This window comes from Tenrec ecaudatus, chromosome 1 (assembly GCF_050624435.1).
Source record: "Tenrec ecaudatus isolate mTenEca1 chromosome 1, mTenEca1.hap1, whole genome shotgun sequence".
NCBI classification, from domain to species: domain Eukaryota; kingdom Metazoa; phylum Chordata; class Mammalia; order Afrosoricida; family Tenrecidae; genus Tenrec; species Tenrec ecaudatus.
Window position 1 is genome coordinate 24,319,511 of NC_134530.1, and position 112,681 is coordinate 24,432,191.

The 112,681-nt window shown below is 55.0% G+C and overlaps 5 protein-coding genes across 7 annotated transcripts; 2 read left to right on the plus strand and 3 right to left on the minus strand.

Annotated features, from left to right (window-relative positions):
* Positions 1-307: 307 nt before the first annotated feature.
* On the minus strand, positions 308-17,219 carry SUGP2 (SURP and G-patch domain containing 2). Its single transcript, XM_075549166.1, has 9 exons — positions 15,935-17,219; positions 11,153-11,273; positions 7,576-8,045; positions 6,952-7,063; positions 5,976-6,415; positions 3,987-4,048; positions 2,951-3,087; positions 2,382-2,498; positions 308-513 (listed from the first exon to the last, which is right to left on the minus strand). Exons 1-9 carry the CDS (start codon positions 17,070-17,072, stop codon positions 504-506), a joined length of 2,607 nt encoding a protein of 868 aa, XP_075405281.1. The 5' UTR covers positions 17,073-17,219; the 3' UTR covers positions 308-503.
* Positions 17,220-22,698: 5,479 nt separating this feature from the next.
* Positions 22,699-48,675, plus strand: ARMC6 (armadillo repeat containing 6). Its single transcript, XM_075549180.1, has 8 exons — positions 22,699-23,004; positions 34,456-34,622; positions 35,472-35,554; positions 42,824-43,397; positions 45,766-45,911; positions 46,297-46,428; positions 46,691-46,828; positions 48,102-48,675. Exons 2-8 carry the CDS (start codon positions 34,502-34,504, stop codon positions 48,312-48,314), a joined length of 1,407 nt encoding a protein of 468 aa, XP_075405295.1. The 5' UTR covers positions 22,699-23,004; positions 34,456-34,501; the 3' UTR covers positions 48,315-48,675.
* Positions 48,676-53,309: 4,634 nt separating this feature from the next.
* Positions 53,310-72,836, plus strand: SLC25A42 (solute carrier family 25 member 42). Its single transcript, XM_075549193.1, has 8 exons — positions 53,310-53,388; positions 64,413-64,521; positions 67,397-67,502; positions 68,106-68,131; positions 68,572-68,738; positions 69,074-69,190; positions 69,567-69,718; positions 71,354-72,836. Exons 2-8 carry the CDS (start codon positions 64,441-64,443, stop codon positions 71,659-71,661), a joined length of 957 nt encoding a protein of 318 aa, XP_075405308.1. The 5' UTR covers positions 53,310-53,388; positions 64,413-64,440; the 3' UTR covers positions 71,662-72,836.
* A 4,517-nt stretch (positions 72,837-77,353) lies between these two features.
* On the minus strand, positions 77,354-90,109 carry TMEM161A (transmembrane protein 161A). Of its 2 annotated transcripts, none has more exons than XM_075549206.1 (12): positions 90,054-90,109; positions 88,510-88,613; positions 88,061-88,141; positions 87,511-87,608; positions 87,259-87,415; positions 86,452-86,603; positions 78,843-78,903; positions 78,608-78,751; positions 78,395-78,508; positions 78,098-78,272; positions 77,873-77,969; positions 77,354-77,771 (listed from the first exon to the last, which is right to left on the minus strand). In XM_075549206.1, exons 1-12 carry the CDS (start codon positions 90,054-90,056, stop codon positions 77,518-77,520), a joined length of 1,440 nt encoding a protein of 479 aa, XP_075405321.1. In that variant the 5' UTR covers positions 90,057-90,109; the 3' UTR covers positions 77,354-77,517. The 2 variants fall into 2 exon arrangements, with proteins under 2 accessions (XP_075405321.1, XP_075405331.1); XM_075549216.1 differs by lacking the exon at positions 90,054-90,109 and adding an exon at positions 89,934-90,032.
* Positions 90,110-94,199: 4,090 nt separating this feature from the next.
* On the minus strand, positions 94,200-98,461 carry MEF2B (myocyte enhancer factor 2B). Of its 2 annotated transcripts, XM_075537927.1 has the most exons (8): positions 98,387-98,461; positions 97,627-97,830; positions 96,150-96,284; positions 95,544-95,691; positions 95,320-95,447; positions 95,139-95,232; positions 94,849-94,960; positions 94,200-94,589 (listed from the first exon to the last, which is right to left on the minus strand). In XM_075537927.1, exons 1-8 carry the CDS (start codon positions 98,438-98,440, stop codon positions 94,364-94,366), a joined length of 1,101 nt encoding a protein of 366 aa, XP_075394042.1. In that variant the 5' UTR covers positions 98,441-98,461; the 3' UTR covers positions 94,200-94,363. The 2 variants fall into 2 exon arrangements, with proteins under 2 accessions (XP_075394042.1, XP_075394033.1); XM_075537918.1 differs by lacking the exon at positions 94,849-94,960.
* Between the last annotated feature and the right edge of the window lie 14,220 nt (positions 98,462-112,681).

Below are 112,681 nucleotides of genomic sequence, written 5' to 3' on the forward strand. Positions count from 1 at the left end.
CCACCTAATCCTGAGGAGGCACCGCGTGCCCTGTCCAGAAGTCCTAGGCACCCTACTCTACCGTCATCCTCAAAGCGACATGGCAGCCCAAGAAAATGAAGGGCTTTGTGGACCCCTGTTCCAGGGAGTTTGGGGGGTGGGGTGGACTCTGGAGTGGGTAAAGCTGTTTTCTGTGCTCAGACCGAGAGACCCGGGCTTCACCCTGGTCCAAGGGGTAGAGGGCCCCAGCTGGGGTAACCCCAGACACCAGAGCACCTCCTTTCAATCCACTACTCTGCTGTCAAGAAAGCAACCATGGAGCCTGGGGAAGGGGCTCAGTTTCCTCTACGTTTATTGCAACTGCTACGAGATGAACAACATTCACAACACCCTCCCCCTGTGTAACACCACAACGTCGGCTAGGTTAACAAGGACCAAACACTCTGAAACCTCCTCAGGTCCCAGTGACAGATGAGTAGTCAGCACCAGGTGGCTGGCCAGCACTTCCCGATATCGCCATCCTTTCAGGGCACCCTAGAACCAAAGAAGATGCATGAGCCGGGAAAAGCCTCACCCTGGAGCCCTGCACTCCTTGGAGTGTGTATAGCTCTGCAGGTGTGGGCCCGTGGGGCCACCGACACTAGACCTGGAGACATCCACGCCCTCTTGGGCCCAGCCCATCGGGGTCCATGGGGCTCTCCAGGTAGACACTATCCCAAACTAGGAGATGGCAGAGATGCATGGTGCCCACACCTGGGCAAACTGTAAACTACCTCACTTATTGAGAAACACTGAACACGCCTGGGGAAACAGACCTGAAGGTGGAGGGGGCAGTGAACCAGAGCCACGTTGGCACTGGGCCCCTTCAAAAAGGACCCCAAGGCCCAGGATGATCCCTGACTAGGTCTGTAGGGGAGGTGCCCAGAGAGCTGGGCAAGTCAGTGTAGACGGCAGGGCCTGCACCTGCTGCTCCATGGCCTGTGTCCAGCTCTGTAGACTGGGGTTTCTTTTCAGGGCCAACATGCTAACTTTCCCATGGGGGTGACCAGACACTGACTGCTGACGCCACGGAAGCCTGGGAATCCACTTGGTCGCTACATCCGACCCAAAGAAAAACCCCAGCTGCTTGGCGTAGGGTCGGGGTGGGGGTGGGGCCCTACACAGCAAATAGGCCAGTGGGGTGGAGGTTCTCCCCGTGCCCTCTGGCCCGGGCTCCGTCAGAATGCACTGCTCAGGTGTCAGTGGAGCCGACTCGCACTCTGATTAAAAACATCAGCCAACATTTTATGAGGGAGGGCCCGAGCTGAGTCACAGGAAGCCATGCCCCTAGAAATGAGCAACAGTTGTAGCTGCACTCCCTCCATGCTGCTCCGCTCTCCTGACAGCCTCTCGGCAGGAGATTCCACTGAGGTTGCTGAGGTGACATGCAGACACAGGGTATCGAGCTACTGGTGGGCCTCCGACAAAAGGGAGCCTGCTGGGTTGGGCCGCCCTGGGTGCATCACTCCACCTGAGTTCCCATCCACAGCTGTGTCAGACATCAAATCTCTCCTCCGGTCCTCAGAGCTTCTGAAGCTTCACACTCCTTCGACACCCTGGACAAGTGTCAGAAGCCAGGATTGGGTACTGCTTCTGTGGCCTGCCTAGGGTCGGGGGAGCCCTCTGGAGAGCTGCTTGCTGGGCCTGGAAATCCGCCAGAGCGGCCAGGAAGCGCATAGCACCCGCTGCTCGAAGCCCTCCGTGGAAAGGGTGAAACCACCGACCATTTGAAGTGGTGGCATCAGTTTCGTCCAGGAAAGCCAACCTGGACCCCAGTTGTGGGCACTCCCAGGTCATCTGCAAACAGGCTTCAGGCTTCAGAGACACAACTTCAGGCTTCTAGCTCTTGTTGGCTCACTTTGGAACAGTTTCTGCTCAAAACCCGAGTAGACAGTGAGGGGAGTGGAGAGGGGGACAGTTCAGAGCTGGAGGGATGAGGAGTACAGTGAAGAGGCCCGCTCTCTTCAGGAGGGGACCTGAGGACCTAAAGAAGGGATGTGATGAGCCCCGCCACCACCATTCCCAACAGGACTGGCGTCGAGGCCCGCCCACCCACCACCTCCTGGGACGACAAGTCCACTCCCAACTGGGGAACAAACAGCCTGTTTCCTGCTGGTGGCACAGGGTGGGCGGCCGTCATCTGTGAGACAACTTGAGTGACAGAAGCCACAGGCGCCCCATTCTACGTGCCCAGCAGGGAGCAGGCTGCCAGCCTACTAACCAGGGTCACCGGTGGAAGGCTGTAGCCGGCTTCAGGGGTACAGAGACCCACATCAAAACCTCCTATGCCTTCCCCACCCCCCGCACGCCTGTGCCCCAGGCTCACTCCCAGGGCCCCCAGTACCCCATGTGTACATACCTACTTGTTTGCCCGCTTGTGTCTGTACATCTGCATCATCCTCTGGCGGAAGACATCAAATGTGTCTTCTTTGTGCTCCTGCCCGTCAGCCCCCAGCCCCTCACCTTCTGAGGCAGTGCCCCTGTAGAGGCAAGCAGAGAGTCAGCCACTGACTGAGCTCAACCAGGACACGGACAGGAATGCCACCCGGAGCCCCCAGCTCCTGGCAGCATGCCATGTGAGCAGGATGGTCTGGCTAGTTGGGTCTGTGAGTGGGCGCAGGGCGTCATGGGCAGGATCACTCCCACAGCAGCAGTGACGGGCTCCTGCAACGTGAGAGCTGTGCGAGCCCTTAACTCCGTGGAAATACCACAAGGTTTTCAGGAGCACAGTTGCTGTGAAGGATCAGAGAGGACCTGTGTACGTGGACGGTCAGCCTCTCTTGCTCAAATCAGACCTGTGAGGGCTTTAAGCCCGTCTTCAATAATGTGGGAACCAGAGTACGGCTCGGGATAGAGGACAAAAGGATCCTCCCGACATTGATGCTACCTGCCGCTCACCACAGTCTGAGCCTCACGGGCGCCCACTACGTACACACTGACTGGCTCCCGGATGCCGCCCCCGCAGGAGCCCAGGCCGTGGCCCTCCTTCCAGCCCATCTTCTGGAGCATCTGGAAGCCCACGTTCTTGTCTGTCAGCTTCTGCTGGGCGAATTCCAAATCCTTGGGCTTCTGGGCAGAGAAGGTACGTAGATTCAGTGCAACCAGCGGCCCCTCCTCTTCCTAAGCAACGGCACTGAGGCAAGGGCGGAGCCCAAATGCTCAGGCTGAGGACACAGCGGAATGCCTGGGAAGGCTGGTAGCCACAGCCCTCAGCCCCCAAGGCTTGGCAGCTGCCCACAATGAACCCTGAGTGGGACACATGCTAGTGTGGGCCCCCACAGCAAACAGTGGAACCAGGAACTGATGTCTCAGAGTCCCAATGTCCCAGCTAAGGGTGGTGGCAGGGGTAGAGAGGGCAGGGGAAGAGTAGAGTAGGGCTTCTGAAACCAAGCTACTAGGGTCCAGATGGGTGGTCCTGGGCTTGAGGGTCAGTAGAGTAGCTGAAACTGCCTGGCTCTCATCTAGCCACTAGGCCCGCTGTGATCACCCTGGCTGTGTGCTAAGACCATGCCTAGGAGGCCAGGGTGACAAGTCTTGGGGCTTTGGTGTCAGTAAGTAGACCCCTGAACACAGACCAAAGAAAAGGGGAGGTGTACCCAAGGAGGGTCTGGGAGCCTGAGCTGGGAGGTGGGAGGGAAGGCTGACTGCAGCCCTGATTCCATTAGCCCCAGGCCAGGCTCTCCTCTCGGCATGCCACCCTCACCAAATCTTCCTGCTGTACAAAGACCTGCATTGGTGTACTGACAATATGAGGGCGGGCACCACCAGCCTGCTCCTGCTGCCTGGGGGAGGGATGGTGCCCGTACACACCTCCTATGCCCACTGCCTGACAGCAAAGTCCCAACCTCCTCATCTCTCAGCCTGATGCCTGCTAACCCCCAGTGCTGGTTCCAGGGGGAGAGCCAGACTGCTCCTCCTATGTGCTGGCAGCTCCAGAGCTGACCACCCCTGGAGAAAGACAATCTCACCTTCTTTTTGGACATAGGACGCCCCCGGGGTCTGTCATAGGCAATTCGAACTGGCTCGTGAACTGGAAGACAAAAGAGCAAAATGTCAGGGAATCAAGGATAGATGACACCTTCAGGACCAGTGGTGAAGTGGGGATACTGGGAGGGTGGGGGGAAGGTAGGGTAGAAAGGGGGAACGGACTACAAGGATCTACATGTAATCCCCTCCCGAGATGTCGTACAGTGTAAGACAGGACAAAATAACAATAATTTATAAATTATCAAGGGTTGGGGGGTAGGGAGGGAGAAAAATGAGGAGCTGATGCCAGGGGCTTACGTGGAGAGCAAATATTTTGAGAATGATGAGGGTAACCAATGTAGAAGTGTGCTTTATACAATTGAGGTATGCATGGATTGTGTTGAATTGTGAGTCTCCAATAAAATGATTAAAAAAGAAATAAAGAAAAAAATGTACAAATGTGCTTGACACAATGGATGGATGTATGGATTGTGATAAGAGTTGTACGAGCCCCCAGTACCAAGATTAAAAAAACACACAAAGCGTAAGCATACACAGATGGCTGCCCTACGGACTTCCTCAAAAGACTTTGGGAGCAACTTCAGTTTTCCACCCCTGCAGAGAAGGAATCTTCCATCTGCACGCCCTAACAGCCATTCCCCGGTCTGTATCGCTCAAGTGGATGTAGCCAGGGTCCACCTCATTTTGGGAATATGCACCATGATGTGTACTCCCGCCACCCCAGTTTCTAACCATGAGCTGATCTGCAGGCAGGCAAACCATCTGGCCTGCCAGCGGGAACCGATCCCACCCCAGTGGCAGCTTCCTCCCAGCATGGTGCCACTGGGGCAGGAGGGCTGCTCCCTGGATGGACGGATAACGGCCCCGAGGATTTTCCCTGGGACCAGCATTCATGCTTCCTAACCAGGATGTGACTTTGACAAAACGCCTCTTCACTTCTTCACACAGGACATACAACTCTGAGAAACCCACTGTCCCCAAGGAGGACACGTCTCATTTCAGCTGCCACCCAGGACACGTAAGACTGCGGCTCAACAGCTGGAGCGCCAGTTTGTCCCATGGCATCTATGTGCATTTGCATATCCCTTGGGGCCACAGGAGGACCCTGACAGGGACTGCTATGAGTCTGGATACCCCCACCCTCTCTGCCTTAGCGCAGACCCCACAGGTGGAAAACCGGCACTGGCAGGAAGGGTGGTGCTGATGGCCCAGTCCCGACACGGGGGGTGCGTGTGTGTGTGTGTGTGTGCAGTTGCAGGGTGGGTGGTCCCTCCTGAAAGGGCTGGAGTCCATGCTTTGTGAACAATGGTCCTCACACCAGAGAATGCCAGTGGCCACAGCTGCACTGGACTTCCTCAGGCTGGTCTCTGGCCTCGGTTCAAACACAGGTAGGGACAGAAAGCCAGCATCCCAAGGTCACAGAGAAATGCCAGGCCCCCTTTCCCATGGCAGGGCTTGGAGCAGAGAGAGATGTGCCTGGCATGTGGGGTTCACGGAAGCCCCTCACAGAGGTATTGACTCCAGACTGGAAACTGGAGTTTTACCTCAACAGAGGTATGGGTGCCCTTGGGATACTGACGTACCCAACTGCTCAAGGGAAAATACCACAAAGGTGTCCCTGGATTGTAAGCACTTAACTATTAGTAGAAAAGGAGGTGGGGGCAACCTACCTCGAGGGACCAAAGAAAGGCTTGGAGATCTGTTTCAGAGCCTTAAAAACCCTACAGGATCTACTCTATACACATGCATGTACACATGCATGTGCGTACGTGCACACATACACACACACACACACACACACACACGTGAAAGCAAGCACCCCTCAGATCTACCCCTCGGTGAGACTCTGAGGTTGGATAACCGTGGAGAGCCAAGTCCTGCTTGCGCAGATCACCCGGGTAGGGTACAGGCAGAGGCAGGAGGGAGACGGCCAAGAAGCAAGGGGTCTAGGGGCCGCCCACAGTTCTCACCTTTGGGTTCCTGGATGAGACACACCCTCTTGGGGGCTGGGATCATGCCAACCTTGAGTGATTTGCTGCTGACCCTCTTTCGGGGAAAGCAGGTCCCTATGGCGGCCTGGGACGGGGCTGGGGTGCTGGCCAGGTCATCCTCAGTGGCTGTGCTCGGGAGGCCATCTGTGGGGGTGCTGCCCTCAGAGCCCACAGAAGTGTCAGCCGCTCCTTCAGGCTGAGAGGCCTCTCCAAGTGCAGGGGCCTCCTCGTCGTCCTCCTCTTCGTCTTCCTCCAGTTCAGCCTCCTGCGAGGGACGTGCCTCCCCACACACCCCATCCCCCTCCTGGAAGTCTGCCTGGACAGTTGGTGGCGATGAGGGGAAACAAATTGAGGGGCAAAGTTCATATACTTTCTTCCGATAAAACTTGAAAGCTGAGCTATTCTGGTCGTGCAGGAACCTGGGATGAGGCAAGAGGCATGGGTCAGGGCAGTGGGTGAGGAAGCCAATCCCACCCTGCCTTCAGGACAAGCAAGATCAAGGAAGTTCTTGGTCCTGACCCCGTGTCTCTCTATGAAACGCTAGGGTGGAGGTAATCCTACCTTCCCCGACCACAGGCTGATGGAATCGCCTTTCATCAGAATCTAGGTAGGGGCAGAGAACCAAAGACCAGCCACAAGCCAGAGCTGCCTCCTGCACGGCAGTCAGTGGGATGGACTAACTTTCTCAGGCACTGGGTTCCCAGGCCAAGGATGACGTCTCTATGGCCCCCCTGACTGCCCCGTGCCCTGGACACATGGGCTGTTTTCCAGTGGCCCCCTTGCCCTAAGTGATCTGTCCTGCCCTCCTCTGGCCAACTTGTGAAAATGTCCCTCCATGGGGATTTTCCTGATGCCCAGAGGGAGTAGAGGCTCTTGCTCCAGTGTGTGCCCCCTGCCCAAGGCTGGAGCAGATCCACGACTCCCCGCAGTCCCCAAAGGGCCATAGGACACACACCAGAGATCAGGGTTGTCGGCGCTGTTCTCGATGCTGAACTGCTCAATCTCTGGTCCCACCTGAGCCACGAACCTCGCCAGCTTCTCCGCTGTCTCCATTGTTTTTTCATCAACTGCAAACAAGGCACTGTCAGGGCTGGCTCTGCAAGAATGCTATGCTGTGCGACCTGGTGAGGCAAACCCCCATGCCCTTGGCCTAGCAAGAGGCAGACATGCTGAAGAGCTAGCCCTAGGTCCAGAACCTGCCCGTTGGGCAAAGCCATTTGGCCAGCAAGGGTATCCTGCCCCAATGCAGTCTGTTCTGGGTTGTTTGGCACGGTGGCAAGGCATGGTGGGGCCCTTGGGTCCCCTCCTCCTGGGAGAGAAGCTCTGACCTTAGGGACAGGGTGCCTGGGTGAAGGCTGTGGCACCATGTAGAACCCAGAGCTTGGTCAGCCTTGAGGAGGGAGCCAGGGGCCCTGAGGGAGGAAGTGACAGGGGAAGAACAGCTGGGCCCTCTCAGGGAGCTGTGATGCAGGAGGCCAAGAGGCTCTTTTGTACCCTTAACCTGGAAGGCCTCCCCTGAGGCTGCATGGCCACCCCTCTGGGAGAACTTGGACATTGGGGCTGGGTAGGGAGAACTCACCATCGGTAGATGGGCAAGGAGAAGCAGGTTGAGAGGCTTCAGGGGCACCCACTCGCTCTGGCTTGGGTGCTGTGTCTGAGGCCTCCAAGCTAAGGTCCTGAGGAGCAGGTGCGGCCGGCTCTGGTGGAGAGTCCTGTGCAGCAGCATCCCCAGGCAGCTTTGTGGATGCCCCCCGACCCTGGTGTCGCAGTTTCATGCTTGATGAAAGGAGCATATGGGTACTGGTGGTCGAGGCCCTCGACTTCCAGCCCCGGGATCCCTGGGCACGGAGGAGGCCCCGCCGCCGCCGTCCTGGGAGAAGCCGCCTCTTGATCCTCTGCATGGCCCTGGCGTACAGCATGGCCCGGACAGCGCACTCAGCTGGGCCTGGTGACTGGCCACTGCTGCTTGGGGCCTGCGTCGCCTGCTGCACTTCAGCCAACCTCAGTTTGTAATACTTATACTCCAGGCTGTCCTGATCCGACAGGAACCTGACAGGGACAAGGACAGCACGACAGGCATCAAAACACAGAGCTGCCACTGCAAGTAGTTGTGACCAAGTGCTTTCCAAGTGAGGGGCCTCCGGGTCCTTGAGCCAGGCCCCAAACACCTCTCCAGCAAGTGGAGCCTAGGGGGATCTCAGAGGGTTCCCAGCCACATCTTCAACAGCTGCTCACACCCTGGCCTGCTAGAGGAAAGCAACCCTGCTCAAAAACCCATCGCTGGTACTATTAGATAAAAGTGTATTCCTTGAAAATCAAAGACTCAAGGAAACAATCATTCCAAGGGACTGATGGGCCATATGAGCCAAGTCTGCACTACCTAGAGACCAGAAGAACTAGATGGTGGCCCGCTACCACTATCAATTGCTCTGGTCAAGCACATAGAAAGGTCCTGAACAGAAGAGAAAGAATGAAAGGACAGAATTCAAAATAAAAAAATAGGCCAGATGCACTGGTCTTGATAAAGAGTGAAGGAAGCCCTGAGCCTGTGATGCTCATATACCTTTTTCAAACCTAGAACTGAACCCACCTTGGGCCTCACCTGGCAAACAAACAACAGACACAGCCTATAATGAGAACAGTAACACTTGTGAAGAGCATACTTCTCAGAACCAGGAAGTATCCAAGTCCAAAAGGGCAGTATTTGCCCCAAACAAAGGTTTGCAAGAAAGAAGGCTAACTGAAGCTGGGACCCCAGGGAGAAAGTGGTACCACCTTGAGCAAAGTGCAACTGTTATGGCACAGAAGGTCTATCAATTGCTGAAAGGATCTCTGATGTGCTCTGTAAACTTGCACCAAAATGTCCCCAAAACCTTCAAACAAATCCCCAAACCATTATTTCATTTAAAATTATTTTAAAACAAACATTATTATTATAAATAACAATAGTAAATATTTTGGAGGACTCTCTACTAATTACAGTAAGTCACAAGAACAGCAGGTCCCAGGTGTGAACTTAGAGAGAACCAACATGTAGAGGCCCTCTGGAGAAGTGTCTGCACTCATTAATTCATGAAAGGAAATAAGCCAATTCTCACAGTGTGAAACTAGTTTTAAAACTGAAGCCCTCAAAAAAAAAAAAGTCGAAGCCCTTGGGTGAGGGGCGGGCAGGCCTGGAGTGGCAGCTACCACAGAACATTCATTCAATGGCAGAGGCCCATGATTTCCAACCAAGGTTAACTCTGCTTCGCCTGGGCACTGGAGTGCAGGGGTCAGGGAGACTGCTCGACACCCCCAAATGCACAGCTGGCTTCCACAGCACAGACCCATTAGCCCGACATCAACAGCGCTGAAGGTCCGACGCTTGACCCTGAAGACCACACACCAAAACCGCCCTTTTCCCCTTTGGCCCGGAATTTCCCTGAAAGCTGCCAGAAAGGTAACAGAAAATAAAAAGTGCTCACACAAAAAGGTTCATGTTATTTATTAGTGGGGAAAAAACAGCTACATCTATGTTCCCACCTGTGGACACCAGGGAATAGGTCTGGTACCCATGTATGATGGAGTATCATACAGCCAATGAGAACAAGGAAAATTATGTCACGTGAAAAAACCTAGGACATCAGTATGGAGTACATTCTGTGGAAAAAGGGACAGAGAGGGGAATGTCCCCAATTTAATGAGTGCTTACTTCGGAGTGGCAGAGCTTTGAGGCGTGACTGTCGGTTGTCACACCGGGCACGCAACTTGTGTAATGGTTTGCTTGTTGCACCTGCCCCTCCGGCCAGCACTCTCCCTGGATTTGGATTGCTTGTTTCTCTAACTGTGCCATTTTTGTGATAAAAATTCTATATCTACAAATACATGTAAACATAGAAAATATATAGACAGAAATATACGTTTCGCTGGTTTTGCTTCTCTGGAGAATCTAGACAGACATCTTCTTGTCAGTAGTTTCTAGGGTTCGTAAATTTTTCTGACTTACACATAACCATCATTTCTTATTTCCATGCTTAGTTCTTTTTCACTATATAATACTATGTTTGTGTCTTTTCTTTTTTTTATTAAAGGCTCTTACATCTCTTATCACAATCCATGCATTCCTCCAGTGTGTCAAGCATATGCCGCCATCATCATTTTCAGAGCATTCTCTTCCCACTTGAGCCCCTGATGTCAGCTCCCCATTTCTCTCCCCTCCCTGGGCTCCAACTTGTGTAATTTTAAAAAGTCCATAAACAAATGTTTCCATTTTCCACAAATGAATCTAAAGAGATCGGTCCTCGCACACAGTAGATGTGATGCATGAAGCAATCTAAAGCCCAACTCTAAAAAATGCTGAACTGGCACCTGTGCTGTATGCACTTTTTTCCACAAAAGTAAAAAGTTAAAGCAATTAAAAACATTTACAAATCCCAGCAAGAACGTGAAAGTTAAATAAGTGGATTCATCTAATCTGGACTAAAATAATGTCATCATCTGAAGTAATGTTTACAGAAAGAAGGGACTTCCAAAGTTTGTGGACAATAAAATAAGTAGCGATGGGTCAAAATGCCTCAACTTGAAAGTTTGTGGAAAACCTCCATCAACTGTTCATTCTAGTTTCCCACGGACTTCAGAATACAAGCACATTTTCACATTAATCTAGAAAGAGTGGGCCATAGGGCATCACCCCAGCGTGTACATGAAGATGGGGGTCAAGCATGCCTGTAGATGGGCACATAGGACAGTTCCCCTAGTCTCTGCTTCTTCCTCCAACAGCAAATAGCTGATTGTAAAAGCTGCTCTATGTTTATGAAGAGTAAGGCAAGTGGAAACCATCACAGACCCCTGAACAGCACTCCCAATTGTGGTGACACAGCCTGATCATACATGGGCCTTTGCACGCATGACACATCTCATTTCTAGACCAGTCTAGTCAGTGGGGTCACGGCCACTGGTGAAAAGACCTAGTAGAGTTGGGCACTGGACCGAGGTCCATGGGGCCCTCCCTGTTGTCGGGCAAACATGGCGGCGCAGGGGGCTGGCCAGAGGTGAGCAGCCCAAGCTCATGGTCTTCCCGCAGCAGCGCCACACCTCTTCTTGCAGACCCTGCCTCCCCCCGCCCCCATCCAACCTCAACTAGAGTATGTGTGTCTGTGTAGTGTCTGAAGACTTACCAGTAAGCGGGGTCCTCCTTTAGGGCGGCTCGCTCTCGGGGAGACAGGTTGCCTTCTACGATACGCATGACCAGTTTGTCAATGGTCTCCACCACCTTGTGGCCTGCTCGCTGGGGCACGGCTGGAACACAGAATCATGTGGGATCTGGTTAAGACCAGGGCAGGTAGTCAGTGTTCAAGACCAAACCATTCAGCAGGCAGGAGAGGAAGGCAGTTATTTCCATTCTAAAAACCAACATCAAAATACTCACCCAAAAGATCTAACAGCATAACCACTAACTAGATCAATCACAATCTTATGAAGAGTCAGGGCAATTGTGTTCTCTCTCAAGTGCCTGTGTGTGCTGGCTCTCCACAGCAACAGGTAGTGATTGATATTTGTCATGCACCACCTAACAACCTGAATGTCCACTCAAAACTCACTGCCATTGACTCAATGCTGATTCATAGCCCTGGTGGCATAGAGGTAACTTACGTGTTGGGTTGCGGGTCTAAAAGGTCAACAGTTCAAAACCACCAGCTGCTTCTAGGGAGAAAGACGAGGCTTTCTATTTCCGTGAATAGTTACAGTCTCAGAACCTCACAGGGGAAATTCTACCCTGTTCCTAGAGGGTTGCTATGAATGTCCACAACATAGCATTAATAGAAAAACATAAAGCTAAAGCCAAAAAAACAAATCAAGCTAGTCACTGAGTTAGTCAGGCTCACAGTGACCCTCTAGGCTGCCATCATTCAGCCGCCTCTCTCTCACGCAGGGGCTGCTGGGTTCAAGCTGATCTTGCAGCGAGCAGGTACCCAATACACCACCATGGCTCCTCAGACATATAGAACACATTTGAACGTAAAGATGTCTCTAGATATAAACTGTATCTAGATAATAATCCCCCAAATAAAAGTGGGAAGAGAGAGACACATAAACATATGTAAAAGGGATGAAAACAAAGTCCACCAGAGTGCTAGCAGTCTGTAACTTGGTGCCTTCATGTGATTAGTAAAGGGGAGACCTGGTGGCAGAGTGAACAGGTCAGCAGTTCAGAGCCACCATTTGGTCCCCAGGGAATAATTATATATATAAAAAAAACAACACATGTGTTTTGTAACAAGGTGGTAGAATACTTCACAAATAGTTAAAGAGAAGGCTACGCTGCCTGCCTGAACAATGTTACCAATGAAGGAAAACTGTCCGCGTGGCAATCTGTTCAACTGGTCTATGGTTTGCTGCATGCATTTTCCACCCAAGATAAAGTGACATACTATAAAACATTTTACAAAGAAAACGTCCCTAATTAAAAAAAAAAAAAGTCAAGGACTCCAAGGTAGATGGTTCACAGAAAATATTTGCTGAGTATATAAAACACTTTATTTTTATTCTTTTTAATCGTTTTATTGGGAGGGGGCTCTTACAAATCTTTGAACAATTCATCATTCAACAGTATTAAACACACTTGTATATATGTTGCCATCAACATTTCCAAAACAATTTCTTTCTACTTGAGCCCTTGATATCAGCTCCTCTTTTTTTTTAACTTTTTCTTTAAGGTGTGAATTTATGCCATTGACTGCTTTTTAAAATGGCACCAGTTACATGGAAGGCTTTGCTCTCCCCGACAAAAAGAATCATGAGTCTTTTGTTATATGCTGATTTTAATGTAACACAAAGTGGTTGATTTCTTCAGCCACTCAATAGAAACTGCTGGAGTGAGAGCCATCTTCCTGGGCTCCCAGGCTGGGCTGGGCCTGAGCCACGTGGCACTAAGCTCACCCTGCTCGTCAGCAAGAGCTTGCTGCGAGGCCTATACCAGCCCGGACCTACCAGAGTAGCGCAGGCATTCTCCCTATGAAACTATTAAACTTTCCCATCACATTTCTGTTGACACTTGTTCCTTGAACCTTACATCTACATAATGTTAAAATAGTACAAGTGGCTCAAAGTCAGAAGAAAGGCCCTCAGTGCGCTGAGGTAGGAATGACAGTGGGGGCCACATCCTTCAGAAGCAGGTATGGGAATAAAAAAGAAGCCAGAGGCCTGAGGGCTTAGGTCAATAGTCTGGGGAGACACCAAAGTCTCCATATGCCGCAGTCCACAAAAACCATGTTCCATATTCTACTCTGATAAGTAGGGACTGAGATCTTAAAAATGACTGGTTTCTCCCCATCTTGAGGCAAAGAAGAGGGAAGAGAACTGAGGCTTGGCCTAATGGACCACATGTACATTAGCCTCCCAGACCCTGAGAAAACCACTCCCAGCTGTTCTCTAAGGGGTCACGTTAGAAAGTCCTCGAGAAAGGGGGAGAAACTGTGAAACAGAACTTTAAAAAATTGTTAAAAAAAAAAAAACAAAGAAAGAAAAAGACCAGGCTCAATGGCTAAGCCCTGAGATTATATATGACCCCTCAGGTCTGGAAAGGAATTCAGCCCTTGCGGCTCAATGTTTAAACAGAGAAGTTGATAAGCAGCAGCACCACCACCAAAAAGAGGCACACACTCCTTTGCCCAATCCACTATTTCAGATCAAACGGGCAGTATTTACCCAAGGACAAAGTTCAAAAGGCAGAAGGGTTGTACAACTCAGAGGAATGACAGCACGAAAAGCAAGGAAGTAGTAGGATAAATAATGATGCATGGCGGGGGGATATTGCAATCAATGGGAAAAACAAAATGTTTATCAACTGCTGAAGGGAAAACTGACTTGCTCTGTAAACCTGCATCCAATTAACAATCAGGTTTTTTAAAAGTTCATTCCAATTTTAATAATGGATATTAAAATAAAATAGGCACAATCAATGAATTTTAACACAGCAAATGGCCCACATCACACAAGAGCAATCAGAAGCAGCGGTGGGCCCTAACACTGACCAAGCACAGCCCACTAGTCTCTCCCTAGTCCCTTCCAGCCTTTGTAGCCCCATAGATGATGGGAGTCACCAAACTGCACCTGAGAACATACATGATTGGGGGTGCTGAATCTGTATTTGGCCCCTCTCTTGGCTTCAGTCCCTAGTAAAAGGCCCTCAAGTCTAACGTGTAGCACCCCAGCACGTGCAGCAGCAACAGAAGCATTTCTTTCCCATGCACCTCGAGGCAGTGCCAAGGCCAGCCTGCAGAGGCCTGAGGGCCACAGCTGAGCACTGAGCAAGATGAGGTGACTCCAGGCTATGTTGGTGATCAGTCTCTCCTTACCTCCATAACCTTTGTGGGGTAGTGGGAAAGTGACACTAGCTTAAGCTTTGAGTCCTCTCCTGCAGGCTGCCTGTGACAGACCCTAGAGGACCGTGGAGGTCGCCCAGGTTGGTGGGACTAGTATGGGACTCATCTGCAGGCCTCCAAGAGGCTGCTGAAGGAGCAAAGCCAGGACTGAGACTGTCCCACGCGGCTGAGGACACTGCAGGGAAAGCAGAGGGATGACAAAGAATGCTGACACACATCTTCACAGCATCAAGCACATCGGAGCTGGGAGCAGTCCTCCTGCTCCAACCCCCTCTTTCAGTCCTCCTGCTCACGATTAGCCAGCGCTCCATTGGTTGCTGGGACTTGTCAGTCTAGACCAGTTGTCCTCAAACTACGGACCACGGGCCACAAGCGGCCCGCCGGGTGTTGTTGCCCCGTTTGTTTTTTTACTTCAAAATAAGGTATGTGCAATGTGCATAGGAATTTGTTGGGTTTTTTTAAAGTATAGTTGGGCCCTCCAACGGGTCTGAGGGACAGTGAACTAGCCCCCTGTTTAAAAAGTTTGAGGACCCCTGGTCTAGACAGTTGGTTGGGGTGGGGGTAGGGTGTGTGGAAAGACACTTCCACTACCTAGGACAGGGACCAGGGTGTATGCTTCCTCTGTCATGTCCCCACACTGGATCAATCTTGGCTTTGAGGGGGTACAAGCTATAAGCAAGACGAGGTGCAAATATATCATGCATTTTCCCTGGCAAAGGATACCTTTCAAATCAGATCCTCAAAAGGTGAAAGTCTGAGGACTTCGGGGACAGATTCCTGATATGTGTCTGTAAACTGGATGGCAGACAGGCATGCAGTAGTCCTCATTACAACAGAGTTCTGTCCAGTGACTTCATTCTCTAAGTAGAAGTCAACTACCTTATCTATTTATTTTTATTGTCTTTTACTATCAGCTAGTAGTCCTTATGCCACAGTGGTTACTCACTGGGCTGCCAACTTTAAGTTCGGTTAGAAACCACCAGGCACTCCAAGGGAGAAAGACATAGATTTCTCCCTCCGTAAAGCGTCACAGTCTCAGAAACACAGGGGCAGTTCTACCCTGTTGTGTCACTATGAGTCGGCACCGGCTCAATGGCAGTGAGTTTGGTTTTAGTTTTTACTCTAAAAATCCAACCTTTCTCTCCTAACTGTGAGTACAGAAAGAAGAGAGCACTCTGAAATTGACAGTGGTAATGACTGTACAATTCCTCTTGGTATGATTGAACTACTGAATTGTATGACATGTGGGAGAAGTGCTAGTAAAAGTGTTGTAAAAAAACCCAATCCTGGTTTGTCTTTGGAAGTTGGAAGGATTACATATATATTGGCTAACATTGTACATACTATTATATGTTAAAAACAAACAAAACATGTCATAACTGCAGTACTTTATAACTCAAATACATCAAAAGTCAGTATGTTGGAGGCTACCTGTACTGACCAGGATGGATCCCCTAACTTATTTTCAGTGCCTACAGAAATTCCTATCTGGGTAAAAACCCGAAAAAGGAGTAAGAGAAATGACCCAAATTAGGATGAACCAACAAGCCACAGATAGAACTTTCCCTTCCTCACCGTCACTCTGGTCACTCAGGGCCTTGGGCTGGACGTCCGGCTGCGTGGAAGGAACTTTCTTCTCCTCCTCTTGCATTGGCTCAGGCACAACCTTCCTGATGCGGAGTGGGTACCCACTGGTGATCAGCCAAGCCTTCAGATGGTCTATGTACTCTCTGCCAAACAAGGTGGAATCCTCAAAGTTTGGAAATGCAGCAGGAGAGGGAGCTATGTCTTGGAGGCCAACAGCTTCTAAGATTTTCTCTTGCCGGAAAGAAGAGGCCAAGGAAAATGTCTGTCCCAGAAGGGCCAAGGACTTGCGGCAGAGAGAGTTGGTGGTCTCCAGAGCGATGGCCAGGTCCAGGGGGTTGGTGAGAGTCTTCATCTTAACACTGAGCTCATACGCGTTGCAGGCCATGAGCAGGGGTGTGACGCTTTTCAGAAGTCGGTCCTGGAGCCTCATTATGTACTTGTCAAAGGGCTTTATGACTTCAAAAAAGCAATTTTTGGTTTTCACAGCACCTTTGTCTAAAAGCAGGTTTAAAAGCTCATTATCAACTCGGGGTGTTTTCAAAGCGGAGTGCTTTAAAAATTTTATAGTAAAAAAGCAAAAATCTCTGTGCTCTGGCTTCAAGGAGCATTTGAACGAGGCCAGCATCTTCGCACAGGTTTCGGTCTCCAGCTCAAAGAGAGTCTGGAAAAGCTGGGAGAATTTGAGATCATCTTTTATGGTGTGAAATCCTGCCCATTTGATGATTTCGATCCCAAACCTTGAAAAGACATCCGTTTTATCTACGTCAAAGTTCATCTTTCTTCTGGGGAGCCGGATGTTCTTCAGATCGAGCCCCAAGGGGATCTTCGGCACAGGAAAATGGAGGTCTTGGATGCCCAGGGTCACATCAGGATTTAGGGTGGTTTTTGGGATTTGGTTAGTGGCCTGAGATTTGGAAGCAATACGGTGTATAGTGGGCATTTTCTCAGTGCTCATGTTTCTTACTGCGACAAGTTTCCCGACACCCCCTTTGGCCTTGAGTATGGCCTGTGTCTCCTCCTTCCCTGGGAGAGCACTTTCTGCATCAGCGATGTTGAGAACTCGGCCTCTGCTGGGTGCCTGGCTGCTGCCCCAGTGCCCAGGGTTTGCCTCACCTGGATGATCCATGTCGAAATCCTGACTCTCCTTTTCCAAACACTCCTTATCAAGCAGCTGAGAAGAGCCAAAGTTCCCCAATATCTCAGAAGGGCTCAAAGTATACTCTTGTGATCTAGAGGAGTCTTGGGAAACTGAATGACCAAAGTCTTGTTCCCAAGAGCTGTGGAGTGCAAATTTCCAGTCCTGAGAATGGAAATGTCCCGATTTCTGGTGGCCAAAGACCTGGTCCGGAGAATCAGTGTGGGAAAGATCCAAGTCTCTGTGAAAGAAACTCTCGTCACTCAGGGGAGGGTGCTGGATCTGAAGGCAGGCCAGGAAACACCTCTCCTCTCAGGCTTTCTCTGCACCGACTGAGCGAGTATCTGGCTTCACTGTGAATGTCATCATACATCTCTGTTCGGGGTCATGGCATGGCCCTCATGGAATCTGAAACACACAAGTCAAAGAGAAACACATAAGGCCCTTAGACGGGAGGCTGAATTGTGCTCCTAGACCACCAGGCAAAAGCGCTCTTTTGAAATCAGTGCTTTTTTCTAAACTCACTTGCATCGCCAACATGTGAGATCTATGCATTTTGCTTAAAACCCTGGATTCACCACTTAGGACAGCAGAAAACTAGAAGCACTGGGCCTGCACTGTAGAGTGACAACCCCTTTTAGAGTCAGGGGATGTGACAGGACCTCATGTTGCCTGAACGTCTTCACTATGATTGGAATGTTTTTGTATTTCTGCTTCTGTCTCAGGTTCTGCAAAACTCAACTGCTCTCACTTCTGCACAGAGCTGGCATCCGCAGCAAGGCTGCACCATAGCTAATACCACTTCTCCCTCCCACTGAGTGGACCAGGGACGAACAGCAGACCCCAGGGAGCAGGCACCACTGCTCACAAAGATCTGCTGGGTCCGTGCAGAACTCTCGGGAGCAGAGCAGTGAGTTTGCAGCCTTGAGTGGGTAAGGCAGAAGTTTAGGCGCTCGAGGCAGAGCCACTGTCGAGATGGAACAGCAAGCACCCCCTCCTCTGTGCAGACAAGAAGAACGCTGGCATGTTTTGCATTTGTTGAGACAAATGAGCAGAAGCCCATGTGAACTACAGGTAGATGAGAACCACGCCAAAGACCAGTGAAAGCCGATGGCCTGACAAGAGTATGAAAAAAGGTCAGTGCAAACCAGAGGCCAAGGCAGGCCCCTTGTGTGAAGCTGCAGGAAGTATGTGAGGCCACTGACCAGTATTGGACTCATGATGTCAGATGAGGGAAAAATAAAATGACAGATATGTGCACCTGCACCCTCATCCTAGAGCTGGGTTTCCAGGTGTGCTCATTAACCCTGTGACAGCAACACCATGGGTCTGTTTTCTCAGAGGATGCTAGAATGGAGGGGGCGGGGTGACATCCCTGGGTGGAGCCAGTTCCCAAACGCCACCCACTGAAAACCCCACAGCACTACATCCTACTGACACACATGGATTGACTTCATGGCAGAGGAAGGGCCTCATCTGTGGGCTATCCTTGTCCCCGGGTCCCTTCACTCTGTGAGTGACTGCTTCTGCCCTGGAAATGCTCACATAGATTAAGTGAGGCCCCATTTTTTTTTTGTTGTTGCAAGACTCACTTTTATGTCTACAAGCCCGTCTGCAGCTGATCCGTTTTAGAAGGCACCACAGGTTGGAGCTGTCAGTCAACAGACTTTTTCATACACTGAAGTTAGCTGTCGAAGCAGAACCCATAACTTATTAAAAATGGAATGAAGAATAAAGGGGGTGGGGGGAGTGGATGGTGTGAGACCATGCTGGGCCTGAGGGCCACAGGATGCCTTAGTCAGGCTCCTTGTCCCGTCTTCACAGAGCACTTCCTGTATATTTACATAACTCTCTGCAAGCAGTTACAGTAGGGAGGCCACAGTCAGCCCTGCTGTCCTGGGGCTGCTTCCCAGTGGGAGCCAGCCAATGACCAGAAATACATCAGGAGGAAAGCATGCAGGTTGGCGAACAAGGTCAGGTGAGAGGGTGAGTGGGTAAGGGGGACAACTGAGGCAAGACGACCACCTTTATGCAGGGTTGTCAGGAATTTGATGCTACTTGATTTAATCAAGGATTTGTTCTGCCACTAACACAGTGAACAGCAACTGTAGGGAAGAGGTGGGGCCAGCAGGGGAGGTACGGCTGGTATAGAGGAACTGATGAGCCAAGGATAGTTAGGAAGCCCCCAAACTTTACTGCCCTGGGATCCCCAATTCTCTCACTGATAAACGTCTAACATATGAATCAAGCCAAGGTAGGGTGGGAGAAGAGACACCCTCAATGAATTCTGTAGTTCTCTGAGTGGGAAGGAAGGTCCCTAAGAGGCTGAGTAGAGATAAGATCTCTGGCCATTATGCAAAGAAGGAACTATAGGAGTCCACGTGGAGACCACGATCCAGGCATTGACATCTACTGTGGGGCATGGTTTGGGTGCTACAGGGGGTGGTGGCTGGGTTTTGCACTAGATTTGCAAAATCCCCTGACTTAAGAGGAAGCAGGGCATCTCAGCTTTCTTTACAGAGATGGTTTCAGAACAACCCAACCCCACCCTCCCTCAAATCTGTCTGCAAATACTGTTTTGGCATTTGAGTCTGTCCAGATGAAGATAAGCCAAGACCTCAATCTTCAGATATGTACACATTAACATATGAATTTATGAGATCAACAAATATTTCAAACATAAACACACACACACCACAGATATTTACCTCTGAGGGGATAAGAAGGCCTAACTACTTGACTGTACATTAAAAAAATGAAAATGATTTTGCAAATCACTTATGCATCATCTGAAATCTAAGATCTAGAGACAATCCCTGCCTCCGACTGCCTCAACCAATACTGCAGGTTCCCTCTCCCCCTGTCATGAGTGAGCTGGTTCAATCCCACACCTGCCCATGGTGCTGCTCCAGGCCATCAACGGAGGACCCACTATAATAGGGCATAAGATTTGGAGGAGCAAATCTGCCAGGCGGCTTGGTGAGGCTTCCTGGGGAAGGGACCAGAGAGATCTCAGAACCTAATCTCAAAACCGGTCAAGCACGAGCATCATGGTGGTCCTGGAATGTGATCCTTGTGCCTGTGGTGAGGAGCCACTGCACTGTCCTGCCAGGAGAATGTGGGCACTATGTTTTATTGTCCTGGCAAAGCAGGGACCATTTTCAGGAGGGGTTTGCTCAGCAGTTCCACAGACTCCCAACTCCCTCTGCTTGACTAGATCCAAAGTACACAGCAGTCACCTCAATGTTCCTGCACTCAACTAGGTTCCAATCTGGAAACAGAGACTCAGACTCTTCACAGTGGGAGTGGGGGCATACACCACCACAAAACCTGGAAGTAGGTAATTGTGGTGGGATGGATCCAGCTAAATTCAAGAATCTGTCGTAAGACGGGGGCCCTGCACAGGAGAGGTGGAGAAGCAGCCTCAGCCTTCCAGAAATACCAAACAGTGATGTAACTGATAGGCCTGGAATGGGGGGGGGGGGGATATGATTTTTTTTTTAACAAGGGAGGAAGGGAAGTAATGATGGGATGGGGAAGGAGTTTGCCAGACACTGAAAGCCTCTTTAAGCCTTTTGCCGGGCCTCCGATGTCTTCCTCAAAACACACTTCAATTTACCTTGAGTTTTAAACAGAAGAGCTTTGCCTACAACTTCAGCACTGGGGTTGCACATGGTATTCCTTAGTTTGTTCTTGCAGCACTGCATCAAGTCTGCTGCCATGAAGTCCCTAACCTGGAGTGAGGGGGGAAGGGCACTGGGAATGACCACCAATGTGACCCCAAAAAGAGGAAAGCAACAACCCTACCAGAGACTTAAGTGGGCAGGGCAGACTCTCCTAAGGGGGTCTATGCCCCAGGAAACCCCACCCCCCCCACGTGTGAGCCAGCTGAGCCGGAGAAAAGGCCATTTTGAACAAATTCTTTTCTCTACTGAGCTCATTTCCCTGGAATCCATCAGGAGAGGCTGTGTGTGAAGGACCGAATACACAGTGGAGGATAGGGCGCTTAACTTAGCCCGCATCGTGTGAAGCAGACAGGACTGTGACCTTCTCCTTTCACGATGGGCCAGGAGGGTCAGAGACCACTTCCCACAGCCTGTCCACAGGTGGGTGGAAGAAGCCTGGATGAGTGTCAGTGATAACAGGGAGCATCTCCAGGGCCTCCATTCCTGGCCACATTGTTCCTTCTCAGCACCTTCAAAGCAAACCAAACTAAACTCATAGCAACCCTGTAGGACAGGGTAGACCTGCCCCTGTGAGTTTCCAAGACTGTAACTCCTTACAGGATCAGGAAGCCTTTCTCCTATTGGTGGCTGGTGGCTTCAGACTTCATGTAACTACTACACCATGAGGGCACTAGGTCGGTTCAAACTGCCAGCCTCTTAGCGGCCAACTATATAACTACCCACCTGCTCCACTCAGATGTGAAATTATAAGAACAAAAAGGCAAACGCACCTACATTACACATCACCTGGGAGTCTTATTAAAATGTAGACTAGGATTCGATCTTTTTGGGGTGGAAAAGCAAATTCTCCACGAGGAGTTCGGTGGAAATAAACAGGTTGGCCGCCCTGGTCTGAACTGTCAAACTTTCTGCTCCCTGCTGAGCACAAATGATGTCACCAGAGGTTTCTTCCCCCAAAGCTCAGAACCTAGAAAACACCGTGGTGCTCATCTCTAGTGGGGTCACCATGAATCAAGATCAACTCAAGGGCAACGGGTTCTTTTTTTTTTTGGGGGGGGGGCACCCACCACCAAAGGGCAGCCTGCTCAGGCAAATAAAGACCAGACAACGGGGACAAAGCCCAAGAGATCAAGAAGCAACCTTAATTAAGAGCTCAGTGGCTGCACCCTTAAGCCACGAGAGGCAGCCTCCTGAACCTCCAAACCCAGGACGCAGCCTTGCATGACCGGCATTTTTCATAACCATGGCCCCTCTTCCCAGCTCCTTCCATCCTTACCCCAGGGCAGTGTGTCCGAGTTCCCTTCGGGCCAAGGTTACCGTTTAAGGGGGCGCGAGCGAAGGTGTACAAATCCTAGCTCTGTCTTCCCCTTGGTAAGAGACCGGACCTTCCCGTACCTCAGTTTCCCCACCTGTGAAATGGGGGCCCAGCCGCCGTTACCGCCGCCTCCCTCCCCCAGCGGCGGCCGCCCAGGGCCAGAATGAGCGGACCTGGGGGCGAACAAAGCACCCCGGGCGCAGCCAGCCGCCCACAAAAAGAACGCCAGGCCTGACAGGCCTGAAAAGGCCTTCAGCCTCCGCCGGGCCGCGGCCGCCGCCAGCCAAGGGCTGAGCCCGCGGCGCCTTCGCAGGGAGCGGGCTGAGGGACTGAGCCGCCCGTCCCGGCTCCACCCTCCGACGACGTCGTCCCCGGCCTCACCCCGAGCCCACCGCGCGCGGAGCCGATCTCGCTACCGCCGCCTCAGACCCTTGCCTCGTCGCCGTCGCTGCTGCCGCCGCCGCCGCCGCCGCCGCCGCCGACGCCGCCGCGAGGCGGAGCCATGCAAATGAATCAACGGTCCCCGCAGCGCAGAGCTGCGCAGGCGCAAGTCGCCGCTGGGGCGGCTGGGCAGCCGCCAACAGCCTGTGGGAATCTGCCGCGCACGCGCACGTCGTCGCTGGGGGCCTCGCGCGCAAGCGCGCCGCCCTTGCGTCGGGACGAAAATTTCCGTAGCCCGGGGGCGGTGGCCACGGCTGTCAGCCTAGAGAAGGCAGCAGAGACACCGCCGCCGCGCGTCAGGCGGCCTTCTTGACTTTACCTGTACTCGCAGTCGCCCTGAGTCACCCCGGGGGCTGTACGCGGCCTGGAGGGGAACGCGGGGCGGCCCGGCGCGCCTGCGCGAGTACGGCGGCCGGCAGGGGCCCGGCGCCGCCGTGACAGCCGCGCGCGCCGCCCGCGCCCACGTGGCCCCAGAGACCAGGTGAGTAGCGACCGCGGCTGAGGCCCCTTCCGCGCGAGGGACGTGTGCCTCGCTGGGAGGGGCTGGGGACGGAGGCGGGAGCCTCGGGGACTTGACTTGGGGGATGAAAACGTTACAGAGGCTGCCGTGGGGGGCGGGGGACAGAGTCCCCCAAGTTCCCTTGTCTGGTCTCCTGTGCATCCATTCATTTAGCACCTGTGCGCTGCCGATCCTGGCCCCTCCTAGGCGCTATTGGGAGGGGAGGGGAGGGGAGGGAAGGTCGGGGATAAAATGGGTGGGAGCCCCAGCTGTCAAGGAGCTTAATTTATCGGGGGAGTGGACGAGACAGCACAACCAAGAAAGAAACCAAGTCGCACTAGGTAGAGATGCTGTTTTTGTCGGCCACTAGGGAGTCGGCCCTGACCCACGCCTACTCCACGTAGCAGAGCAGAACTGCCCCGGGCAGCTTTCTTGCGTGGGAGGGTAAGGAAGCCATTGGAGGGTGTGTGGTGGGTGGGTGTGTTTTCCAGGCGTCCTCTGGCGGCTCCTTAGAGCACAAGAGATGGGCGTGGTAGGTGGTAGGCACGTGAGGTCATCCAGATGGGGGAGGGGTGTGCCAGAACGAAAGCTGTTAGAACCGCTTCCTTCCCACCTTCCTTCCCTCCCCCTTTAAAAAAAATTGTATTAGCACTTTTTCCACTTAACATAAGCAATTTAATCATGTCAAGATGTGCCTTCCTCACATTCGTTCTTATTGCTATTTTACATTCTTTCAGCGATGCAGCCGTTCTGACATCCTTCTCCAAATTGCTCCTCCCTGTTAACTTAAGCCCCTCCCTAACTTAAAGGTGCTGTTGTCAATTCGATCCCATCGAGAGAGTTCTTAAAGTAACAGTGCTCAAGGTGGATATTTTTTGAGTACCGTATATACTCAAATATAAGCTGACCCGAGTATAAGCCGAGGCACCTAATTATTACCTGGGAAGCCAGAAAAACCTGATTGACTCGCCTTTAAGCCTAGGGTGGAAAATGCAGAAGCTATTGGTGAGTTTCAATAATCAAAACAAATGAAAATAAAATGACTGAAAATTGAGACATCAGTGGGGTAATGTATTTAAATATTTATTTTAAATTAAAAACATAAATAAAAGGACAAGTCATTTAACATTAGTAAACCAGCACAGTAGGGGGAAAATAGGTTCAACAAAAACAATAAGATATCTACTATGATACCTTAAGAGTACTATTTCCCTGAGCTCAATCAGCACTCAAGCTAAAATGTAAAGAGTTAAAATCCTTCAAAACTGGATTCCTCATCATCATCCCTATTCCAATGCAGAGCTTCAGCTGGTGTGAGGTCATCATAGACGCTTTCCTCACTGGGGTACCACTGACCCATTTTTTGTGCTGAAAAACGACTTATACACAAGTATATACGGTAATTAGCTAAATGATCCTTTGATAGAAGGAAGCTTAGTGGTGTCAACCGCTCAGCTGCCAACTGGAAGTTCAGTGGTTCCAACTCATCAGGCTCCCTGGGAGACCGATGTAGCATCTGCTTCTGTCAATATATAGCTCTGGACTCCCTGACCCAAGGGGGGCCAGTTCACTCTCTAGAGTCAACTATTAATTGGAATTGACTCAATGGCAGTGGGTTTGTTTGGACTTTTTAGGTGCAGGTCAGTGGTTTTACCCTATGGAGCAGTTCTATTCTGGCCTATAAAGTCACCATGAGTCAGAATTGATGTGAGTTGTTTGTTTGTTTTTTTTAGTGCTTTAACTTTTATTATTTTAAACTTGATTTATTCCCGAGCCATGAGTTTTTGCTTCTTCAGTTTCTTCTGGGAAATCTTTTTCTTCTGTGCAACCTCCTCTTCTGGTTTGGGAACCATCTGTTCCTTCGCAGTCAGGATCATCTCAATGTGGCAGGGGGAGCTCATGTATGGGTTGATCCAACCATGAGCCCTGTAAGTCCGGCGGCGCTTCTTGGGGCCTTTGTTCGCCTGGATGTGCTCACTGACCAGAGAATCCACATCTAAACCCTTCAGTTTGGCATGACTTTCTGCATTTTTAAGCATGTGAAGCAAAAATTCAGCACTCTTTTTGGGCCACCGACCCTGGGTCCAACCCTGCCAACACCACCATTGTACCGTCGGAAAGGCACACACTGCTTCTGCAGAGTGACATCTTTCAAGTATTTGGTGGCTTTCCGGATGTGCATGCCTTTGATGGCCTGGGCAGTTTCACAGGTGTTCTTGAAGTGGACCCGGAGGTTCAACCCTCTAGATTTGCAGGATTTTGTAGGGTTTTCTGGGTCGAGTGAGTAGTGAACCATCTTGGCAGGTCACCTCAGGCTGCTATAGTTAGAGCTGAAATGAGTTTTAATTGTCTGATTTAAAGGAGATTTCAAAGGATATTCTATGTGCAAGGTTTAAAGGGAGCACATAAAAAATAATAAATAAAGGGAGCGCATGAGAGGATTTTGTGTCAGTTTCACTAGACTAGGATTCTCAGAGCCTTGACAGTAATCTCCCATGATGAGACCTAATGAGAGGCATTCACGTCCAAGATGAGATCTGGAAGTGAGTGGATCTGCTTTGAGCAGCCAGTCAGTAAAAAGGTCCTTTCCTTGGGTGTGGCCTGCTTCCAACGTAAGTGGACACCATGAGGAAGCTTGCTTGCTTTGTGATGGATTTGGGACCTGCATCTGGCTCCTCATCTGATCTCCAGTTCTTGGACTTAAGACAGTAGCCTGCCTTGTGGCCTGCCAAGTCTGCTGACCTTGGACTCACCTCTGCAGTCATAAACCTGCCCTTTAACTTGGCTTAGTGAATAGCCTTGCAGCTACGGAGTAAGAGAAGCCTCAAGCCTGAGATTTGAACTATGAACTTGGAACTTGCCCATCTCTACAACTGTGGGGAATGTTTTCCTGTGTGTGTGTGTGTGTGTGTATATATATATATATATATATATATATATAACAAACTGTGTATAACACTGAGAAAATAATGGGAATTTCAGAACACTTTAGTTTGCTCATATACGTACCAGTACATAGAGCAGTGGTCCTCAACCTTCCTAATGCCGCAACCCTTTCACGCAGTTCCTCATGGTGTGGTGACCCCCAGCCATAAAATCATTTTCATTGCTACTTCATAACTGTAATTCTCCTGTTAGGAATAGGGTGACCTCTGAAAGGGTCATTCGACTCCCAAAGGAGTCTCGACCCACAGGTTGAGAACCGCTGACATAGCCTGAGGCCATCTTTTGAACAGAACACCGGGACACTGCGTGGTTTAACACCAGGAAAGGTGTGCATCCAAGCTGGACCTTTCACCAGGTTTAATCAATCTGTATGCTGAGCAGAAACCCGAGAAGCTTAATTCTATGAAGAAAAATATGACATCAGGATTGGAGGAAGGCTTATGAACAATCTGCAATGTGCAGATGTCAGGACCCTGCCTGATGGAAGCGAGGAGGATTTAAAGCACTTGCTAATGAAAGTCAGAGTGCAGCTGCAGTATAGATTGCCATTGGATGCAACGAAAACCACAGTCCTCACTGCTGCAGCAATAGACAGACAACATCATGGTCAACAGAAAGGATTGATATGCAAGGATTTAATTTTGTTGGATCCATAATGAATGCTTATGATAGTCATCAAGAAATCAAATCAAATCTGCTGCACAAGACCTCTTTACAATGTTAAGCAGCAAATATGTCACTTTAAGCACTAAGGTGTGCCTGACCCATGCTGTCTAATTGCATTTGCCTCATGTACATATGCAAGTTGGACAATGAATGAGGTAGACTAGAAAATAATTCATTTGGTTTATGATGTTGGCACAGCTTGTTGCTGTTAAGTGCCATTGAACAGAACGCTGCCCTGTTCTCCGCCTTCCTCATGATTGCGAAAGTCCATTCTTGTAGCCACGGTGTCCGTCCATCTTCTTGAGGCCCTTCCTCTGGTGCACTGGCCCTCTACTTTACCAAGCATGATATCCTTCTCCAGGGACTAGTCTCTCCTTACAACACGTCCAAAGGACATGTGATCAAGTCTCACCATCCTCACCTTTAAGGAGCCAGAGGAACAAGCAAATCTGTCTTGAAAGAAACCCAGGCAGGATGCTCCTTAGAAGCCAGGATGGTGAGACTTCATCTCATCTCTTTGAACAGGTAATTAGGAGAGACCAAAGTCAGTGAAATAGAAAAGACCCTCAGAGATGGATTGCATTGTGCCTGCAACAGTGAGCTCAGGCATAACAGGATTAGACAACGTTTACCTTTTGTTGCAGTTAGGGTCACTGTGAGTTGGGAGTGGCTCAATGGCACCTAACACCAACTGGGATCATTTGCCATTAATGATCCTTGGTGTCTCAGTGAGTTACGGGTTGGGTTGCTAACCAAAAGGTCAGGTTTTTAACCCAACAGCTGTTTCAAGGGAGAAAGATGAGTCTGCCTGCCTTTTCTTTCTTATTTTTTTTTTTTTAGTTTTATTAACATAGGAAGGAGTACCCTACCCCACTCCCCACCAAAAAAGAAAAGAGCCCTACTGGATGGAGCTTTTGTAGCTTGCATTTTCCCCACTAGGCAACAACTCACCCTGAGTTAGTGCACCCAGTGGCTTCGCCTGGGAAGGTTCCCTTTGGTCCCGGTGAAAGTTTTCATAAAAGCAGTTTCGCTCGAACCTCGTTTTTAATTTTTTTGTGATGACCTGTGTAAGAGAACAGCATGTGGCTGTGAAATTTTGTTTCCTGCTCTGGAAAAATGCCATAGATACTGTTATGATGTTGAACACAGCTCACAAGGACAGCACTGGGAAAAACTCAAGTGTACGAGTGGTTTTCTCGTTTCAAAAATGGCGAAATGTCGATTGATGGCAAACTTCATTCTGGACGTCCTTTAACTTCCCAAATGGACGAAAATGTCGACAGAATTCATACACTTGTGCTCACGGACCAACAACAATGGATCATTGAAGAGAGGGGGAAGTTATCTGGACTGTCTTGCAGCTCGTTTCAGAGGATTTTAATGGAAGATTTGGGGATGAGAAGGGTTGCTGTGAAATGTGTGCCTCGGGTCCTGACCGACCAAGGAAAAGAGCACCGAGAGGAGACATGCTGTGCTTTGAAGAACAGCTCCCAAGCGACCCAGACATCTTTGTTCCAAGGTTACTCCTGGTGATGAGACATGACGCTATTCTTAGGACCCCAAAAGCAAACATCCATCAAGTCAGTGGAAGATGCCATTGTCACCTCACCCCCCAAAAGTTTGTCAAGTGAAATCAAAGATCCAGACGATGCTTTTTTTTTTTTTTAATGTGATGGGGATAGTGCTTTTGGAATTCATTCCACCAGGTCAGACTGTTAATCAAGCTTTCTATTTGGAGGTTCTGAAAAGATTACCTAACAGTGTGTGACAAAAAGGCCTGGTTTGTGGCAGACGGGGGACTGGTTTTGCCACCACGACAATGCACCTGCTCACGCAGCCCTCTCAGTGAACCAGTTTTAGGCAAAAAGCATCATGCCTCTCTTGCACCTTTCTTACCTGACCTCGCTCCATGCAAGTTCTTTTTGTTTCCTCAAATGCAGAGGGACATGAAAGGCCAGCAATCTGTCAATATAGAAGAGGTGAAGAAAAAAACAAGGGAGGTGCTGTCAGCCATCCAAACACATGAGTTTGAAAAATGTTTCCAAGAATGGAATCGCAGATTTGACAAATGTATTAAGTATAATGGAGAGTGCTTTGAATATGATAAGGTTATTTTGTTTAAAAAAAACTTCAAATATATAGCTTTGGGGAAAAAATCCATTTGGGGGCAACAAATGTACAAACGTGCTTGACACAATGGATGTATGTATGGATTGTGATAAGAGTTTTATGAGCCCCCAATAAAATGATTTTTTTAAATTCCATTTTGGGGGGGAGGCACTCTCTCATATAATTCAGTGATTTAAATATATTAAAAAAGTGTTGTGCAATCATCACTACAAACAAATTTAGAACTTTCTTGTACTTATTAGTTCCCACCCTACTCCCGCAACCTCACCTGCCATAACTCTCAGAAACTATTAATTGAGTTAATGTCTCTATAGATTTACCTCTTCTCGATTTCATATAAAGAAAATTATACCAAAAATAGCATCTACAATGAAATAAAACAGAAAACCTGTAATCCAACAGAAAGCAGAAAATTATAAAAAGAAGAACAAATTAAAAATGGAACGAAAGGTAAGACAATAAGATGTTGGATTTCTGCGTCGAGTACTTTCCAGCACACTCTGCCCGAGATCAGGGCTGTTGTGTTCACATCCCTAGTCAGTGGTCCGCGAGAGCTCAGAGAGGCTTAGTCCCTGTGGAGATTCTGCAAATGGATTGTAGGCTTTCACTGCCATCCTTGGCTTTCTGAAATCAGGTGCTCGAAATTTAAGCTCCCGCCTCTGCTCTTGGATTTTATTACTTATAATCCCTGGATCACACAGCTTCTTCCATATGGATTTAACTGACACCTCACTTAGATGGCTGCTTGCTTTTTTGTTCGTGTAACTCTTACTACAATCCATACATCCATCCATTGCATCAAGCACATTTGTACATTTGTTGCCATCATCATTCTCTAAACACTTTCTTTCTACTTGAGCCCTTGGTGTCAGCTCCTCATTTTTCCCCTCCCTCCCCGACCCTCCCTCTCTCATGAACCCTTGATAATTTATAAACTGTTATTATTTTTTCATGTCTTACACTGTCTGATATCTCCCTTCACCCAGTTTTCTGTTGTCTGGCTGCTTGTTTTAAGACAAGCTGTTAAGACTCCAAACAATATCCTTTCTGATAAAGTCCATCTAGATTTATGATTTGCCACCTCAGCAATCCTATGCAGCTGTCTATTGGGGTCACTGTGAGTTAGAACCAGCGTGACAGCAGTGAGCCCAAAGATTACAGATAGAAGGGTAATTTTAAGTAATTCACTACACGCAGCTGCTGTTTTTACAATAGTGTTTTAAAATTGTGCAAAATTCTTATGTCATAATATTCATCTATCTAAAGTACGTTTAGTCTATTCACAATGTTTACGACAATCACCTGTACTAGTTTCTGAATGTTTTCATCCTTCCTCAGGAAACCCCATGCCCGTTAACAGTCGCTCTCTGTCCCATCTCCCCAGCCCCTGGTACCCGCCAATCCACGTTCTGTCTGTGGATTTGCCTGTGGGGGAATTTCCCATGCATGAGAGTCACACTAGGTGCTATCATGTCTGGCTTTTTTCACTCAGCATAATGGTTTTCAAGGTTCATTACATTCTAGAATGTATCAAGAGACCATTCCTGTCCAGGCTGGCCCTTCCTGGGACACATCGTGTTCTTATCCGTCATCCACTGATGGGCACAGGTGGTTTTCACCTCTGGGCTGCTGGGAATCGGTTTGTGTCCATGTGTGTTCGCCTTTCTCTTCAGTATGTGCTCGGGACTGGAAGTGCCTGCGCAGTTACTGTTTGCTTGTGGAGACATGTTTACTGTATGGAATTGGAGAATACCGTCATGAATCCCACTTACCATCTGTCACCCATGATCTGTGTGTGACACGTTTTATCCTCACTCTCCCTCATGGACCTTTTGAAACTGGCCTCCGTTACTATGCCATTTCTTCGTGTAAAATGAGTGTGGAGGTAGCATCTGACCTCCTCTGACTTCAAAGAGAGGGGAAGTTGGACGCATCAGCCCAATGCTGATTCCCTTAGGTAGAGGTTAGACAAACCTCCAGCCTCAACCTCCTTAGCAAGTCTTCCTTCCCTTTGCTCCCGACCTCTCCTCTGGGTTCAGTGGTCTGCTTTAACGGGCACGTTGGAGCTCTGGTGGTGTAGTTGCTACAGGAGAAAGACGGGGCTCTCTACTCCCATAAAAAGCTGCAACTGGGGAAGTTCTACTCTGCCCTGCAGGGTATGAGGCAGCAGCAGCAGCAGCAGCAGCAGCAGCAGCAGCACAGGGGCACTGAGTTCTTGGTAATAGCCATGCAGAACTCAGAGACAATACTCACGATTAAATTAGCAGGTGATAATTCAGGGTCAGAGATGTCCAGGATCCAGTCCTTTGAGGTTTGCCATACAATCGAGACTGCCCATATGCCTGTTCTAACCCCTGCACAAACTTTCCCTGCTACTAACATGTGGGCAGCAGCTGTCCTAAAGCTGGCCAAGCCCAGGCCTGAGGTTCCGGGCCGGATGCTACATGGGTGTGCTCTGATCTCTGTAGAGCAGTATGTGTGCCGAGTTTTCTCCTGGATCGTGTGGAGGTTGATAAGAGGATCCGTTAATATAGGTCTGGCCCTTCCTTATCGGTCCATGGTCTCTGCAGGCACTTTGACCTTTGGGAGTCCCTGTGTAGATATGGGCTATGCCAGCCAGGCGCCATGCTCCAGGCACGGCTTTCCCTCATCGTCCTCCCACGCAACCTGTACAAGGAGGCGCCATCCAGTCGGGCTTCTTCACTTGCCAGGCTTCACAGGAATGAGTTGGCTTGGTTTTAATACAATTACGGACCGACTCACAGAGTTCAATTGGATGTCTAGCCTTTTTTTTTTTCAATGTCCAGTTGTTCCATATTTGACTCACATCAGCCCCTTGGGGATTGACTCCTGAGTCCTGGGAGTCTCTAGAAACTTTCTAGCTTTGTGGCCTTGTTAGATTGGGGAAGGGAATGCGAGCTCACCTTGGGCGCACGGAAGAATTACGACCAGTTGAGATGCAAAAATGGCAAAAGGAGTTTTATTTTTCTAGCTCGAGCTAGGGCTTTACTCCCTCCACTGCCCAGGCAGCGGGGACCCAGTGTCCAAAGGGGATCATCCCCAAGTTCTTTGTTCCCTGGGCTTTTATGGGGCCAGGGATGGGGGCAGTCCAGTGTTGCTGTTCTTTAAATTTATTGGAGAAAACTTCTGGCATCAGCGTTGTCCAGTGGTGGTTGGCAAGTGGTTCCACGCGTATTCGCTTGACTGGTCAATTTGGGGGGGGGGGGTTGCTGCTCCCTACTGGTCAGTCTGGGACAGGTGATGCCTTCTCTGACAGAATTACCTCAGTGTCCAGCAATCTGAAATTAGAGCTTAAGCCTGCCCCAGACTTTGGTTTTATACAGCCTGTCATGGTGCTGGTGCCGGCAGTTGTAAACTAGGACCCCACAGCCTCACAAGACAGACCAGTCCCGCTGGTCCCCGGAGCCAGCATCCTGCCCTGCAATGGGAAACTGTAGAGACGACCGTTGGGATCAGGGAAGCTTAAAACTACCGTGATACCTTTTCCTCCCAGCATTTCCAGTTATGATACAAGAAAGCTGGCGATTTTGTTTGAGGAAATCTGTCATGAATTTATATGGCTATTTCCAATTCAGATTTAGGAGTACTGAGTTTTTATCTCGCCTTCTTTGTTTTTATGATGTCTGAGTCTTTTCTTCCTTTTACGATAATATCCAGGGACATAACCATTATTACTTACCGGAAGCCATGCATGAAGCACATGTCTCATGTGCTCAACTGTTAACCCCAAAGCAGGGAGGTTGGCATCCACCCAGAGGCACGCTGGACAAAGGCCTGGTGCTTTCCTTCTGAAAAGTCAGCCAGGGAAAGCCGATGGAGCACAGTTCGACTGCCATGCACATGGCGTCACCAGCAGGGGCGTTGGCTTGGTGGCTCCTGGCTATTTCGTCTCTGCAATCGTCCCAGAGTTGCTGTTAGGTCCCACCAAGTCTGTCCTGACTCATAGCGACCCTGTGTACAACAGAACAAGACACACTGTGATCCATCCATACAGCGGACCATTACTCCGCAGCGAAAATGGCCGGGCTCTTGATGAATCCGAGAATGTGAATGAGCCTCGAGCACACTCTGCTGAGTGAAAGCAGCGAGACAGGAAAGGCCACCCATCACGTGATTTCCGCTTATGTGAAATTCCCAAACAGGCCCCTCCATAGACAAAGTGGATTGGCGGTTGCTGGAGGCTGGGGAGACGGGGACAGGGAGTGACTGACTGCTAATGGGCACAGCATTTCTGTAGGAGGGGTGAGACTTCAGAAACTCAGATATGTGGTTGTTGTCCACTCTAAGAAGGTAAGTCTTGTCGTCGTCAGGTGGTGTTGGGTCCGTTTGGACTCATGTGCAACAGACACAGCCCGCCCACTCCGGTGCTCACAGTGGTCGTCCCGTTCGACCCTGTTGCAGCCACCGTGTCAGTCCACCGCATCGAGGCTCTGCCTCTGGTCCTCTGCCTGTCTACTTTACTGAGCGTTGCCTTCTTCTAGGAACGAGTCTCTCCCGATGACATGTCCGTAGTGTGTGAGGCCAAGTCATGCATCCTCAACTCTCCAGAGTTCTGCAGTATTAGCATCCCAAACCCAACCCTCAGCCACCTGCAGCTGACCAGAGTGCTCCGCAGAGCAAGACTGTCGGGCAAGGCATCTTAGGGGTGCAGATTGTGTCAGCCTTCTTCCTCAGAGCAGTCAGTGGGTTTGAACTTGCGGTTAGCAGCCCGGCACGTAACCCACTCTGCCTCCAGGACTCCCATAGTCTGTACAGGGCATCTTTAACCTTTTCCACTCGTAATCCCTTTTTGCCTGAGAAATTTGCAATATGGCCAAGTGCTGCCAGAAACATCTGGGATTCATTTGGCATCTGATTTTTTAATTAATTGTTGGTCATTGTGCGTTCGGAAGCCTTTTATCTATGCCCCAGTTTTTGCCACCTCCTCATTCATCACACAACCCCCCGCTGGCAGAAGCTTTGCTCTATAAGAGGTGAACTGAAAAGAAAGCATTTCTCTGCAGCGCAGCCCATCCTTCGGCTCTTGCGCCCCGAGCAGTTCCACTGCTAGATCCACAGGCTTCCTTTTGCTCTCGATTTTGAGGTACTGCACTTGGTTTTGTTGGGACTGATTTTCTGGCCAGTAGAAAGCATTTACTTGGCTCCAAGTTCAGACCTGTCACACAGGCTAGCTCGAGAGAGCTTCTTGTTCCGTCCTGCCCCACTGAGCCTGTGCCCGCTCCCCACAAGGAACCAGCTTTTACCAGCTGCACATTTGCAGCCGCATCAACCCTGACCCCTCGTGGCCACGGGTGCCAGGGCAGAGCTGTGCTGCCCGGGGTTCTTACGAGCTGGGTTTTCAGAAGTAGATCTCCAGGCCTCTCTTCTGAGGCACCTCTGGGTGGACTCAACTGCCACCCTTTCCGTTAGTACCATTGGCCTCCATCAGGGGCTTCTTCCTTTAAAAATGGGTGTTTATTTATTTCTCTCTAAACCTGGGTTGGGGGGAAAGGTGCCTAGGAGATCAGCACTAAGGCACCTACTCTACACTGCACTTTGAGACATGCTCGGTGTGTTGTAAGGATTTCCCCAGAGGTCACAGCCCTGGGCCCTGGTGGAGACCCCCACAAGCGGTGCTGTGCAGGACCCCTTCTTGCTCATGGCGTGGTGTACTGTCCTTTGCCTTCGCAGGCAGTGCCATCTGTTGCGCCCGTGGCCCCTCAGGGCAGGGGGGAACATGGCTTCCAAGCGCATCAGCCAGGAGACCTTCGACGCAGCTGTGCGGGAGAACATCGAGGAGTTTGAGATGGGGCCGGATGAAGCTGTGAGGGAGGCCACAGAACAGTTTGAATCTCAAGGTGGGTGCGAAGCGGTGGGCAGGCTCCTATTTCAACTGTCACTTCCCTGAAGAAGCTCCACTGCCACTTCCCTGGCTGCACACAAGCTCAGTGCCCCAGGGCACCCGGGAAATAGGAATATGTCGCCTCTGACGCATGGGAGACAGAATGTTCAAACCAGAGCAGAGCAGTGGGGGTCTCTTTACCATGGGTGTGCTCAGGACCTCCCCCCACCCCACCCCCACACATAGAGACCCTAGCTTGGACCCTAAGGCTCAGGATGGAACCATGGCTCATCTGAGATGCTCAGGGAGCCGTAGCTCTGGATGAGGGTCCCCCAAAAGGTTCAGGCCCCGCCCGAGATGTGCACAGGACAATCAAGGCTGACCCTGCAGCCCGAAACTGGATGAACACCTAGTCATCTACCTTTTGACCTTGCATCTGGCTCCCCATTAGCCAAACTTACAGAAGCCCCCAGGAAGGGAGCCAGAAATGCAGCCCCAGGGGTCAGAGGCTGGCCTCCAGAGCCTGGAGGAGACAGATTCCCTGAGAAGGTGCTCAAAGCTTACTGGAAGGCTTTGGGTATGGAAAATCTGCCAGTAAGGGTCTTGGGACTGGGTGGTGACAGGCATCAATGTAGTCAAGGAAAGGAGCCCCAAGGGGGGCCATGGGGTCTTTAGCCCCACGCTGTTGTTGGCCAGCCTTGCCCAGTAATGGGCTCACTGCCACTCTGCTTGGCCATCCCAGAGCCAAGGGGCAGTGGCCCCCAGAAGGCCACATGCTGGGCCCAGCCTGGGTGGTCGATGTGTTTGGACATGGGCTATGACTCCAGTTGTGACAGCCCCTTGATGTCCATCTCCCCACCCTCAGGGGTTGACCTGAGCACCATCGTGAAGACAGCACCCAGAGTCTCTGCCGATGGACCCCAGGAGCCAGAGCATCACGTCCTGCAGGTATGGGTGGGTGGGGTGGCTACATGGACAGGGCCTCTCAGCTTGGCAGAAGGTTCAAGACCCACCATGGAGTTTGCCCAGAGGTGGGCAGGGCCAGAGGAGGGAGGGTCAGAGCAGGAGCTGTTGTTTATGGGGCCTAGTGGCATGTAAGCTTGCCTGTGAAGTGGGCACCGTGGATTCTGAGTTCAGGTGGCGAGGCCAGTGGGATGTCCAGGCAGGAAGGAAGAGCTGCCAGGAGGTGGGTGCCCACGGTGAGGTGCGCCAGCATCAGGACCCAGCAGGTGCGTCTAGTGCTTGTTGAGAACAGCGCGTGGAAGCGTGGGAGCCCAGCTCTGCTTCTCACGACTCTTGCACCCTCTGTACCTCCTGCCATGCAGAGGCCTGGTGAAAATAACTCTCTACTCTTTCCTGTCTTTGCTGGGAAAGAAGAACAGAGTTCAATGGACAGTCTTGGCCACGTTGTCCCTCTCTTGTGAGCCACTCACGCTTTTCTCCTGACAGAGTTTCCTTTGCGATGGTCCTCTTTGTTTTCCCTACTGGATTTGTAGGAGGACTTTCTATGTGGGAAGGATCTTGGTAGTAAGAGTAGCTGGGGTCACAGAGTGCTGCTTAAGTGCTTAGCATTGTGATAGGTGTTTTTTTAAAGATTATTTTATTGGGGGCTCTTACAGCTCTTATAACAATCCACACATCATTTGTATCTAGCATATTTGTACAAATGTTGCCATCATTTTTAAACATTTACATTCTATTTGAGCCCTTGGTATCAGCTCCTCTTTTTACCCTCCCTTCTTCTATCTCATCTGCCTGACCCATTGTTAAATTATAAATGATCATTAATTCCATATCTTACACTGATTGCTGACTCCCTTCCCCTGCAGATTCTTCCCTGCTCCTCTCCCCACCTTCCCCTACCCTCCTGGTATCCCTACTCCCATTTCTGTTCCCGTGGGGTTTATCTGACCTGGATTCCATGTGTCCTGAGCTCTTACCTGCACCTGTGCCCACAGTGAAAGGAGGACTGGGGTCATGGTAGTGGGGGGTGGAGAGCCTCAAGGAACCAGAGGAAGAGTGTGTGGTTCATCGGGGCTATCCTCACCCTGGTTGACTCATCCCTTCTTTGCGACCCTTCTGTGAGGGGATGTCCCACTGTCTACAGATGGACTTTGGATCTCTGCTCCATGTCCCTTCATTCTCAACCATGCTTGTTTGTGGTTTTCTGATGCCTGTTAGCTGATCCGGTCAACACCTCATGATTGCACAGGCTGGTGTGCCTCATCCGTGTGGGCTTGTTGCTTCTCTGCCAAGATGGGCCACTTGTTTAACTTAAAGCCTTTAAGACCCGAGATTCTGTGTCTTTTGACAGCTGAGCACCATCAGCTTTCTTGACCACATTTGCTTGTGCACCCATTTTGTTTTCAGCGATTGTGCTGGGAGAGTGAGCATCACAGAATGCCAGGTTGTGAGAACAGTGTTCTTGCATGAGGGAAGGCTTGAGCAGAGGCCCAGAGTCCATCCTCCTCAATGTATTACCATATAAATATATGTACCCAGGCCAATACCTCTATTTTTAGGAATTAATGTATTTACATAAGTGCACACTTAAGTTTATACCTCTATCCGCAGCTTTGCTTCCTAGGTCTTTCCTCTGTTTTCTTTTATCTTCCTCCTTTCCCACCATCACACCCGCCTTTCTTCTGCCTCTTAGTCATTCCTCTCGGCTAGATTGCTGTTGCTCCAACACCCCCAGGATCTCTATGCCCTCCTAGCTGTTGATTTTTAAAAATTATTTTATTAGGGGCTTATACAGCTCTTAACACAATCCATACATACACCAATTGTGTAAAGCACATTTGTACATTCATTGCCCTCATCATTCCTCATTTTTAACCCTCCCTCCCCACTTCCCCTTCCCTCATGAGCCCTTAATAATTTATAAATTATTATTATTTTGTCATATCTTGAACTGTCCGACGTCTACCTTCACCCACTTTTCTGTTGTCCGTCCCCCAGGGAGGAGGTCACATGTAGATCCTTGTAATCAGTTCCCCCTTTCCAACCCACCCTTCCTCTACCCTCCCAGTATCACCACTCATACCACTGGTTCTGAAGGGATTATCCGCCCTGGATTCCCTGTGTTTCTAGTTCCTGTCTGTACCAGTGTGCATCCTCTGGTCTAGCCAGATTTATAAGGTAGAATTGGGATCATGATAGTGGTGTGTGTGTGGGGGGGGGGGGGAGCATTTAGGAACCAGAGGAAAGTTGTATGTTTCATCGTTGCTACATCGCACCCTGACTGTCTCGTCTCCTCCCCGAGACCCTTCTGTAAGGGGATGTCCAGTGATCTACAAATGGGCTTTGGGTCTCCACTCTGCACCCGCCGACTCATTCACAATGATATGATTTTTTTGTTCTGATGATGCCTGATACCTGATCCCTTCGACACCTTGTGATCACACAGGCTGGTATGCCTCTTCCATGTGGGCTTTGTTGCTTCTCAGCTACATCGCTGCTTGTTTACCTTCAAGCCTTTAAGATCCCAGATGCTATATCTTTTGATAGCCGGGCACCATCAGCTTTCTTCATCATATTTGCTTATTCACCTGCTTTGTCTTCAGGTGAGAATCATAGAATGCCAATTTAATAGAACGTATTCTTGCATTGAGGGAGTACTTGAGTGGAGGTCCAATGTCCTGCTACCTTAATACTAACCCTATAAACATATGCACATGGATCTATTTCCCCATCCTCATGTATAAATATATTTACATACATACATACATACCTTTATTTAGACCTTTATAAATGCCCTTTGCCTCCTAGCTCTTTCCTCTATTTCCCTTGACTTTCCTCTCATCCCACTATCATGCTCAGACTTCATTTGGGTTTCAGTAATTCCTCTTGGTTACATTACCCTTGATCACGCCCTACCAGGCCTCCTACACCCTCCTCACCACCCATTTGGATCACTTGTTGTTCCCTTGTCCCTGGGTTTGTTAACATCACTCCCTTTCCCCCCACTTCCACCTCTCCCAGATCCCCCCAGAACTGTTGGTCCTATTGTTTTCTCCTCCAGATTGTTCTTCCAGCCTATCTTATTTTGACAGACCTATCTCGTTGTTGATTTCAATTCCCTAGTTGTTCCCATCTTGGTGTTGTTTGCTCACTGCTCCCTTCCCCCACCGCCTCCTCCCACTAAGTCCCTCTGGAACATTCAGTCCCATTGCTTTCTCCTTGGGCTTGTTGCCCATGCCTATCTTATATAGGTAGGCAAACCAACAATAATGTAGACAACACAAAAAGAAAACTAAAATTTGATGGGGAAAAAAAGAAATAGAAAAAAATATATAAGGAAAAATAATAACTAGCACACAAAAAAAAGTATAGATAATTACAGGTCTGTCTACTGGCCATTATGACTGTCTCCTCACTGGTCCTGGGGGTGTTCCAGGAACTGCCCCTCCTAGCCTGGAATCTATTTGGGGGGGTTTGCTTTGCTCCCATTGCTGATCTGTTATAGTCCCCTTCTTTGGTTCGCCCCACTGCAGCGGGGTTCAGACTGGACCTACTCCTTCCCGCCATGTGTCCCCAGTCTGGTCCTCTGTATCGGTATGCTCCAGAGGTGGGGACACCATGTCTCGAGCTGTTGCCGGCCCTGCAGTCCTCTCTGTGCCTGAGCAGCTCCGTGCAGGGACGTCGGCCTCAGAGCTTGGTGCGCCAATACGGAGTCTAGAACCTCACTCTTTCCTTCTTGGTTTGCTTCCATGGGCGTGGCAGGCCGGCCCCTCTCCCCAACCTGTAGGTTTAGTGTTGTCTTTTGTAGCACATACTTCTAGGGAGGAGTCAGTTTGGCTCTGATGGGGGCTGGCCCGGTGGCCCACTCTGTTCATGAGTTGCTCCATGTGGTTACGTTGCCCTCAAGGTTTGGTGCGCCATGGTGAGGTCCGCATGCACACTCCCAATTCTGTGGAGACATAAATGATACCCTCCCACTGGGTGGGTTAGTGCCCTGCTCCCCGAGTGCCATCGTCTCCCCTCCTTTTTCCCCCCTTTTCTTCCTCCTCCCCCCTTATTTATTGGGTTGAGCCTGTCCCCAACCCGGTGCTAAGTTCTTAAAAGCTGTCATCTCAATTTTAGATGGGTCCATTGGAGTCTTCCTAGTGACAGGTGGCCTGCAGAAGGTCACAGTGAGGGAGGGGTGGAGATGAGACTCAGACTCAGGCCCCTCTCTCCACAAAAACCAAACTGAGCCCCCTGAATGCCTCCCACCAGCCGTGCAGGTGCAGTGCACGGGGCTCCTTGTAGAGGTAGCCTTTCTGGCCTTGGGTTTATAATTATGCAAAATTGATTGGCTAGGCAACCATCTTGCCAGGAATTGATCAGTATGGTACGCAAGTAGGGTGCTTAACACCACCCAACAGAATTAAGTGCACTTTGCAGGAATTGTTTGGTTGCTGGGCAATTGAATGATGTGATCTCCTAAGGGATTGGTCAGTTTGTGGTCTGGCTGGGAGGGCGATGCCTAGAAGCTGACTCTAAGAGCCAGTCCCACAGAGGGTGGGAGGGAGGGAGCTCACTACTATCAAGAACCTGGAGTGGAGCATGTCAATTGGACCCAGGGTCCCCACCCCGAGAACCCCAGAGATAGAGCTGTTACACTGATGGTGGTAGGAGACACTAAGGCAGGATGGCCACCACAGCAGAGCCCAGCAGACAGCTGCAGTGGACTTCCCGGCCCACAGAGGCAGAGCTGAGTCCCTTCGGGCAAGAAGTTTGCTGATGTCCTGGGTTGACTCCCGGAGCCATGGCATGTCCAGAGCAGCACCGAGGCTGGCCCAGCCCAGAGGAGGTTCTGCCTACAGGCCCAGGTGAGAAGGGGCGTGGAGCCAGCCGGGTTGAAAGCTGCCCTGATTGACAAACCATCTTGTGAAGGACGTCCTGTTACTTCCCCAACCAACGCCAGAACCCTGCGTACAGTACAGCCTGTGAGTTCTGTGCAGCCACGGCAGCACAGGATCCGCTGGGGCAGAGCATGCCGTGGGAGGGACGGCTGGTGTCGCAAGCGGAGTGGAAGTCTGCGGGACGCCCACCTCATAGAAGCCAGCTCCGTGCCGAGCCCCGCTCTCCCAAAGCCTCTGTGTGATCAGGCTCGGTGCCTTCTCCTTCTCGGCTGTAAGTTAAATTTTTCATTACGGAGCAAGGACGTGAATATGCTCTTGGCATAAAAGATTCCAGCAGTCCTCACGCAGTTGCTGTCAGAACTGGAAAGCTCCCTCCCCTAGCCCTTGCCCCGCCTACCCTCCCGCTTCCCAGGAGGTGATTTGTGCCCATACGCTGTGCCCCTGGGCGGGTGGCAGGCTCCGAGTGGGGAAAAGGCTGGCTGTCGACTGAGGGTTTGTACCGGGTGCCTTCTGAAATGGATCAGCTGCAGTCGTAACTATGTTGCAGATGGGCTTGTAGACATAAAAGTGAGTCTTGCAACAAAAAATTGGGGCCTCACTTAATCTATGTGAGCATTTCCAGGGAGAAGCAGTCACTCACAGAGTGAAGGGACCCGGGGACAAGGATAGCCCACAGATGCGGCCCTTCCTCTGCCATGAAGTCAATCCATGTGTGTCAGTAGGATGGAGCGCCGTGGGGTTTTCAATGGGTGGCGTTTGGGAACTGGCTCCACCCAGGGATGTCACCCTGCCCCCTCCATTCTCGCATCCTCTAAGAAAACAGACCCATGGCGTCGCTGTCATAAGGCTAATGAGCACACCTGGAAACCCAGCTCTAGGGTGAGGGTGCAGCACCAGACACCCATCCGTCCTTTTCTTTTTCCCTCATCTGACACGATCGTGGAGGAGCCCTGGCGGTGTCCTGGTGAAGCCTTGGGCTGCAATCCAGGTGGCCAGCCATTGGGAACTACCAGACTCTCCGCAAGAGAGTCTGGTTGTTGCTCTAGGAAACCCACAGGGGTCACTATGAGTCCGCACCGGCTCGATGGCAGGGAGTTGGGTATTGGTTTGGCATGACTGATTCCAGCCGCACAGGCCACTCGCCTCACATTGCTTCTTCCTCCAGATTCGGGCCAGAGGCCTGCTACCGTGCCTCGGCCTCTGGTGACACTGACCTTCTTTAAGGTTCCACTGAGCCACTGCCAGTTGTTAGGTGCCATCGAGTCGGTTCCAACCAGGAGTGCCCTTCACGTAACATAACTGCCAGTCCTGCGCCGTCCTCAGCATTGCCCCGAAGCCTGAGCCCATTGTCGCACCGCAGTGTCAACTCTGTCTCCGTGAGGGCCTTCTGCTTGGCTGTCCCCAGACTTGACCGAGCAGGCTCTTCTCCTCCAGGGAGTGTGCTCTCTCTCCTGAGACAGCATGTGTAAGAAGTCTCGGCATCCTTGCCTCTGACTTGCAGGACAGATCAGTTTACCCTTTCAGCGGTCCAGGGCTCTTCCCATATTCTTCTTCGGCCCCCACTCAAATGCATGGATTCTTCGGTCTGCCTTATGCAGGGTCCGACTTTCACATCCAGAGGAAGCGGTTAAAATGTCATTTGAAATATACTTCATATTCAGTAATAACTAAGTAGCCTTTAGTGTTCCGGGGAGCCCTGGGAGCATGGTGGTTACACATTGGGCGGCTAGCTGCAAGGTCAGCAGTTCAAAACCACCAGCCGCTCCTCGGCAGAAAGACGAGGCTTTCTACTCCCATAAAGAGCCACGATCTCGGAAACCCACAGGGGCAGTTCCACCTTGTCCTAGAGGGTCGCTACGAGTCATCATCGACTCGATGGCAGCGAGTTTTCCTTCGTATCTTACTCCAGGACTCAGAGGGATATCTGAGTGCCCCTCTGAAGGCAGCGTGGTTCCGCTCACAGGGCCTGGGGGAGTGTATGTGGAGTGAATGAGCTGAGGAGAGACCTGGCGGACCCTCCTCCACCAGCGGACCATTGGCAGGGGTGTCAGAGGCTGACTAGCTGCAGCTGGGTAACAACCAAACCATGACGGGAGCCGTTGTATTTCATGCCAAGATGCTGCAGCCTGGCTGGGCTCGGGCCGATGGTTCTTCCCTGGCTCTCTTTCGGGGCCACCCACGCAGGAGCAGCAAGGGCTGAGATGTTGGTGAGGGCTGTGCTCATGTATCCATCCAGAGACCCCGGGGTGTCCGGGCCTCCTCTGCGTGCGGCCTCTGTAGCCAGGCAGCCAGCCTCCCTACACGGAGCCCAGCAGGGACTGCATGTATGTGCCCGTCTGTGCACCCAGCAGTCTCCCATGTCTTGCAGGCCTTGGACGCCCTGCGGGAGGCTGTGACCCACTCCCAGCCCCAAGAGGTGGCGCTGCTCCTGGCCAGCTTCCGAAATCAGTGCCAACAGCACAAGTCCTGCCGCTTCCTGGCTGCCCAGAAGGGGGCCTACCCCGTGCTGCTCGCTGCCTGGCAACTGGCCTCAGCTAGCGAGCCCGCCCTCCTGCTCCAAGCGCTGGACACCCTAGCAGTGCTGATGGATGGCCAGCCCGACCTGCTGGATGCCCAGGGCTTGCCGCTGCTGGTGGCCACGCTGACCCGGGGCGCCGGTGCAGCCGACCTCACCTGTGCTGCCCTCCGCCTGGTCCGCCATGCCTGCGTGAAACACGAGCAGAACCGGCAGGCCCTGGTTAAGGCCGGCGTGCTGCCTCTGCTGACCAGCGCCATCATGCAGCACGGCCGCTGCACTGACGTCGTCCGGGAGGCCTGTGGGGCACTCCGTGTCATGACTTTCGACGATGACATCCGTGTGCCCTTTGGCCAGGCCCACACCCACGCCAGGATGATCGTGCAGGAGAACCAAGGCCTCAAAGTGCTGGTCGAGGCTGCCCAAGGTATGGGGTGTGTTAAGATGGCCCCAGGGATCTGTCCTCTGAAGCCGGGCTCCGCTGGGCCCTTCACCCTGCCCCGGGCGGGGTGCCATGAAGAGGTCCAAGGGCCCGGCCTCCTCTGAGACTTGAGGCTCAGCTGAGGGGATTTGTGTGCTGGGGGAGGCTTCCCAAAGTAGGGTATGTGGGGGGGGGGGGCAGGAAGTTTGGTGCTTAGCTGGGTGATACACGTCCTGGCTGTCTAGTAGGGCTTGGGCCAAGCCTGTGAGCTATCCCTGGTGCCACCTGGGCTGTTACTCAGTCACACAGATGGATAGGAGAAGGGAAGAGTGCCCCCAGGGAACTTGGGTGCCAGGAGGGCAAGCCCAGTCCCTGGAAAAGGACATCATGCTCGATAGAGAGCCAGCAGAAGACCATCAGCGCGATGGACCGACACAGCGGCTGCGACGATGGTGAGCTCAGCCAGAACCACCGTGAGGAGGCGCAGGGCGGCAGGGCTCTGTTCTGTTGTACAGAGGGAAACTGATTCAACGGCCCTAACCACAACAATCTCCTTGATGCCCATGCTGTGGCTGGTCCCTCCGGGGAGTTTACACTTCTGCTGCCTTCAGTGTCCCTGACTTTGCCCAGCTATGCTCCTGCTAGGCCTGACCCTCCCAACCTGACATTCAGACTGCAGAGCACCTGCCTGCCACCCTGCCCCTTAGTCCCATTCACACCTGTGCGAATGGCCCCGTCCATGCCTCCTGAGATAGTGGCAGGGGCTCAGCAGTCAACTGCACCCACCTCATTCACGATGACACTCTGGTTCTCCAGAAGAAAGAGCCCACAGGACAGATGTGTATGTGTGTCATTATGTGCACGTACATCTACATGCTGTCTCTGCATGCTAAAGTGATTAGCAAGATAGGTTACTAAGCAAAAGATTGGCAGCTCAGATCCACCTAGAGCAGTGGTTCTCAACCTATGGATCATGACCCCTTTGGGGGCTGAATGGCCCTTTCACAGGGATCCCCCAACTCATAACAGTAGCAAAATGACAGTGATGAAGTAGCAACGAAAATGTTTTATGGTTGGGGGTCACCACCACATGAGGAACTATGTGAAAGGGTTGAGGCCTTAGGAAGGTTGAGAACCACTGGTGTAGAGGGACCTAAGGAGAAGAGACCCCAGAATCTACTTCCCAACAATGAGTCACCAACAACGCTGTGGAATCAGTACAGTCCTACTGTGGACAGGCGGGGGCTCCAGAAGTCAGGTCAACTCTCTCCATGAAGTCCTGGTGGTGCTGCTGGGTGAGCGCTGGCTTGCTAACTGTGAGGTCGGCAGTTTGAACCCACCAGCCATTCTGCAAGAGAAAGATGAGGCTTTCTGCTCTTGTGAAGCCTTAGAAACCCACAGGGGCAGTTCTGCCCTGCCCTACCCTAGAGGGTCACTACCAGTCAGAACCAACTCGATGGCAGTTGGATGCATCTAAACTGAGATTCATAGCTGTAGGACAATAAGAGGTCTCGCTGCAGGCTGGGCCGGGCCAAAGCTGTGGTCCCTGCACAGAACTCTTTGTTGTGGTTTGTCCTAAGGCTCTAGACCAGCGCTTCTCAACCTGTGGGTCGAGACCCCTTTAGGGGTCGAATGACCCTTTCACAGGGGTTGCCAGATTCAAAACAGTAGCAAAATGACAGTGATGAAGTAGCAACGAAAATCATGTTCTGGTTGGGGGTCCCCACAGCATGAGGAACTGTGTCAAAGGGCCGAGGCCTGAGGAAGGTGGAGGACCACTGCCCTAGGCAGAGGATGAGGCCCTCAGGTTCAAAGGGTGGTCTCGGGGGCCGTGCACGGGGGCCGCTGTACTGTATGCTCAGGGAATAACAGTTGACATGTAACTGACTTGTGGGCTGTGGCTTCACTGTGTCCATGTCTCCCTCCAGGGTGTCCGGCGCGGTGTCACACTAAGAAAGGTCCTCCCCCACCCCAAGATCATACACTTGTCTCGAGCATTTTCTTTGCATATATTGCTGGTTGTTTTTTAGGTGGGACCCTCTTGGGTCTGGGATTCCTTTGTGGTGCTGGGGGCAGTTCTCGCCCCTCCCAAGCAGCCAGCAGGGGGCACTGCAGGCCAAGGCCCTGGGTGGGCACCAGGGCTGGCTCCTGAACAGTCTCTTTAGGTACAGCCCCCAGTGCTCATAGGCCTTTGGGTACAAGTGCCCCTTGAGGCAGAAGGGCTGGGCACCCTAGATCAGAGCTGCAACCCCTCACCCCGTTCCCTGCCCGAGGACATGGGATCTGTCCCCAAGGTCCACGTGGGAGGCATGTGGTGGCCAGCACCCCCTATGTGTACTCTCTGCTTCACACCCATTGTGCCTCACCCCTGCAGCGTTTCCTGACAACCCCAGCGTCCTGGGCGAGCTCTGCAGCACCCTGTCTCGCCTGGCCGTCCGCAATGAGTTCTGCCAGGAGATTGTGGACCTCGGAGGATTGGGTGTCCTGGTGGCCCTGCTGGATGATGGCACCCACCACCAGGTGGGCACTAAAACACCACCCCATCACCCCAGGTTCTTTCTGCTGTTTTCCCCAACCCTGGTTAGACCTTGCCTGAGTCTAAGCCAGTGCGGACTGTGAATCCTGGGCCTCAGCTTGGGCTCGAGATGGTTCGGAGGGAGGCCTCACCCACCTCCCCAGCCTCAGGTTCTCCAGTGACCTGACCCATTCCTCTTTTATCTAGCAACATTGAGCAGTCCGGCACAGCCCAGGAAGCTAGGTGTCTAGACCCACCCCCACCTCCTGGACCCCTTCCTCTCAGCCACACAGCTCAGACCTGACCCCTGTGTGGCGGGTGCAGAGCAGAGACCCCACAGTGCAGTGGCCAGGGGAGGGGCCACAGCTGACTTCTCTGTCCTGGCCACAGGACCTCGTGAAGCAGGTGCTGAGTGCCATGCGCGCCATTGCGGGCAACGATGACGTGAAGGATGCCATCGTCCATGCTGGCGGAGCCGAGTCCATCGTGGCAGCCATGACCCGGCACCTGGCCAGCCCCCAGGTGCATGCCTCAGGGGGGTGGGGTCCCCTCAGTGTCTATCAGCCTGGTGCTCCGCCCTCTCCCTCAGCCAGGGCTATGGAGAGCCAGGGCCCCGGGATGCCTGTAGTGTCCTACCCAGGTGGGTGGCCCCAGTCAACCCTGATTACCAGGTGTCTTCCTCTCATGGCTTTCTTACCAACTGAGCTGACAGTGCCCCGGCTGGAGGCGGAAGGGGTCTCCCTGCCTGCCCACTCCATCCCCAGCGCCCTGTGATCGCCCCCAGGTGTGTGAGCAGAGCTGTGCTGCCCTCTGTGTCCTGGCCTTACGCAAGCCGGCCCACAGCCGTGTCATCGTGGAGGGAGGCGGGGCCCTGGCCGCGCTGGAGGCCATGAAGGCCCACCCGCAGGAAGTCGGCGTGCAGGTGGATGGGGCAAGGGGCCCAAGGGAGGGTGTGGGCACTGGAGTGGGAGGTGGCCTCCTTCCTTCTCCCCTCCCCCTGAAGATGGCTGGCACCTCCTCTGCTCTCCTCTCATCCTGGGCCCCTATGGGGTGTCAGCCCCCACAAATGAATGGGTCCAAGGGGCGCTTGTGTAATTGAAGGGTGAAATGAAAAAGATATCAGACAAGGTGGGGCATGCAATTGCTCCTCTCCCGGACGGCCACGATCTCAGCAGCCAGGTCCACACAGAGAAGGAAAATATAATTCCAGTCTTGGCTTATATACACTTAGGGGGCATTCAAGCCCCCCTAATTGCAGGTAACCACATACGTAACAGGAAGGGGCTGTACAATAGGCATTCACGCAACAGGAAGAGGGTGAGCTGGGGTGTACGTGCAGTAGGAAGGGGCGGTACTAGGGGTACACGTGACAAGATGGGTAGACTCCATTGAGTTGTGTTGACCTTGTCTTTGGGCTCTATCCTCATCAGCAGGGAGGGGGCCCCACCTAGGGTAGGACAGACAGTAGGGTCTGATCGCACTTGATGGCTGATACCCTCTGGAAGATGACCTCTAAGCAGCTGACCTCCAAGTGGCTAGACATTGACCTTGTGTGAACAAGCAGTGTCTTGGGTTTGGCATACATTTGGGGGCAACCTGGGGGAAAACCTTTCTGTCTCTCTCAGGCCCCACCCATGTCACTCTCTCTGTCTCTGGAGGAGTCTGAAAAGGAAGGGGAGACTCAGAAAGTGGGTGGGAGTCTGCTAGGGCTTTGGAAGCTCCCCTCTTCCCCCCCCCCCGCAGTCTGTTCCTGGGGACACAATGAAACCCAGATATGGGGAACACACTGGACTTAACCTCATGGGCAGTTAGCCCCCTTTCCCACCTGGACCCCAGACTCCTCTCCGGAGCCCTGCTGTCCCGCCTCTGCCCCTGCCCAGCACAAGAGGCTCCTCAAGTACTTGAACACATCAGGCTAGTCTGTGACTGCTGCCCCTCTCAGATCTCCCTGTGGCTCCCTCACTACCTGCCCCCCTAGTCGACAAGTAACAACAGACTCACACCCATCTACCCTCTTCTCCTGCCTGGGGACCTTGGGGCCCCCCCTGCGCACCTACTCTGCACCACAGAGAGAGTGAAAAGGAAAGATGTTTCAAGCTGGTGGCCACCTTGTGTGTTGGACTAGAAGACGACCACTAGGTCAGAGAGTACCCCAACCCAGGCCTCCATGGCTCACCCCTGCCCCCTCTCCTCAGAAGCAGGCCTGCATGCTGATCCGCAACCTGGTGGCCCGCAGCCAGGCCTTCTCCCAGCCCATCCTGGACCTGGGGGCTGAGGCGCTCATCTCCCAGGCCCGGGCTGCTCACCGCGACTGCGAGGACGTGGCCAAGGCCGCCCTGCGGGACCTGGGCTGTCGTGTGGAGCTGTGCGAGCTGTGGACAGGCCAGAAGGGTGACTTGGCACAGTGACTCGCTCAACGGCTGGGACTGGGTGAGTAGGGGGCTGCAACGAGCGAGCGAGGCCGCCCTGCAGCAAATGCCACAGCCAGGCGAGACGTGCAGCCCCCAGCACAGCTGGGAGAAGTTCCCCATCCTGGTTGCCCCACCCCCCTTCCCAGCCTCTTCCTAGAAAGACTTGCACAGCTTGGTGGTCGGGAATGGGGCACCCACTTCTGGTCGGAGCCCCCAGAACCCTGGCCCCAGCTACTGGTCTCTCTGGTCTGTTTGCGGGGCTGGGTTGGGTCCTAACCTGTAAAACAGGGCTCTGGTGTGTGGGCTTGGCTGAGCACAGCTGTCCAGTGCGCTTCGAATAAAGACTGAGGACACAGGATGGAGGGGCCCGGTCCTGTCTCTGCTTTGTACTTAGCTGAAGGTGGGGAGACACTTGGGCTGAGGGGGGAGGCTTTGGGGTCTCTGAAGAGAGCAAAGGGGACTTGGTATCTGGCAGATGGGGGTGCAATGGCGGGACAAGGGGTCTGCAGGTGCTAAGGGCATCTGGGGAGTGGAGAGCGCATGGTGGCCCCCAAGTCTAGCTGGTCCCCATGAAATGGGAGCCCACTCCAAGGTAAGGAGCAGGGAGGCAGAGAGTGGCCACAACTATGTCTTCTAATGCCACCAACCTCCTGGTCTCTGAGCTTCCCACACGGCCATACAAAGTCAACCCCCAGCCAAACCTGAGCCTTAGTTTTACCAACTGTGAAGTGGGTGCTGTTTCCCCCAATACCTGTCCCCTCGATCTGGGATTCTGGGCAGCCAGAGGGCTCTTCCCCACCCTGGGGCCCCTTCCTCTCTGGGAGTCCAGTTCTATCCTTGGCCACCCTAGTCCAGTGGTTCTCGACCTGTGGGTTGGAACGCCTTTGGGAGTCGAATGACCCTTTCACAAGGGTCATCTAAGACCATTGAAAAACACATAAATATTTCACAATATATAATTACATATTGTTTTGTGATTAATCAAGCACTATGCTTTAATTATGTTTAATTATGTTCAATTTGTAACAATGAAAATACATCCTGCAAAAAAATTTTTAAAAAGAAAATACATCCTGCATATCAGATATTTACAGTACGATTCATCGCAGTAGCAAAATGATAGTGATGACGTAGCAATGAAAATAACTTTATGGTGGGGGGTCCCCACCACGAGGAACTGTACAAAAGGATCGAGGCCTGAGAAAGCTTGAGAACCATGGCCCTAGTCCTTTCCCAGGAGATGCCTGGTCTCCATGGAAACCAAATGCACAAGTAGTTATGGTAGGGCATTGTCCTGGTTCCTTCCCCCTATATAAGGACATCTTGCTAGGGAGGTGGGGATTGCAGCCCTCCGGGGACCCCCAGTAACTCCCCTGGTCAATGTAACACACACACAGAGCCCCACCCCCAGTTGCTGAGGCTTGAGGTCAAGTGGATCTGAGCTGACCTAGTGACCACGGGGCAATGCTCAGGCCATGCTAAGCTCTTCGTGTCACATGGGAGGCTGCAGAACCAATTCCATGGAGATCTGAGGGGCCGCCCTGTAATTCTTTTTACCCCCCTTTCCACCCCACAGCCATGCCCCAGCCGTGCCCTCCAACTCCCCATGCGCCCCTTGGACCGGCAGCTGTGCCCACAAGCCTGGCTCTCCTTGCCTGACTTCTCCCTCCCTCACTCCTGCCCCTGGTGTGTCGGCGGAACCAGCCTCCCACAGCTGAAGGGCCTCAAGATGCGAGTGTACGGCATGATATATACAGATTACAGTACAGTCGTAGCAGATAAAGGGGAACAGGAAAGGAGTCAGACATGTTGTGGTAGCATGCTCGCCTCAGCTCCTCTCGATGGGCAGCCTGAATTATCTTGGGATCTTTATAAGTAAGCTTAAGACTTGGCTATTCAGTGGTTACATACATCACAAGGGCAGAATCTGCATTAAGGTCCCCGAGCTCACAGGTGAGGAACCCTACGGCAATACCTGCATCAGGTGAGGGGTTGGGCGTCACCTCAGGAAGACAGAGAACAAAAGGATCATGTCCGCTTCTACAGGGAGATGTAATCAACCGCGTGCTCACTTTAAGGCAGCATCGCTGTTCGGGGGAGAATCAGTGGGAATGATTTTTAAAGCAGGATCATGTACCTGGACCTCAACTTACCACAGTGGAGGCGTTCTTTCCAGACTCCCTCTGTACTGCTAGGGAATACACCGGCAGCCCTCCTCCACACTAACCAGTGTGAGTTTCCCCCACTGGTGGCTTCGCCTCACTGCCCCAGAGCCTGGGGCACCCTCCCCGCATTCCCCCAGGCCCTGGTCACCTGCTCCCGCTCCTGAGCTCTCACCACAGCTTGCCATGTGTCCTTGGACCATGACCCCAGCTGAGATGGCTCTTCTTTCCTGGGGACAGAAGGGGCAGGACCACTGCCCCCCTTCCTGTGAGCCCAGTAGGGGAGAGTTCAAGTGCTTCCCCATGCTTCCCAGAGGCATTTTCTGAGTGCCTTGGAGTAAACAACGTAGCCCAAGGCGGGTAGGAGGACAGCTTTAGCCAGCCCTCCCCCTGGCTCCTGGCCAGCAGGCCCCTCCAGGAGGGGAGGCTGGTTTATCAACCTCCCACCTTAGCTTAAGGACATGGGTGTGTCAGTGGCACACTTAGGGTTGATTCCCACACTGCTGGCAGCCTGGGATCTGATCTTCACCTCCACCCTCAGGCCTCCCCTCTGAAGGGCCTCGCTCAGGAGGGCCAGGGACGGCAGTGGGGCCCATGCTGTCCCAGGGGTTGGGAGGGAAATGATGAAATAGTGCTTGCAGTCCAGCCAGGCCTCTGCCACTCAGCAGTGCTGAAACAGACACAGTTCTGTGAGGCTGACTAGGTACACACACCTCCCCTCTTGGGCAGTGTTGGTGAGTAAGCCCCAGTCAGGGCTGGCCCACAGCGTCCTTTAGGTGACCCCTGAGGTCCTGTACCTGGCCCAGCTCAGCTGAGGAGGGGAGGGTTACTATTGTCAAGGTGCACTGCCTGCCACTTCTAGAAGGTAGCAGAGGCAGGCAGGCAGGCACGAGCAGGCTAGTAAGTGGACAGAAGCCAGGCTCTGCGCTAATCCCATCAGCAGAGGCAGCCATGCTGGGTCACTGCCCGACCCTTGCCTCAGTTGGCATTGCTCCTGAGTACCGTGAGGCCTGCTGGGAGCTGGCTGTTCTCGTCTCGGCTGGCAGTGGGTAGGAGGAAGGCCACCTCCAGTGCAAAGACCTGCCTTCACCACAAGCCTCCTCATTCCTTGAGGTGCAGCTTACAGAGAGGGCAGCTCCTTCATCACTGTGCCAGGTGCTCTCTGTGGGCCAGTCCGTTCTCGGCTTTCTGTTTTCCGCTCATCTCTCCAGTGCCCCTATGCACCCTGGGAGGTGGCTGGGGAAACAAGAGTTCGAATCACCTGCTGAAGGTCACATGGCCAGTAAGTTTAAAAGAGAAGCCTTGGTTTCCTTGGCAGAAAAGTGGGTCTGTCACAACCCTAACCCTGAAGCCAAGCTGGGAGGTGGTGCTGGGAAGCACCCCATGATTTGACAAGGTGCCAGCTTCTCCCCATTGCCCCCTTCCAAGGCTGGAAGGAAACCCTCGGGCAGCCACTAGCAGTAGTCTGTTCTCTCTAGGAAGCAGGGAGAAATGGGACTCAGGAGAGGAAGCCAGCAGGAATACCAGGAGTCAGGATTGCTGAAGCCAGAGCCTCGGTCTCCCCCTCCACACAGGCCTGTGAGACATGTGAACAGGATCCTGAGGCAGGGCTTGCCCAACCCCCCAGGTGGGAACTGTCTTGCCCTGCAGCTCCGCCCTGATCCCTCCCAGGGTTCCCTGCCTCAGAACTTGATCTCCACCAGCCCTATCTGCACGCTAGAAATAAGAGCTGCTCCTATCTGGGAACATTGGTAACCCTCTCCACAGAGGAGCTTAAGGGAGTGTCCTTGGTGAGTCAGAGTGGGGGGCAGGGGGTGGTGTGTGCAGCTGCTTGGCTGAGCCTTGGGCTGAAGGTGTCCCTAAATGACCCATTGTCAGGCCAGAGTCCAATGCTCTTACCAGCAGGTCACCACCAGTCTGGGGTATAAATTCCCTGGGAACTGCCCCCGAGTGGGGAGATGGAGATGGAGCTTGAGCTGCTCAAGGCCAAACCACAAAGATCATGGGCTGAGCAGGGATTCCCACCTGGCTGCCAAAAGGCAGGTGTGCTGGGTTCACAGCCAGGTGCGGCAGAGAGGTCCAGTGTGACCCCGGGGTATGACGTTTGACCTTTCTGAGCCCTTGGTCTACAGTAGGGCCCATGATGAACTTGACCTCACGGGTTTGGGGTTAGACTGCGTGAGTGTAAAAAGCCTAAGAGGGGTGGCGGCCGGTAGGAGCGTCGATACGCCGCGGTGGTGAGGGCTCGGACTCCACGGGGTCAGACCCTTCCAGAAACCCACTCTACAGGGTGGACGTCCACCTCCAGCCCGTATCCTCGAACGGCCTCGGGATACGAGCGTTCGTCTTGGGCTGCGGGTCCACCTCCACGGGTCGTTGAGGGCAGCGGCGGGGATGCTGGACCCCCTGCGCGGTGGGTTGGTCCCGCTGCAGATTGTGCGCCCCCTCTTCCGCGCCCCGCCATTGGCTGCCGCGCCCCGCTAGTCTGGGCGTCGCAGCCAATCCGCGCTACGTTCTGGGGTACGCCCTCCAGCCCTTCGCCGCGGCCGGCAGGACGCACCAACGCGCACGGGTCCCCGCCCCCGGTCCCTCGTGATTGGCGGCCCGAGATGCCAGTCGCCGTCGAGGTCCCCAGTTGTTCCCTTGCAGCCACTTGCCGCCGCGCGCCTCACACCCGCGGGCCCCCTCGGGGCTTCCACCGCAGCCCCAGCTGCCCCGCCTTCGTCCTTCGGCGATTGGCTGCAAAGGTTGACCCTCGGCCTCATCTCCTCCAACCCCTGCCGCCCTCCGTTCCGATTGGTCGAGGAGCGGCCAATCGGGGTGTGGCGTCGCCCCTCCCGTGGCGCTCCAGGGGTGCGCGAGGAGGGGCGGAGGAGGCAAGAAGCGGCGGTGGCGGCGCGTCCGGGCCGGTGAGAGGCGCGAGACTGGGCGGACTGGGCCCTCGGACCCCGCGCGGGGAGGGCTGGGCTGGGGGCTAAGGGTCGGCGCCAGAGGGGCGCGGGCCCCGGGGCGGGAGCGGCTGGGCGAGGCCTGACAGCGGCGGCGTCAGGGGTAAAAGGGAGGTCAGATGCCTGTCTGGACTCTGACACCCACACCCGTGTCTGCGCCCTATGAGGGCCTCCCCGCTTGCCTTAGCCATTCACCCGCACCCCACGCACGTCGGACACCATGTCTCCTAGTTGTCACCCGCATACACCTGACACCAAACACTTCACTGTCACCCCCACAGCCTCAGCCTTGTGCCCCCCGGGAGACCCACACAGCTGGGTCTGCACCCCCACATGCGACCCGAATCTTCTCTCCTTGTGCACCTGACACTGCACCCTTACTCGTGAGCCTCCACATCACGTGAGCCTGGCCGTGTCCTGACACCCCACATGCTGAGGCTGTGCCTCCTCCCAGCCTAGCCTGCACCCCCAACATTCACACCTGAGCCTATGACACGGCCCCACACCCCTTCGTGGCCCTCCACGAAGTCAAACCTTTTCCTCCCCTTTGCTGATCTTCACTTCCGGGTCTGTGCCCCTCATACTGACAGTCCCCTTCAGCATCCTAAGTCACAGCCCTCAAGACATCCCCCATCTCCCCCTAAAGCCAGCAGCCCCCTCACCCCATCACCTCCCTGCTGAGTGCCCCACTGGCTCTCCCCACTGGGAGGTCTCTGCCTTTCCATTCACCACCCTGCTCAAACCTGAGCCCACATCCGGCACCCGTGTGAACTCCTCTGTCATCCTTCCCACCCCCCAGGTCGCTAACATTCACCCTAACTTTGTATCTCTGGGTCGCTGAATCCCTCATCTGCCTCCCACCCCCACTCCTGGAAACAAATCGCCCAGGTGTTGCTTCTTAATGGCAAAACCAGCTTTCTCCACTCTCCCTCTCCAGGGCCACACACAGAGCCCACCCTCTCCCGTGAGCCTCCTGGTAGCCGCGTCCCCCTCCCATCCCGCCTTCTTAGTCAGTCCCCGCCTCCGCCGCTCAGGCGTGACTTTGATGGGTCAGAAAGTTGAGCTGGAAGGAATGGCCCTGGGACTACAGGAGCTTGAGCCTGGAGCCTTGGGACAGGGTGGAAGCGGGGTGCATTTGCCGCCGGTGTTGCCAGGCTCTCTTACCCTTGGGCTCCAGGCCCCTGCTGGAGTTGGTTTTAGCTGTAACGGCAGACCTGGGCAGTTTGCTGACCTGGGGGAGCAAGTGGGGCTCTGAGGCCAAGGAAACTGCTAAACCCAGGAGAGTAAGGAAACACTCTCTACACTGAGGGAGCTAATGTTTCACTGCCTGGAGTGCCAGGCTGCAGAATCACAGTCTGTGGTGCCAGGGGAGTGAGTTTTTTCTGGAACTTTTCAAGTTCCCAAGAGTGTGGTTTAAGTGCACAGTGGAGAAGGAAGCAGGCGCCGTGTTTACTGATCTGTGAAAGATTCCTTCCCTGAGGCGGGAAGAGTGCAGCTTAACCTGTCTCACTTGCAAAGTTTGCATAGGTCAGGATGTATCATAGGGTCCTGACACCTTCAACGTCTCTTGCAGAAACATAAACCATTTGGATTTTCTGTCCAACTTCAGAAGGGGTCATTTAAAACAAATATGTGTACATGTGTATACATATATACATGCATACATTACAAGGGCGCTTCAAAAAGGTCCCTGGAAAAAATTCTATTACCTTCTCATTCCATTTTTCCATGAACTCTTTTGGGGCCTCATCATGTATGTCCAAAGATGCACATGTATATCCGTGTACATGCACAGGTATGTGAGTAGGCATACACACGTGCTCAGAGTTAACAACATGCATGTGAGTGTGTGCATACTCATGCTAATCTGTGAACAGATATAATAAAGACCCTCCGCACAGACCTGGTGGCACTGTCACGTAGGTGTTGAACTGCTAACCAAAAGGTAAGCAGTTCAAACCCATTAGCCACTCCTTATAAGAACGAGGAGGCTGTCTGCTCCTGTAAAGATTTACAGCCTCGGAACCCCACACAGGGTCACTGGTGACCGGAATGGACTCCAGGGCAGCAGGGTTGGGTCAGACATGTATCCATCCCGGCAGTCATTGTTAGCTGTGGATGCGCTGATTCCTGACCACCCCACACGTATCGGCATGGGACTGCTCCAAAGCATTTCCAAGACTGACTGTTGGGAAGCAAATGGCCAGGCCTTTCTTCCTAGGCCCCTCTGGGAGAGTGGTAGAATGCACACCCCTTTCCATTACCCAGGGTCTCCTGAACAAGCGTGTGTGCGTGCACACATCCCCAAAGGGGCTTCAAAAGTTCCTGGGAAAAAAAGAATGAATATATGACAGATCCCCTGAAGGGTCCTGACTCACAGGCAACCCACGTGTTACAGAGTAAAACAGCCCCATGGAGTTTTCTTGGCTGTAACTTTGTTTTGTGTTTTAAATCGTCGTATTGTACTTCACATAGTATACGATGTAACCATTCAATCACATGAAGAAGCATCATCCCCACAACCCAGGGTATGTTCAGAATCTCAGAATAGTTTCTTCTCAAACTCGTTGTTAGCTCCCCATTCTGGCCCCCCGCCCCCCAGTTCTCCCCTGCCATTTCCCTTGGCAATTATCAATCTAGTTACTGTCTCTGTAGAGCTGCCTATCCTGGGCTGCAAACAACACTGACCAGACACAACTGGAAAACCTCAAACACGAAGACAGCAGAAACTATTAGAAACTGAAACAACCTTAAAAGGGGTTAAAAGGGAGATCAAAGGATAGGGTCTTACTTCTAACCTAGTGGTCCTCCACCTTCCTCAGGCCGCGGCCCTTGCAGACAGTTCCTCATGTGGTGGTGACTCCCCAACCATAACATTATTTTCGTTGCTGCTTCATCACTGTCATGTTGCTACTGTGATGAATCGGGCGACCCCTGTGAAAGGGTCCTTCGTGCCCCACAGGTTGAGAACCGCTGCCCTAACCTAACTGCATCTGGCATGACCGCAAGGCTATGCACATCCCTCTATGGTGGTCACAGGGCCTCCCCCATGCGAGGACCCTGCAAAGGGATTTTGGGTTGACTGACTTTTATAGAAACAAACTGTCGGGCCTTCCTTCGAAGCCCTGCTGGCTGGGTGGCTTAAATCCACCAACCTTAGGTTGGCAGTCACTGGCAAACTACACAGTCACCACCTAGGCAACACACACACCCCACCACCAGCCCACCCTACCCCTCCACACCCCCCGCTGTCACATCACTTCTGCCTCACAGCCATCCTTTGGACAGAGTAGAACGACTCTTGGTTTCCTGTGATGGTCAGTCTGTCAGGGGCCACCAGCCTCATCCTTCGCCCAAGCAGTAGCACCTGGTGGTTTAGAGCTGCCAACTGCAGTGGGCAGCCCCACGCTTAGCCCGCTTTGCCACCAGGGCTCTGGCACGCTGGTGGAAACGTAGTGTACCAACTCGGACAAAGCGAGAGTGAATGAAGACAGCCTAGAAGGGGCGCAGAGTAAACACCACAGCTCTCTCCTCTCCGGGACCCCCGCCTCCTGGCCCCCAAAGCTGCACCTGTGAGTAAGAGCGTCCAGTGCTGGGAGGCGGTGGCATGGCAGTAATGCCGCTTGGCCCTCTGGCCCAGTGATACATTTCATTGGCCAGAGTATTGGTTATTTAACCAGGCCCACTTGGAGTTTGCTTTTGCTGACGGCTGCAATGAACAGATAGGCTTGTGCATTCACCAAACTGCCAGAGGAGCCCCGCTCGCGCCCCACCCCCACCCCCGCCCCCATGCCTGCGGGAGGGAGGGAGTCACTAGCCTTCCAGTCTATCCCAGCAGGTGGCACACTGCCCTGCTGTGCCTGGACCCCTAGCTAGACAAACCCCTTCTCTCCATCCTGAGCCGCCCCTCCTTGCCCTCCGCCCTGCCTCCTCTTTGAAGGTGGACAGTGCCTGCCTCTTCCCTCCCTGTGCCAGGAAGGTCATTATCAAGTTTGCTGTCTCCGGTCTGCGGGGCAGCAAACAGCCCCAGGAGGCTTTGAGAGTCTGTGTGCGCTGCCCCCTGCGCTGTGGGAGTGAGTCCTGGCCGCTGTGACTGTTGGTCATGCGGCTGAGTTAGCTACCTGTTCCTCTTCCGCCTCAGATGCCCGTGGGGGCTGGCAGAAGGGGTGCTCAAATGCTGGCACGTGGGACTGCAGGAAGAACAGTTGGCTGGGAGGCCCACACGGCTATTTGGATTAGGTTTGTTGTTTCCATGGGGGTCTGGCGAAAGGCTAGGCCGTGGTGTGACCACGTGATGTGGAGACAAGGCTGGGATGTGAAATGTACTGGGGAACTTGTTCAGTGCCGTCTGTGTTTCCTCACCATTGGTGCCAGGTGTGTTTGGGAGGTGGTGGCCAGGGAACTTAGAGAGCGCAGCTGCGTGTCCGTCAGAGTAGAACCGTGCTACAAACGGTCTGCAAGGTCGAATGATCGGGGAGTAGACCCCAGGCCTTTTTCCCCCCCGCTCTGGCCTTTTGGCTGGTATGACGCTTCAGCACTGCGCGCCAGGTCTGCAGGAGGCTAAGGGTCCATGTGCAGAGTCCCCGTTGGATTCCTTCTGACCATTAACCAGGGATGTGAACCGTCTTGCCCTCAGACAGAGTGCACTGGAAAGTGGGTAACCATCCCCACCCTACCCCCAGCAAGCCCAGAGATGGGTGGTCTCCCTTAAAGGCTTGCCTGGATGTGTCCTTGATGGAGGTCGCCAGACTGGGTCGTGCCCGGACCCATCCTGTAAGCACACTGTCTAACCAAACCCATGAGTCCCACCATGGCCTGTGCCTGTTGCTGTACCTGTGATGCATTGATCGCTCGCCAGTCGTGCTGCAGTGGCACTTTCCCTTGCCCTCCCGTGCCCTTTTCAAGGGTCCCCTGAAAACAGTCCTTCCGAGGTGGCTCCAGAAAATCTGCCCCGGGGAGTTATTGTCCACAGTTCTTTCTCCTTTTGATCGGGATTCAAGGCACCCTAGTGGGGCGCCCATCTGCTCCCCCAGAGGTGTGCCATCTTGAGCCCACCCAGCAATCCCAAAGACGAGACACCTGGGGATCCGCTCCCGTAAGGGTTATAGAGCCCCTTCCCACCCCCACTCTGCAATCTCACCCAGGACTTGCCTTGAGTCAGACAGTTGACCCGACGCCACCCAGTCGCCAACAAGGGCCAGGACTCTCCTCTCAGTAATGATGGCCGGACGCCTGGGTCAGGCTGATGTGGGGCCAGCAGGCTCAGGGGTGAAAGCATGTCCCCCACCCCACACAGTCCCTGGCTGAGGGAGAGGTGGTGACAGCTCCCGCTCGTGGGACCTGCGTCAGTCAGTCCCCCAGCGCGTGGAGGGGCACCTTCCCCAGCTTTCTAGCAACTAGTCTTCCCTAATGACTCATCGGAGGGACAGGAGCTGAAGTCTCTCCACGCCTATCCTCGCTTCTCAGGAGCCTCTGGCCGTGCTTCTTCCTAGCCAATTTGGTTTGTCCTGGGGCAGTTTGTGGCGTTCAGATGGTGTCACTCCTCGCATCATGGCAACAGGCAGGGCACCCCACAGTGGGACAGACTGATGGATGGGTGGTGGTAGCCCCTATTCGCCACCTATTCGCCACCTGCCCTCACAGAAGGGCAGTGCCTGGAGAAAATGAATAAGGGGGTTTCAAACCCTGTTCTCCATTCCCTGGGGCCAGGGCTTGCTGAGCAGAGAGATCAGCCCTGCCATGACCCGGGCTCCCCGCCTGGGGGAGGCCCCAGATCCAATCCCACCTAGTACACCTCATAAGCTGGAGGCTTATGAATTGCTAGGCTGCTGAACCAGTTTCAGCCAAGCTTCCAGACCAGTGGTTCTCAACCTGTGGGTCGCAACCCCTATGGGGGGGGGGTGTCAAACGACCCTTTCACAGGGGTCGCCTGATTCATAACAATAATAGCAACATGACAGTGATGAAGTCCCAATGAAAATAATGTTATGGTTGGGGGGGTCACCACCACATGAGGAACTGTATGAAAGGGTCTTGGCCTTAGGAAGGTTGAGAACCACTGCCCCAGATGGAGACAGTCTAGGAAGAAAGGCCTGGTGGTCACTTGTGAAAATTGGCCAGTGGAACCCCTCTAGCTCACAGTGGTGAACCGGCAGCCAAGCATGGAGTAGAGCCAGGCACTGCTCCCTTCTGTGGGGGGGGGGGGAGGCTCAGGAGGTGGGGCAGACCTTGGCCTGAAGGTACTTGTTGTGTGAGGGGCCAGACCGACCCGCAGCCTGCCTCCAGACCCTGACCATCCACCACGCAGCAAAGACATTACACCGCCCTGGGTGACTCCATGCAGTGCTGATTGAGTGTGCAGCCCCAGGACAGCATTGGCTCAGGCGTGGTGAGCACCCACAGGCCCAGACCTGGGCGAATCCGGGAAGTGCTCACACCGCCCCCGTGTGGCTGTGTCATGTAACTGCTTGGTCCTGCAAGGAGGGCGCCCAGGCTGGGATTCATTCAGCCCAGGGGTGGGAAGGCTCCCTGAGGTGAGGAACTCAGGCAGAGCCTGTGAGCTGAGAGGACAGGGCAAGTGTGGCGCCCCAGGAGCTGGCAGTGACTGAGGCACAGGCCAACAAGAGGGCTTATCTCTGGGTGCCAGCTCTCATGGCTGGAAAAGCCCACTGTGGCTTGGAGAGTGGCTGACCCCAAGACAGTTGTGAGCATGACTCAGAGCCCCAAACCCAGAACCCACAACCTGTGCTCCCCGGGAGGGCAAGACCCGCTTCTGGGCTAGCGAAGCCACAATCTGAAGCAACCCAGCCTACCTCGGCCTCACTCTGACCTCACAGGTCCAGAGTGGGCCATGATCCCTGGACACCCCTGGCAGGGTGGAGGTCAGCAGCTCTGCCCTAGCCAGCAGTGGGCACACTGGTCAAGACTGCCACAAAGGAGGCAGCTCTCAGAACACGGCCTTGAGAAGCAGCAGGTGTGGAGTAAGAAGGCGCCCTGGCCCAGAGGACAGGGGCCTGCAGCGGGAGAGACCTCTGGTGGCTCATGAGCAGGCTCTCCAGGAGGCACCTGCTCCACTCATGCTGGTATTTACCGGGCACACTGATCTAGGCGGCTGTGGGGAACGCACTGTGCACTGAGAGGGGTACTTAGGGGGAGGTAAACCTGGGAATGGGGTGCTGGGAGAGAGGTGCTGGTCGTGAACCACAGTCTTAGGGCTGTGAAAGGGGGAACCTATTTACCACCCCCATCCCCTATATGCTCCTTAGGGACTAGGATTTTTACCACCACCTCTTAACTATGCATCAGCCACCAGCCCAGGAAGGTGGAAGCGATGAGAAAATGGAAGCCAATCTGGGAGGTTAAATGAGGTGTCAAGGTCACAGGCTGGACCTGGTTTTCTCCAGCACCCATGGATGTGGCAGGGAGCCTGCCCTTTCAGAGACGGGGGCAGTTGACAAAAGTTCACACATAGTCATGCAGGGTTCTGGAAAAGACAGCCAGCAGCACCTGTGGGCCGAACATGCCCCCTGGCCCTAGCCTTTCAGGCACCCACAGAGGCAAGTGGGGCTGATGCAACGGGCACCAGGTAACTGTTGGAGAGGAGAGGCCGGCACATTTACGATGGGCCTTGATGGATACATAGGAGTTTTCCAGGCATGGGGTGGGAGCAGTAGGAAATATTCCACAAAAACCCTGGTGTTTTGGGAGTTTGTTCATGCCGCTAGCAAACAATTATTGAAGACTGGCCAGGGCCAGAGCTAGATACAGCCTCCCCCCACCCCAAGTGTCAAAGCTGGGTGGGGGAAGGGGGGCTGGTGGAGTGAAGATCAAGGACACCCTCCGGGCAGAGGGAGGCAGACTAAGAGCAATGTCCGTGAGGAACGAGAGCTGCAATTCACTCTGGAGCCTTCTGGTATCATCCGGTTGTGGGTGTCTGTGTGTAACCTGAAACTGTAGCCCCAGGGGGGCACCTCCAAAGTTGGCTTGAAGTCCTGCTTGGTCCATCGAGCTTAGCAAGGAGCCACTGGGGTGTAAATTTAGACTTGGTTAGCCAGTCAAGAATAACAGCTTGTTCTTGAAACTGCTTCCAACTGGTTTGAGCCAGCTCAGTCATGCTGACGTGGTGAAATTGGAATTAACCCAAATACGCAAAATGTGAGTGTACCAGGAGAAAAATTCCAGGTGGGCGACTCAAAATTTGAAACCTCAGCACGGGCCGAGCGAGCCACGTCAGCAGGGCGACAGGCCTTGAAAGGGCGCAGCCAGCGCCGCCGTTGAGCGGGACAGCGATGCATGCGTCCGACTCGGCCGCTCCAGACGGGCTTCCCATGCAGTGTGCGCACTGCCCTGGGCTGCTAGCAGAGCACCGACCCATCGTTTTTCTAGGGGTTAAACTGCGGCTTATTTTTTATCATGTGAAAACAGATCAGGGTTTCCTCCAGGAGGCCCTCTGGCTGAGCCTTGGCATTCCTCCTCCAGAGAAGTTGGATTCGATGAAGAGTCCGGCATTTCTCTCCCAGAGAAGCTGGGCCCGATGAAGAAGAGTGTGGCGTCGGGCGGGATGAGAGGAAGGCTGGTGAACAACCTGCTCTGCGCTTGCTGCTGAACGTGAGGGGGACTTGAGGCACATGCTGATGAAGATCAAGGTTTGCAACCTGCAGTGAGGATGACCTCACGGGCCGTAAAGAAGACAAAACTGCTCCTAACGGACCGGTCGGTAGCTTCATGGTAAACGGAGAAAAGACCCCGAGGTTGTCGGGGATTTGCCTCGCTAAAGTGCACGGTCAAAGCTCATGGCGGCAGCAGTCAGGAGCCCAAATGAGGTATCGCACCTGGTACATACATTTGCTGCACAAGATCTCTTTCAAGTATCGTAAGCAAGGGCATTACTTTGACCCCTAAGATGCACCTGACGCAAGCCGTGGCGCTTTCAGAGTCCTCGTCTGCATGTCAAAGTTGGACGTTGGTGAAGGAAGGCCGAAGACTTGACGCCTTTGAGTTACAGCATTGGCGGAGAACATCTGACACAGCCGGGCTGCCCAAAGAACCAACCAGCCTGTCTCGGAGGAAGTACAGCCTGAATGCTCCTTCGAAGCGAGGGGTCGAGACTGGGCCTCCCCACGGTGGGCATGTGACCAGGAGAGCGCAGTCTCTGGAGAAGGGTAGCGTGCTTGGGACAGCAGCAGGGCCAGGAGGAAATGGGAGACCTCCGACTGGATGGACGAGATGGACGGGTGCAGGGGTTGCGTCAGTGGGCTCAGGTGCCAGAACACTGTGAGGATGGCGTGGGAGCAGCAGGGCTGCATTCTGGGGGACCCGGGGTGGCTGTGAGTCAGAACCAGCCTGACCGCCACGGGTGCTGACTCAGCTCTCCGGTTTAACTAGAACCTGGAGAGATCCTTCTGTATGCCTCAGTCACCTGGCCTCACCTACGTGCAGTACCTGGGGCAGCAAAGGCACGGTCTCAGCAAGGTGTTGAGCTAGAACGAACTCCTGCGAAGCCCAGTTGCTAGTGTCGACGCTGTGGACGACAGCCCAGTGACGTCCAGTGGGGCCTGTGCCACGAGGGCGCGTGCGGCTGTGGCTTTTCAGAATCGGGGTGCGAGACCCTGCTCTCAAGGCGCCTCTGATGTTGACCCTGCTGATGCCACCCCCGGCCCTGGGTCAAACACAAGGGAGCTTCCCACACTGAAGCACACAGTTCCCTGGCGAGTCATACCCTCAGTCACGCACCCACGACTTCTGCCTCGTTCCCGAACATTCTCTTCACCCAAAAGGAGACCTGTACCCATAAGCAGTTACTCTGTTGGAGGGCATCGGGCCGTTTAGTACATCCTAAGGTGGTACCGTCAGGTGAGCATCCAGCTGCTCACTGCCAGGTCCAGAGGTTCCATCCCAGCAGCTGCTGCTCAAGGGAAAGATGAGACTGACTGTTCCCATTAGGATTTACAGCCTGGAGAGCAAGTGTTTTGAGAACGATGGTGGCAACAAATGTGCATATGCGCTGGACACGATGGATGGATGGATGGATGGATGGATAGTGATAAGAATTGTACAAGCCCCCAATAAAATGATTTTTTTAAAGGAAATCAACAAATCAAAAAAAAAAAAAAGATTTACAGCCTGACAAGCCCTTTCTAGGTCTAGGAGCACGGGGTTTTCTAGGGGGGGGGGTCGCCATGCTCGAAGGCATTCATGCCATTTAGTAAGAGGGCCCCGTGGTTCAGTGGAAGGACCCCCGCCCCACCTCGCCTTCCAAAGGGGAGAGCCAGGTTTGGGCCCCGGCCAGAGCACAGCCAGCACCCATCTGTCATTATAGGGCTGCCTGCTGCTGAAGGCCTGCTGAGCTCCAGTAGAGTGACAATCTTGGAAACCCACAGGGGCAGCTAGTTCTACCCTGCCCCCGAGGGTCACTATGAGTCGGCACCCGTCGACTCCATGGCAAGTGAGTTTAGTGTCTGGCGCGGCCATCTGTGAGGCCTGCGGAAGTTCTCAGGCTTCACGGGGGTCGCTGCGGACAGCGTGTCCATTCCTAGGAAGTCTCGTCAGTTTACTGCCCTCACTAACACTGGGACAGCATCTGGACACTTGGGCCTGGCCAGCGGGTCATTTTTCCCGCTTGGCTGAGCTTGCTCTGTCCCCCACGGCCAGGGCAGCTCACACCTCCCTGGAGGAGCCCGGAAGCAGCCTTCCTGAGGTGGACAGTCTGATTCCTGGAAGCTTGTGTGGACCTGGGCATAGGCCCTTGTCCACACAGCCCGGGGCAGGGGAGTGTGGGTGCCTCCCTCCCAGGCTGCCGCCCCTCCCCTCCTGCTGCTGTGACATGGGGGCAGCCCCGCCTCTCTGTGCCTGAAGGTCAATCATTGAGCCACAACTCGGCTGTAGTCGTTGTCGGTGTGGGCTGTGGAGAAGGTATGGGGCTCTGTCCCTGGCCAGGTGGGGCAGGGAAGTGAGGGGGCCCCTTCTTATCGCCCCTCTGCCCCCAGGACCAAGACTCCGCCCCGCAGGCCTGGGATGGGGGATGGTGTGAAGGAGGCTGCTGCACCCCTGCGGGAGGAGGCCGAGCCGGCCCTGCACGCCCCCACCTCCAAAAAGGCAAGCACGCGCACCCCTGCCCTGCACCCCACCCCATGCCCCACCCCGTGCCCCGCCCTGCCCAGCACTTCCCCCCATCCTGTGCCCCCTGAGCAAAGCTGACCACTGCTTCTCTCTCCCTGCTTCCACCCAACCACAGACCCTCATTCCATCTCACCCACCGCCCAGGATCCTTCCTGTGTCTGCAGCTAGGTGGGCGGCCAGGTGGTAGGTGGGGGCCCCTGGCTTCTGAGGTGAACCCCCTTACCAGATCTGGCTAGGAAGCTGCGGCAAAGAGGAGCCAGGGAGCCTCTTTTCCTCCCCCACTGGTAGAGATAAAAGTTTTGGGCAAACACTGTGGAATCTAACATGTCTTGTTGGCCGGGGGGTGGGGGAAGCTGAGCCAATTGTGAGAGGAGGTTGGGAGACCATGGGGGAGGGGCCGGGATGGCCTCAGAGGACAAGAATGGCCTGGGGGCAGCAGGCGGCTGAGTCCTGCCATCCCCAACCACAGAAATTGCAGCACTGTTCCACTGGGAGAGCTGGCCAAGTGTGTGCCCTGCACCCCTCAGTGCAGAACCCCGGCTCCACCTGACCCACAGCCTGGCCTGAGCTCAGAGTGTCTGGTCTCATGCCCCCGCTGGGACAGGACCCAGAAGCCACTTGGCCAGAGGCCACTCTGTTGTCATCCTTTGATCTGTCCTGAGTCTCAGGTGGCCCTGCGCAGTAGCAGGCACACCAGGTCTCCACCCTGTAGTCACTTCTCCGGGAACAGTGTGCGGAAGGCAGTGAGTGCTGGGGGGCCAGGCCCAGGTTGTCACATCGTTCTCAGAGTATCAGCCATCAGCACCCATGGGGCAGCAGTCTAGAAATCTGACCATCTTCTGCGTTGGCCAAATCTGCTGATAAAAAGTATTCTTGGAGCGTTGAAAGTTCCAGATGGCCTCAGAGTCCTCCCTGAACGCAAGAACACTTTGTTCTAATCACCTGGCATTCTGTGATGCTCACCTTCCCGACACAACTGCTGAAGACAAGATGGTGCATAGGCAAATGTGGTGAAGGCAGCTGATGGGGCCTGGCCACAGCCAGGGCCTCTTCGATGCCCTCAACAGCGGGCTAAAGCAGGCGGGGGAACCGATGTGGCTGGACTGTGACACTGGCGGCCCATTGGCTGCACTGTGGTCCGCTGTCAGAAGGGACAGCTAGATTGGTCTCAGAAAAAAGCCAGTCAGGAGGCTGCTGGGAAACAGAGGGTGGCTGGGGGCTCTTGAGTCCACCAGGTGGTGTTTGGTGCCACGAGTGGTAAAGAAGAGGGTGTGTGAAGGCACGGTGACCCTCGGGAGATGGAGTCACCTGATGGCCGGCTGCGGCAGTGGACTCAAGATACCAGCGATGGCCACCAGGGACCTGCGTTCCCCACGAGTAGCGTGCACAGCCAGGCCACGGCCACTGCCTCCAACCCGGGGCTTGAAGAATGAGCTCTGGAGCATCCGATGCCGCCCCACCCTCGAGGCCCAGTGGGCAGAGTTTCCAGGGGAAGAATTCTGGCTGGAGAGGGCCCTGTGTTCCGGAGGCCATGGTTGCTGTGAGCAGGTGGATCAGTCGCTCTGATGGGGAGTGCCCTTTTCTGGGGCCGAGGCTGGAGGCCTCTCCCATAACTGTTGCCGCTGTGGGGTCACATGTGACTCCCCCACTTCCCTCGAGACTGTCTGCCTGCTCTCCGCCCCGCCCCCCGCCACCCAGTGGAGCCCCAGCACCTGTCATTGCTGCCTGTGCTGAACCTTGGAGTACCATCTGCCTGCCTGCCTGTCTGCCTGTATTACCACGGAAGGGGCGGTGGCCATCTTTTAAGAATCCTGGGCACCACGTGCCCTGTGCTGGTGAGGGAGAAGGAGTACGGAGACACTGGGTGGTGCGGCAGTCACGTGGCCACCACTGCCGTGGAGAGCCCCCCTGCTGGCAGCAGCCCACATGGTGGCAGTGGCTCTTCACCCCAAGAGAGGGTCGAGGCGCTGACCTGTTGCTCATTCAAGGCCTCCCCGAGCCTTCCCTCAAATGTAGTAAGCCAGTATCTGACTGCACCCTGCAGAGCTGCCCACCCCAGGCCCAAAAGTATGGCCCTGGAACCTTGAAGCACATGCCCAGTGCTGAGACACCAACCCCCCCCCCCCATGGGGGACTGCAGCTGAGAGCCTGGGGAGTGGGCCAGAGTGAGGACAGGACAGGAAGCAGGGCCAATCCCAGGGGAGGAGGAGAGTGAGACCCCGGGACCTGGCCTCGGAGGCCATCTGCACGCTTGGAGGATGCCAGGACCACGCACGGGTGCTGCGTGAGCATGCCGACTGTGTCCACATCCCTGTCACCATCGACCACCGCCATCCCTGCTGGGCCACCGTCACGGTCATGGTCCCCAAAGAGCCCTGGTAGGATAGTGGTTACACGGGCTGCGAACTGCAAGGTCATCGGTTTGAAGCCACTAGCCAGTCTGTGGGGGAAAGATGAGGCTTTCTACGCCTGCAAAGAGCTAGTCTCGGACACCCACGGGGGCAGTTCTACCCTGTCCTAGAGGGGCACTGTGAGTTGGCCTTGACTCGGCCATGACCACCTTCATCATCGCCATCATGTCCCCTTGGCTGCCACCCTTACCATCACCCCACATTGTCCATCGCCAGTAACCTCTCCCTTCCCTATGACTGCGTAACCCAGAGATACTGGCCCAGACCTCCGGACTGGGCTGTGGGACTGCCCTGGGACATGGCTTGCTGTGGCCCAGAGCCTGGGAATGCACGGACAGGGGCCTGCCCAGATGTCCTGCTGTGCTGCCTGTCCCTCCTGTCTGTGGGTTTGTCCCCTGAGGGCGATGCCCCTGACACCACTGTCCTGTGCTTCCTTTCAGAGTGGCCGCCACGACGTGCTCAGCTCCCTGCTGTCCGGGGCCCTGGCCGGAGCGCTTGCCAAGACGGCAGTCGCCCCACTGGACCGAACCAAAATCATCTTCCAGGGTGCGTACGAGCCCGCCCTGCTTCCCCGGGTCCCTCAGGGGTTTCTGAGGAGGAAGCCTGCCCCTCCTCACTGCACCCCAAACACTGCAGCAGTACTCTCCCCGAGGCCACAACAAGGGTTCTTCTCTGGGCCTCACCTGTTCCCACATGTACGGTGGAGCCAGTGTGAGGATCAGAGAGTGGACACAACAGCGTGATACTCATACACACCCACACACCCAGCCCCTCGGTCCAGCAGGGGCACTTGGTTGTGGTAGCTGGTAGACCTCTGACCCACATGTCCTGGGGCCCAGGCTTCTCCCTGGAGCATGTACAAGCCTGACATGGGCCTGACGTGGTTCAGGAAGCCGCCACCCTTGGGAGTCTCAGCCTTGCTGTCCTGGAATAGGGGGTCGGGCGGGGCCTTTCCTGCTTGGGGTCTGGGCCTGTGGGGGCAGGGGAGGCTCCCAGGTAGAGGAGGAGGAGCCCCCATCACAGAGCCCCTGGACTCTTGGGCCATTTCTCATAGACGCTGGGGGCCATGCAGACAGAGGGGACACACCAGCAGGCGGGGTCAGGCAGCGGTCCCTGTGTCCTGATGGGTGCTGTGTATTTCTCTTCCAGTGTCTTCAAAGAAATTCTCTGCCAAGGTGAGGTGCTGGGTCACGACTACCCCCAACCCAGCCCACTGCTGTCCCCCTACCAGGCCCCAGGCTCCCAGGGGATGAGGGTACAGGAGTTCTGGCCAGTTTTTGAGTCTAAGGTCCTAGCATAGAAATGGCCCTTGTGTCTCCATGGGGCAAGGCAGTGGCTAGGTTTTCTGAACCCCTACAGTTTGTGGGGCCTCTGGCACAGTTCTCGGCGTGAGATCGTTGAGGCGGCAAGCTGTCAAATAGAGACCAGTGCCATCCCTCGCAGCTTGGGCCCCTGGCACACCAGCCCCCTGCTCACATCAGCAAGTCTGGGGTGGGGGGGAGGGGGACAGTGTTGGGCCCCAGGCACAGGGCAGACCTGTGGCAAGGCAGGGGCTGGTGCCCCAGGCTGGCCTGTGACCTCTGCCCTGTGCCCACCCCCCTATTTCCCGCCCTAGGAGGCCTTCCGGCTGCTGTACTTCACCTACCTCAATGAGGGTTTCCTCAGCTTGTGGCGTGGGAACTCGGCCACCATGGTGCGCGTGGTGCCCTATGCCGCCATCCAGTTCAGCGCCCACGAGGAGTACAAACGGGTGCTGGGGCGCTGCTATGGCTTCTGCGGAGAGTGAGCCCCCCATCCTACACCCCCACCCACCCCGTTCCCTCCGTAGCATATGAGCAGGCACTCAGGCACTGGCCTTGTGTCCTGCCTGGAAAGTGAGTGGCCCCTACCTGGCCCCCTTCTCCCCCCTCCCCAGCCCTACTCTGCAGCCCGCCTTGGCCCCACAGGGCCCCAGCCGGGGAAGACCAGGCCCCCCCCGCCCACCACCACCGCAAAGTGGCACCTGACACCCCCCCTGGCCAAGCCTCTGGGTCTCTGTCCCCCTCACCTGCTCTCCCTGTCTCTCTCACCTTCTCTGTCTCCGGTCTTACCTCACTGCCCTCTCCATTCCACCACAGGGCCCTGCCCCCCTGGCCCCGGTTCCTCGCGGGGGCACTGGCTGGGACAACGGCCGCTTCGCTGACCTATCCACTGGACCTGGTCCGAGCTCGGATGGCTGTGACCCCGAAGGAGATGTGAGTCCGGAGGGGCGGTGCCCCTTAGAGGTGGGAGCCCCTTCCCAGGCCCCCGGGGTGGGTCTGGGACTCTGTGCCCGCCAGAGAGGAAGCACCGTGAGCGAGTGCCCTGGGCCTGTGGTTGCTTTCTGTCAAGTGTGTGAGTGGGCCTTCGGGCTCTAGTCCACTGGGGGGTCCCAGTGCCGCCTGGCCGGGGCAGGAATTTCCTCGGGTGTGGCCCCTGGTTCCCTAGCTACTCCTCAGCGCCAGGGGCCCCAGGGGGGACGTGTCCACACTGCCACAGGCCCAGTGCCCGGATGACCAGGCAGCAGAGAAGCAGGGTCCCCACTGGCTGTCCGTGGAAGGCCCCTGGCGAGCCAGCTCCCTCACCTCGCAGGTACAGCAACATCTTTCACGTCTTCATCCGCATCTCCCGAGAGGAGGGGCTCAGGACCCTCTACCACGGCTTCACGCCCACCCTGCTGGGCGTCATCCCGTATGCGGGCCTCAGCTTCTTCACCTACGAGACGCTCAAGAGCCTGCACAGAGGTAGGGGCCCCCACCGGGCCACGTCTCCACCGAGGGCGCCCGGGCAAGGCACCCCCCCAGCCCCCAGAGCATTGTCTGGCACACTTAACACCCACACACTTGCTCACCCACGGGCGCATGTGCCCAGGCCCAGACTCATCCACATGCAGGAAGTGTGCAGGAAATGCTCTTGGGGATGTCCACACCGAGGCACGTGCAGAAGTGCAGTGGGCACGCGATCGGGCCAGTCACCACCACGGTGGCCCAGGTGTTTCAAGATGGCCTTTTTCTTAAGAAATCTACCAAACGCTGCAGGCCCCTTGTGTCTCTCTGCAGCCGCTGCAGACACCCCTGTCAGCACGTGTGTGCCCTTGGGTGGGACATGGCAGCATTTCACAGGTGCAAGGAGGCACACAGGATCACATGGTGTAGGCCTGCGGGCACCACTTCCCTCGGGGGCTGGCATAGTGCTCAGGCACAGCCTGGTCTTCTGGGGCAGCCAAGTGACCATTGAGAACAGCTTTGGTTCCTCCCACCGCCTCCAGCTTCAGGAGCCCCAGGGAGTGCAGCTGCCTCCTCACGTGGCCTTGGCCCTGAGTGTGACCGTCTCGGTCCCTGTTCTCGTGGGACATAAATATGTCCCTCAGCAGAGATGGCGATCAGGAATCCCCCCTCCCTGAGGCCACCTTGGAAGGACACAGCAGTTGATGCTCATCTCTCACACCTATGAACTCACTTGCTGCCATGTCACTTCTGATTCACGGCACCTCCATGTGTGGGAATGGAGCTGCTCCCTGGGGGTAGGGAGAGCACCAGGCCTTTACTCCTAGGCACCTCCGCCGCCCTGTGCACCATCCGGGGCTCAGAGACATGGGTTTGGAGATGTCGCAGCCCTCAGTTGGGCCCTGTCACCTGGCTGTGGGCCTGGCCAGCCCCAGACTGCTGCTCTGGCAATGGGAGTGCCCTGTGCCCTTTCTCCACATCCTCGCTGCCCGGCTGTTGTACTGCCAGTCTGGTGATCGCACTTACAGCTGAGGTTTTTAAATACACTCTCATTTTCGCGATGGGTCCGAACCGACTCAATAGCACCTAACACTGACAACATATCTTAGAGCCACCTCAAGTTTAGGGACAGGTTGCTCAGCAAGTTCCCCTGGCCCAGCTGTTCCTGAGATTGCAGTCTTGTGTTTGCGTGGTGCGTTCTTAGAGTTGACGAAGCCATAGTACTAGGTTACTGCCCACACCTCTGTATCATTCCAGTCTTCTGACCCGCGCCCGCTGGGACTGGACGCACACGGGCTCCTTCTGGAATTTGGTTTTAAAGGAATGAATTCAGGAGGAAAGGGAATGGACCCTGGTGGTGTAATGTGCAATCCGTGGGGCTGCTAACCGCAAGGTCAGCAGTTTGAATCCACCAGCGTATCCGAGGGAGAAAGATGAGGCTTTGTACTGCAGTGGAGAGTTTCGGTCTGGGAAACCCACAGGGCGGTTGCCTCTGTCCTACAGGGTCGCTCTGAGCGGGCATCGCCTCGAGGGCGCTGAGTGTGAGAAGGAGCGAGCATGGTGCCCGGGCACGCCTGCACCCTGGTGGGATGGAGGAACCATGCCCTCTCCATGCTCACACCTGCTTGTCACAACCTCCCCCCAACCCCCCAGAGTACAGTGGCCACCGGCAGCCCTACCCCACGGAGCGCATGATCTTTGGGGCCTGCGCCGGCATCATTGGGCAGTCGGCCTCCTACCCGCTGGACGTGGTGCGGCGGCGCATGCAGACGGCCGGCGTCATGGGCTACCCACGCGCCTCCATCATGCGCACAATGTGGACCATCGTGCACGAGGAGGGCGCCATCCGCGGCCTCTACAAGGGCTTGAGCATGAACTGGCTCAAGGGCCCCATCGCCGTGGGCATCAGCTTCACCACCTTCGACCTCATGCAGATCCTGCTGGAGCGCCTGCAGCGTTAGGGCCCCACCGCATGCCCCAGCCCTGGTTTCCAAGCCTCAGAGAGCCAGGAGCCCTGTCCCCCCATCCCATTGGCCCAGAGTACATTGGGGGAGGGGGTCCGTGGGGCCCTCGCAGGGGCTGTGCATTTTCAGGACCTGTGACCCCTCTAAGCACATAAGCTCAGAGCCAGACCCTGCCACCCCCTTGCATCTGAGCCAGGGGGCGTTCTGGGGATGAGTGCAGGGGAAGAGGCCTGACCTCCTGTGATGGTGCCTGCGTGCCCAAGTCTAGAGCTCAGCTTTCGCTGCCGTATCAACAGCCCCAGGAAAACGCAGCCCCGAGCCCTGCACTGAATTATCATGTGGTGGTGACTCCTTAGCCCCAGTGTGTGTCCCTCTCGGCTAGACCCCAGCTTCCACAGTAAGGATAGCTAGAGAAGGTGGGGGTATCCCAGGTACCCTGGGCTGCCCGCCCACCCTGGCTCTGAGCTCCACTCGCCTTGGCCAGAAGCTCGACCCAGGCCCAGCCCTCTGTCGGCAACACAGCCGTGGGCGTCAGTGACTGGGCGCGTCCCAGGAAGGCTTGCCCAGGGGGTCGAGCCTGGTGGAGTCTGGGTCATATCAGGCAACAACTCTTTCCTAATGACCTTTGCGTTCCTGACCTGGTTTTTTCCACCTGGTGACCCAGGAGGTGCCTCCGCCTGACCTGGGGTGGTGTGCCCGCAAGCGGCGAGGTGATTCTGTGTTTGGAATCAGCCAGGTGTTCCCACACAGGACTAGTCCACAGCCTGCCCTTGGCCCGGCTCTGACCTGCAGGTGTGACAGCCCTCTCCCCCTCGACTTCTCGGCCTGCCTTTCCCGAGAGCCCCCAGCAGCCCAGTCGGGCGTAGTGGGGGGGCAGCCCTTACCACCCCCTAACGCTCGCTCGCCCAGTGTCTAAGAGGCAGGGGCCTGGGGTCCCCAGGCAGGGAGGACGGGTAGGGGTGCCCAGGGTGTGCCGGCGGGACAGGAGGGCAGGTGAGGCTCCTGGTCATGCGGTCCCATGAGGAGCCATAGCAGTGCCACCCTTGGGCCCCGCTGCTGCTGTTGCCCTGCTTCGGGGCAACACTTCTGTTGCCATGAAGACACTTTGTTTATATTGAACGTTTCTATATTTTAAAGATTTGTGCCAAGAGAGTATATTTAATAAAAATTAAAAGCACTTTTTCTATTCACGTCTCTCCTTCAGCTCCAACCGGCCCTGCCCCACCCCTGCCTCCTTACCCCTTCACCCCCCTGACCCCTTCACCCCCCTGACCCCTTCACTCCCCTGACCCCTTACCTCCCTGGCTCCTTCACCCCCCTGACCCCCAGCCTCCAGAAACAAGCGATGATGTTTTCAGAAATGGCGAGTCTGTTCTGTGGAGTCGAGCCTTTGTTGTTTGACCTGGTTCTTCTCAAGCTATTGGGTGTCACAGAGACCCCAGCTGTCATCGCCCACAGGCTCTCGGGGACAGCAGGGCCCAGCCCCTGTGGGCTGCAATAAGAACTCTGCCCCGCCCCCTATTCCCACCTGTACCTGTCATGTGGGTGGGTGGGGGGTTGGCCTATGGTGGGTGCCCTCCCAGCAGGTCCCCACAGTGCTTTCTTGTGGCCAAGGCTGGAGAAGGAGCCTCGGGGCTCAGTGGGCTGCAGGCAGGGGTTTGTGGCAGCATGCAGCGACCAGTGGAAGTGGCTGTCCTCCAGGCCCATGGGCTCCACCACACCACGGTCCCCTGGCTGAGATTCCAGTAAACTGCGCCCTGTTATGCACAGACCTGCCTGTTTGCAGTGGTCATATTTAGAGAGGGAGACCAACATCAAGTCCACTGACCGACCCCTCACTGGTCAGCATCTAGGGCTCTGGTGAACCACGGCTATCGTGCAATGAGCCAGCCCCAGGTCCCCTGCCTGGGGACACCCGCACCCCTCATCATATGAAGGTGAGACAAGTACCCCACCTCTCCATCCCTCTGGCTGGTTCTGGTGGAAAAGACTGCAGCCCAGCCTGTCATCAGGACTGTCCTGTGACTGCAGACATGAGCCAGCCCAACCCCGGGGAGCAGCAGACCCAGCAGGGGGTGGTGTGGCTGTGGGAGGAAGCTGATGACACTGAGCTGCTGGATCCAGCCTCACCTGATGCGCACCTGCCTCCTCACCGGCAGTGCAACCACTATCCTGCTCTTAAAGCCAATTGCGTTGAATTGAATGTCCTGGGGCAGGCTCTTGCGTGGTCACATGATGTCTGGTGTGAAGGAGTCTGCTGGGGCAGCCAAGGCTGTCGGTGCCCAGTCTGTAGCTCAGCATTCAGTCTCACCACTGCTCAAGCAGTGGCAACCCAGCCTGGTGGGGTTTCCCTTCAGGAGTATGACCCAGGACCCCGAGAGCAGCCCTTCCCTGTGTCTGCCGGGAGCCTCTCTGAGCAGGGCCTCTTGGAGGTGTGCGCTCAGGACTGGTCACCAATTTCATCAGCCGCTCTCTGGTGCCCCCTGCAGGTCTCTGTTGCTCCCTGCCTGCATCTCTGCTCCAGACTAGGGTTCCCTGGGGATCCTCCATGACACTCCACCTGCCTCAAGGTCTTGTCTCAGGGTCGGCTTCTGGGGGATGAGTCCAAGGGTGAACCAACCGAAGCACCAGTAAGGCCTAGAGAGAGTGTCCGGATTCACGGCACCTACGCACAGCAAGTCATCAGAGAAACTGGGTTATATGAAGAAGAATGTGGCATCAGATTGGAGGAAGGCTTATTAACAACCTGCGGTATGCAGATGACACGAGCTTGCTTGCTGAGAGTGTGGAGGAACTGAAGCGCTTGCTGGTGAAGATCAAGGACTGCAGCCTTCAGCGTGCACGACGACTCAGGGTAAGGAAGACCAGATTCCTCACCACTGGACCAAGAGTTCACGATAAGTGGGGAAAGAAAGGGTTAACGTTGTCAAGGATTTTGTCTACTTCGATCCACAGTCAATGGTCATCGAAGTAGCAGACGAGACGTATTGCACTGGGTAAGTCAACCGCACAAGACCTCTTTAGAGTGTTAATAGCATGGATGTTTTTCTGAGGACTAAGGTGTGCCTGACCCAAGCCACGGTATTCTCCATTGCATGGTATCATATGCACGTGAAGGCTGGATATTGAATGAGGAAGACCGTAGAAGAATAGAGGCATTTGAATTGTGGTGCTCTTAAAGAATATCGAAAGTACCATGGACTGCTAAAAGGACAACCAATCTGTAGAAGTAGCGATAGTGTGCTCTTCAGAAGCAGGGATGGCAAGACTTCATCTCCCCTACTTCAGATATACTGCATTGAGAGGCCAGTCCCTGGAGAAGGACATCGTGTTTGGTAAACTAGAGGCCCTCAACAAGATGGACGGACACAGCATGAGGTAGTTTATTGTGCCAACCTTGCCAATAAATACATGTGGCGTTAATTGAAGGGCAGAGGGATAAATGGCTCAGTGAGCCTCGCCTTTCTAGTTCTCGGGTCTCTTGCTTTCTGATGGTCGGACCAGGGTGCAGCTGCCTTAGCCAGTTCCCTGCTTCAGCTGGCAAGGCTCACGTCCTGCAAGACACCTCCAAGGAGAAGCCACGTGGGCCTACCCTGATGCACCTCTGCCAGCACTAAGATGTTTACACACTCACTGACTCGGTTTCCCTCCTGCAGTCGGCATCATTGTGTCTGCTTTGTGAGATGGAGGAGGACTTTGTGGACTGGTGTTGGACATATGGGTTAATGTTGGACTTGAGGGTTTGGGCAGCATTGGGTTGGGATGTGACTCCCAGCAGCCAATGACGGCCAGCCTTTTGATCTTTGCTAACCCGTGATACCGTGGTTATGCATTAGGCTGCTGAACCCAAGTCCCACAGTTCAAAACCACCAGCCACTCCTCAGGAGAAAGACTTTCTGCTCCCACGAAGAGTTAGTCTCCGACACTCACGGGGGCAGTTTCACCGTGGCCATACAGTCACGATGGGCTGGCATCAACTGGATGGCAGTGACAACTCTGACAGAAGGGGTCCTGGGATTGCAGTGGGTTGAGCCCGCGATGTGAGCCCACGAGCGCTCTGTGGGAGAGAAGAGGCCGGCTGCTTCCACAAAGGCTTAGCCTCAGAGCCCTGTGCAGTGGCTCCATCCTGCCCTTAGAGGGCGGCCTGGAGTCAGAATCGCCAGCAGGGCCTTTAACTGAGAAGAGACTTAAGAGATCACTTGGAGGGGGGGTATCCTCTAGCAGGGTGCAGAAGAAGAAGCCCACCCTTGGGAAGCTAGAGCAGGCAAGCTGCCTAGGGTGGGTGTGAGAGGTGGGGGGGGGGGCTAGTCAGGAGAACCCTGAGGTCTGAGGGCCCTAGATAGGTGGTAGCCCTGTGGCCATGATGGGAAAGGGGGTGGGGGGGGATGTGCAAGGAGAAGAGGGTGGTGCCCCAAGTGGAAAGATCTGATGGGAAGGCCAGGGGCTGTAGGGACATGGGGTGGACAGAAACCACAGCAAGGGCCTGAGACTGGTGAGTTTGCAGGGGTGGAGGGTGCAGGAGAGGCGGTGCCCTTCAAGGGGAATGGCCTGGGAGCTGAGGGAGCCGGGCAGGCAGGAAGGCAGTGGGGGCTCCAGGACCCAACAAGGGTGCCCCTTGGTCCCTGAACAGCCATCTGCAGAGCCTCACTGTGCCCACCAGCCACACCCCTTCTTGGCTTGCTTCTCGGCTGTTGGTTTCCACTGAATCGGTCAATGCGGGTTTGGTTGGCAATTTTCTTCTTTACGTTCCGCCCTGCTAACTGAGGTGCCCTGGTGGCACAGTCGCTACGCGTTGGGCTGTGAACTGGAAATCCCACCTACGCTGAAGTTCCTAGCACTCCAACGGGCACAACAGAGGCCCGGCGCGGCAAGCAGCACACTGTGGTTTCCTGTGTGGTCGCATCTCCTGAGAGCGCTCCACGCTTCCTCTCCCCAAGCCGCCTCGGCTGTCTGGTCTGTTTTCTCTGGGCCCCGGGGTGGCCCCTGCCCTGTGCCAGTCCCGAGAGCATGCCCAGAGGTGATGTACTGGTGGGCCCTGGTTGGGGGAGGTACGATTTACCGTGAAACTGGAAGCTGGTGAGGATCCCCGGCTTGGGTCCCCATGTCCTGCATGGTACTTGCTCTGTCATGGTCTTAGTACCACCTCAAGGCCCCAAGATGGCTGGCGGGGGTGGCCAGGGGGACTCCCCGCCTGTCCCCATGTGCAGCCCAGAAGCAGGTGGGGGTGGGAGATTTCAAATGAGCAGGTGTGTCCTGGTGGGACGTGAGGCCCAGGGTGGGACTGGGCATGCGGCCTGGACACGAGCGTGCATGGCAGTGACATTACAGGGCATGGAGATGGCTGCCCCTGCCCCAGGAGTCCCTCTCCCCATAACAGACTGGGCTCCACCCCTACCCTCAATCTTGACAGGGAGTCAAGGCGCTGGGGACTCAGGGTGATGCTGCTCATGGCCCTGGTGGACTCCCACCCTGGCCTCGCTCCTCTTCCACATAAGGCCCTTGTTTCCCTTGCCTCCGTCCCAGCCCTAGCACCCACTCATGCTCCTTCTCACCCCTCCCACTAGCCCCCCCGCATTTCCTCCCCCTCCTGCCCTTCACCCCTGGCTCCCCACCTTCGGTCTACCCCACACCCCAGTGGCCGAGCACCAGCAAGGGGCAGCAGGCTGCCCGGACCATTCAGCCACCATCCTCAGGAAGCAGCTTGCTCCTTTATTTGTCCAGAGCGTGGCCCCCATGCTGCCCTCCTGCCCCGATGCCCCCTCAGGGCAGAGAGGCCCTGGGCTGGGAGAGGGCTCTGAGGTCAGGCACTGTGGTGTAGGGTCCGTGGTGAGAGGCCGAAGCACACGCAGGTGGCTAGGAGCCCCCCAGGTGCTGGTGGAAATAGAGGCCGAAGAGGCTGGAGATTAGCTGGCAGGCGGCCGTCCACCAGATGAGGAAAGAGAGGACCCCGCGGCAGAAGAGGGGTGTGAACAGGCTGCCCAGGGCCCCTGCGATCTGGGCCGCTGTCTCCTGGGCTGAGTCTCGCTCTGGGCCAGCAGGGGCGGCATCGGCTAAGGACCGGGGAGTGGGGAGTGGGGGAGCCAGGCCCAGGCCCCAGGAGTAGCCACCTGTTGAGAGGAGGTAGTTTAGGCAGGCTCAGGTGAGGCTGGCACCCACCCTTGACTGTCCCTTGCCCAGCATGGCTCGCCAGCTCCCCACGGTCCCCTACCCAGTGACTTGAGCAGCAGTGTGCAGTTGAGGGTCAGGATGAGGGGCGTCAGGTACTGCAGGCTGACCACGGTCACGTAGCAGTACACCCGGACCACCTGGGAAGGAGGAGGGCTCAGGGAGGCTTTGCACCCAGAAACAGGGGCACCACCACCTCTCAAGGCACTGTAGTGTACCCCATGCTTTTCCTCCCTACAGGCCTCGGCTCCCCTGGCCAGGGCCTTACCCGCCGCTGGATCTCCCGGGCCTCAATGCGGCCGGCTTCCCGCCGCAGCTGCTCCACGCGCACCCTAGCCAGGCCCAGGTAGGCTTGCAGGTGAGGCCGCGTCACCACCAGCCGCAGCAGGCACAGCACCAGCAGCACCCAGAGGCGGGCAGAGTCGAAGGCAGAGTCAGAGAGCCTGCGTGGGGAGGGGCAGGGGGACAGGGCTGGCCAGGCAGAACCGTCCTGCCTCCCCAGGGCAGACCCCGCTCCCTGTGCCTCAGAGACTGCCTCTCCCCATCCCCGTCTGCCTGCACTTACAAGGAGACAGAGGAACCCCCAAGGGGCGCCTGCTGCAGGAAGTCCCGGGCGATGGGCCTGGTCCAAAGCCACAGCACGAACAGAGGTGACAGGAAATTGGCGTGTAGGAGGAGCCTGTGGAGCGCACCAGGCAGGGTCGGACATAGGGTATGCTCCTCAGCCTTCCCACTCCCCACCCCCACTGTCCGTTCTGTGCCAGACCCCCCACTTTACTGCATCCCTGGCCGGTCCTCGGCCATCTTCAGTGCGTCGCGGTGGGTCTGGGCCAGCCGCAGGCCTGGGAAGGTCAGGAAGGCACCCAGCACAGCACCCACGACCGCCAGCCCCACGCGGATGGCCAGCTTGACCAGAGGGAGCCTGGAGGAAGAGCAGGGTCAGTCAGAGGGGCCCTTAGCTCACCGTGTCTGGTCACCCACCAGTCCAGCTACCTCCCACTGCCCGGACTTACGCCCAGTCCCAGCCCTGCTTCTTTAGAAGGGGCTCCAGGTTCCGGGTCATGCTGGCCAGGCCTGAGGAGATGAAGAGAGTGGGTTGTTGTACACTGGAGACCTCTGAGCCCCCGCTGCCCCACTCCACATGACCATTCCGCCCGCAGGTCCTTAGGTGCTGTGATGGCCGAGTCCAAGGCCCTTGGCCTGCACCAGCTGAGCAGGGCTCACTGCCAAGGGTGGCGGAGGGCTGCTCTTACCTGTGGCTGGGACCAAGTGGGAGCCACAACTACGGGTCTCCCTGGAGGATACCAGGAAACCGAAGGGCTCCCAGCAGGCAAAAACCAAGGTCCTCCGTGAAAGACAACCAAAACACTCACCGCCAGTAAGTGGATGCTGGCTCCTAGCCACCCTCTAGACCAGTGGTTCCCCACCTTCCTCAGGCTGCGACCCTTTCCCACAGCTCCCCATGTGGTGACCCAACCATAACATTACTCTCCCTGCGACTTCATCACTGTCATTTTGCTACTGTTATGAATCGTCGAGTAAATATCTGATTGGCAGGATGTATTTTCATTGTTACAAATGGAACATCATTAATGCATAGTGATGAATCACAAAGATAATGTGTAATTTTACATTCTGCAATGTTTAATGATAAATGAAATTTTGTCTTGAAGCATGGTATAGCATGGGAAACAACAGTTCATGCTGGGTACTCGAAGGTGGGCACATCTGCATGTGAGCGGACCCGCCTGGAGACGGGGTCTGGGTTCCTAAGACCATCGGAAAGATGTGTTTTCCGATAGTCTTAGGCGACCCCTGTGAAAGGGTCGTTTGACCCCCCAAAGGGGTCACGGCCCACAGGTTGAGAACCGCTGCTCCAGGCCAGGGTAGAATGGTCCCATTTCCGAGCTTTTAACTACTCACAGGTTTCTGAGCCTTCACATCTCACCACGAGCACGCAGCCACATCATTTTCCTGCAGAGCTGCTGGTGAGTTTGAACCACAGACTCTAAGGGTAGCGGCTCGGTGGGCAGCCTGCTATGCCACCAGGGCTCCATGAGGGAAATGCCCTCTATTCGGACCCCACAGGTTAACCGCAAATAAAGATGAGCTCACACCCAAAGATCATCACATACGCAAGAAAATGAAAGGTGCAGGAATTACAAAGTTGTTGTTCCTTTTTAAAATCAATTCCCCAAGGATTTTAAAAATTGGCATTATTAATGATGTGTGAAGTGATTAATGAAATAAAACCTAGAATCAGAGAATGAGCATTGTGAGATCGCCTGAAATAACTCTGAAAAGGCATCAAGTTAAATGCTCATAAGTGAAAAAAATAATACAGCGAATCTGGATAAGCAATTATAGGATTAGCAAGAGCCAAAAGAGGCATATGTGAATTGGAAGATAGAGCTGAAGAAGTTACTTAGATTCTAGCTCAGAAAGAGAAGAAGATGGAAAATAGGAACAGGAGGCTTAGCGGTACCGTGGGCAGAATAGAAAGTCCAGCAGAAGTCACATTGGCTTCCTAGAGGAAGACGGGAGAAGGTGAAAGCAAGGCAGGCGTTATTGGAAGAGAAGAGTTGAGAGGGTTACAGATTGGATTACACCCATAAAGAACAGCAAATGAGGTAAATAAAGAAGAAACCGTACCTAGACAGACTGCTGTGGGGCTGGAGACCACCAGCCAAGGACACTGCAGAGCAGCCAGGGAGCTAAGACAGACCACCTAGAAAGCAACAACAAGCAGCATGACAAAAACCACTCGCCAGAGAGGAAAGGAAGAAACACAGCAACAGGGCTGCTTGAAACAAAGCCAAGCTGCTGGTAACCACAATCGGCGCAAACAGACGAGATTTTGAAGGTAACCAAATGATGAGGGCGTCAGGCGCAATGGAAACCTCTCCATGAAAACGGGGGTGGGGGGATATTAAAAAACGATACAGCAAATCCCAGTCAAAAGCAAGCTGGAAAGGCTGTCCTTATAGGAGACAGCAAGGACTACGTCAGAAGCAAAGGTGGGGAATGACGAAGTGAGCGTGTAATGATAAAGGAGGGTGCTTCACCAGGAATATCCGCAGGTCTGAACGTGTGAACCAGCCCTGTAACCATAAAGAAACACAGTCTCCATACTGACAGACTAGCTGTAGAACAGGAGAGCCCTGCTGTCCCACGAGAAAGGGCCACCTTGGTGTCAAAGGGACAAAAAGGATGGAGAGTTGAGTTTGCTGGATACCGTATATACTCGAGTAAAAGCCCACCCCAATATCAGCCGAGGCACCTAGTTTTACCACCAAAACGGCATTAAAAAGGTGCTGAAAAACCCGGCTTATACACGAGTATGTTCGGTATATGAAACCTGTACCCACCAGTAAATATACTGTCTTTTTTTAAAACAATTTATTAGGGGCTCATACAACTCTTATCACAATCCATACATATACATACATCAATTGTATAAAGCACATCCATACATTCCCTGCCCCAATCATTCTCAAAGCATTTGCTCTCCACATAAGCCCTTTGCATCAGGTCCTCTTTTTTTCTTTTTTTTCCCCCTCCCTCCAAATATACTGTCTTTAAGAACACTGGGCTACTCACAAAAATTGATCAGATACCTAGGTCAATAGGCAGATCTTAACAAGTTTCAAAGAGATCTAGGAAAGCCATTGACATTCCATAACCAGAGTGCCATGAACTAGAAAGACACATCTCTTAATTCTATTGAAAATTTTCCCAACAATTATGAATGGTTCATAGATTAAAGAACTTAACAGAAACTTTAAAAATGCCCCAAACTAAAAAATAATGAAAACACGTATCAAAACTTAAGGGGTGGCTTATCAACCAAGTGAAGAGAAAACCTAACAGATTGGGAGGAAAATATCGGGGAGCCATATAGCAAGCTGCTTAGGGTTTCCTATCTAGGCTCTATATTAAAGAACCCCAACACCTGTACAGCAAAAAAGAGACAAAAAATCAGCAAAGGAGTTGAATACAGACAATTCATGCAAGATGTGCACATGGTCAACAAGTATGTTAGAAGGTGCTTGATGTCGTCACAGTTCACAGAGACGCAGACAGACAACCACAATGCAACCCACTTCAGCCCCCTGAGGATGGCTATGGGACACACACAGAGTGCAGGTGCTGGCCAAGAGCTGGAGACACTTCATCCAGAGCTTGTGGGGAAGCATGATGGCAGAGCTGCCGCGGAAAACAAGTGGGCATTTCCCCAGAGTCACACGCAGGCCCCCTGTGCCCAGCCCGCCCACCCCAGCTGGGCCCCCTGAGGAAGTGAAGGCCAGGTGGTCTTTCTTACTGTTTGCATTTTCATCTTTGTATGATTATTATTTTATGCTTACTATTTTACTGTTTCTGTCTTTGATTGTTTCTGCTGGGTGCATCCAGTGAGCACAGGAGGAGTGGATGCAGAGAATAACTGATGCAGGGTTGCAGGGGAGGGATGCACAGAACAACTGATGCAGGGTTGCAGGGGAGGCGGCGGGGGGGGGGGGAACTAGGGAGGGTGAGGGGGCCGGGGAGCAAACAATGTATGTGGGAGGGGGTAGGGAGCACCAGAACTGAGGGTGACTACACAACTCATTTTAAAAGCGATTTAACCATTGCTGGGCGGGGGGAGGGAAGAGGGGAAGGGGGTGCAGAGAAAGTGTTCTAAAACTGATTGTGGTAATGATGGTACAATTCTTCTTGACAGAATCGAACTATTGAATTGTGTGATATGTGGGTTAAGTGCCAATAAAACGGTTAAAAAAAAAGGAACACAGATCTATTAACAAATTTCTGTAAAATATTGAAGACCGACCTCAAAAAGCGAAAAAGAATGGAAGACAGGACTGAGAACAGAAACTTGTACGCCGGTACTCACGGCAACACCTGGCAATTGCCCAGAGGTGGACACCACCCAAGTGTCCATCCAAAACTGACTGGACAGCCAGGGCGCAGCACAGCACCCATGAAACCCAGTATTCCTCTGGTTCCGGACGCTGCCTCGCCAGCTCTCCGGACTTCTGCCTTTCACTGCGGGCTTAGCACTACAGGTAAGAGCTCAGGACACACGGAATCCGGGTCAGATAAACCCCTCAGGAACAGGAATGGGAGTAGCGATACCAGGAAGGCAGAGGGAAGGTGAGGAGAGGAGGGGGAAAGGAGACAGCGGTTGGTGTACGATATGAAAATAATATTTATCATTTATCACGGGGTCACAACAGCACAAATAGAATGTAAGTGTTGACAAAATAATGATGGCAACATATGTACAAATGTGCTTGATAAGATCCCCCAATAAAATGATCTCAAAAAACAACCAGACTGGAGAAGCAGAACGCGGAGCCCACACGGAGGGGTACACCCTCCACCGTCAGGGGAAATGAGCTCGCCACACCTCCCGAAGCAGGAAGGGGCCTGGAAAACATTACGTTCGGTGACACCAGCCAGTCACCAAAGGGCAACCATCCTACAGGAGCTGGTCTTCTCGGGGCGGTGGGGGGGGGGGGGAGGAAGGCGACATGGCAAGCCAGAGGGCAGCAGGTGGTCATGGGGGGCGAAAGGACAACGACGACACACTACAGGATGTGGTAAACTGATGGAGACAAGACACCGGGAGGTTTGCAAGAGTCAAAGGCAACAGAGGCCAATGGGTGTTCTGCACCCCATCCTGCCACAGCGGGGCACTGGGAGAAGATGCCCACACGGGCTGGGCAGGCGTGGGAGGGAGAGGGGGCGTATGCCCACGAATGTCCGCAGATTGACAGGCGTGGTGAGCAGGGGGGCAGGTGGATGTATGTTTGACCTCCACTGCATCTTGGGCTGTAGGGATAGTGAGGCCCTCCAACACCACCCTGCCCTTTTTCATAACACCCAAAAGAACTGGCAGCAGAGACACAAGCAGGCATTCACACGTCAAGGGGTTCAGTGCGGCACTGCTCCCCCAGGCCAAACGGTGGGAGCGGCCCGCAGCGCGGAGCTTTCCAGCCGGCACCACCTGGCTCACAAAGGCAGGATGGGCATCCAAACATGGTGAGCGGCGGCGGTGGGGGTCTAGACGCTCGTGAGCTGCCCTCTGTGGGCAACAATTTCCCCTTCCGGAGGATGAAAGGTGATTAAACGCAAAAGACAAAGGACACAATTCAGCCGGCGGGTCCCGAAAACATCGGCTACCAAAACCCTGAGATCAGCAGAACTAGCTGGTGCCCGCCCACCACTCCCCACCGACTGTTCTGAACCGGGGTCCCGTGACAGAAGGTCCTGAAGAGGGTGGGAGGAAACTGGAATAGAACTCAAAATCATGAACAAGATTGGGCTTACAGGTCGGACGGAGACTGGTGGAACCCCAACAGGGGCCCTCACCCTCAGGTGTAGAACTCAGCTCACCTCCGGGTTGGAAGAATCACCCACTGCAAATCGGGAGTGAGGAAAGAGTGAGGGGAGTCCTGGTAGCCTGGTGGTTATGCCTTGGGCTGCTAGCTATAAGGGCAGAGGTTCGAAACCACCAGCTGCTCCCCAGAAGATGGGACTTTCTACTCCTGTAAAGAGCTAAAGTTTTTTTAAAAAACAAAATGTTTTTGGGGCTGATTCCCTTTGGCCACTGCATCCCCATGGCACCGGGCAGCGGAGGGAGGGAAGCCCTAGCTCGAGCTAGCGAATAAACTCCCTTTGCCCTTTTGCATCTCAACTGGTTGTATTCTTCAGTGCGCCCAAGACAGGTTTCTGGGTGGCGCCATCAACTGGGACCAGAATACGACCAAGGTGGACACGCCAGCGCAGTCACCTGTCGGGTTCAGAGTGGGAGAAGTCCTCCTGTGCCCCTGACATGGGGGCAGAACACTTGGCTCTCACCCACGACGATGGAAGGCTGTCAAGTCGCACCAGCTGGGTGCAAGGCGCTACAGGGACTGTTACCGATGGACTTCAGACCGCAAAGTGGATATCAGTGTGGGTCGGTTCCTAGTCACTGATGCAACACATCACCTGATCTAACAAATGGGACACATCGCCTGATCCAACCTCACCAATGGGACACATCGCCTGATAACGCCTTAGCCAAAAGAGTTCGAGTGACAGCCAACCAGTGACCAACCAATCAGGAAAGCACGCGCGAACCTACTCACCAATCACCGCTGGACAATGCTGGCGCCAGAAGTTTTCTCCAATAAGTTTAAAGAACAGCAACCCTGGACGCCCCCTTGTCCCTGGCCCTATAAAAACCCAGAGAACAAAGCATTCGGGGCTGATTCCCTTTGGATGCTGGGTCCCCGCTGCACCCAGCAGTGGAGGGAGGAAGCCCTAGCTCGAGCTAGTCAATAAACTTGCCGCTTTTGCATCTCAAAAAAAAAAACAAAACAAAATGTTTTTAAACCCACAAAGAGTGGAACCAGGAAACAGAGGGAGTCAGCGGGCTAAGTGAAGGTACATTAAGCGGATGGCCACGGAGGCGCTGAATCAGAACGTGTACGAACCGCGGGATGTCAAATGGTGACCTGCTTGCTCTGTCAACCTTCACCTCGTTCACAACCCAAGGTGGCCCCCGCAGCAGGCCTTCCCCCGGCAAAGGGATCGCCAGTGCCTCTCCAGCCTCTGGCACGGCCCCCGCCAGGAGCGCAGAGGCGACATTTGGAGGGGATCCGGAGACCGGGCAACTTCCAGCATCTTTACCGCGGGCAATTTGTGATAGGACTGAAAATGACAACCGCACTCTCTTACACGGCGGCATCTGTTCGCGTGGAATCACACAAGCCGTTTCCTGCGAGACTGTGTCAAGAGCAAAAGGTCGCCCGGGCTGCCGCCAGCCTCCAGGGAGATGCCCAGGTCCCGTCTCCTGCCCTGGGAGCCGCCCCATTCCCTTAGTGGGCAAGCAGGGGCCACCGGAGCTCCTGGCCCCCGCCTCAGGCCATAAACCGGCAGGATACATACATAACCCTGAGATACAACCCTGAAGCGGCGTACTATGAAACAGTGTTGCTGATTTTGAAAGATGAAAGGGCATTTCATAATCTTAAGTGAAAAGGACAAAGCAAGAGGAGAGTCTGCTACTGTTTCCTCGGGAGCCTGTGGAAGAGGGCGGGGCAGGGGGGCTGCGTTTCTGTATGCCCCCCCACCCCCAGGATTGATGGATAGTGGCCCTTAGCCTTTCCCCCTCCAAACGAGATTACAAGTATCCAGAGGGGTCCCCAGGTGGCAATCAGCAGAAGTGCCCGACGGCTAGCTGAAAGGTTAGCAGTTCAACGCCCCGCAGAGGCGCTCAGAGGGGCCCGGGGATCCGATCAGAGAGGAACTCAGCCCTGAACATCCAACAGAGCGGTTCCAGCCTGCACACCGAGCTGACGGATGGCAATTAAACACGAGAAGTAAATAACAAAGAGACGTGGTGACAGCTGCTGGGGGGAGAACAGGCAGAGGGGCCACCTGGAGCACCTGCAGGAGGGGCAGAAGTGGCAGGTGGGCAGTCAGGGACCAGGGCAGGTAAGACCCTGAAACAAGGGGTGGGGAGGGGGGCACTGCCGACCCATGAAGGTCCCAGATGAGCCCGGACAGGTGGGAGCCATTGGGCTCCCTAGTGGACCTCTGGCCCTAAACAAGGCCCCCTGGGACAGATGTACTCACCTGGCTCCAGGCCCAGCTCCAGTGTCTCCTCCCGCACCACCTGCACCAGCATAGCCAGGAGCAGGGAGAAGAAGGCGAAGGTGAGACAGACAGAGCGCTCCCCGCCCTCCTCTGCGCTGAAGTAGAGCCGGGTCACCATCAGGAAGACCTTGCTGGTGGCAGTGCTAAGGAGGCCACCGGAACCAAGCTGTGTGCCCCCCCACCCCCAGCACAGGGCAGCCCTGACGGTGGCCTGGGACATGGCTGGTCCCAGGAGTGCAAGCTAGGGGCTCAGGGGAGAGGCTGAGAGCGGGTGGGGCACCTGGGCTACCAGGCCGATGACAAAAGGGCCCCTTCCTCGACAGGGCGCCTTTAGGCACCGCTGACTCCCTGACCCAGCATAGGCGAGTGCCCGGAACACCTCAAGCTAGCCCCCATGGGCCCATGGCCACCTGGCCTCAGAGACCAGCAGGCTTTCAGAAACCAAGCTTCCTGAGGAGTCTCCCAACCAATGCCCCTGCCCTGTACTTTGAAGAGCAGTGGGGTCGGGGGCTGGGAGCAAGGGGACCCTGTGCTGTCTTCCCCACCCCCTGTCCCAGCCCCTCCCCCTGCTATGCTTCACTGGTTGGTGTCTGGGGCTGGGAGGCTGAGAGCTCTGATCCCCGAGAACAGAGAGGAGCTTGTCCGGGAAAATCCCACCCAGTCCTCGGTGCAGGGGAGCAAGCCCAAGGGCAGCTATTTCAGAGAGGTTTTCGGATACCCCCCTTCGCCCACATACCACCACACCCCACACCGCACCACACCCCACCCCAACAGGTGGAAGGACACATGGAGAAGGCGACCGCCAGCAGGCACCAGCACACGGCGATGTTGGCCTCCCGGGCTGGGTGCAGAACGCAGTAGTAGGCCTCGGTGAAGAGGTACACGCCGCCGGTGTACACGGCGAAGTCCACAAACCACTGGTACTCCAGGAAGAAGCGCAGGACTGGAGGAGGGGCACACACATGGCTCAGAGGGGGCTGAGGGAGAGGGTGGTATGCCTGGGCAGGGAGGTGGCCCAGGGCCAGGCAGGGCTGTTACCTAGAGCATCCACCGCCGTGAGGGGGCAGGTCTCCAGCTGGAAGGGGGCATCTCGGGGTACAGACAATGGCTTCTCCTCACCCAAGCCATTTGCCCACCTGGAGAGAGGAGAGTCAGTGGCTCTGTCCCCCTTCCCAGGAGTCAGCAAGGGCTGCCCACCTCACTGTACCCCAGCATGTAAGGCCAGAGCCCCCTCGGCCTGGCAGGACTAGGTCTGGAAGGCGCGGGAGACCCCGGGGCCTAGGTTTCCATCTTGGCCCACCACCTCCTTTTCAGGAAAATAAAATGACTCAATGCCGCCTGGCAATGAAAAAGGATAAAGTGTAGGCATCTGCTTTTGAAGCCCCACGCCAGACCCTTCCAGTTCCCCCAGCAAGGCAGGTATCACTCACTTTGGGACCAGAGCCCTGGAGCTTCCAGAAACACCTGATGCTAATTTGAGGCAATGACGAACAAGGCGTTCCCTGACCCCTCTGCCCAGAGCCACGCCTGGGTGTGCCAGGGGCAGACCCTGGTGGCTATCGCTGGGAGCCCAGGCAGGTGTACTCACCGCTCCCTCTTGCCTTTGGGCCTCTGCTTCCCTGCCAGAGTCCGGAGCTCCTCCTCTGTCGGGTGCATGTACCGGAACAAACTGCAGTCGAGACAGATGGACAGAAGCTTGGGGCTGGGGACTCCAGTCAGGGAACCTCCCCCACAAACTCGGGGTTGGGATAGGAAGGAGAGTCAGGTGGGAGTTCTCTGGGAACAGGACAGATGGACAGTGGGGCCCCTATGGGGACAGGGAGGGGGGGTGGGGGAGGGGGCCAGACCTCCAGCAGATCAGGACCTGAATGCCCCAACCTGCTAACTCTCCTGGGGAGAGGGGTCAGTCACCCTTGCCACCAGGTTCTTGGAACCACTCCCGAACCACCGGCACTCAGCAGCGGGGGGTTAGTGGTGGGTGGGGCTTGTAGGGACAAGGGCTGCTCTGGGCCTGGGGCTCCTGCCCACCCTCCTCACCTGCCATTGCAGAGCAGCCAGCGAGCGAAGGAGCAGTGGGCGGCCAGCCTGTGCATGAGGGTGGCCGTGAGCAGAGTCACCACCAGCTGCACTCCCAGCACCGCCTGCAGAGGGCGCCACAGGCATACACCGGCGTCACCCACTCCACCTGCCCCCTTCAGCATGAACTGGGTGTGCCTGAGCAGCACCACTCTCAGGTTATTTATAGAGAGGCCAGATTACAGGGGGGGGGGGGGGCTGTGTACTCTGGCTGTCCTGGCCATCTCCAAGAAGGGAATGTGAAGTGAGACCCTAGAGCTGCGGTTCTCAACCTGTGGGTCACGACCCCTCTAGAGGTCAAACAACCTTTTCACAGGGGTCACCCGATTCCTAACAGTAGCAAAATGACAGTGATGAACTGAAAATAAGTTTATGGTTGGGGAGGGGGGGGCGTCACCACAACATGAGGAACTTTATGACCTAGGGTCTCGGCATTAGGAAGGTTGAGAACCACTAGGCCTAGACCCACCCAGCCCACCTGGGGCCCCTGTCAAGCACAGCGCCCCCTGCCCCCCCCCCCATCTGGTCCTGTCTCTCCAGGCCTCAGGCCATCTCGCTCCACTCCAGCATCACTGTCACTCAGTGGGCCAGAGCCCCACCTCTGGAGCCCAGACCAGGGCTCCCCTCCGAGCCTCAGTCTCTGCATTTGGAAATGGAGTAGTTCGTGTTTTGTGTCACTGAGTGGTCAGGGCCACCCCAGCACACAGCCCCCTCCGGCACTCCCTGTCCTACCCACACTCCTCTCCTACCCCTACCTCCTTCCAGGAGGGACAAGGAGTCAGCCTTAGGCTCTCCGCACCCCTATTCCCCCTCTGCCTCACACTGTAGGCCCCTCACCTGCCCTCCCTCCTCCATTTTGCCTCTGGGAAAGCCAGCCTCAGGCTTACAGGCCTGAGGTGCTGGATTATTCTTAGTGTCTCACCCTTTATTGTTATTATTATTATTTTAAGGTGACCAGACGTCCCACTTTTGAACAATTTTTTCCACGTCCCGCGGTGTTTTTAAAAAGTCCCGATTTTTGGGAAAGAATGCACGACAAGCTAGGGTATACGGTTTACGGCTGCCATGTAGCTATTTTGCCAGGATATGAGATTTATCAATGGTGTCCCGCTTTACCAATGTTAAAATCTGGTCACCTTTATGTTACTTGTAAAAATTGTCCTTTAGGAAACCCAATTCCAGGGCACAGAACAAGGCCCCTCCCCAATCAAACCTGGCCCAGGGAGATTGACTTTCTCGCCCTTTAAACATTTGGCTACTTAGGACTCCCCGGTAAGACTCTGGGTACCCGCCCCCACGCAGAAGTCCCAGACTCTTCAGAAACCCTAGAACGCTGAGGCTTCCAGCCCACGTGGCGAGACCCCAGCCCTCGAAGGACCCACGACCTCTCGGGGTGATGCCGATCCTCAGCGCTCCTAGCCTCCACATGGGACTCAGGCCCTTGGCGACCCTCCGGCCTGACCCCAGTCCCGCAACACCCAACGCCTGAGACCCCCCCAGCTCACCATGGCGCCTGCGGGGAGCACAGTGCGTGAGCCTCCCGGCTAGGGGGACTTCCAGGAGACTCGGCCAATCAGAGCCCGGTTCCACTGACTAACAGTCCGTCCAACCAATCATCAGGCTGAGTGCCAGGGCCGCACGCTAGCTAGCGCGGCGCAGTGCATTCCGGGAACTGTAGTTCCAAGACTAGACCGTCCCGCAAGAGCAGACCACGGAATAGGTGGGCGGACTGTGTCCGGGAGGCACTGTGGGGCTCGGAGCGAAAGCCGCCCCACTCTGAGGCTGAGTTCCCTCCCCTGTGCTTAGCTCACAAATATGTGTCGAACACACCCATTCAGGTATGCACTGTCTTCATCAGACAGTTCTGAGCTTGGAACGCCCCCCCCCCCCCCATCAAGAACAATCAATGGCTCCCAGGGACTAGACTCCTACGTTCTCAGATTAAACTCAGACCCCACGGTCCCCATTCCGTCTCCTCCCCCTTGGTCTCCGGCTTCCGGTGCCCTCCGTATCCCCACCCCTAGTTTTCCCTTGGGCAGCTGCTCAGTCCCAGTCATCTGTTCTACTTGGGAGGTTCCACAAACTCTGCCCCTCGCTGCTTGTTGGCAATGTCTGTTCTCCATTGGTCCCTGCCTCTTTCTCTGTTCTGCACCAGAAGCTCTCCTCCTCTGCTCAACATTGGATGCGCCAGATTGTTCTGCGTCGGACAGGCCTTGATTTCGATTCTTCTTTGGGCAAATCCATGTTCTGTATTCCACACAGAGTAATCCAGGCCCCCTGCTCCTCACTGGGCCATCCCTGTCTCTGCCCCACATCAAACGTCTCCTGCTCTCTGACCGACATCGCTCTCCTTCCGCATGGACTGTTCTGGAACCTTCCACCATCTCTGTCCGTGGTGGCCCTGAGAACACAAAGTCTGGGATGGCCCAAACCAGTTTGTGCTCAACTCGCTGAAAGTTTGATTGAAGCCCACGCTGGGGTGGTGTGAAAGAAAGGGCTGGCGATCTGCTTCTGTTGAGGTGACAGACAAGAAATCCCGTGGAGCAGAAACACCGGGGTCACCGTGAGTCAGAACACAGGTTTGTAACCTGCTTTTCCCCGCTGAAAGCATCTCTCTCAGACCCCCAGTGGCTGCACTCTGACCCTCCCCTCCCCCATCACTCAATTCAGACCCTCTAGGACAGAGGGACTGTCCCTGTGTGTTTCCAAGACGATAACTTTTTTTAAAAGAGGAAACAGTGCAACAGGTTTATTAAGCAATAAAGTCAGGAGACACTGGCCCCCAGCAGGTCTACACCACCAAAGGGCAAAAGTAGTGAGCCTGAGACTGTAACGCTATAGGAGGAAAACGCCTCCTCTTTCTCCCGAGTAGCAGCTAGTGGTTTAGAACTGCTCACTTTGAAGTTAGCAGCCCAACGCATAACTAACTCACTCTGTCACCACTGTTCCTGTCAGAGACTACATTTTCCACAAGCGTTTCCTAAACAACTCAGCTCTGGCAGAACCTTCTGGTCCAGGGAGGCATGGTACCTGGCCAACATCTCTCTGTCTTTAGAATGCCATGTTGGCAGAACACTTCCACCCAACGCTCCCTCCTCTCTTCTTCCAGGGGACTCAAACCCAGTACAGCACGGCCAAGCCTGATCCCACAGGCGTTTCTGGAGCCCAGCCCACTATCCTCACATGGCCCCAGACACCTACCAACACATGACTTTCTCTGGGGCCCCAGGTTCAGAATCTGAAAGTCCTTGCAAGCAAAGACGGTTTTATTTTACTTTACTATTGATCATTGTTTTACTTTAGGGTGGTGCGGGGTAAATCCAAAGTACATGGTAGGGCACCACCTGGTGGCAGGTGTGGGTACAACCTCCTGGCAATAAAAGGAAACCACACACACCTGCCCTGGGCACCCCAGGATGATAAAGTAGCCCCCATTTATGAACTGTACACTGAGCAATTAGCCTGTGGGTACTGGCATAGGGGAAGGATCCAGCCTCCTATCCACTTTAGGATGAGATCCAGGGTCTTGGGGGGGGGGCCCTCTTAGCCATCCTGATCCTGTGTCTAGGTGCAGGGGTGCTGTCACTGTGATGCCGTGGAGGCCCAGGTGAACAGCTCTGTGCCTGTGTTGATGGCCAGGGCCCTTGTGCCCCGGTCTTCTGGGTGGTGAACTTGTGAGGTGATGAGCGTGTGCGCCTGGTGACAGTGGCCTGGCAAGTGTGCGGTCAGATGCAGGAGTCCACTGACTGACTGGGGGGCAGTGGCTCAGCCCTCTGGGAGCAGGTCAGAGAGAAGGTGGGGGAGCATTTAGGACCGCAGTCTAGGCTGGGGGACGTCTCTCTCTTAACTTGGACATACCTTAGATCAGTGGTTCTCCACCTTCCTAATGCCGCGACCATGCCAAATAGTTCTTCATGTGTGGGGACCCCCAACCAGAACATTATTTTCGTTGCTATTTCATCACTGTCATTTTGCTACTATTATGAATCGGGTGACCCCTGCGAAAGGGTCATTTGATCCCAAGGGGTCGCGACCCACAGGTTGAGAACCACTGCCTTCCAGCCATCCACAAGCTTCATAGATCTGCCTCCAACACACCCATAAAATGAGCACTTCACTGGCAGATGCCCCTCTGCCTCCCCTAGGTACCCTCCCTCTCTCGCCCCATCCCAGCCCCACCCAGCACTGGCCTTCTCCCCAGGCGGGGAAGGGATCTTTCACAAAGTCAACCACGTGCCTCCCTCTCCTGGACATTGGGGTCCCAAAGCTTGCTTAGGGAGAGTCATTGGGGGAACCAACCATGTGGGTCTTGTGGACCTGGCACCAGGATTGTGACCAACCGCCCCCTCCCAGCAAAAGAGGTTGTTCACTTTGTAGCCCCCAGGAGTTCTTCCCAGACGTCTTGGTTGAGGGGAGCCCCACCTGATGTTGAGCCCCGCCCCCTGCTCCTCCCACCACTTCTCTGTCAGTCATTCTGTGGTGGCTTGTGTGATGCTGGCAGCTGTGTTGCTGGCATTTCAAATGTCAGCAGGGTCACCCAAAGGGAACGGGTTTTGGCGGAGCTTCCAGACTAAAAACAGACTACGAAGATTATGCACTCCTTAGAGGCAAGGATGGCAAGACTGCATCTTACACACGTTGGACATGTTCAGGACAGACCAGTCCCTGGAGGAGAACATTGTGCTTAGGAAAACGAAGGGCAATGAGACAGAGGAGCCCCCACGAGATGGATGGACACAGTGGCTGCAATGATGGGCTCCGGCACAAGAACACCGGTGGGGACGGCACAGGACCGGGTGGTGTTTCCTCTGTTGCGCCCAGGGTCTGGTGGCTGTGGGTCTGAGAAGACTTGTGATGGCACCTGGACTGCCAAAGTGGCTCCTTGGTGGCTGGTGGGGGTGACAAGTGGGGACACCCCTCCACTGAGGGCTCCTAACGACAGCCTGTGTGTCTGGGTTGTCAGTGATGATGAAAATTTCCCCCTTTATCCCCCCCCCGCCCTGCACCTGCCCTGCAGTGTTGAGATGATCAGCTTTACATACTGGCAGTGCTGAGGGCTTCCTGGAGGAGGAGACTTAGAACTGGTCCCTAAGGAGGGGAGTTCAGCCTTTGGGGAGGCAGTCTAGGAAGAAGAACCAGAGGCAGCATGGCCTAGCATGGAAACTGTTGTTCACCTGTGGCTCAGGGCATGGGGTGGGAACACAGGGGTGGGGGTGGAGGGTAGCTGAGGCGCTCCACTCTCTCCCTAGGCAAGCCATGGAAACCCTCTGGGGCCACCTTGCAGGGTGGGGGAGAATGGGCGTGTAGATGCCACAGGCCCCTGCAGCTCTTTGCTGGGACACCCTCTGGTTCTTGGACCCCTGACTCCTTACACACAAAGGAGATTGAATGAGGGGCTTAATTCACCCCCAGTGTCCAGAGTCAACCCCCTGACCCGCACCTCTGGGTCCAGACCACCCCAAAGTGCCTGTCTCCCCAGAGGCCCTGCGTGGGGTCTCTGTGGGGCTCCTATCCCCATTTCCACTCCTGAAGGTCACTCTGAGCCCCTCCACAGTCCTCGAGTCTCAGGGTCAGCGCGCGTGCGTGGGTGTGCGCAGCAGGGGTCATGGACATGGGTACGGACAGGCACAGGCTCTGCTGAAGGCCTCGAGTTTAATTGATGGACAGACAGGACAGACGGATACACACACCACACACACAGAGCCATGGCAGATCAATCTAGCTCCCCGTGCCCACGCGGAGGGCCACTGCTGGGTCGGCTCCTCCCAAGTCCTTCGCCCGTCCGGCGGGGATGCCCGGCTGCACCCGCGCGGCCCTACCGCGGCCAGCCGTCCCCAGAGGGCAGCCGGCGCAGGGGCGGCCCGGGCCGCAGCGGCTCCGCCAGGGGCCGGGCCAGGAGCAGCGGGAAGGAGAAGGTCTTGGGAAAGTCTCCGGGGCCCCCGGGGGCCGGCGAGACGCGCTCGGATTTGACGCTGATTGGGGGGGTCGGTGGGGAGGCGCCACGGGTGGGAGGGCTCTCCTCGCCCAGGCCGCGGCCCCCGCTGCATGGGGAGACAGAGGGCAGAGCTCAGGGAGGGGGAGAGGGCGGGGACCCTGGGAAAAGAGGGGGCGGCGGCCCTCCTGGGGCCTCCAAAATAGCCGCCCCCTCTGGCAGGAACAGGAGGGAGGGGCTCGTAGGCTGAGGACCGGCCACTAGCGGGCAGCAATGGCTGAGGTTTCAGAGGTTGGGATGCTCCCTACCCTTCCCGCCCCTCCTCCCCAGGACGCGGTTCTGGAGAAGGGGACAGCAGGAACACTTACCTGGGCTGGGTGGAGGCAGCAGGGGGTCCATCCCCTCTCGAGGGCTGCCAAGGGGCCAGGGTAGGGGGCTGCAGCAAGCCAGGGGGCGGTGGAGGGTCTCCTAGGCCATATTCTGGGGGGAAGGGAGCAGACAAAATGGACTAAGACTTGGACCTTGAGGAGACCCCCAGCCCAAGCCTAACCCGTCCTGTCCCACCAGCCAATTTCCCGTCCCTGTGTGTAGCGGGTGTGGACCCCTGCAGGCAGGTTTGGGGGCGCCTCCCACAACAAAGCAGGGTGATGGTACGCACCTGGGGGGCCTGCGGGGAGGAAAGGGAAGCCCCCGATTGGGGGTCCCGGGGCTGTGGCTGAGCACGGGCTCTGCAGGCTGCTGTAGAGGCCTCTCTGTGCGGAGAGGGGGGGGGGAAACTGAGGCACACGCCCACCCCCTAGCCCAGGGGGGGCCGCCTGTCTGCCCTTCCCCCCACTTACCGAGGTGTTCAGCCCTCCGCAGCCTGCCGCCAAGCCCCCAGGCAGGTCGGGCCTCCGGCCCTCCAGGTACAGCGGGGGCGGGGTCTTGCTGGAGAGGTGGCTCCGGGAGAAGAGAGGGTGAACCAAGCCTGGGGGAGGCCCCCCAGGGAACAGTGAGGACTGGCCAGGCTCTGCCAGAACCAGGAGGCCCTGCTGCCTCCCAGGGTCCATTTCCCCACACTCACCTGGGGGACCGGCTTTGGGGGCTGCAGGTCGGAAGGGGGATGGGCGGCTTTGGGCCGGCAGGGCCTCTCCGAGCCCATTGGGGTCACAGGCTGGCGGGGGCAGGGCCCCATATACCATGTCTGGGCTGGGCATAGCTGGGGCTGCTGGCTGTGGGCCGAGAGGACTGATCAATTGGGGCAGGGGGAAGGATAAGTGAGGAGAATCTAATTGTGGGAGGAAAATCCCCAGGTGTTCAGAGGCCAATATCCACCTGCAGGAAGCCCCGGACTGCTTCTCCCTCTGAGCTCCACCCACCCTTTCCACCCTTCTGTAGCAAACCCCACCGGGAGAAACTGAGGCTGGCTGTCTAGCAGCTCCATCCGAGCTGGGGCATCTCATTCAACAAGAGCCGAGCACCAAGGGGGTGTTTGCTGAATCAAAGCAACAAAGAAAGAACTGACCGCCTACCAAACTCTTAACCATCCTTCAATGCCCCAGTTACAATGCCCATTCTCTACCTACTCAGGCAGAGACCCACCCTTAAGCTCTAAATCCCCTTGACCCTCAGCCACTGTGGTCTAGAGGAAGGGATGAGGACCCTGTTCCCCAGTGGAGAAGTCACTTACATAAAGCCGGGGTCGAGGTAGGGCCGGGTTGCCTCCATCTCCTGCTAACCTCCGCAGCTTTTCTCCTGGCCCCTCAGACCCCTCATCTGGCTCTAGCTCTGGCCCATCGAGGCCCACACCCCTCCGCTTCAATGTCTGTGGGAACAGAAGACATGGGGTAGACGCTCAAGGCCCCAGACAGAATGATTCTCAAAGGGCAGGGAGAGACACCCTCGACCTGGGTACGGCGTAGAGTGAGTGCATGGTGGGCTCCAGCCTGACCCCACGGACGCAGACCTCTGAGCCACCGCATCCTCAAGGAAGGACCGTGGCTGCTCACAAACACGTTCAGTTCAAAGCCACCAGCCGCTCGGAGGAGGAACAATGTGGCCGTCTCATTACATGGGCAGTGTTACTCTGTGCTGTAGAATCACTCTGCGTCCAAGGGGACGTTCTACCAGCAGGTTGGTGGTCTTTATTTAAGTTCCAGGAGAGAACACGGGCCTGAGGGCAACTTCTGGTGTCTCCTGAGCTGTGTGTCCCTGGGATGGTTGATTCACATCCATCTGTGCCCCCTGTCCTGGGGTCCAGACCTAGCCCTGCTGCGCTCCCGGGCCCATGGTTCCAACTTCCGCATCGTGGATGGAGAGCCCACTCCGGCAGCACAATGGCCTCACTAAACAGCTGGGCCCGGGCTTTCTCCCGAGGACACCTGCTCTCAGACAGAACTGCTCCTGAGGGCGGATGGCCGGCTTCTCAGTCTTGTATTCTCTTGCTGTCCCCCAATCTCTCTCCACATCTCCTGATGGCTGTGCATGGAAGAGTCACGTTCAAGAAAGCTGACCCTGAGAAGCTCCTGGCCAGCTCTCTTTTTCTCTGTCTCTCCAGTTCCATCCCTCTCTTCCACACTCTCTCCATCTCTCCCTCTCTTTCTCTCCTCTGCTTCTGTGCCTCTGCCTTAAACTGTCTCTCTCAGTCTCTCTTTTTCTCTTGTTTGTTTCTCCAGTTCCAACCCTCTCTTCCACGCTCTCTCTCCATCTTTCCTTCTGTGTCTCTGCCTTAGACTTGTCTCTCTCAGTCTCTATTTCTCTGTCGGTCTCTCCATCTCCATCCCTCTCTGCACTTTCTCCATCTTTCCATCTCTGTCTCCCTCTCTGTCTGTCTCTTCCTCTCTGTGTCTAACTCCCTTTCTGCCTTTGTCTGTCTGTCAGCCTGTTCCCATCTCCTCTCCTCTCATCCGTCACAACAGGAGTTGAAGAGCACACATCCTGGAGACAGACAGACAGACCTGGGTGCCACTTCGGCCTCCTCCATGTATTGGCTGTGTGACTTCAGCAGGGGCGCTAACTCTTCTGAGCTGCCCATCTCGGTCTGCAGAGAGGGCTCACCACTCACCGAAACAGCTAGCGTGGGCTTTTGGATCTACTGTCCAGGCAGCTGCCCCGGAGGGCCCCCTGTGCCCCCAAACCTGCTTTAACCAGAGGCGGCGCCCAGGTACCTGGAGGATGTCGGAGTTGGTGCGGCTCTCGTGGGGCTCGCTGTACTCTGTGTACTTGAGCAGCACGCGGTCCATGTCCGTGCTGGCGTACTGAAAGAGGCGGTTGGCGCTATTGAAGATGATGAGGGCGATCTCACAGTCACAGAGCACACTCAGCTCGTAGGCCTTCTTCATCAGCCCAAACTTCCGTTTGGTGAACGTCACCTGGACCCACAGGCAGGGATGGGAGGAGTCACAGATTTGGGGTGGGGGAGGGGCTCCGGGTTCCTCAACATGCCTGCGCCTCTGCTACACTGTTCTTTCTTGTCTACCAGCGCTCTTTTTTATAGCTCCTCCCGGCACACTCCTCTTCCTGCTTCAAAACCCAGCCTAAATGTCCACCCCTTTGGGACATTTTCCTTGTCCTCTCAAATTGGTCCTACATCCCTCTCTGGGTTTCCCCAGCCCTGCTCCTCCCTTGGGCTCACCTGGACACAATTGGCTGGGAGGGGCTGTGGCCGGCCCATCTCACTGTGACCAGGAACTCCAGTCATCGGGGAGATGGAGTGGACAAATGACCATAAAGATGAGCAGATGCCAAGTCATCAAACTCCTGATGCTGATTCAAGTCCCCTCTCCCCCAAATCCCCTGGGGGTGTTTGGACACGAAGCTTCTCCAAATGGCCAAGCCTTTGCCCAAGTCATACCCCGTGCCAGGAATGTCTTTTCCCCCACAGCTGTCCCCTCATCTCCCACCCCTAGGCCCGCCACAGGAGCTTACCTGCCGGTTCCTTTGGTCGAGAATGCGTGAGATCTGGATTTTCTTCCTCCCCATGGTCCCAGGCTGGCTGACACACCCTGGATGGGGAGAAAGGGCAGATGGCCATGAAGAGGTAGCACATGGGGCTAGACGCCCAGCCACCTGCCCGTCATCAGCTGGCCTCTGCAGGACCCTAGCCAGCGCTGGGGGGAGAGACAGGGAGAGTAAGGGCAGGCTTGGTCCCATGAACCCCATCTGCTGTGGGGACCATGGCAGCCCTGCCCCAGACAAGCCCGAGGGAGTAGAATCATCAGTACACACTCTCGGCCCAATTCCATGGGAAGGAGAGGCGGGTACTGAAGGCCCTTGCCCAGAAACCTCCCTGGGCCTCAGTCTCCCCATCTGGGCAGTGGGGACAATAACAGTGCCCAATGCTCAGTTTTGTTCAGAGATGGCATGAGTGAACCCTGCAAGCCTGGGCCTACACAGATCCCTGCGCACCACGGTTTGCTGCCGCACAACTAACGGGTGTCCGGAAATGCAGGCTTGTCTCCCAGGACTCAGCGAGAGTCCATCCACAGAGAAATGCATGAACCAAATGTGACCCATCCAAGCCACAGAATGGGACTTGGCTATAAGGTGAAATGGCCTTCTGGTAGAGGCTACAACCGGGATGCAGCTTGCTAACATTATGTGGCATAAGAGAAGCCAGACACCCCAAGTCACCCATCGTGTGACTCCATTTGTCTGATGCCAACGCATCCAGGCAGGAAGTAGATCAGTGGTGACCAGGGGCCAGAAGGGGTCCAGGCGAGTTACTGCTCACTGGGAGTCACCGTGGAGCAAATGGGGAAATGGAGAACGAGCTTGGCTGCTAACCAGAAGGTGGAAGGTTCAAGTCTACCTAGAGGCCCCTTGAAGGAAAGACCAGGCAGTCTGCCTTTGAAGAGAGCTGCTGCGACTCACCGGCACACCGTTCTAGCCCGGCCCACGTGGGCGCACCCTGAGCTGGGGGGCGGAGGGGAGCTGGGGCTGGATCGGAGCTTGCCTCTCGCTGAGTGGGCAGAATGTACCTGCTGGAGCTGATTCACAAAAAGGTGGAGGTAAGATGGTGGTGACAGTCCCGCGTGCCTGTGCTTAATGCTCTTACCAATGGGCGACGGGCCAGTTTCCCGCTACGCCCGTTTCGTCACAATAAAATCAGCGTTTGTCATGGAACGTTTTCTACCATAGGAGTTCACCCAAGCAGGGCACCCAGATCCGCTGGCACTATAAAGATGCTGTGGCTGTGAATCCTGACACCAGAACTGACTCTCAGTTTTTTTTGAGGGGGGAGAGGGGGGCAACGGAAAGGTCTGCTGAAGGAACCAGGAGGTTGGGCCACTGGGAAGGAGAAGCAGCAGCTAGTCCTGAGCTCAGGCTGATGTGCATGCCACCACCCACTCCACCCCACTCAGCCCTGCCGCAGGCGAGACATTAAAAACGGAAAGAAGACGAGAAGGAAATGCTTGTGATAGCCGTTATCTCTGGGTAGAGCATCTGGGGTGCGTTAGGGGTTCTTTTCTTTCCCTTTAATGTTTGTTTTGTTTTGCTGAGGTGCAATCTACCAAAGAAAAAATTAACTGCTATAAAGGGAATAATTCCGTGGCATTTGGTACAATCACAGGGTCTCTGGCCGGCACACATGCCTTGCCCCCAGCTCCTAATCAAAATATTGGAATTTTGCGTCCACCAGAGGCACCTGGGTAAAGTCCTGGCCACTGACTTCAAAATTCAGCCACAGAAAACCCGATCGAGCACAACTCATCAGACATGTGGGGCCGCCACGAAGACTCCACAACAGGCTTGTTAGCGCATTCACAAGGTTGCCAGCTAACACCTCTCCCTGGTGCTACAACTTTCTTCTGACCCCAAAAGGAGACCCTATACCCATGGGAAGGAGTCACTTCCCATTCCTCACCAAGCACCTGGCAACCGCTAATCTACTTTTTGTCTCAATGGAATTTTGTGTTCTAGACATTGCATAGCAATAAAATCAGATCAAGTATGACCTTTCTGTGCCCACCCACCCCCACTTTTGATTCTCTGAATTTTCTAACTTTGTCCTCTCAGTGGCTGTATATTATTTTTGTTTGGTTGTTTTAATTTTTTGAAATAAATAAACCAAAAAACCCTAGCTCTCCCGCAGCCCTAACAAGGGGCTTAGAGCAGGGGCTGCTAGGAGGAGCCCTCGACCTTCCTCAGTCAGTCTTGGATCTCCCTGGTAGGGGTCCCAGGTAAGGACAACTGTCAGCCCCCCGGGCACCCTCCTGTCTTCTCTGTGATCGCCTTGACCCTGGCCTGCCGGGCGTTATATGGACCTCTAAGTTCCACCTGCACTCCAACCTCCTGAGCGGCCCTGAGCAAGGGAGGGACCCCTTCCCCCAGACCTTGGCGTGCTATCCTATGGCAGGGTGGGTGACAGATGACCCACAGTGGGCATAATGAGTGTCCAGAAATGCAGGCTTGTCTCCCAGGACCCAGTGAGAGAGATCTGGGTGGGACCCCAATGGTCCCAGTGCCCAAGAGAGGGAGCCCCCCACCATGGGTAGCCAGCTATGTGGCCCCCAAGCTCAGCGATTACCCGCTCTGGACACTGTATCTGAGTAGCCACAACGGTGTGGAGCCCAGCCTGCCAGAGCCCCCATGCCCGCCCTCCAGCCCCCGTCTGGTCTGCTAAATTTAATCTCTGGGTTAATTTTAAACCCCAGCCAGAACCAGCAGAGTTCCCACGGCGGGGATTGTTGCTACTGCCTCAACGGGTCCCTGGAGACCTGGAGGGGGCCCTGGCCTGGAGGCTTCAGTGCCAAGATGACTCTGACAGTGCCCCCCACGCCTCAAGTCCCATGGAGAGCTGGGCCAGACTGGATTTGGCCTGAGCTCTGGTCTTGGAGGACAAGCCGCTCCAGCTAACTCCTGCCCTTCTTGGCCGGAGCCCCGTTCACAGACAAGGACGCTGTGGACAGGGCAGACTTCAGAGGCCAGGAGCAGGAGCAGGGCAGTAGCTGAGGGGAAGTGCTTCTCAACTGAGACAGGAAGTGAGTTCCAGGCACAAGGAACAGCATGTGCGAGGGTCCTGAAGAAGCACAGAGATAAGCAAGAGGGCTACCATGAGGGTGGGGGTGAGGGACAGCAAAGGGGTCTGAAGGAAGGGCGGACCACAAGGGGCTGAGCTGTGAGGAGCGCTGTCAGTTTTAGTCTGACTGAGGGAAAACCATGGGAGCATTCTGCACAGAGAAGCGGGTACGACTTAATTTATCATTCTAAAATCACCATCCATGCCTGCCAGGATAGCGGGATATTGAGGCTGGGGTGGAGGCAGCAGGGACGGGGGTTCCTATAGGGCTGCGTCAGATCCTAGTACCCTCATCACCAAGGACCCAAAGTCATCGACAACTTTGGCCCCTACAGAACCTCCGCCAAACGCCCCTCTCGTTTTCACATCCTCCATGGCTCCCCCTTCCCCTCAGTGGAGGCCTTTTTCAATCCGACCCTGGCCCACCTCACTCTTCTTTCATAAAGCTCTCTGGCCAACTCCTATTCACCCTTCAACGTCCGGCTCAAAAAGCCTGCTCCCCCAGGAAGCCTTTTCTGCCTTCCCTCTGAATTCCCATCCTTCCTGCTTGCCCCACCAGTCCTTACACCACAGGGCTGGGGGAGAGGTGTCCAGCTGGGGCACCCCCAGACTAGGAACCCCCTCAGGACCGGACGCAGGGGTGCCGGGACGATTTGGTGAGTGGAGGAGGCATGAGAGATGGGACTGAAACACCCCAGCTTCCCTCAACAACTTCCTCTCAGACTCCCTCAGCCCAGAAATACGCGGGCATGCAAATCCAGCCGCCCAGGGTTGACCTATCTGGGCCCAGGTGCGAAGGGGTCTGCTGAGGAATGCGGAGGTGGAGAGCAGGCCTGTGCAAGTATATTTGTCCTCACATGCAAATCCCGGGCTCCCACCGCAGACGGGCCCTAGAGGCCCATTCTCCAGATGGTGGCAAGGAGAACTGGTGGGGTAGGGGGTGCACACCAAGTGTGCCCGGCACGGGCTGGGAGGGATGTGTGTGTGTGTGCAGGTCTGGGGAGGCACATCCAGCCAGAAAGCAGAGCCCGCGAGGCAGCCGCAGAGAGAGGGCCCTAGCACCCAAAGGGAGGTGCAGGGAGAGAGGAGGTGTCAGAGGAAATCAGATGGCATCTTAGGGGAAGGAACTGCCCTGTTTGGAGTGGCAGGAATGTTCTGGAAATCCACGGTGGTGAAAGCCATACATGGAGTATACTAAGCGCCCCTGACTTGTCTGTTGGAAATGGGGAAGATGGGCAGTTCATCGCACCTCCAAATGGACCGTGATTAAGAGGCTGGGTGGAGGCGGACGCACTTGAAGCCAGGGCTCCAGCACTTTCTGATCCTTTCTTTCCTGCACCCTCATCTTCAGACACCTCCAAGACACCTGACCACCCTCGACCTTGAGGGGCCTGATGCTCAGGCAAGCATGATGGGTCATCAGTGAAATGGACCGACATTGTGGCCGAGGCAGTGACTGGAGCCCAGTGCCGCCCTTTGTCGTACCTGGGTCTGTCTCAATGGGCATGGATCTGACAGCGGCACCACCAACAACTAGCAGTTAGCCAGCATCCAGTGGGCGCCCACTGGCCCTGAGAGAAGCAGAAGACTTAAGCAGACTAGTTAAGGTTAAAAAAGGCAATTCAAGACTGGCTGTTGGCCAAGCCGAGGCAGGAGGAAGACGGCTGCATGCAAGCACAGTTCAGTTGCAGAAGAAGCCGGGAGCGAGAGCGAGGGTCTGCCTCGAACACCTCCCGAGAGAACAAGGTTCTACCAACACCCTGAATTCAGACACCAGCCTCCAGAACCACGAGAAAATACATGTCCATTCTCAGAGCCAAGTGTTTTTGGAAAAGGCATCAGGTCCCGAGGGTTCTATTCGTGTTCATGAAACTTCACGGAACAGGGCAGCTCAGGGTTGCATGAGTTCAGAGCTTGGAAACAGAGAGTGGTCCGATCGTGTTTAGGAAACTCCTTGATGAAAACATCTGATGCAGACAAAGAGGTGCCAGCTTGGTCCAAAAGATGTCTCTGAGCTGAGTGTTTAAGTTGAGGCTTTAAATGAGGCAGCAAAGCAAGGGCAGAGAAGGGGAGATCTGGGGAAAGCTTGCTCCGGCAGCAGCGGAGGTTTGGTGGTGGTGGTGGGGGCACCAAATGTGAATGAGGGGGAGAGAAGGGGAGAGAAGAGTTGGGGTTTTTCAAGGGGCACAGCGGGCAGAATGGACTTTATTTACCCTGCCGACAATAAGGACGCAGCGAGCGTTCGGGGCAGGACAGTGATGGGATCTGATTGTACAGCTTTGTGAGGTCCCTTGGCTAACAACATACACTGTTCACAATCGTCAAACTGTGGAGGCAAGCCGCGTCCATCAGTGTATGACTGGATCAACCGGTGCAGCCCATCCCCACGATGAGACAGACAAACTTGAACCCACGCTCAGTGCCCTAAGTCAGAGGTCAAAGGACAAAGACGACAGGTTCCCACATCAATTCAGAGAGAAAGGAAGGGGCTTTGTCGTGAGCCCCAGTTGGGCCGGGGGACTGGGAGTGGTGAGGTATTGCATTGGGTATTAAGTCTCTGCTGGGGGTGATGATAGAGCTCTGGAAATAGAGATGATGGTCACACGCCATTGTTTAAATGCTACTAAGCTGTACACACACACACACACACACCCCTCAGGGTCATAGAGTCAAAGTCTACTTGTCACAACCCTATAGGACAGGGTGGAGCCGCCTCAGTGGGTCTCTGAGACTGTCATTCTTGATGGAGTAGAGAGTTCCGTCTTTCTGCTGAGGAGCAGCTGGTGGTTTTGAACTTCTGACCTTGCAGTTAGCAGCCCAACTCGCAACCACCGCGGTGCCAGGGCTCCCTTGAGAAGTATACGTAGGGACGATTAACATGGTCACCTGTGTTAGGCACGGTTTACCCCATAGGGTCACGTGGCCTATCCACCCAATGGAGTATCACTCAGCCGTAAAGGGAAATGAAGGTCTGATACATGCTACCACATGGATGAACATGGACGTCTCTCCACGCCATGATGCTCAGTGAAGTGTGACAGCCAGGAAAGGGCTGGGAGTGTCGGATTCTGAGGCTACAAGGCATCGGCAGCAGGCAAATGGGAAAGACGGCAAGTAGACTAGCGGTTACATGAAGAGCTGGGGCAGGGGAGGGGGTAGATGTGTGTCTGCTAATGGGGATCTCCTTTCCTTTTGGGGTGCTTAGAATGTTCTGGAATTAAAGAGGAGGTGACAGCACGATGCTGTGAATGTAACCTGTGCCATTGTGTTATTGCACACTCAAAAAGGCTGCCAATGGCCAGTTTTATGAGACTTTGTGCAATTTTATGAGGGGCCGCCAAGAGCATTGGAACAATCCCATCATCTTTTCGTTCCATTTTTCTACAAACGTTTGGAAGCCCCCTATCTCTATTTCACTACAATCAAATATATATATTTATGTGTGTGTGTGTGTTTTTCCTGAGCAAAGGAAATATTTAAAACTCCCCTAGGATTCTCACGTTGCTAGTGGGCGGGGACAGAGGTATGATGGCCCTGGAAAACAGTTTGGCGTCTACTAAACCTGACCCCACGCCCACTCCCTGACCCAGCGAGCCCTGTCCGTAGCGGTTACCGTGAGAAAGGAGTCTGTGTTCTCACAAAAGACACAGACAGGGGCACAAGTGGCAGCTTCATTCGTCACAGACTCAAACTCGAAACAGCCCCCACGCTGGGACCATGAGCAGTAACACCACTCCAGGGTAATCCCACGGTGGAATATGACACAGCACAGAACAAGGATGTCCGCCAGTGCTGAGCTGCCTGCGGTGATGCCCACAGGCCATAAACTGAAACGCAGGCGGACAGGCCGTGCAATCCGGCTCACACGTGTTCTAGCACAGGCAAAGCCCCGCTGAGGCAACAGGCGTCAGCACAGCGGCCACCCACCCAGGCAGGCGGTGGCACAGGGGGGTCCCAGCATCTGGGAGCGTTCTGTTCCTTCTCCTGGGGACTGGGTACCTGGGTGAATTCGGTGTGCGTAGACTTTCCGAGTTAGACTCTCATGACTGGAGCATTTTTCTCAGTATAAGCTGTTTTGTTTTTAATTTTTTTTTAATCGCAACTACTCAGGCAGGCGTAGATGTGATGGGGCAGGGGACCAGGGAAAGGCTGGGGAAGGTGTCCAGACAGGACACTTAGGCCTGGATCGGTATGGGCCCTGTAGGTAGGGAAGGAGAACCGATTATTCACGGACCAAAGAGACAGGGCATGCCAGTGGCATGAGCACTGCGGGTCAGCAGTTGCAGGGGGGAAGGGTACAAAGGAAGATTTTTCTGAATACTGAGGACATTGTAAACTCAACTGCAGACCACCAAGCCAAACAGCAGACTCCTGAGCTCCGTCAGGCCACAGACCCATTCCCCTGGTATATGGGTTGGGTTGCTCACCACAAGGTCAGATGTTCAAAACCACAAGCCACTCTGTGGGAGAAAGATGAGGCTTTCTATTCCCTTAAGGAGTTACAGGGTTGGCAACCACAGGGGCAGTTCTGTGTTTGTTTTTGTGGGAGGAGACTGGGAGGAATTAGACACACACCCCTGCAATCCCTGGACTCTCTTTACCCCAAAACTCAGATTTCTAACCTATAAATGGGGGTAAGAACCCTCTCCTGCTCACCATCTGGGAAGAGAGGCCTGTGGGAAGGCCTAAGGGCTAGAGTCTGAAAGTTGTGGGCCGGAATCCCGAGACCACAGCACAAGCTGGGCAGCCCTGAGCCCCTGCTTCCCACCCTGTGGAAGGGTCATGGGATGTTGACCCCACAGCCCCACAGTGAGCATGTGGAGAAGCCTGTAGGAACCTGGCCAGCCCTGGATCTCTCCACCCAAGCCTACAGCGGCCCCCAGGTCGGCAGGGTCGCTGGGGCCCTCAGGACAGGGAGAACTGGCCCGCAGGGGCGCTAAGGCTGGGAGTCTCTCTGGAAGCACACTGTGCATCTTTCTCCCTGGGAGCAGCTGCTGAGTTTGAACTGCCTCCTTCAGCTCTCACCCTGGGCTGCACTTTCAGGCGTGGTGGGGGTAGGGGTGCTACTGGCAGTGGTACACCCAGCCCCTTCAGCACGGGAGCCCTCAGCTCTTTGGGGACCAGCAGGGAAGGCAGCAGGAGGGCAGGAAAGGAGAAGTGAGAGGCAGGTGGGTGGTGGGGGGAGGTGAGGCCCGCGGGATGTGGCGGATCGGGGAGGGGGCGGCTGCTCTGGCGAATCAGGCCCGCAGCCCTGCCTCACGCAATCAGGGCTGCGGTTTCATCACCTGCTCCCCAAGTACCTCATTACAGCGACAGGAAGAGCCCCTTGGAAAGCCAGGACCCCCCCTCCCCGCTCCCCTCTCTTGGGGGCTGGGACAGCTCTGACCCCAGCTGCCGGTGACCCCTCCCCCAAGGAGAATCCTGGGTTACCTCTTCTCCTGGGGTCCAGGAGACACACCCAGTGGGGTGTCCTGGCAGGGGCTTGGGGATGCTCACGCAGGCCAAGCTGACTAGGCAGGGGTCTCTGGGCCCCCTCCTCTGGAGTGCCTTTCTGGGTTGTGGGGGGCTGCAGAGCCACTTACAGGGAGGGGTCCACAATTGGGGCTCAGCATCTGCACGTTCCACCCCTTCCCCTGGGCAGGAGGTTACTGGGCCTGACCTGCCCCCACAGATCTGGGGGATGTGGAACTCAGAGTGAGGGCCCCAGGCGGGGGGGCGGGCGGGGGAGGGGGGGAGACAGTGGGGGATGTGTTGGGGATCAGGAAGGAAGTTCCTCACATGGCCAGTTTGGGGTGGGCCGGGGAGATGAACGAACAAACGTGGAGGCCTTGAGCACGTGAAGCACCCGTTAAAATCTAAAATTTCCCCCAATACACACGGATCCCCCAAATACACGTAAAACGCCTAAAACACACATCAGCACCCCCAAACTCAAAGAATCTCAAAACATACAGCCCCTAGAGGCTCCCTAAATCAGGAAACACCTCAAAATCCATAAGGAACTATTAGGGATCTCTGCGCTCTACAGTACATGTTCATTCATATTCCCCCACGCAGCACCCTCAAACATTTGCAGACCCCCCCACTCCATGTGGACTCCATTCTATGCTGACCCAACACACACAGGTACCCCCACCATGGTATGTCCCCGGCTTCTTTCTGGAGGCAGGTGGCCAGCAGGCCCTGGGAGGGCCGTGAGGGGTGGGTGACCTGTAAGGACAGGTGCGTGGAGGCTGAAGCTTTGTGGATGGGAAGGGGAGGGTGGTGGGAGTGTGCAGGTGAGTATTCCTGGGGCTTGGAGGGTGGTGGTGGGGGTCTGAGTAAAAGATAAATCCCTTACCTCACCGGGGGCTCAAAACCACAGAATCCAGAAAGGCCTCTTGAGGATTCTTCTGTCCTTAGGCCCCTCTGGCACTCATAGGGAAACTGAGGCCCAGCAGGGACCCTCTGACCAGGTCCACTGACCCCTCCCTGGGCTGCACTGGCTCCTGGGATTGCCAATCCCTGCTGTGTCAGGCAGATGTGGGTGGGCCCATTTCCCATGTGACCGTAAATAAGAGCTTTCCCCTTGCTAAGTCTCAGTTTCCCCATTTTGACAGTTCGGGCAGGCCCCTTCAGGCTCTCTAGGCACCCACCCCCATCTCCCTTCTCCCTGAACCCTCACTCACAGTAAATTCCCAGTGTCTGGATCCGCTCCAACCCAAAGACCACCGACTGTCCCATCGCCAACCCTCTGCCAGGCTGTGCCCTCCCCTGGGAGGCCCGCCCTAGGCCGTCCTGCAGCCCACTACCTGAGTCTGAGAGGCCAGCTGAACCCTTCTTTCTGGACAGCCCCAGGCAGGTCACCGCTCCCAGCAGCACCCGGCCCTGCAGATAACTGTTCGTGCATCTTGGTTGTTTTCTTTAACGATCGCCTGGCCCTCCCTTTGCCCCACTAGAGCGTCCATTCCATACAGGCGGGGTCGACACTGTGTCCCCGGCCCCGGTGGCGGGCTTGGCACCCAAGAGGCTCAGCCATCCTTTTGTGAATTAATGAGTGATGATCTGCTTAACGAGGCAGGCTGACAGTCTGATCTAGTTCCTCTCAGACACCCGTGGCCCACAGAGCAGGTCGGCACCCCTCTGGCCCAGGAGCTGTGAGTTTGAGACCACCGCTCTAAGCCAGGACCCCTGGGGGTGGGGTGGGTTATGAATTGGGCTGCTCACTGCAAGGTCAGCAGTTCGAATCCACCAGCTGTTCTGAGAGAGAAAGATGGGGCTTTCTAATCCCGTGAAGTTACCGTCTCAGAAACCCACAGGGGCAGTTCTACTCTGTCCTATAGGGTTGCTCTGAGGTGGAATCGATTTGATAGCAGCAGTTTGGCTCTAAACTGACCCTCACAGTGGGGCAGCCAGCAGGGGGCACTTGAGTTGGTCTAAGGCCAGACCCTCTGAAGGCTCTGCCACCTACCCTGGAAGGAAGCCCTTCCAGAGACTGGCCCTCGCCTTTCTCCACAAGATGCCCTGTCTGCTAGAAACAGAGGCCCAGTCACCCCGTCCCACCTCCCCTCAGGGGCTCGAGACCCCATCCTCTGGCCTGTGAGGCTCTGGACACTGAACGAGCTTCACTGTCTCATGGGCCAGAACTGGGGCAGTGCTGTCTCCGGGGCCACTGTGACGGCTGCAGGATAGGCCATAGTTTCCCGCTCTTTGTTCCAGAGAAAGCTCCCCCCTTGGGGCCCCAGAAATTCCTCCCCAGAGGCCTGAGGCCTCCCTGCTTGGGAAATTAGCACATCTGTCAGCTCAGCAGGAAGGGACTGGGCCCACAGCCCCAGGACACAGCCAGCAGGGACCCCAACCTGGGGCTCTGGGGCATCCCTGCCCTGCTCTCCTTCCTAGTATTGTGGTGTCCCCAAGGTGCGTGGGATGTGGGTGTTGATGGGCAGACCCAGTCTGGCTTCCCCCATTCTCCTGTTGGGGTCAGGGGACAGGGTAGACAGATATTAATACAAGCAGCCAGACCAGGAGCCTGAGCCGGAATGGCAATGACCGGAGAGCTTTTCGTTATGTCCCTCAAAAATACGTGCTGTAAATCCCGTGCTACACCCGCAGAAAGAGCCCGGTGGCACAATGACTAAGCATCTGGCTGCTGCAGAAAGCTCAGTGGCTGAAACCAACCCAGCTGCTCTGCCCTGTGAGAGAAAGGGGTGGCAGTCGGTCGCTTTTACAGCCTTGGAAACCCTAGGGCCCATCCCACTCTGTCCAGGGGTGTCACCATGGGTGACAAATTGCCGCCAGGATGATCTTTTAGACATATAGATGTGCTCTCCTGTAGGAATAAGGTTTTCTTTGTGATGTCACTGAGATAATAGTGGGGAAGGATGTATTTTAAAGTGAATTATTTGGGGGTGTAAGAAGAGAAGGAATCACAATGGGGAAAGACAGATGCTGTGTGGGGAGCGCCAAGGAGCCCAGAACAGAACCGGAGGGAAGCCCAGCCGAGGCTCTGTCCCCGGGTGGACAAAGAGCCAGCCCCGGGCCTGGATTCCCACCTCTAGCTAACTGAAAGGTGCAGCCACCTGCTCCAGGGAAGAGTCCCAGTCTTAGCCACAGAGGGTGGTTCTGGCCCGTCTTGTAAGGGAGTTGGGCAGACTGGATGGCCAAGAGGAGGTCGACTGAACTGTGAGAAAATGCGTGACTGTTCATGGAAGCCACCCACTTGTGGTACTTCAGGAGAGCAGTAGCCACATCAGGCGATGGAGCAGCGGAAGCCCCGAGGAGGAGAGAAACTTGGTCACATCGGGATGTGGAGGAGACTGTCTGCCGGGGGTTCCAGGGAGCACCCCAGGAGGTGGTACTCCTTGGAGCAGGGGAGGTGTGTAGGCTGGAACACAATGAGAAAGGAGCAGGAGGGGGTAAAGAGGGTGAAGAGGCTGCCAGGGTCACACGAGACGGGACTGCAGCCCTGGGGAGCCATATCTTCAGGATTCTCAGCAACTCCAGTGTTGGCTGTTGGGGATATGTCAGGACAGGGTCCTGGGGACCCAGCATTCTCACCCCGCCACATCACCTGACTTACTCCCTTTGCCGTGGCCCTGTTTCAACTTTGGGCAGGACCTAGAGTAACATAATGGGGTCTGTGGCCTGCAGGGACCTGGGCGGATGGTGGGAAGAGGTGTGGTCCAGGGCCTCCCAGCTCAGCCATTTGCCACTTCTGAGAACCTGCTGTGAAGCAGAGACAGTCACTCTGTGGTGCTTTCAAATCCCCCCCATTGTGCAAGGAGGAAGTAAGGTTCTTTCCATGCTGCATGGCCGGCCCCCCAATTCCACACTCTGTTCTGAAAACCCACTGGCGGGCCTGTGTCCCGGGTACTGCAGGGGCCAAGACTCTCATTCCTGAGCTGATGGGAGACGTCACTACACGCCCCCCGATGACACGGACCCAGTGGTTCTTTGGGAACCTGAGAAACAAGACAGTCACTGTGCCCATTCCGAGGCGGCTCTCAAGGCCTGGAGTTGGGCTGAGCACGGGCCCAGGAATCCAAGAAACCTCGCAGAAAAGCGAACATCTCCCTCCCGGCGTGTAGTGCTTCTAACCTTCCAGAAGGCCAGGCCTTCAGCCCTCTAACCCAGGGCGCCTCGAGACTGAGCCCACAAGGGTTCTAATGCCCTTTCTCCTCGTAATTTTCCAGGTGTGATTTAGCCAAATGAATCAGTTGGAGCAGGGAGGTGAGGTGTGCTTTGACTCGCTCAGGCCCCAAGCATCAGAGAAGGACAGCTGCCTACCCAAAGTCACACAGGAAGCAAGTTGGTGGCTCCCATCCAGGACCCCCCACTGCTACTCTCTTTGAGCCCTGAGCTTTTCCCAAGGGGTCTGGGGGTGTCCCCATTTGGCCTCAGTCTTCTCTTCTGCAGAGAGGGGGCCTCTGTCAATATAAACAGCTCCCAGATTTGGCACGTGAGCCCCTGCCACCCTGTATGTGGGGCCCTGGAGGCCTAGCGTCCACCTTCACCTCAGACAAGTCAGTGGACCGCAGGTGGGAGGGCGGGTGGAAGGAGCGAGGCCACCTACCCCTGGAAGTCCCGTTGTGCCTTTGGCATCAAACCCTGCAGACTAATCTTCCCCTATCAGGCTCCATTTAGAAGCTAATTTCCCTCAGCCCCAGAGGCTGAGTGTCCCCGTGTCCTCGTCTCGGATGTGAGGAATCCAGGGTGCTTGACCTTCTGGGGGCAGGGTCTCAAGCAGGCCTGGCAGCAGAGACGAGCCGCAACGCTCATTTCTGCCAGTTCTCAGCTGGGGGTGGTCCAGACCCCGGACCCCTGAGGGAGACAGGAGGTGGCTTTGACTGTGTAAGTCATGCCACCACGGGTGCGTGCTGAGGCTAATGACAGGGACACTGATGAGGGCCTGTGTACTCTGACTCAGGTGCTCACTGACCACTGGCTGGGCACCCTCACGGACAGGGGTTCCCTGAGATCACTGGCATAGTGGGACAGCCAGGACACACATAGGTCTCGGCTTGAGACACTACACCAGCGGCTACGCGCACAATGAAGAGACTCAGGATTGTGCAAAGGGGCATTATGGGTGTGCAAGGGGTGTGCCCGGGGAGGTGGGACACTCAATTGAGGATGCTTCGCAGGCGCTCCTAGTGCTCCCCCACACTGTCAAGATCCTCCATCCACAGTCCTCATCAGTAGCCCCGGATTGACATCAAAGACAGGGGACACGGCCCCCAGAGAGGCACCTCCAGCATGGGGGGTGTCCTGTGGCAGGCTGGGAATGGGGCCACAGCTCTGGATACGCTCCTTGAAAATACACCCTCCTGACACACCCTCTGGTACTCACACAGCCTGGGACTCTGCATCTGGGTCCCTTGACCCCGGACTCACACATTCATCTGACACACCCGGCGGGCGGACTCACGTCCTGGGTTTCGCAGCTTTCGGACGCACACACCCTCTGACACTCACATCCTAAGAGGGCCACGCTGGAGAGCAGACAGCTTTGGACGCGGGACGGGACACGGGGGCCTCCAAACTCACCCCAACCTGGCTGCAGTTCCGAAGACGCCCGCACTTGCTCCGCCCGGCCCGGCCAGACTGGACCCGATGGCGCTGCACGTCCTCTGCTGTCAGGGCACAAGACCCCAGGTGCGCTCCTAGCAGGAGGCACTGGCGCTCTCGGGCCTGCCCACGAACGTTGATTGGGTGGACGGGCC

Coding starts and splice junctions, on each gene's coding strand:
- SUGP2 (XM_075549166.1), bottom strand. CDS start 17,072: ATGGATCATCCAGGTGAGGCAAACCCTGGGCACTGGGGCAGCAGCCAG. Junction 11,274..15,934: donor CCTGAGTGACCAGAGTGACG/GTGAGGAAGGGA, acceptor TCTGTGTTCCAG/CCGTGCCCCAGCGAGCAGGC. Junction 7,064..7,575: donor TCCTTGCCCATCTACCGATG/GTGAGTTCTCCC, acceptor CCTTGTTTGCAG/TTGATGAAAAAACAATGGAG.
- ARMC6 (XM_075549180.1), top strand. CDS start 34,502: ATGGCTTCCAAGCGCATCAGCCAGGAGACCTTCGACGCAGCTGTGCGG. Junction 35,555..42,823: donor CAGAGCATCACGTCCTGCAG/GTATGGGTGGGT, acceptor CATGTCTTGCAG/GCCTTGGACGCCCTGCGGGA. Junction 46,829..48,101: donor CGCAGGAAGTCGGCGTGCAG/GTGGATGGGGCA, acceptor CCCTCTCCTCAG/AAGCAGGCCTGCATGCTGAT.
- SLC25A42 (XM_075549193.1), top strand. CDS start 64,441: ATGGGGGATGGTGTGAAGGAGGCTGCTGCACCCCTGCGGGAGGAGGCC. Junction 68,132..68,571: donor CAAAGAAATTCTCTGCCAAG/GTGAGGTGCTGG, acceptor TTCCCGCCCTAG/GAGGCCTTCCGGCTGCTGTA. Junction 69,191..69,566: donor GCTGTGACCCCGAAGGAGAT/GTGAGTCCGGAG, acceptor CTCACCTCGCAG/GTACAGCAACATCTTTCACG.
- TMEM161A (XM_075549206.1), bottom strand. Junction 78,904..86,451: donor GGAGCTGGGCCTGGAGCCAG/GTGAGTACATCT, acceptor TCATCTCCTCAG/GCCTGGCCAGCATGACCCGG. Junction 78,509..78,607: donor GAGGACCGGCCAGGGATGCA/GTAAAGTGGGGG, acceptor TGCGCTCCACAG/GCTCCTCCTACACGCCAATT.
- MEF2B (XM_075537927.1), bottom strand. CDS start 98,440: ATGGGGAGGAAGAAAATCCAGATCTCACGCATTCTCGACCAAAGGAAC. Junction 97,831..98,386: donor TCGACCAAAGGAACCGGCAG/GTAAGCTCCTGT, acceptor CTGTGGGTCCAG/GTGACGTTCACCAAACGGAA. Junction 95,233..95,319: donor GCGGAGGGCTGAACACCTCG/GTAAGTGGGGGG, acceptor CTCTCCGCACAG/AGAGGCCTCTACAGCAGCCT.